The 144179-nt window shown below is 36.1% G+C and overlaps 3 long non-coding RNA genes across 5 annotated transcripts in view; 1 reads left to right on the forward strand and 2 right to left on the reverse strand.

Annotated features, from left to right (window-relative positions):
- LOC147648389 (uncharacterized) overlaps positions 1-14034 on the reverse strand; it is a 21354-nt gene extending 7320 nt beyond the window's left edge. The window contains exon 1 of one of the 3 annotated variants that reach the window (XR_015280625.1): positions 12869-14034. This is a non-coding gene — a long non-coding RNA (uncharacterized LOC147648389). Of the gene's footprint in view, positions 2738-12868 lie in introns of those variants that run through there. The other 2 variants (XR_015280624.1, XR_015280626.1) reach the window with 2 other exon arrangements.
- Positions 14035-43386: 29352 nt separating this feature from the next.
- LOC111941826 (uncharacterized) lies at positions 43387-106476 on the reverse strand. Its single transcript, XR_015280449.1, has 14 exons — positions 105880-106476; positions 105057-105166; positions 103694-103921; positions 97703-98178; positions 95078-95278; positions 94507-94647; positions 91878-92039; positions 91541-91737; positions 83348-83538; positions 79432-79541; positions 75415-75522; positions 72201-72298; positions 44742-44781; positions 43387-44133 (listed from the first exon to the last, which is right to left on the reverse strand). It is a non-coding gene; the product is annotated as an uncharacterized LOC111941826 (long non-coding RNA).
- On the forward strand, positions 106360-108094 carry LOC147648390 (uncharacterized). Its single transcript, XR_015280450.1, has 2 exons — positions 106360-106508; positions 107567-108094. It is a non-coding gene; the product is annotated as an uncharacterized LOC147648390 (long non-coding RNA).
- Positions 108095-144179: the final 36085 nt, after the last annotated feature.

A 144179-nucleotide genomic window follows, 5' to 3' on the forward strand; every position in this document is an offset into this window, starting at 1 on the left:
GTGTTTTTATATTTCATACTGAATCTCTCATTTATAGGCAGAGAACTTCTTAGGGACGTTTCAATACAAACATAATATTTTGTGTGAGACACACTACAAAAATAGCAATTGAAAACAGTATAAATGTTTAATCCTTTGCCTTTTCTTACAGTTTTTGTTACCCATACATATTATATAGTCTCATATATACTGTGTTCAAATACATATGCCACTTTCAAAATAAACGCTGAAGTTGTGCTTCACTTACATCATGTTCATCAGAAGCACTACAGATGCAATGAAAATTAGTCTTACTGTACGTTCACCCATATTCTACAAACATGGCTTCATTTTAAGATGCAGGACAGAAAAAAAGACCTTAGTAAGCCTTTAAAAAAAGTTATACTGCAATTGTCTGTCCAAAGTTTCATACATTTATTTTTTCCTGCATTTTTTTCATCATAGAAATAAATTATTACATAAGTTAGAAGAGAAAAACCCCAAAGCAAAACCAGAAATAAGATCCCACTGAAAAAACACTTTAAATAAAACTTCTTTTAGACCCATTCTAATAATAAGGCTTTTATTGTGGTCAATTCTGCACTGTGAATCCTACCTGGAGCTATTTATACCTTCATTAATCTCAAAAAAAACTCTGAAAAACAAGTCCTGTTGAAAAAAAGATCCAAGATACAGATAGTCTGGGAAAAAGATACGCTGCAGAGTTGTTTAGTAATATATAGTTATGTCAGGGAATTAAGACCAGCACAGCTGTATCAAAGTGATGCTCTATCTGCTCATGAATGTCACTGGTTCAAAAACAGACTGTGTATCTGCACTGATTTCCGCTTCTGGGCCAGTATGTCTTGACTTTGTTGTGCTTCGAGTGCTCTTTTGAGTAACATGGACATTGTCCAGACAATTCCCAGCCAGGAACTTGAGAGAAAAAAAATGTTAAAGCAGCTTTACTAAAAAGTGAATGGGTTTCAGACTTCTACCTATTTTTTATGCACAATGGAGGATAACATTCTCAGAAAAAAAGAATGCCAGAGGCAGCAGCAGTGTATTCATACCCTGATGCTTGAAAGCAGTGCCTGATAAACCACTTCATAAAAGACTACAGTCTAAGGGCATTCATACAAGGACTCAGATTAACCTATTAAAGACAGGAATACTTTAATATGTGGATTAGAAGTACTGTACAAGGAATAAATAATAATATTGGAAATATACAGCATTTTAGCTGAAACCATTGAAAAATAAACTCACCAAAAATAGCAAACAGACTTTTTCAGCGAATTTCCTGAGACGGCTGTTCAAAGGAATGGTTGTTATTTCCTTTCCAAAAGAAAGAAGACTTATCATAACATATAGAAAATGTTCTAATGAAAACACACACAAGAAAATCAGACTTGTTTGCAGTTCTTGACAGAATTTAATCTCACCTTAAAAGAATCCTTGCATCATCAAGTGTTCTCAATGTTACATTTGAAGCAATCTGAAAATTATTCTGAAAAGGTGAAATATCTCTATGGTTCTAAGAAAATCAGAGATTTGGTATAGAGGACCAAAGAAGTAAAATATAAACTGGAAGTAAAATAATATTTAGTTATGTGCATGATATATTGCAATACTGAAAATAAATTCTAGAACAGATTTATTGTATTATTTTATAAGATTAATGAAAGTGTATCTCAGTAATATCTGATAAACACCTGACTCTATCAATTTTGATTCTTCTAAGAAGTTTGGTAAATTTTATGCCTACTTTTTTCTCTATGTCACTCTTTCTCTCATTCTCAGTTTAAACAAGCCTGGTCAAGTTTAGCCATATACTAGAGCAGTGTAGATTGTCCATACACAGAACTACTTCGACTTGGTTCTTTCACACCTGAGTAAGCCAATAACAACCAAATAATGGGAAGCGCTCATATCCAGGTCTGATAACCATTCAAACTGATCTCAATGATGGCCAGCTGGTCCTTTCTCCTATTACAGTAAACATCTGTTGTAACAAAATACCTTTAATTTATTAAAGAATTAATTTTCTCAGATGGCAGAGGAAATCTGTGCTCAAACATTAATTAAGAAGACACCACCAAGAAAAAATATTTACTTGGTGGGTTTTTTAATATAAATGTGTGTCTGTGGGAGATTTTAGTTGTTTTCCCTATATATTATGGTTATTATGGTAGCCTTAGGGGACTGAAATAGGGAAAAGGACAGTGAGAACATTCATGTATCAAGATAAAACCAGGAAGATTACTTACCAACTACTGTTAAAGGCAAAACCAACTCAACTTTGAGAAAAATATTATACTGTCTGTTTAAACAGACAGAAAGCAAAAAGACATTGTAACACCTTTCCTCTCTCCCAGGTTCACCATCATTCTGTCTCTCCAAGCACTACTACCTCCCCATATTTACAGCACTACATCCCACACACTTTTCCTCTGCCCCAGTGAGGTCTCCCCGTGGTCTGCAGTTCTTTTAGGAATACCTCACTGCAGCAGCATGGGCATTCCACAGGCTGCAGTCTGGAGGTTTACTTCACCATGAAACACTTCTTGCTCCTGCTCTTCATGTCCTGGCCTTAGTGTTTCCTCTGTTCTTTATCACACCTTTTGTTCCCTCCCCTTCCCACCACAGAGTATTTTCTGTCCTTTTTAAAACATGTTTTCACAGATGCCTCACTAGCTTTGCTGATGGTATCAGCTTGGCTTCAGGAAAGCAGCTGTGTCCAACATATGGCAGTCCCTGGCCTCTTCCCACAGAGGCCACCCCTGCAGCTGCCCCTGCTCTGGCTGTTAACACCTTGCCATGGATACCCAGGACAGATACAATCAATAGCTTTTACTGCAATGTTCCAAATTATTGACTCCCTGGAAGTACAAATCTCATAGAAAATGTCTGCAATTTTGGCAGCTAACATCAGGTCTTCAGGAAAACAGATTTTTTTGAAGCTTAGGCAAGGTAAAGGCACAATAATATTCCAGTTGAGGCTGAGGAGATAAATTAATTTTTGCAGAGGAAATAGAACTGTTTTCATGCTACAACATGTATTCAAATGTTCAAGGTTCTGTCACTGATGTTCCAAGTTTACAAATTTTTAATAGTTTACTTTAGAAAAAATATGAAGTTGTTAAAAGTATATTGAACATCTATCAGTTCAATGGTTGGATCTGGTGTTACAGGTAAGTGATCTACCTGGTACTGAACCCTGCAAAGAATAACTATGGGTATTTATAGAGTAACATAAAACCCCACAAGCACAAAAATGGTGAAATTGTTAACAGATATACCCATCAACTCAAAAGTAAAAGTCCTTATATAAAAAAGTCTCCACAGTTTCTTCTCTAGTTTTTCCAAAAAAGAATTTTGTTCTGGAATTATAGCCATATATATTCCAAGGTTTTGTTTGGAGTTACAGCCATGCTAGAAGCTAGTGCACAATCCCAATCTGTAGGATTGCACAGTAGGAAACTCTGACTGACACTGACAAATTAAGGATCAGCAGCCCTATCATTTAAGGATTTTAGTTTTAGCACAATATTTAATTTAATTTATTTGATAAATGCATTGCCTTATGCTTTGTGGTTACAGTGTGGCACAAAGTGAGTGTCTACGGACAAGAAGAGAATAAAGAGGAGATGCTGGAGCGGGATATCTCCTTTTGTACTGAGTTGCAGAAATAATATTGAAAACATATAACTAGTGTTTTGGTTCACAGCTGGGACCAATAAAAGCCTGTGAAGAATTTCTCTAAATTATAGTATCCTGTGGGGTGCCAAGGAAATGTTGTTTCTCATTTAAAATAAATAGTACCCCCTACTAACTTACTCCTAATCAAGCAAACAACAAAGGAATTAAGTAGGCCATTTCCATACATACGACTGTTTCTTTTATGAAATGTTGTTCACCAGAATTTCAGAGCTAATTGATTTAGAGGAGTTCATGTCTGTCTACTTTTTCAAGCTTGTAACAAATTCCAATGCTTCTGTTTTAAGCAATTCCTTTTCTTATTGCAACATTTAAAAATTACAATATTGAGTGCTCAATGTGTGTTCTATTAGCATTGCAAAGCAATGGGTTTTGCCTATAAAAGAAGATAAACTGTTTTGTCAGATTCACAGTTAATAGCACATATGCCAATGATATTGTTCATGGCATAGAAACTATGTCACAATTTTCTGCAGAACCAATTGTTCTCTTCTTCTACTTCAAAATATGTATTAGCATCTCTAAAATCAGATTATTTGCTTTAAATCTAGTATACTGCAGCAAAAATTAAAAGACGATCTTCAAGTTGCTTCAAGGCTTTGGTCAAGAAAACTTTATTCTACTGTTATTGGTTTTTCATTTCATACAAATTAAATCATTAAAATTAAGTAAGTTCTAAAACTGTACATAGGGCAAACACTTTGTAGTTTTCAACCTAATATCTAGAAGGCAACCACCTTTCTTAGGAACCTGTTATTTCTGCTGCCTGCTAAGGACATATGACAATGCATTAATTTAATTCCCACTGTGTATCCAACCACTGAAATACTAAGAAAACTCAGAATAAAAAAAAACCAAACAACCCTCCCACAGCTCCTCTTTATATCTTATAATCCTGTTTAGGTTCAAAGGTGTCTAAATCACCATAGGATTCTTTCCTTCCCTTCCCATGACATAATAATTTCCTCAGGAATACTAAGGAGAAATGATCTTGGATTTTCATAGGCTAATTATTCATTACCAGGCTATTTATGACATTTATTAGGTGGGATCAAGATTACATTGCTCAGTTCATTCAAGAATGGTAATGATTAAAATGAAAATGGTCTTTAACAGTCACACTTACTCAAGTTATGCCACAGATCCCAGGAGTACATCTGAAAGCTTTAAATACTGCTTACAATATCTATAAGTGGGAACTGAAAATATTTTACTACTATTTTAGTCACTTTGTTGATATGCCTATGGTTGAAGATGAGTTACGAAGAACATATACGCGGTTCCGTACTTTTGTCATTTTGTAGCAATCCTTGCACAAAACATAAATTAAGCTGGAGTGATTTCTAATTATACAAGGCTGAGCTGCAGGTATTGCAATGCTTCACTAGCTACTTCATTCAAAACTATCTGATACAAGGATGAATTGTGATGAGGAAGCAGTAGTCCTTCTTAAAAACAATTAGCTGTTTCAGGGAACACTAGAACAGTTCCAGCTGCCATGCTTCACAGTGGAGCAGGTACCAGCCATAAATGTACCTAGAGCAACACTTGAAATAGGATAAGAAGACACTGGTGTAAGTATCTACATTATTTCATTTTCTGTTTTTATTTCTGTTATTTATTTCATTTCTGTTCCTCTGTTGGTCCCAGCATAGTGGCTACATAATTATGCAAGTTGCTCTGTGATATAAAAAAATTAAAATCTAGGCAAATCTAATCTATTTTGTACTGTACAGTATCTCAAGTGAACTTCTGTCTGATTCTGTTTACTGTATGAGCAAATAGAAAAATCTGACATCCTGATAGAGGTACAGATTTAAGTACAACAGTTGTTCAACATTTCACGGGAATGTTATCTAAAGCTACACACTTTAAATTAAAGTCTTTAACAGTATCTTTGCCAAGAAGACAGGTATTTTTTTATAATAACTTAGCTTGTCTCAAAGATACGCCACTTTTTAACATTTCACTTCACATGTGCATTACCTTTCACTTATGTCACATGAATAATGTGTCTGGCAGCCTTAAACAGAAATGAAATCAGTAATTTATGAAAAAAAGATAATCAGAAACATGACTAGATGTTTGATTCTAGAATGCTAATTCAAATAAAATGCATACAAAACACAGCATCTTAAAAATTTGTTTTACAGACTGCAAGCAGCTTAGATGAATTTATCCTTATTCATGTAACCTTAGACAGCTGTGTTCTGAATTACATTCTATTCAGCAGATATTTGAATTAAAACAGCAGAAGTTGCACCAGAAATTGTAAACAATTAAAAATTCCCTAAATTACTGAGACTACAAAGGCATCTGCATGATGTGATAGAGTATTGTAAAATATTAATTCCTAGGAGGGCTATTATCCCCAGTGGGGAATTTTTTGGTTTTATTTGGGTTTGGGTTTTTTTTGCTGAATTTTTTTAAGCAGAAAAAAAGTATTTTTGGAGAGAAAAGAAAAAGGAGAAAAAAGGAGAAAAAATAAAAGGAAATAAAAATAAGAGGAATATATAAAAATATAAATAGAATATAAATATAAATATAAAGGAAATAAAAATAAGAGGAAAGGAAAGAAATTTTGAAGAATACCAGCAGACATTGCAGAGAATTGATTAGCAAGAGAAAACACCTAAAAGAGACCATATATAGAAAACACTAGAAAAAAGAGCAACAGGACAATGGGGGGAAAAAAAGGAGAAGAGGTAGAAAGTAGTTTAGTGAGAACAGCTAAAAGATACCCCATAAAAACTGGAAATAATATACTGGGACTATGATCCATTAAAGGCCAAAGGCCTTTATTTGTGCCCAAGGGCCCTTGTTTTTCCACTAGAAGCTTCCTATAGAAGAATCATATTACTAATAATTCTGGTTCTCAAAACAAACAAACTAAAACTACAACAAAGGTAGCTAAATGGCTTCAGAAAACTTTTCCAGAGCAGAAATATATAGAAATATAGAAACAATGTAGTTTGTTCAATATTCTCCTTTGCTTGTCCCATACTGTTTTTGTCTAACAGATAATGAATTCAGCAGTGCAACTTGAAATTCACAAGGTCAAAGTGAAAGCAATGCATTTCATACAGCACACTATCAGTGCAAATTTCAGAACTGCTGAAGGAAAAGATACGGAAAGAAAAAAGAAGAAAAAAGCAAAAGGAGATATTAGGATATCTTAAAACCACTGAGAAACACATTGAAGAAATGAATAAATGTGAGAAAACAGTTGGGTGTATTTAGTCTCTTCATTCTATCACTCCTTTTTCTCTCTCACAATAAGGATAAACTGGTACACCAGAACTAATTAAAAGAAAAATAGATTCAAAGAGGCATAAGAAAATAAAGAAAACAAATGTACAACAAATAAAAGAAAATATGAGAAAATAAAGGGATATTAAATTATTAAAGTGTTGGATGAGATATTAAATTAACAAAATGAGGAAAAACAAAGCAACAAAAGCAGCATTATTTTAAAGAGGTTTCTATTGCCTTAAAGTCTGTGCATATCTATATAACTGTAGAGGTACAGATAAATTTTGGAGGACAAGAAGAATGTATATTGTTTTTCTGGCAAAAACATTTGTTTACCAAAAAACAAAATTGCTGAAATAAATTTATGTGCATTTTCATCAGTCGTCATCATACTATGACTCTAGCATTGCCACTGACCTTTAAAAGAGTAGAGTTCACTATTGGGAGAGTGTATTATTCCTTAGGTTTTCTTTATCTGGGTTTTGAACATGTTAGATAAGGTTCTACAGCTAGTTTCACTTAGACAACAGTCTCTAATGTGTCTCCTAATTATAGTTCTGTGAAAATGTCAGTTTACACACTTATTTTGCTTATAATTAAAATCTTTTTCTTCTCTTTAAATAATACTTCTAGGAAATTACTTTTAAGTTTATTATTTCCATTATTATGTATTGAAATTAAGTTTTTAGATGATCTTTCTCTGACAACAAAGCTCCTGAAAAAATTCCCTCTTTTCTTTAACCCTCTTGTCTTACTAGTTTGATTTTCTATTTTGAGTATGTGTCAGCAGGAAAATCCTCCCACATGCTCATGCTCATCAGCCATAACCTATGAACTCACCTAGGTCTTATAATACATTCCACTAAGATTTATTGGCAAGAAGATGAAAATCTGCAAACAGTAATATCTAAGCTGAAACTTACAGTGTTCTTTTCCAACATAGTCTTTAAGTAACACATTATAAAAGAGAAAAATGAATCTGCAGCTTTGTTAAAATCTGGAGTTTGGCTGAAAAAACTGTAGCAGAATAGGATTTATGTTAATTGTCCTCATAACTTTCCTTTACTTTGTTTGAATTGGTCTTTTCAATAAGTTTCACTGTATGGTAAGCTGACCACAACTTCTGTAAGGCACACAAAGTTCCACTTCTTCTAGAATATTGATCAGATTAGCATATTTCAGCAGGTCTTCAGGGAACTCTCAAATGAATCTTCAGAGAAATTTTATTCAATCTTTTCTAACTTCCTAAATGTATTTAAACTTTGTAGCACCTATAACATTACTAATTCTTATTTTTTCTTGCTTTTTGGGGCTTTTTCTCTGTCTTTTAAACCAAACCTTTGCATCATCATCATCATCATCATCATCACCATCATCATCTTGGAATTTGCATAAAAGTTACAATTAAAGCCAGTAACAGAAAAAATACATTATTTTTAAAAAAGAAGTCAGGAAAGAATTGCATACATTTATTAATTCTTCTTTTACAAAGGGAATTTGTGCATAATTAGTAGAGCAGGGAAAAACTGATTATGGTTCAAATTTCACCTTTAATATATGAGATTTTTAAGAGAAGATATTGAAAAGCTGATATAATTAAAATCATTCATACTCAAATACATACCATTCAGATTGAATTCATACCCAAAATACCTCTCAAGTTTTTAAATATTAATTTTAAGGTCTCAATTGATTGAAGTACTTTGGGTTGAGATACCGAATCAGTCATGCATTTATTACTTCTTTAATAAATGTTCCCACAAGAATAAGAAAATGAAACCAAAACTACAAGGCCAGAATGTTAGTTAATAACCTGAGATATAACTTTTACTATCACATCTTCAGTAAGCCTTTAGATTTCACATTCGTTTTTAGTTTAGAACATTCACATCATAAACTCAAAGTATGTTGCAGCAATAAAAAGCACAATGAAAAACTTACAGACCTTAGTCTAGATTCATTAAGTCATTTTAATTTTCTAAATACTAAAAATTTCTCTGGCCTTGTGTTTCATTGCACACAATGAAAATGCCAGTTCTATATAAATGGCACTTTTCATTTTTAAGATATATTATTGGTGCAATTTTTGAACTAGAAAGTACACATATGTAATTCAAATTATACAGTAATTAATCTATAAATCTAAATAATGATTATAAATAGTAATGTATCCCTCTTCTCTGTTTTTCTCACTTTTTTCTTTAAATACTTTAACTTTTTTTATTTTCTATTATTTTCTGATTTCAACAGAGAGCAATATTCTGTTTATTCATAGAAGTCTCCCTGAGTAATTGTACATCCATAAAGAAAGCTTCTTCTTTGAACCCACTCTTATACCTACTAAGAACTTCCTGGGAATAAATTACCAGACTTACTTAATTCTTAATTCTTAATTAAGAATGTTATTCTTAATATACACCACTTGGTCAAATACGTATATCCTTGTGAATCCCTGAATTAAAACCTAGCATGTAGATCTATGAAAAATGTTGTTTTAAAAATTGTATATCACTCAGTTATTGATTTCACCCAGCAATATTTGGTTCATCACTTTTCTAAAAACAAGTACATGACTAAATAATAGTTTTGGAAAAGACTGTTCCTTTTAAAAAACGTTTAATTATAGTTCCATAGTATTTAAAAATTGTGATGTCAGGATACCTTCTGGAAAAGAAAGAAGTATCTATTTCTGTACTTTGAAATTTAATATATTTTTTTGTAGCTCTATTCTTTTTTCTCAGTCTTAGAATCACTAATTCACATGGAAGTCCACAGAAGTAATTTTATTCATGCTGGTTATGCATTAATGATTACATTTTTAAGTTAAAGATTTTTAATTTCTTAATATGTGTCTCACTGAAAAGTCCTGGATATCTGGAGATATTATTCTATTTGGGAGAGCATCTTTCTTATGTGTTCCCAGAATTTCTTGAGTCAGTTGTTTCTTGAGGAAGTAATTACTAGACCATTGATTTTTACTCTTTAAGTAAATGCAAGGTCTGATGTTGTCTCTATCTGTATATAGTACATATACTATATATATCCTATATATAGTATATATGCTATATATACAGAGTTGACATTAACAGCCAACTCTGAATAATCAAATAATAAACAAAATATGTAATTTTTTTCACTTACAATATTAAATTATTTAAAGTTCTGCCTGCCACAAGTGATTTCCTCAAAAAAAAAGCAGTAAATTATTTAACTATTAATAAAACCCCAATGAAATAGCATAATAATTGTTACTTACTTTTGTACTACCAGATGTCTATAATGCACTCTAAGTAAATTAATAGGTATGTAAAACTTGTCTTAACCTTATGGAATAACTAACTTGTGCCCCTTTAAACAAACATTTGTACAAAGCTAATTTCTGTTTCTTACAAATTACAGTCAAATGTCAGATGGCGTAGAAATTGGGAAATACCTATTTTTTTTTTGAAAAATAGCTTTCAGTCTCCTGTGTTTTACTCTGGAGGGAAAGAGAATTATTTGTCTTAATAATACAAAAAAGAAAAGCAGGCTTTTTATATTAATAATGACTACCAAGTTGCTAGAAGCTGTAGGTTACCTTTATCACAAAAAGACAGAGGAAATTGTCAAATCAGGAATCAAACACTGAAAAAATGAATATGGAGAAAATTGTGAAGAATGCAGAATGTGCACATATGAAGAAACCACATGGGCAAGAAAATGGATTTACACCAGTCCAGAAAAATAAGAGTCTGGGTTCTCCATCACTGAAAATCATCATGTCTGACAGACAAGACTCAGAGAACTAAGTAGCTGTCTTTGAGTCAAGCAGACGTTCCTTAAATTCAGTACAGGAAAGCATGAAGAAACATCTTTACAGAAGTTAATTCTCTGGAAACGTCCCCATTGGACAGACCTAGCTTCTCATGTGGAAGAACAGTTGTCATAGATTTTGAACTGGGTATAGATTTCCTAATGTAAAATTAAATTCAGCCTTCATTACCTTAACAAAAATCTTGCTGAAGTTCTCGCACTTTGGAGTTCACTCTTTGAAAGTCTCCAGTAATGATAATCTAGTGCAATAACATCCTTAAAAATAAAGACTGGAGTCTACAGTCTGACTGCAGAGCCAACACTGGAGTCTAATATTTTTGGCCAGGTTGGTTACTGTGATACTATCTGCTTTTCACCAGTTTTAATTATTAAGGTAGAACTTCAGGCAAAACTTCCACTGCTACCACCACAAACCAGCAATACTTTCTCAAAGGTATAGTAATTTTGTTAATATTTCACAGAGACCATGCCACATTCTATCACACTTGCCACAGTACTGCTTAATTTTGGGTTCTAAGGGTGTTGTGTCCAGTTACTAAGAATATTTTTATCTCTCTTTTCACCTACTGCTGATGCATTTCCTGTAGTGCATCACTTAGCATGTGCATTGTACCATCTATTAAAAAAATACAGTAGATTTAATAGAGCTTAGGGAGAAAAAAAATTTAAAGAAATAACAGCAAGAAAAAGGGCCAAAAAAACAAGGCAACATGAAAATTATCAGTGACTGCCTAGACAAATTCTAAATTACACAGATATATTACAGAATTGCAGGTATATGGTAAACCTTAAAATAAGACACTGAGGATTTCACTGAAAAATAAATCTGAATTACTTAAATAAATTCTCTGCTATTTCCTTATGATCTTTCTGAAGCATTAACAAGAGAAGACACAAAAATTAATTTTGCAGAATTCTGAATTTCCAAGGTAGAGTGTATTTATTTCACATAAGAAGATTCTCTGTAAAAGATGAATGAGAGACATCAATGGAGATTAAAGTTTTTAAAGAAGAGATATTTAAAATATATAACAAAGTTGGTCTTACCTTAATATGTATTATTTATTATTTGCCAAGCAAATAATTAATTTTTAGCCTTATTTTTCCTCAGAGACATATGCCAATAATGGAAGTTTCATAAAAAGAAAGTAATATTATTAAATTATATATAAATAAGTAAATTATTAGGAAATTTAATAATAATTTAAGTGTTTAATGGTTGTAGTGGTTTAGGTTAGTTTCTCAGCCAATGCACCAAATAATGTAATGGGTTTAGTCCTGGCTAAAATCACCAGTGCACCTACTAGAATTATTTACTCCTTTCGTGCTGCGAGATATGAATTAGAAGGAAGGCAAAGCAGTCTCAAAACTTAAAACGTATAAAGAAAATTTTATTAACAGAACTAAAAGAATAATAAGAATCAGAATAAAACCTTCAGAATACTTCTCCCCACAACTTCTTTTCTTTCCATCTGACAACATAGAGACAAAACCTGAGATTTTCAATCAGTAACCACCTGTACACTAATCTTTCATCAGTTCTTGTAGGGAGAGGATTTTCTCTCGCCATGCCATGAAGACTTCTCCACAAGAAACAGCACTCTGGTGGCTTCAGTGTCACAGCGAATCAGCCACCCAGGAAAGGAAAATCTTTTTGCAGTGTGAAAGTCCCTCCCATGCCTTGCAGCTTTCCCAAAGCTGCTTTCATAGTCCATATCAACTCATGGTGGGGTATTTTAAGAATGAGCTGTTCTAGCATAAAACCCCAAAAGTTCTCTTTTTTTATCCCGAGGAACAGAGGGTTATCTTCTTCTATCCCTGGGGTTAAGTTTATCATCTCTCTTTCTGCTCAAGATTTTCATTAGATTACAGCTTTCCAGCATAAACATGCTCCAGCACAAGTGCCCTTTCCTCATGGGCTGCAGGCGAATGCTGCATCCCCTTATGTGCTACATGAGTTACAGGGAGAAAGAAACAAAGCCTGATATATGAAAAATATATCTTCACCATAGCCTTAAAAAGAGAATTTCAGCCCAAGACCAAGGCATCTCCTCAACCTGCTCCTAACTGTGCTCCTAACTGTAACTGCTCCTTCTTTACTGACCTCAGTGTCCCATGTTGTCTTCCTTACATGTCTTCTCCCTTTCATTTTCCTGACTCAGGAGAGAACTGGTGTTTGCAAGTTCATTTCTTCTCCAGTTTTATAAATTTAAACTTTATAATTCTATAAAAACTGACAGTTTTTACAGAGCTCTGCAGTGCTGAAAGGTTGCTCTCATCCACGCTGTGCATTGGGGGGATCACTCGCTGTGCCTCTCACTGCTGCTCACGGGGTCTTTGCCGACACCATGGGAACCGTGCTGGCCGCTGGCTCCACTCAGAGCTTTTCCTCATGTGGAGTGCTGGAAACAAGAAAAGCTCTTGCTGCCATTTTTGTCCTTCTGTCTGAAGCATGGCTGGCTCAAAGTGACTAAATAAACTAAGTTCATGCTGAGGCAGCCACGACCACATGGCGCTGTCCCAGCTGTGCCGATTCCAGCCACGCACTCCTGGCCATGTTGCTGCTCTTGGTTTGTGATAAGCCAGACATCTACTCCCAGCTCCAGCTGCTCTTGGTTTCAAGGCCACCTCTAGTGTTGACTGCGGGACTACTCTTGGCCCTGGTCCCTGCTCCTGGTTGCTCCCAGCGCTGGTACAACCCTGGCCTGGCACGGCCCTGGTGGCGCTACCGGGGAAAGGACCGGGGACGGCCCTGCTGGGAAGGGCCCCAAACCACCCGCCGGGGCAGTGCTCAGCAGGGTCCCCGGGAAGGGCTCGGCCCCCATGAACGGGCCCTGGCTGCCCTGCCAGAGCGGGATCCTGAGGGCTTCCCGAGAACGTTTCAGTACCGCGGCAAAGCCCCGGCCCAGCTGTGCAGGCCAGGAAGGGGCCGGCTCCCAGTTACTTGTTCAAGGCTGTAAGCCAAGAGAGAGATTTCCCGGGTGTCCCGGTTTAGGGCAAATTTGGGAGAGAGCCTCCGAATCGGGTCCTTCCAGAAAGCAAATTCAAGCAGCCCCTCCCCCAGCTGGTTCAGGAAAATATTTCCTTGGAGAAAAGTGGAAAAAAACTTTATTTAACAAGAATTGAATAATATTAAACAATAAAACCTCTTGCTGTTCAGTGAGATGGCAAATCCAGAAAAGTCCGTTTCATATGGTGTAGCTCGGCTCTCTCAGTCTCTTATCAGTCCTGGAAAGTGCCAAGGCCCAGGCCCTGATGGGCCACAGGTGTGGGCTTTTGGGGCTTGTCTGGGTTTTTAGTCCAGAGCAAGTTTGAACAGATCCAAGGAAAAAGAGAAAAAAACAATCAGGGGAACATCTCTGCCTCAGCTTGCTAAAAACTAACTAAAAGGAAAGGAGAGCTCAGTCCCACTGTCTGTCCGTGCTGCAGACAGCACAGTCCAGGAGCAGGATGCAGGGGAGTGAGTGCCATTTCTGGACACAAAGTGTGTGCTTCTTCTTTCCCCACTTCGCTCTCAGAGCCAGTCTTAAAGGTGCAGAATTTAATATGTAACATAAACAAAGCAACTGGGGATAGAAGCATCATAAAGTCACCCCAGGACACCGGGCTGGCCCATCTTTAAAATGTTAATGTCACAGAGGCAGACACAGCTTCTAAATGCTTTAATAGGTTGTCCATTTTCAGAGTTAGACAGCTATTGGTTTCTGCCAGGCACAGAGGAAGCTCTTAGCACCTTCTCTTAGAAAAATCATTTCCGTGGATGGCTTCTTCCCTCCTCACCAAATATCAGTTAATGCAAAACCAGCATAATGGTTTATAAAGAAAATGAATCAAGACAGACATACAAGTTCTTGATCATACCAGAATTAAATTTCTGATATATTCCACAGAAATAGAGGGACGAGAAAACCCCCGTTGTGGTTAGGTGGTGCATTCAGCTGTAGCTATTGTTTGCACTTTGCCAGGGAATCTATTTCCAGAAAAGAGTTAAACAGAAGCAGCAATCATTACTGTGGGAAGTGCTGCCTGTATTAAGTTTTTGACTAAGATTTTAGCCAAAATCTAAATTATAAGCATAAAGAAACAGTAATACAAGCCATGATTGCATTTAATGGACTCCGGTTACTACGTGCTAATATAAAGCATCTGTATTGTATTTACAGCTGAGGAGTAAAACAAAAAAAAAAACTTCTTCACATAAAGAAGTATATTGCTAGCTCTCATGAGACACAAAGGCCAACACAATCCATAATTATATTATTTCACCGCAGCAAATGAAATTATCATATATCTTATCTTTCAAGTCTTCAAACTAAAACACAACCTTATTTGCAAGAATTATTTGTTTCTCTCATTTCAGGTTACCTCTCAAATCACAGAACAAAGTATCAATTTACTTTAAATCAGGTAATTATGGCCTAGGTTTCAGTCTTACACAATTTTTCTTCTATGCTTAAATCTATAAATCACAGTAGATCAATTGAATACATGGTACATAAGTGTGGGACTTTGTGGAAGGTTCAGAAACTACCCCAGTTAGCAATATGAGCTATTGAAAGAAATATTAAAAAATCAACACTATAGCTTCCTTTTCTTTTCTTTTTTCAATTATACCGAAATTTGGATATTACCTTAATAAACCTAATTAACCAATAAATTTGATTATTTGTTTCAGCTTTAAAAAGTAATTTATACTTTTTTCTAATAAGTGATTATAAAATTTGAACTTTTCACTATGTTGACATTGGGAAAGAAATAGAATCATAAAGTAGTTTGGCTTTGAGGGGACATTAGAGAACTCCTTGCTCCAATCCCTCAATTGTTCGTCCGTCAGCCAGCAGTTTGCCCTTGTGGCCATGAAGGAAAATGGTATCTTGGAATGAGTTAGGAAAAGTACTGCCAGCAGGTTGAGAACCCTGGTGTGGGAGTGCTCTGTCAAGTTTTGGGATTCACAGTACAGGAGAGACATGAAACTTGTGGAGCAAGCCCTGTAGAGGAATAAGAAGATGATTAAAAAGTAACTTCTGTCTTACAAGGAAGGCTGAGGGAGCTGGGTCTGTTCAGCCTTAAGAAGAGACAACCAAAGGGACCTCATCGATGTCTGGATCTGAAGGGACAGATGTCAAGAGGATGGATCCAGGCTCTGGATGATGGTGCCGAGAAATAGGACAAGAGGCAATGGGCACAAACAGATGAACAGAAGTTCCACCTGAGCATGAGGAAGGATTTCTTTACTGTACAGGTGACTATGCACTGGCACAGTTTGCCCAGAGATGTTGCTGGAGTGTCTCTTACTGAAGATACTAAAAAGCCATCTGGATGCAGTGCTGTGGAATGTGCTTTAGGGTGACCCTGCTTTATCAGAGGGTTGGACTGCGTGTCCCACTGTGGCCCCTTCCAACATGACTTAGTGATTCTGGGACTCGTCAAGCAGCTGTCCTACAGACGAAGTACTTGCTCCTTCTAGCATACTCTGGTGTTCAAGTGCTGGAAGCCTAACACTGAAAAGCTGGAAATCCCTACTACCTATCAGGAGATATAAATTTTTGGATTTCTTCTTTCGTCTTGTTTGAGCAACCTTGAGCTCATTCTTCATCAAGTATTAGGCAGAAACAATAAAAAAGATCAGCAATTAGAGGACCAAAAAGTCTCAATAGAAATATCTTAAGCATTTATATCACTAAATATCACTAAGCAACAGTGTTAATAAGTGAAGACTCAAAAGCTACAGTACTTCTATTGTCCTGAATCACAGCAAGAGTTTATGCAATACCAAACTTCTAAGAGCCACTCAATCTAAATGTAGGAAGAACATTTTACTGAAAGAAAAATTGATCAATAACGAAGTCTTTTGGTACTTAAAATACTAGTTCTACACATCACAGCTGTTCTATTAAATAAACACTGAAGCTGACTGGAGGGTAATTATAAAACCCCATTGAAGGCAATAAAAATAAGGTATATTTATGGAAAAATGAAAATAACTAGTTCTGATTGTACAATGCATTCTGATTAATTTTTTCATTTTAAAGAATTTGTAGAAATACATTTTAAGTATAATCTTATATTAATTGCAATGTTATTATTCCATCAAAGAGTCTGCAGTCATCTTCACTGCTTACTAAAACAATTCTTACAGTTTTGTTTGTGCTACTTACTTACAAAACAACAGTAATGAGAAAAGAATTTTCTTGATCCTTTTTGGGGGGAATTGGAAAAAAAAAAAATATCATCCTCAATTGCTGTTTAAGGCTTATAAATTTAAATACACTATTCTCAATTCCTTATATCTCGGTTTATGTAGAAATAAGATTTTCATGGCCTTCATTTCCTGTTGTTTCCATTATGATTTTCAATTAAAAAGACAGTTTAGAAAGACAGTGTAGAGTACATTAAGTAACAGCAGTTGCAACTCAGGTTAGTTAATTTGTACCAAAAAAAAGTGAGTTTTACTCTTGAAGCAACATAGCAGTATGTGAGCCATTCAAGAAACGTAAAGGGGTAGTTTTAACTTTTTAGAGACAGAACAAGAGAGAGAGAAAGAAAGAAAGAAAGAGAGAGAGAAAGAGAGAGAGAAAAAATGAGAAAGAGACAGGAGGGAGGGAGGGAGGGAGGGAGGGAGGGAGGGAGGGAGGGAGGGAGGGAGGAAGGGAGGGAGGGAGGGAGGGAGGGAGGGAGGGAGGGAGGGAGGGAGGGAGGGAGGGAGGGAGGGAGGGAGGGAGGGAGGGAGGGAGGGAGGGAGGGAGGGAGGGAGGGAGGGAGGGAGGGAGGGAGGGAGGGAGGGAATGAAAATTTATCGCCCTCCTTACAGCCCTGAAGAATCATACTATGGAACACACAACAAAAATAAAATTCCACTCAATACACACAGACACTTAAATATTTGTTCTAATACAGGGGTTTTCTAAGTCCTGAGAAACTTACATGAGGTTGTACTTCTGTAAGTATTTGCCAGTCTCATTGTATTTTGCCACTCATACAGTAGGCCTGAAGACAGAAATTTTTATTGACTCCTAATTTCTGTCCCCTCTTTCTCAGCTTCCATACATCTCACTAAAACCCTAGTACACTAGGACTCCTTGAAGAATTCAGTGTATGTTTGAATCTTGTGTAATTTTACGTCTTTAGAGAACAGTGTTGATATTTGCCTTTCCATTCCTTTTTCCTCCTTAATGTCCATACATTATGCAGCTGAGGAAAACAAAACTAGCAGGAACTATTTAACTTCAAAATATATGCATATGATGCCTGCTGCTGGAAGTCTAGAAAACTGAAATGTTTTATAATAAAATTGAAATAAGCTATGGTCTTACTGCAGAGCTCTGATAGGAAATCTAGCTGTTAGTATTTTAGTGGTACATGGCATACTGTTTGACACTACTGCAGTTCTAGCCCCCAGCAGTGGTTTAACTCTGATTATGCACAATGTTGACATAAACTGGTTAATGCTTGCAGAGTTTGAGAGTTAGCATCAAAGCCCTGGAGAAGCAGAACAAGATAGAGCTGCTGCAGTATTAGCAGATACAGCGCTGAAGGTTGGTTTGTAGTTAGTGTGTGGAGTCTCATCTGGATATACAGCAAAGCTATGATTCAAAATATGAGAATTTTATTTGGTTATAAACAAATCCCTTAATGACCAAAACTGCCAGAATAAATGTCTTTCCAGAAAGCATTCTGCCTCACTCTCCTCAGCTTTTGTTTCCTTGAAACATAGCAATCTTATAACTGATAACGAAACAGAGGAGAGTAGAATGTTAAAGCAAATTCCTTAGCAGTAACCAGCTTTAAGAAAATTTGCATTAATATTGCTTACATTATTCTAAACTGAAAGTCACAAAGTGAATGTAGTGTTAAACTCCCCTCGGAGCCATCCACTACCTTCACAAAAGTAATATAATTTCTCCAAAAGCATGTGATATTTTCTTTCACAGTTAGTAATACACCTAGCCATTTTGCCCTACCCTGTACCTAACTTAGCTCACCCACAAAGTCTTTTAACCTGATATACTGTCCAGTCACTTGTTTCTTACTCCTGCTCTGTTCCTCTAATCCTTCCACTTCAAGATGCAGTTTTAGATCAAGGAAAACTCTAATTATGATAAGGAATTTTTCTGTTAAAACACTCCTTCAGCTCAGTCAGAAGCTTATATCTGTTGTAGTATTAAAGTCAAAGAACAGAAAAGAACCCTGAAAAGTCATCTAGCCAGTGGTCTTGGCACAGAACAAGGATGGCAAAATACCAGTATCATTCACGACAGCCTCCTGCAATGAACATTCAATAGCATCCACAGGTAAACTATTGCAATGCTTAGCAGTCCTTTCTATTAGAACATTTTTCCTAACGTCTAACCTAAATCTCCCTTCCTGGAAGTTAAACCAATTACTTCTTGTCTTATCTAGACTGGACACAGAGAAGTGATTATCCCTTAGAAGCATGCTTTTATAATTTTTAAGGCTGTTATCAGAGCTTTCTTCAATTGCTTCTGTTACAAGCTTAAAATCTTCATTTAATTCATTCTTTCCTTTTGTTTTCTAGATTTAGATCCCTAACCACTGTTTGTGTCCTCTGGACTTACGTTTGCAGATCAATGTGTTGCTGATCAGCACAGAACAAAAATCCTTTACAACTTTACTCCTTGGTGTCACCCCAAAAGTATAATAACCATTATTATTATTATTATTATTATTATTATTATTATTATTATTATTATTATTAGCCATTTTACTAAAATTCCCTTTCACTGGTGGAATAAAAATGCAACAGATCTGAAAGAAACACATGTGGAATAGTTTTTGCTACATATTGGTGATTTGGAATGGAAATGTTCCTTTCCAATTATAGTTTGTAACTGTCATCCAACACGGAAAAAAAATACTGTTTTTAAAAGCTCTAGAAGTGCTTATTTGGGTACCTGAATTAAAATAGGTTGACGAAATGATTATATTTACCTCAATGATACACATTTCCCAGTCATTACTTCATTGAAAAAGTTGATATTACAGAGACTTATATAACCTGTTGTTTGTACTGCACAAGTTAAAGCTCTGCAGTAAACCTCATTGATTTTAAATCATTCAGTAATGGTGTTTTTCATCACAGTTTAAAGCCTAAAGGTTGTTGAATTCTTTCCACAGAGCAGCACTGAATCTAAACTGCAACATTACAAGATCCTTTAAAGTGAAAGGTAATCAAAGAAAATAGAAATTAGCTGCTACAATCAAAAAGGAACAAAGAGAGTACAGTTGCTACATCTGGAAAAATCCAAGGCAAAATCTGCCTCCCTGTCAGAGGAAGAAGAAGTAAATGGCTGCAGCAGGAGCCAGTTGACCTGGAACAGAGCTATCTATTCAACCTTGTGCTTGGAGTGTTTATAACCAACAAGGGATTCAGCTCTGTTACTATTCTGAAGTTTGGATCTACTCTCTTGAAAACATTTTTTTAAAAGATCTGAATTTATTTGTCCATCCATTTGAGACAAAAAGCTATCAATGTATACAACAAAGCCATTGCTCCCCCTCAAGGAAATGGAAAAAAAATAATAGCAACCAGAAAAACTATGCATTAAAGCAAATATACATTACAATTTGGCTACATAGCAAGGGAAATACATAATCTAAAGCAAGAAAATTTCTTGATTCTCCCTTAAAAAAAAAAAAAAAGAAAAAAAAAGAAAAAAAAAGCCTATATTTGGAATGACAAGTCTTTCTGATCCTACAAGACAAATAAGAAAATCTCATATTTCTATGACCATTAAACTGAATATGGCGTATTTATCAGAAGTTCTACAGATAAGAAATAAACCTGTCTGCATAACGCTACTAATATGCATTACTCATGCCCCTTAAAGGAACTGCTGTGGTCTCTGAGGCTCAATGGTGACCCACTGCCATTCCACGGCCATATCACACCTGTGTGATTTACAGTGCCTATGAATCATACAGAGCCTCATGGTGCTCATACCTGATTGTATTTCTTTTCCGTACCTTCCTTGCTTCTGTGGGGGACTGATTGATACACCAGAAAGCTGTGCTGTCATTCACTGAGACCTGAACATGCTCGAGAGCCTAATGAACCTAATGAAGTTCAATGAAGTCAAATGTAGAATCCTGGGCATGTGAAGAAATTTCCCCATGCACTAACACATCTTGGGGGCTGGGCTACTGGACAGAGGTCCACACAGAAGAAAGATCTGGGGACCTACAGGCCTGTCAGCCTGCCTTCTGTGCTGGGGTAGGTAATGGAACAGATCATCGTTAGTGGCATTTGCAGAACAGCCAGGGGATCAGATCTAGCCAGCATCGGTTTGTGGCTAACCTGACCAACCTGATCTCTTTCTATGAAAAGCTGAAGCACTTAGTGGATGAGGAAAGGGCTGTGGATGTTGTCTTTGGATTTTAGTGCTGCAGATACTGGCTGCTCATGGCTTGGACAGTTGAACCATTCACTAAGTAAAAATCTGTCTGGATGGCAGAAAAAGTGGTGGTGAAAGGATCTGAAAGCAGTTGGTGGCTGGTCACTAGTGGGGTTTCCCAGAGCTTTGTATTGGGACCAGTTCTGCTTCATATCTTTATCAAGTATGCTCTCAGTAAATCTGGAGATGACACCAAACTGGGTGGGAATGTTGGTCTGCTGGAGAAAAAAAAGCTTTACAAAGGATGTGGACAAGATGGACCAATGGGGCAAAGTTCCATGAGGTGAAGTGCAGGGTCCTGCCCTTGGGTCACAACAGCCTCAGGTAGTGTTGCAGGCTGAGGACGGAGTTTCTGAGAAGCTGCCCACCAGAAAAGGACCTGGAGGTGCTGGTCAACAGTGTCTGAACACGACCCAGCTGTGTCAATGGCCTAGAAGGCCAATGGCATCCTGGCTTGTATCAGAAACAGTAGCCAGCAGGACCAGGGCAGTGATTGTCCCTCTGTATGTGGCACTGGTGATGCCACACTTTCAATCCCTTGTTCAGTTTTAGGACCCTCATGGCAAGAAAAACATTAAGGGGCTGGAGTGAGTCCAGAGAAGGGCAATGGGGTTAGTGAAGGGTCTAGAGAACAGTCCTGTGAGGAGCAGCTGAGGGAACTGGGGTTGTTTTATCCTGGAGAAAAGGAGGGTCAGGGGAGACCTTATCACTCTCCACAACCACCTGAAAGGAGGGTGTAGCCAGGTGGGGCCAGTCTCTTCTCTAAAAAATGACAGAATGAGAGGAAATGGCCTCAAGTTGTACCAGGAACACATATTAGGAAATACTTATTCACCTAAATTATTGTCAAGCACTGCAACAAGGCTGCCCATGGAAGTGGAAAGAACATCCCTGGAAGTGTTAAAAAGTCATGTAGATGTGGAACATAGGGACATGGTTCAGTGGTCATTTTGGGGTGTTTCATTAGTAATTTGGCTCCAGGATCATAAAAAGCCTTTGCCAACCTCAAACATTCTATGCTTTTAGTATTCTAATGCATACATAAAACTCAAGGGTGGGCATCAAGAAGATGCAACCGGATTTTTCAGTAGTGCCCAGCAACAGAACAAGAGATGATCACAAACTGAAAGACAGGAAGCTCCATCTAAATATGAGGAAAACCTTCTTTACTTTGAAATTAACAGAGCACTGGCATAAGTTGTTCAGAGAGGTTGCAGATTCTTCTATGGATATCTTCAAAACCCACTTGGATCTGATCCCTAGCAATCTAATGTAGGTAGACCTGCTTCAGCAGAGCAGGTTGGACTACATAATATCCAAAGGTTCTACCTCAACCATTCTGTGACTTGGTCTAAAATTTTCCTTGGGAGCACTCTTCCTTGCTATGAGTTTGCTTCTCTAGATTAAAGTCAGATAATAAAAATTCCCCTGAACCTAGCAACTTTCCACAGTCCATTCAACCTTCCCCAGTAAAAGATACTGAAAGAAAGTAAAGTCTTCATTAACTGGCAGGATGAATCAGGAACATGACTGGCATTTTGGCCAGTTGTCAGAAAGGGAGAAAGATTCAGTATCACAGGCATCTCCTTCCTCCCTGACTCTTAAGGTGCTCTCTCAACATAACAACTGCAATTATAGTGTACTTTGAACTTACTACTTCAGCTAGTATCTGTGATGTCTTGTTGGAAAAAAAAGAAGGAAGTCACATCCAGAGAGCACTTGAGTCCTAGGAAAATAAAGTCAGACATGTAATTTACTGGGCTACAAAACAGTATTTGAGAAGTATTTTTAAAATTTTTACCTTCCTCTAGGGCTGATGGGGGAAGGGAAGAAAATTAAAAAAGGTTCAGAATATCACTTTTAATAAAATAATAAAAAGGCAGATGCATCATTCTTCTTGGATATATAATTTGGTTCAGTTAGGCTTTGGTGTGGGGTAAAAACAGGTTTTGCCCCACTAATCATTAATACTTAATACATTAATACAGAATCAATCATTAATACAGAAAGCAGCACAAATTGAATACATTTTGGACTACATTGCTGTCCCCTAAGAAGTAGAGTGCCCGGTTTCCTTGGTGATTTCTTCCATGTCAGCAACAGATTATTACTTAATTAAATTAACATTAAAAAAAGGATTACATTTGCTGTTCCTCATCAGCAAGTATCAAAGAGCACCAGTATGAACAGGACTATTCTTAAATTATGAAAACATCCCCATGTAAAGGAATCTGGTTCCAAAGATACCATTGCTGAAGTATATAAAATATATTTATTAATATTTGAATGATCTGTTAGAATACTTAGAAAATATCTGACCAAATCTATTAATTGCTAAAGCATAATATTATGCAAATATTTGAGACAACATTCCTCATTATCTACATGTTTATAATGTACCATAGCTAGTTTCAATTGGCTCCTGTATTAATTTTTAGAAATCAGTCACTCAAACATAGATTAATAACTAGGTATTACTAAAAAACATACAGATTTTTACCCTCAGGCAAGCTCTTATCATTTTAGTGGCTTTAAAATAGATAACTTCAGCAATTCATATTACTTACTACAGAGAAATTGCATCTTAATGATATCATAAATGGATTAATTATCTTTTTGAAACATTGCAACTGCAAATAAATTCATACATATATGTTTTAAAATATCAAAAATTTTGTCACAAAGTACTTCTGAAACTGATGAGCCTCACCTAAGGGTTTTCAAGAAATCAATGGATCCTCTAGGGCTAAAACCTCTTTCTAAATAATGGTTCCCCGCTAAAGGAAATAGATCTCTGTAGAATTCTGTCTGGGAAAATACTGTAAGAGGATTTCCCCTTCCCTTATGACTGAAATACGATAAATACAAAATAATTACCAAAAGAAAACAAAGTTGATTTATTAATTACTTATTTTAAATTATTTTCATTTACATTCTCAAACACTTCAGATGGGAACAATAGCTTGTTTAATAAATAATAAATAAATAAATAAATAAATAAATAAATAAAAACAGTTCAATAGCTGTTGCCTTTTGTGAAAAACACTATCTTTGGTTTTCCAGAGCTATATTTTTTAAGGAAGAGGATGATTTAAGTTCACTGCCCACTCCTGAAAAACCTAACCAACGCTTCCCTTCTCTTCTTATATAGTGACACTGTAGACTCACTCTGAACCACAGATTTAAAAAAAAAGTAATAATTTAGAAATGATGAAACACTTTAAATTGCTTGAATATTGGATGCATCTCTCTGTTAAGGGCAGAAGGTTTTTAGCTCATGCACCGGCAGAACTCATTGAGAGGGCTTTAAGCTAGGTTTGTGGGTAAGAATTAAGGGGAAAGCCAACAAGGCTGACATCCTGCTAGGAGTCTGTCATCGTCCACCTAATCAGGAAGAGGTGGACAACTTTTTAAAGCTGGAGAATGTCTCAGGATTATCTGCCCTTGCTCTTGAAGGTGACTTCAATCTGCCAGACATCTGTTGGGAACGTAATACAGCAGAAAAGAGGCAGTCCAGGAAGTTTTTTAAGTGTGTGGAGGACAACTTTTTGTCACAGCTGGTGAGTGAGCCCACCAGGGGAGGGACTATGTTAGATCTGTTGTTTGCAAATAGAGATGGGCTGGTGGGAGATGTGGTGGTTGGAGGCCACTTGGGGCACAGTGATCATGAAATTGTAGAGTTCTCAGTATTTGGTGAAATCAAGAGGAACACCAATATGATTTTATACTGGACTTCTGGAGGGCAGGCTTTGACCTATTTTTGAGACTTATTCAGAGAGTTCCCTGGGAAGCAGCCCTTCAAAACAAAGGAGCTCAGGAAAGGTGGGTGTGCTTCAAAACAGAGATCTTGAGGGCACAGGAACAGACTGTCCGTGTGTGCCAAAAGACAAGTCAACAAGGCAAACATCCAGCCTGGATGGGCAAGGAGGTTTTGGAGAAACTTAACAATAAAAAGAGGATGTATCATCTTTGGAAGGAGAGTCAGGTCTCTCAGGAAGTATTTAAGGGGGCTGCTACAGCATGTAGGAAAAATATTAGGGAGGCCAAAGCTCAGTTTGAACTTAAAATGGTGAATTCTGTAAAGGATAATAAAAAATGTTTTTACAAATATATTAATGGTAAAAGGAATGGTAAGACCAACCTTTGTTTTTTATTAGATTCAGAAGGGAACTTAGTAACTGCAGGTGGGGAGAAGGCAGAAGTGCTCAATGCCTTCTTTGCCTCAGTTTTTAGTGGGAAAACAACTTGCCTTCTGGACAACTGTCCTCTTGGGTTGGTTGATGGTGTCAGGGAGCAGAATGGTCCCCCTGTGATCCAGGAGGAGGCAGTCAGAGAGCTGCTGAGATGTTTGGATATTTATAAATCTATGGGCCCAGATGGGATCCATCCTAGGGTGATGAAGGAGATGAGCTTGTAAAGCTGCTCTCCATCATTTACCAACAGTCCTGGCTCACTGGTGAGGTTCCAAATGACGGGAAGCTGACCAATGTGACACCCATTCACAAAAAGGGTGGGAAGGAGGACCCTGGTAATTTTAGGCCAGTCAGCCTGACCTCAGTACCCAGTAAGGTAATGGGGCAGTTTATACTGAGTGCCATCACACAGCACACACAGGATGGCCAGGGTATCAGACCCAGCCAGCATGGGCTTAGGAGGGGTAGGTCGTGTTTGGCCAACCTGATCTCCTTTTATGACCAGGTGACCCACCTGGTGGATGCAGGAAGGGCTGTGGATGTTGTCTGGATTTCAGCAAGGCTTTGACACTGTCTCCCACAGTACACTCCTGGAACAGCTGGCAGCCCTTGGCTTGGGCAGGAGCACTCTGTGCTGGGTTAGGCGCTGGCTGGATGGCCAGGCCCAGAGAGTGGTGGTGAATGGTGCTGCACCCAACTGGTAGCCAGTCACCTCAGGGGTCTGTGCTGGGGCCAGTCCTGTTCAATATTTTTACTGACAGTATGGATGAGGGAATTGAGTTTTTCATTAGTAAATTTGCAGAGGACACTAAGCTGGCAGTGCAGTGTGTATCGATCTGTTGGAAAGGAGGAGGGCTCTGTAGAGAGAGGTGGAACAGTTGGATGGATGGGCAGAGTCCAACAAGATGAAGTTTAATAAATCCAAGTCCAAGTCTAAATGTAGGCCACATTTTGCTACAAAAATGTAGGCCATTTTTTGCTACACTTTGGCCACAATAACCCCCTGCAGTCCCCACAGGCTGGGAACGCTGTGGCTGGACAGTGCCCAGGCAGAAAGGGACCTGGGGGTACTGGGGACAGCCAGCTGGACATGAGCCAGCAGTGTGCCCTGGTGGCCAAGAAGGCCAATGGCATCCTGGCCTGTACCAGGACTGGTGTGGCCAGCAGGAGCAGGGAGGTCATTCTCCCCCTGAACTGGGCACTGGTGAGGCTGTGTGGTGAGGCACCTCGAGTGCTGTGTCCAGTTCTGGGCCCTCAGTTTGGGAAGGACGTTGAGACGCTTGAGCGCGTCCAGAGGAGGCAACGAGGCTGGTGAGGGGCTTGGAACACAAGTTCTGTGGGGAATGGCTGAGGGAGCTGGGGTTGTTTAGCCTGGAGAAAAGGAGACTCAGGAGTGACCTCATCACTCTCTCCAACTTCCTGAAAGGTGTTTGCAGTCAGGTGGGGGTTGGTCTCTTTCTCCAGGCAGCAACTGACAGAACAAGAGGACACCATCTCAAGCTGCACCACGGGAAATATAGGCTGGATATTGGGAAAACTTTTTTATGGAAGGAGTGATAAAATACTGGAATAGTCTGCCCAGGGAGGTGGTGGAGTCGCCATCCCTGGATATATTTAAAAACAGACTGGGTGTGTCACTCACTGCCATGGTTTAGTTGAGGTGTTAGGACATGGGTTGGACTCCATGATCTTGAAGCTCTCTTCCAACCTAGTGATTCTGTGAATTCTGATAATTCTGTGAATCAATTTAACACAAAAGGTGCAGAAAAAAAAAATTAAAAAAAAATCCTTTACTGATTAGGTAATTTCTTCTTACTTTAGGCAGAATTCTAGATAATGTATGATAAAGCATGTTTCAGGAATCATATGCTGTAAGGAACTCCAAAAGAAAATTGCACTTTGAAAAAGCAAGATGTTATTCTAAAATAGAAGCTTTTGAAAGTAAAAAGCATATTAATGTAATGCAGTAATGTATAATAATGTTCTTTCTTACTTCATTACTTTATAGTGTCTACACCAAATTGTCATCATTCATGTCGGACATTGTCACCATCATTTAAAATATTATCATTCAGCACTTCAACTTTTGGAGAGTATAATTCAAATATATTTTAAAAATTCAATTTTGGTATCTCAAGTGGACAGACAAAATAAAAGGATTCACAATTTCTTTTCAATGTTTGAGATTGTTCCACATTATTATCCAAATTTTAAAGCATTTTAAACACCATATAAAGTAAACTTTTGCTTCTCATCCATTGTAATAGCACTGGAAAAATCTGGATTTTATTCTGACCTTTCCCTATGTCCATTGCAGGTAGATGAAAGTGGGACTGTGAATGAATAAATGTCTTTTTATATAGAATACAAAATACAGTAATTTAAGAATTGCCACTTTATTTAATCCTTAATAATGTAAATTAAAATTTAAATGTTCATTCTTTCTAATTTCTAATAAGAAAAAAATCTCTGTTACTAAGAGCATCTTTTCACCCCTGTTAATGTAATTAACTTTAATTGCACTTTGTGAAGTAAGGAACCCCTATATCTTTAACAAAATTAGAGAGTTTTTTACACCCAAAGTGACAATCACACAATGTTTAGGTTACAGCACTGGCACAATCATATTCTCAGTCATATAATTGCTTCACAAACTTCTTCCTGAGTGATCACATATTTAATTTCCCTATTATATGCCTCTACTGTAGAAAATTAGGGCATGCATTCCATATGAGAATAGACCTTTAAATTTCAAAAATATGGCAAAGTTATTGTTTATACAGATAATATGTAACTACTGATACTTACGTATTTGTTTTATACAAATACACAATTTGTTTTATCTGCCCTGGGACTGCTGATAAGATAGCTGAATATAAGGAGGATGGGAGGGTGGTTGATGTCAGTATTCTGAAATTTATTTCCTCTAAGATTTTGTGCATTCCTCTTTTTTGCAATGGGCATAGAGTAACATTTTAAGCATAAACTAATTCAGACTTCTTGACTGCAAAGAAATCAAAGAAAACAAAACATATAAACCCCAAGACAAAGCAGTATCTTCTTTCATAAGCAGATACAACAATATACATTGCATAAAATTCCAGGGAAGTGCTGCAATTTGTTCAATTCCTCAATTCATTTTAAAGGGACAATTATAGTCTCATTAACGGGGGAACAGAACTGAGATTAAAGAAATAAACGTTAAGATAGAAAAGGCTAGATAAAGGAGACCGCGCTTGTTAAAAGGAGACAAAGTGAGCAACCTGTAAGAGCAGCTAACATTTCTGCAATTAAGACTGATAGTATTTGCATAGACTTCACACACAGAACAGGACAGTAATCAAGTCTGGCAGTATTTGTATAAAGTAAAACTGCATCATTTCTGTAAGTCACATAAAATACTTAAGAATTATATAACACAGTGAAAAAGTCTGTGAAAAAGCTTCTTTCAGTAGAATTTTGTTTTATTTTTTAATTGCAACATTTGAGAAGGAAGAGGCTAACTACCACTCAACCTAGAAATCACTTCTGGATAAATTCAGCTTTGGGTGACATCTGAGATAACTTATGAATTCAATGAGAAGGTGTGGAACATAGCTGAATAAAATTCAAATTCTAAAGTAGGGGAAGAAGAATTCCAAAGAATATTCAGTCCAAACAACAAAATTGAATCAAGTATGTGTGATAAAATTACCCATAAAATGTAAAACAATGGGGTCTGGCTAAAGCTATTCTAGGAGACAGCTTAATCAGAAAGAGACACAGCAATTAGGGGCAAAACTGGAATAAAGTGGGCCTCCATGTGATAACTTTAAACAGCATGAGCCTTTCTGAAAATGCAGTCCAAGAAAATAGTTCAGGAAAATGCAGCTGCAATGATAACAAAAATAATGCTGCCAGATAAAAGCAGAGATGAATGCACAAAAATTATGCAAGCTGTTTCTGAAATATGTGGGAGAAAATAATAGTATTCATAAGATACAGTGTGAAACCAAAGGAGAAAAGGTAGGAAGGAATGGCAGAAAGTACTTGTATTGAATACTTGAACTACAGATGAAATCAGTTACTTTTCATCTGGATATGTAAAGTCTTAAAAAGAGGAGAGCAGATTACTGACAAATCAAATAGGAAAACCTGAAAATTTGAATCTCAAAAGACAGCTGAGCACTTCAGTTCCTGTACTCTCCTTAAGAAGATGCAGCTCTTTGAAGGAATTTTTTTTAAATGTCCAAAGAAAGGTATATTTGAGCTCACACCCATCCTCTCAATATTAAAAAAATACTCTCTCAGGATCTAGAGCCCACTCCTTAAATGAAACATCATACAAACACATTTAAAAACGCCATGAGAAGATAAAGTTAATTAAAACTTCTTTTTTTTTTTCCCTGAGTAAGCACACAAAAGATAGCAGTCATGATTATGTTTTCTCCTTCAGCATGAGATGGATTTCTAGAATCCATTTTCAGTTCCTGCAATTAAAAGGAAATTCCATCTCTCAGAAATATGTTTAGAGAATAATTTATTAACACTGCAAGAAATTTCTCTGTGGCCACAGTTGCAGGCGAGTGAATATTCCAGTGTTCAATTTCAAAGCTGAAGCATTTGTATAAAAAGTTGGTTTATAGCACAGTGTTTTTTTCCATAATGTCATCATCTTCCCAATGAGTTTTCTGTACTTCACTTTTCTGAGTGAATCCTTAGAAGTACTAGAGATGATTAACCTCATGCATTAACCAGCAGCTACTGGTGAGCAGGTCAGCCTTTTTAAACCAGGTCTGAGCTGTCAAGTTGGCTGACAGCAGAACACTGATTGCTTGCTTTCTATTCACCACCCTTATGCTCTCCTCTACTTCAGACACAGCACTATCAGAGCACATAATGTAACACATAACGAAACACTGATATAAGTGTGGTTGCATGTTGTCTACTCCGTGTTTGATTATGTAGTTAAACCAGGATAACATCATAACCGTGGAATATAAAATCAGTTCCAAAAGATATCCTTACACTGTTGGCAGATTTTCAGGAATTTCTCCTTTACTTTCAGCCTACAGTGTTCATGTATAGTTTTCCGGGAAAGTAAGTCAGCTTTGGAAGTTTGGAGCAACAAGATGATGTCAAGCCACTTGTAGTGGGTTGATCTCCCTCAGCTGGCTGTCAGGGGCTTAGAAAAATGCTCCATTCCTCCATCTCCTCAACAGAATTTGAGGAGAAAACAAGATAAAAATGCTTATGAGTTGAGGGAAAGATAGGGAAATCAGTCACAGGCAAAACAGACTTCACCTGGGGAAATTAATTACCAATTAAAAATAGAGTAGGATGGGGAAAAGTAAAGAGAAAAACTAGAACACCTTTATCCCAGCCTTAGGCTCAATTTTATTCCTTCATTCCAAATGCTTCTATCCACCCTGCTCTGAGTAACACAGAGGGATAGGGAAATGGGATTCTGCTCAGCCTGTAACAGCTCACTGCTCCTCACTGCTGCTCCTTCCTCCTCACACTTTTCCCCACCTCCAGCATGAGGCCCTCTATGAGCAGTATAATCCTTTAGGAGCAGACTACCAATCCTCCTCAGGCTGCATTTCCTATTAGAAGAACTGCTGGAATTTACACACACATGCCCTCATCTCTTCAGCAAAATTATAACAGGTATTCCCCACAATTATTTTGCTCTCTAGAAAAGTTCAGTCTACATTTTGCTTGTTAGCTCTCCCAGTTACTGTCCTTACCTTGAATTCTTTAAAATTCCCAAGTCAGGCACCAACAAAATTACTATGGTTAGTTGACTTGGCAGGTCATCATCACATGCTCATCAAACTGCCCCTAGTCAACAGGACAAGGGGAGAAAATACAACAAAAAGGTCATGGGTTAAGATAAGGACAGAGAGACCACTCAGCAATTATCATTATGGGCAGAACAGACTCAACTAGGGGGAGTTATTTTAATTCATTGTCAAGTAGACCAAGTAGAATAATGAAAAATAAGTCTAAAATTTTTTTTCCATTCCACCATCCCTCCAGCTGGTTCACCTTTACCTCTGACTCTTCTGCTTTTTGACCTCCGAGAATTGCAGGAGTATGGAAAACAGGACATAGGTATGTTCATACACCTTGATGAGTCTGCCTTCCTATATTCTTCCCCTTTCTAGCATTTGGTCCTTTCCATAGACCAAAGTCTTTCATGAACCTCTCCAGCATGGATTCTTCCTATGGACTGCAGTTCTTCACAAACTCCTGCTGCACCATGGATCCCTTCCATAAGGTGCAGTCCTTCAGAAACAGACAGCTTCAGCGTGGGTCTTCCGTGGACTGCAGCTCCTTCCAGCCAAACTGCTCCAGCATAGGCATCTCTCTTCATAGAACCGTAGAGCCTGCCAGGAGCCTACTCCAGCATAAACTCTCTCCACTGGGTCACAGTCACTACAGGAATCCACATGTTCCACTGCGAGTCTCCCCCATGGGCTGCAAGTAGATCTCTGCATCCCCATGGACCTCCCTGGGCTGCAGGGTCACAGCTGCCTCACCATGGGCTGCACCACAGGCGGCAGGGGAATCTCAGCTCCAGTGCTGGAAACATCTCCTCCCCCTACTTCTCCACTGACTTTGGTGTGTGCAGGGATGTTTTTCTCACATTTCTCTCACACCTCTCTCACAGAGCAGCCATAAAGCGTTTTTCATGCCCACAGAAATATGTTGTCAGACAGGAATGCTTGGCTGATGGGCTCAGCTGTGTTCTTCAATGGGTCCATTACAAACTGCTGTGTATGACATGGATCAGATCCTGGTGCCTTCTCATTGAGGCCAAACCTGCAGCACTCCACCATCACCACCACCATGAAACCTTGCCATTTAAATCAAATATACCATGAAAATTGACTGTTGCATATTAATTAGGCCAAATCCCAGGGCTGTTTACAGCAGGAATTATGAAAGTGGAGTTCCATTAGCATTCATGGAAATAATCCAGATAAATTTTTCATACACCAGTGAAAAAGCAAGAGTTGGGTGGATCATAATGCATATTGTAGACTCATAATAATAAATAAATTACAATCTTAAAAGTCACAAAATGCACTGAAAAAATCTGTAGATTTTATACTTTAAGTGAAACTATTGGTCATTAATGACCTTATCGCTAAATAGTGTTTAATTGAGTTTTGAACTGGCAGCACTACAGTAAGCTCCTCAAAAATCAATCCAATTGATTTCCATTTATACCGTTGCAGCTTTACAATGGGTTAAGTTCTTTTCAAGACGATTAGAGATGTGATTCTGTCCAAATTTTCTTTCCTATTTCCTCAGCCTTATACAAACATTCCAGTTGCACCAGCCCTTTTTATGAATCTTTCAAAAGCTTCTGTTTAAACCTCTCTTCAAAAGGAAACCAGGATTGTTACAAAAACTACAGAAACACAAATTTGGCAAGTTTGGGAAATTTTGGCTCACAGTTTGCAGTTTAAACAGTTCCTAATTTTTTTTTTAATGTATCTTCTATATCTGTACACATACACATACACGCTTTCTATATTAATATTGCAATATTTAATAGGTCTAAGTACAGTTAAGCAATATAGGGTATACTGTACTTTACATATGTATATATATAGGCCCTTTATCGATCTACAAAGATAAATATATATATGCTATCCAGAGAGGTAGGCATGAACTTTCCATATAGTGTCTTTACAGCACATAGTACATACTTGTGATGTGAACATCTAAGCATTTCAACATTTGGAATTTCTAATAACGGGAAATAAGATTGGGAAAAAAGAGCAAAACCAGTACCTTTTGGAATATAACAATCTCATTTTAAGTGTATAAGCCAAGGAGAAGGTCTTGTTTCTTATGACACATAAGCATCAGCCTGTCAGCTCCCATAAACATGACAGTTTTGGTTCAAAACATATTTCCACAGTAATCAAAGTAAGCATGATAAATCAGCCAACCTGGCTCAAATTAACCATTTTTCATATATGCAACAGGATGGAGAAAGCCTGCCCCCTAGAAGACTTTCCATGTAATGCTTTGCCATGTTGTTTCTTTAGGCATTTGATCTTTGAAATGAGGAAACCAGAAGGGATACAGACAGTCAAACACATGTACAGACCACAATGTTATTAGGCTGCTTGGCTTGCAATATATGGTATTCTAGTGCAATTGAAACTTGTGGTGACACAGCATCTAGGAGCCAAAGTTGCTGCAAAAGTGAAAGGGTAGAGGCAAAGACACAATCTTGGAACATATTTAATAACTCCAGTATAGGTGTGCCTGTCATGGATTTCCAGCTAGGATAAGGTAGAACTGATGGATAAACTCTTGAAGCTGAGTTGTGTGGTCCAAAAGAGGTTGATTAAATATTGTATATTGCTGTAATATCATTACAAATGGCATTATGCTTGTGTATAAATCCTTTAGTAGTAAGTGATTTAGACATTTGAAATACCTCAAGCTGAATATAGATTAACTGTTAAGACTGTGCATTCCCTATTAACAGTAAAGCCAGTAGAACTCACATTATCACTACAAAATCTTGATAAACAGCAAATATTCCACTGAGGGTTAATAAATGATTCTCTTAAAGTGATTAAGGTTGCAGGAGCTGTGTACTATATTTCTCAGAGACTGGTACAAGGAACTAACCCTTCTTGGGCAGTTTCTCTCTCTCTCAAATATATATGGAAATCTTCAGAAGGTGAAATATGTAAACAAATTGTAAAATGTAATATGTAAATAATATGTAGAGGAGGTACAAAACTAATGGAATGTTTAAGAAAGCTTCATTCCCTGAATTCCATTATCCTGAATAGCAAGTACAGTCCCTTTACATCCTCTTTAACATCCAAATACGTGTGACAAATATACAGAGTTAGAAAACTCCTGCATACTATAAATAGTGAACAGGAAATTCTGTCTGGCTTCATTTGTTTTATCTTGACTGTGCTCAAGTCCACACTCATCAAATGATGGAATAAGATAGCAAGCTTTTGACAAGTGATGGTGAGGTTTGTGCTGATTTAGACTAATAGTCCAAGGCCATTCCTGAATATAACACGGTAAGGCTTTAGGAAACAGTGCAACAAATAATGGCAGGAATAAAATCATAACTGTTGCTATGCATACATCCCCCCACAGTATTTCACACACAATATGAAGATAATGTATAAAATGCATTTTCGTGAGATGGAAACATAAATAAATAAATCATCATCTCACCATGCTCAAGACACCTAATACTTTCTATTTGCAAATTTGCCTTGTTTTGAACTGTTTATGTATTTCTATAGCTGTAATTTGTTCACAAAGTGCTTGGTAGTACTTAGAAACTTGCCAGAAATGCTGCACTAAAAGGCAGTGATCTTCTTGCATTATAAGAAAAAAGTTTAAGACATAATCCCAACTGCTATTTTTGTGGATATGCCTTTGAGCATTCTGGTAATTAACATTAAGAAATGTTAAAAATCCATAACTAAAATCCTATTCTGCTACCTTTTATTTGCAAATCTATTCTATCACTCTCTATGAAATTCATAGTTACTTGATTACTATCCTACTTCTATTCCTATCATTATCCATGTGAGAAGCCTAAAAAAAAAAGAGACCTGGTCTCTTCTCTATGGCACAGAAGACATTTTATCAGCAGGGCTGAAGGTATAAGAGTTATTTCCTGTGGTTTAGGGTGCCTTTAGTGAACTAGGCTTAGAGACCTGCAGAGGACCTTGAATGTGAATCACCATTTGAAAATTAAAATAAGGTGTTTATTCCCACACAACTTTAAAGTGACTTAAACCATTTAAAGACGTTTCTTTCTTTTATTGACTTTAGCTCTGCTGTGGCAAGATGTTCTGAAGATGATAGGCACTGACAAACAGAGAGCAGAAAGTAAAACATCCCAAGTAAATATTGCGTTTCTTTAAAATGGTATTTATGACTTTAGTTGTGTTCAAAATATTTGATAGATTTGCAGAGGCAAGATATCTTTCAGGCCTGACTTAAGAAAGTCAGTGGCAAAAGTGTGTCAGTAATGCAAGATTTTGAACACTCTTCTCCAGATAAACAGCATGTGTTATACTCTTAAAAAGGGGGTAAAATATATAATTAAAACTCTGATCCAGTATTTCCTTCTGCTGTTAAAATACAAACGTAAGGGATGCATTTTCAAATGAGTTTAAGGCTCAAGTTCTAAAAAGTAGTCATTACCAGATCCTTGTAGAAGCCTCTTTTTTGTTTAATCTCCATTGGCAACTATTCTCAGAACACTTCTCTTGACTAGTTCTACCCATGCTCTCCTGAGTTGTGTTAAGTGAACACACAATCCTGAAAAAAGAGCTCTGAATAACTACTGTCAGTGAAAGATGTGTAGTTAAGAAACAGTGTTACTTCTTAAAATGCCCCCAATGAGTGAATTTATTGTTTTTCTTTAAAATACAACTCAAATATCTTATTAAAAATAGCATATAAATGTATTAAAATATATTAAAATGTATATTATTGTATGAAAAATAGAATTATTGTATTAAAAATAAATTATTGTATTAAAAATAGAATACTTTTCCATGCTTAAAAAAAAAAAAAAAAATTGCAGCTCTGACAAAAGTTACTGCTTGTACAGTTAAAGCCTGTGGTACCTTGTGGGACGTGGTATTCATCATCTCCTCCTGGTCCAGTCATTTTTACTCCCTTACTCTGAGACTACATGGGGCTGGAGGAGGGTATTGGGTTTAAAGGAGATATGGAAGAGGATCTTTGACTCTCTTTCAGTTCCATTCCCCTGCTCTCCCACCACCTGCTCCACACTCAGCCCTTAAGCCACTCTCCATCTGTGAGAAAGAATGCTCTACCATGTGTCCTCCTGCAAGGGAGAGTAACTTAACTGCCTGGGCAAGAGGCAGGTATCACAGTACTATCAACGTCTACACTTCCCCTATCAAGTGTCTTTAGACTTGCTTAGTTACTGAGATTAATTATAATGCTGGCTTTGTAAAAAGAATGTATTTTAAAAGCTTGTTTTATGGAAAAAAAAATTATTGAAGATTAGCTATAGCATCCCATGTTCTATACACATCTAAAAGGCTCCCATAATTTTTATTCTGAGCTCTTGTATCCCCCCCATTAGGATGCTCAACTTAGATATTCAACGTTAGGTTATTTTAAATCACAAAGGACACATTAAAATATATCTTCTAATGAACAACTGAAGAAAATTTTGCTACAAAATACCTTTTTGTGCTAGTTTTTTGTTTGTTTCTTTTTCTTTTACATCTATTAGAAAGTAATTGTTATCCTAAAAGCCTATTTTACAAAACTATTGCCATGATCATAGATTTCAGCCTCATAAAACAATCCTATTTTTTTACCATAATAATATAAACAGTCAAAATGGGTGATAATGGTGATGACACACTTTAAAAGACTTTACTGATTATTTGGAGTTTGTATGCTGCTAACATATAATTTATAAATCTATGCTCCTTTTGAATTATTAATATATTAATTATAAAAAATAACTGACTTTGTCAAGAACTGCATAGATAAATAACTGATAATTTTCCAGAGGGGAAGTAATATATTTATTATGCATGAACAGTGGTAGTTTAAAACATTAAAACAAAACTACTATGAAATTAAACATAAATGAAAAAATTTGGTGCTCAACAGAGATAGGAAATAATGACCAAGTAAAATAAAACTGTCAAGTCTCTTACTCTTCATGAGGGTTAAGATAAATCTAGTAGATAAAAAACCCCAGAGTTTGACAATTAGCTACAGTGATGTATTTTTTTCCCAGAAAACATCTATAGATGCAATTCTTAAGTGCCATAACATCACAAGATCTGTAAAAGAAATCAATAGGAAAACAAAGTAAGTAATGAAATTGAGATATTCTTGTTATAATATTTCTCTCTAAGTTCCCAAGTCATGTAACTGTTGAGGATCTGTAGAAAATAATCCCTCTATTGGTAATATATCCCCTCTGCCTCTGATCCTTGCCGATATTCCTTAATGAACTATAATTTTGCAACAAGATAATTCCTCTAAACAGCTATGGCTGACCATTTTGTGGCATTCTTTGCTACAAAAAAAATTGTTCAGTTTTTTGATTAAATACTGCAGACACCTTATGTAGCTGTGCTCATTGTACCCTTTAATGTAGCATTCCCTGGGAAAGCGTGCCCTTGCCAGTGCCTGCTTATGGGCTTCTACTGCTCCTGCTGCAGGACGTGCATGACAAGGGTGTGTCTAGGTACAAAAAATTTCAACAGACTGCATGACTATCATACAAAACTTTGACCAATGAAACCAGGAAAGTGACTACATGCTACTGGGCACTGTAAACAGAATGGAATTATCTTTCACCTGTATTTGATAATTACTTCCCCACTACTGAAAAACTGGATTTCAGAAACTCTGAAAGAATACAGCAATCTTAATAATTTCCACTAGAATATGGATAATTTTAATCTCCAGTTGTGAAAGTACACTTTTATCTTGTCTGTGTTGTAAGATATTCTTTTTTTTTTTTTTTTTTTAAGATTAACATTTTTTAGTAGAACAGTAATACAGGTATTTACACACACACACAAAAAAAATTAAAAAAACCTAAAAATATCAAATATGGGGCAATCAGTAATACAGTGCAAAAGGTAAAATAAGATCTGTTTTTGTAAAGGTGTCTTCCTTACATTTGACATTTCTTCAAGCAACTATTTGTTTCTTATTACTGCATGTATACATTTTCCTATCTTCTCTTATTTCTCTCTGAATTTATAAGAGTATAGTGTATTATCCCTGTACAAGGTCAAAACTCTCTAATCCATCAGAGACCAAAGTCTCATGGAACCACTTTCACACTGTTGAATCATTACCACCTAAATATTATACTATTTCTCAACACACGAGTTTAAATCAAAGTTTTTGTTATCTGCAGCAAACAGAAAACCTGCAGGTATTGCTTGTAGGCTTAAATTTATAATGGAATTTAATGAAATAATTTTTCTAACTTGTGTGTACCCATTGCTACAGGTTGCTGTCCTCTCTCCTAGATCTTTTCACTCTCTCACCCATTTTTTTCTTCAGTGGATAAATGAGTAAATGGGTTCACCAAGGTAATCTTCTCCTCCTTTCTCTCCCTGCAGGCTTCACTGAGCCTTCTATCACTTTCTTCACTCACCTTTTTTTACCTATTCTTTCATCACTTCCTTCAATTTCATATCCCTATGTCTCCATTCTTCCTTCTTTGCTTATCATGTGTAAATAGTCATTTAATATACAGTATTTTACAGAACATGGTCTGAAGACAGCAATTTCTATCAACTTTAAGAGCTTCTGTAGGCAGTCGAATGCTCCCATAAGATCTTATTTTTATATACTTTGAGTAGGCATTCTGTCTTTTGTTTCCTACACTAGCTTGAAGAAAAGCTTTTTCCATTGTTTAACCTGTAGGGGTTTTTTTATCTGCAGTTAAAGTGTAGCTCTTCATTCTCCTAGATGAGGAGGTGATATACATCAAGGCAAACGAGAACTGCAACACAGCTTGATGCCAAAGGCAAAATATGCATATATCCAAACCATATTTTGCCTGACTAATTTATCAGTAGAAAATACAGCATTAAATCAGATCTCAAGCTTGTACCTGTCTAATTTCTTAGACAATAGAATTACAGAGATTAAAGTTAGGACATGAAATTAAATTAAACTAAGTTCTATTTTTTTCTTTTTTATTGTTCATGAAGAATCATTGCAGTTTTTATGGAAACTTCCAGTCCTGATTTTAAAATAGCATCTGCAAATGTGTTCTCGGTATCTTGACTAACATAGTTGTCAGCCAGATTTCTATTACAAAGGTGGATGAATAATTCATTTTTATTCATGCAGCTAACAACTTAGTCTTTATCTGTTCATGAACTTTTCATGAAATTGTCTGCACTCTTTAGGTGGAACCACTCAAGCCACAGTACAGCATGCACTTCCTCCTCCTCATGTAACCCTTCAGTGATGAATGCTCAGGCTTGGAGTTGTGCTGATTAGTTGTAGAGCTCTAATGACATTGTTGCAAATCTATGATTTATATAACCAGCACTGCGTAAGGTTTAAATTTCAAAATCAAATAAATAAAGAAAGACTTGATTCTGGCCAACATACAACTACTCAAGATTAAAATTGAATTTAATCAGCATTCACAGTAGTAAGTGCTGAAACTTTTGTGGAAATTAAGTATGAAGAAATTGGTTCCCTAAGGAAATTACATAGTCTTGCCTATTCTTCAGCAGTAACCTTGGAAATCTGTTTTTCCATGTGGCTGTCTTTTTCCTCAAGTTAACAGAAAGCCAAAACTTCTGACAAGACAAAACACATTATTTTACCTTATGAATTTTTTTCAGACTCTGTGCAGTAATTTTTCAGAAAAGAAAGGTATGTATTTTTTTCTCCATCCCCTTTTCTGCAGTTCAGTTCATGACCTCTATGTTTTCTGCTATGTTATGGCTGCCAGATAAAAGCCAAAATACTTCACAGCAAAATCAACAGCTCTAAATCAATTATTTTCTATCCTGCATCACTGCATGCAACGTTTTATTTGTTTGGTTTTGGTTTTAGTTTTGTTTTTACATAATAAATTTGTTATGCTTTTCTTGACAAGAATTGAAGCTGTAGAGTTACTAATACTCTTTTTATCAATGGCTCTATGCATCTATATCAAAAGAGCAGAATATATTGTCCCTAAAACTGCTCTAGGACACCATTTTACACCTCCATTCTGCAAAATAGAGATTGCTTCCTCCTCCAGCATCTTCTTCTTCTTTACATTTTCCATTGTTATTTTGGTGTAATAAGCATATTTCAGTCTCACTGAAGGTAATTAGCAGTTTCTTATGTAATTTGTAGCCTTGTATCACACTGATGCATATGACGTCTCACATCACCCAAGCAAACTGTAAACACTTATTGTTACACAAAAACACTAGGCAGCTTCTGTTTGCCTCGGCTTTCATTTTCCTAAATTAAAATCAATTTCTAAATTAATGAAGACTATTTAAAACTATTTTCCACACAAATAGCACTTTTAATCACAAGTCTGGATTATATTCTGTAAATTTACTTATCTAGTAAAAATCATATATTCGCCTCCATTGGCTCCATATTTGATTGAGACTGTCTAAAGAATTTTGTGAAACTATTTTAGAGGCTTTATTCAAATAACCATATAATCTTGCTTGCTTTATAAAAACTCAGAAGTGTTTTTAAATAATCTTGATGCATTAAATTCTAAAATGAAAAATTTAAATTATATAAATAATTTGAGGTAACAAACATAAAGCATACATTAGCTATTATTCATCATCAATTATAATAACAAGTTTGAGAATTCTAAATATAAAGTTAGCACATTATAAATACTAACTGTAACAAATTTTGTGTAAATACTAATATCAAAAGAGAATAAAGAACTAGAACAACATGACTAGGTAATCAGGGTGTAAACATAACTTCTCATTAGTAAGACTCCATAACCTTTGGGAAAATTCATTTGATTTGTCAGGGATAATTGAGGGAAGACTACTCTAAAGAAAAAGAATAAGGGAAATGGAGGAACATATAGCATGAGTTAGAATTGAAAAATTCTTTATGAGTATCAATTTTTACTTATTCTTTTAAAAACAATCAAGATATTTTCTCATGTGGGATATGCAATATAATTACCAGCCATGTTATAGCTTAGTTTATCAAAAACTTAGGTAAATCAATGATGGCAATTGTATAATATGCCATCATAAAAAGTACTTTATTTTCTCCTTTAAATTTTTAGACTCAACCACTCTGAAGGCAAAATGACACACTTTTGGCTATATTTTAGGGCTGAATTGAATTGAATTCACAGATTTCAGTTTCCTAGTACAAATCCCAAAGTTCAGTCACACGTTTGGATCTCCAATCCAGAACAGAGGAAAGTCATCATATTTGGCACAGAAAACTAAACACAGATCTACTGCATGGAATCTCCAAGTAATTAATGGATGAAAGATCTAAATTGGCATTTTGTCTTATATTAGCTTTAGGCAAACTCTTTCATGTGTGTGAAACCTGAGCTTTTCTATTTTTCTTTTATTTTTTTCCCTTTGAGAGCAGATACCTATAGTTAATGTTTGAAAGAATCAGAACAGGCTCAGCATCTTCTTCTAAGACACTTATGCTCTTTTTTTAAAAAAATAGCATCATAAAGTATTCACCTAAAAATTTCTTCAGGAGACAAGAAGAAGACAAGGTTCAAACAAAGTAACAGTGAAGAAAATTCATCGGGTATATTGATACACTTCCTAAAAATACTGTCAAATTTAAATCCCAGATGAATTTTGGAAGCAGGATTTAGAAATCTGATCATACCCTTCTTGGATTCATGTCTCAGTACTAAATAACAGAAGGGATATAGATAATTACAGGAGAAGAATGCTTGCTCTCTGATGAAAAAGATTTTGCACATTTAAGAGAAAGGGGATAGCAGTTAAACATATGTTAGACACTCTTCCAGCCTTTAAACTAGAGGATGTAGTACTCTTGGAGAACTCAGAAAGAGGCAGAGCAATCACTCTGGTCTAAGCAACTAACCTTAAGCACTCTTAAATTATAGATGACAGGTCAACACCCCACCTTAACACAAAACAAAACCTTAATTGTGTAAGACCATATTCAGACATTCACTGTGAACGCTTTTCACTCTAGACTTTATTGGAGACTTGGAATAAATTACTTTCTAGATGCTGTTTGGCTTCAGGTAACACCTATAGAGTTTCTCAGCCTATAGCAAGCAAGGAGGCAGAACTCTCATGCAAACAGAAAGTCTTCATGAAATACAAGGAATGGCTAGAAGCCAAAGGATATTATGCATATTATAGGTTTATATATTTCTAATACAAAGATATCCCACATTATGTCTGACTAATTTATTAGACATAGGGTCACGGATGATACCCTCAAAGACAGGTTCTGACCCATATTTATCCAACACTTCAAGTATATTAATCAAATATATTATGATATATTCATAATTGTGCGTATCTAGTTCAAGAATTTTTTTAACTATTTTGTAAAGGTGACGGAAGTCAAAATTAATGGATAGAATACAATACTTCAGCTGGCAGGGACTAGAATGATCACCTAATCCAATTTCTCAACCAATTCAGTGCTGACCAAAAGTTAAAATTTGGCATTAAACACATGGTCCACAGGCCTCCTTTGAAGGCACAGACAGGCACAAGGCATCAACAACCTCTCTAAAAAGCCTGTGCAGGTGTTTGACCACCCTTGAAGAAAATAAATGTTTTCCAGTATCCAACCTGAACTTCCCCTGATGCAGCTTTGCCATTCCCAGCTTTGAACTATTTCCATTTGAGCCATTCTCTTGTTATTAAATCCCAGGGAAATCAGACCTTCCTTCTCCAGGTCCCCACTAAGGAAGCTGTACCAAGCAATGAGGTCACCTCATTCTCAGCCTCCTTCTCTCCAAACCAGACAAACCCAGAGCCCTCAGCCGCTCCTCACAGGATGTGCCTTCCAGCCCTTCCACCAGCTCTGTTGTCCTCCTCTGGACCACTCAGGGCCCTTCCCACCCTCCTCAGGCTGTGGGGCCCAGCACTGCACACAGGACTCAGGGTGAGGCCGCAGCAGGGCTGAATCCAGCAGGATGATCCCAGTCACAGCTGGTGATGCTGTGTCTGATGCAGCCCGGGATGGGGTTTGCCCTCCTGGCTGCCCGGGCACACACTGCTGATTCACCCTGAGCTGCTGCAGACCAGCACCCCCAGATCCCTTTCTGCAGGGCTGCTCTACACACACTCCTCTCTCAGCCGATGCTTGTGCCCAGTTTTACTGCATCCCAGGGGCAGAATCTGTATTTGTTCTCATTAAAGTTTCATGCCACTGATAGTTACCCAGTGCTCCAATGTATTTTGATCCCTCTGCAAGGCTCTTGTCCCCAAAAAGAGTCAACAAATCTGCAAGTGATGGTACATGACAATTTCACGTATTCTGTGTGCTTTTTTTTTATTTGTCTCATTTAACTATTTTATACACCCTTCTCTGAAAGACAAACATTATAAATGTTAAGCTGCTAATACAGCTCAGTACTTACTATATCTTCAGAAAACACTACAATATCCAAGAGTCTATTTCACGTTTTTGTTCATGCTATGCCAACTTCATTGCTCTCAGAGTCGAACAGCCAAATCCTAATGGAGAAGCCACTACCTGAGCATTGTCACACCACTCTAGGACTCACACACTCACCACCAGGGACTTTGACTTCAGGGATCACAGACCTCACAGAGCTGAGGGGTGCTCCTGTCAACTCCTCTTACACACACTCACTCTCAAGAGCTCTTTCTTCTTTTTCAGGCTCAGTCCTATGATCCTCATTGCAGAGTCTCGGTCTCTCAGATTTATAAAAGTGAATAATTTAATAGTGTGGTACAGTAGTAGGTCAGCTTGAGATGGATACCTCTGGGGAGCTATTTCAAACAAAGAAATCCCTGTGCAATTTTACTCTTCCCTCACGTGCTTTCAACATGCCTTATCAGAGCCTCTTCGTCCAGTGGTGATTTTTAGGCTGGATATTACAGCATCTTATTATTACAGCATCTTTCTCTTTGTACCTGTTAACTGTTCTTGTCAGGTTGCAAATTCAGCTGACGACTCTAGTGTCTTTGTCTTCTGGTTTGGATTTAAAGTGTACTTGCTTGCTGCTGCAGTCCTAGACTTAGGTTAAATATTGCCTGTCAACAACAAAAACATCAATGTGTTATCAGTATTCTGGCTATACTAAAGACAAAACACAGCACTGTACCAGCTACCAGGAAAATTACTAAGAAAACTCTTCCAGTTGAAAACACATTTAAGTGTATGTTCACAGCTTGGGGCCCAAGATTTCAACAAATCCATCTACTCATGCTAAACATTCAAAGCTAAGAAAACAACAAAATAAATCACAGTATTATAACTTTATATTACTCATTCTACTTAAAACATATTTCAGTCAAACAACCAATATCTCCTAAAAGTAAGGTTTGTGCTAGTGTTCTCTACTTGTAAAAAATATCATTCAGAATATCTACTACTGACTATTTGCAACATGTACAACTAACTCTTTTACATGCAGGAACTTGCAACAAAGACAATTATTTCAGAAAACTGAGTAAGAACAAAGAATATTCAAACAGTCTCAAAGAGAATGTAGTATCCTTTTTATCAGCAACATGCATGACCTAGTGATTTCTAGCATCCAAAAAAATTTCTTTCAGATCTCTGAGGCCTTATACACAATTTTTTACACCTGGCACATTCACAAACCACTCAAACTGGATGTAAATCTCATTTTAAATACCTTATTGCTGTTGATCACTTTCTCCCACAAACATGGAAAACTGCCAACACAGAGAGCAGAATTACTATCAGTAGTGATATTTAAAGTTAGTCTGTAGACATTAAAATACTGATTTGGTTTAGTTTAGAGATAATGAGCTAAGGGCTTCCATGTTGCAAAAAAAAAGATAGGCCAATTACAGTTCCCTTCTTTTTGTACTGATTCTACAATTTAATGGGCACATGAAACTTCCATTAACAATAATGGGACTTCTGTGCATGCACTGCAGAGAAAATAAAGCCCTGTAGAGTTTTTTCTTACAAACAGCATGAAATGAATGGAGAATGACAATAATCTCCAAGAAGCAATGTAAATAGCAGTATACTGGATGAGAGAAAGTCTGGGAGAGTTGTCCTGGTGCATGGGGAGTAAAATTAAGGAGTGAAAAATGCACAGTGCTAAACAAGACAACAAAGAAAGCTCAGAAAATTATATTACAAGTATAATATATTGGTCCAGACTACTTGGAGATGAAATAGCTACAAAATACATAAAGCAGAGACATTAAAAATATTTTAAGACCAAATTAAAGAAAAATTGAAATAAATTCCTGTCAGTGGGCTAAAAATAAGTCATTTATAAAACAGCTGAGGACACCCTGACAGGGTTAATGTATCTGCAGAGTGCAGATATTAATAAGCAATTTTTAAAAGTACTTGTACTTTTTATAGTAAAAAGTACTTCTAAATACTGTTTATAGTGTTATTTTAATTGCACTAGCCATGGTTTTTCATTTTACCAGACTGACTGAGGTACTAATGAGCTTCCATCTAAAAGATCTTAATATAGGCCATTCAGCTGGATCAAAGCACATCCAGCTCAGTTCTTAGTTGCACTCTAGCTTGTATTCATGTTCAATTTTTCAATTAATTCTCTGTGCTTATGTTGCAGTAAATAACTGACGAGAAAAATCTATTTCCTGTGTTTGTCTCTGAGTACAGAAGGGTTACTAGGCAAATATACCATGTAGGTATACTTGCCAGTAAGTCTCATAGGACATGAATGAATCTAGCATAAAACACTGAGTATGGATTCCAAGGGTGAGGAAGAACAGGTAAACCCAGCTCTTGTTAACAGAAGTAAATCAGAAAAAATAATATACTTGTAGAAATTATTTTTGCAATTCCTATTTTATCTTTGCAACCTAACATTCAGGATCCTTGAGAGGATTCTCTGATCATGCCATTGGGAAATCATGAATTAGAAATATAATTTAACTGCATTTTATTTTCATTTTCTCAAATGAAAAAGGAGTTTACTGTTATTCAGTGCATAAAATGTATAATGCACTACCTTCACATTTGCACAATTTTTCTTAAATTATATTTATTAGGAAAAATACTATAACTTAAACAATAGGTCTTTTCGGGCCCCAAATAAAATCTATATATCGTGTTTATATCTTTGGTATTTATTTCTTTCTGTTTGATGCATTTTCTCATGCTTTTTAATTTCAAAAGACTTATGACTAAAACATTAATAGTAAATAACTTGTCCTTTATATAGCTTTATAGGGGTCTTTTTTATTTTTTCTCATAGCTTTTGCTGGTTTTCAACAGAACTGATTAGCATTTAGTGAAACTAAAAATAAAAAGGCTGGTATTTTGGGGAAGTTTTTCTGGTTGTTTTGCTGTTGGTTCCCTGTGAACCAATTACATACATAAACATGCAGGATTATAGATTTTGTATGTTTGTGTTCTTTATGTCATATTGTTTGGAGTTTGAATTTTGTGTTTTATTATTAACTCCTTTGGGACATGTAAATCATGCATGAAAATGCATGAAAAGCATAGTGAACTAAGTTCAAATATTCCTAAAGTCATAATTCAATATTACTTTCATATACATCTATGCTTTAAATACCTTTAGCTAGAAAGAGGGAGAAAATTAAAAAAAAAAACCAACAAAACAAACAACCAGAATTCTCCCTTAACAATATTTCATACTCTAAATTGATATTTATTCTAAAGAGTGTCAAAGTAAATCTGAGCATATTTATACAAGAATATAAGTTTAAGGAAAAAAATAATTTAAAGCATCTTTTTATCAGCGGGACAGTGTTGTCCAGACAATGCATGAAAAACATCTGTCAGTGTAATTGAAAACTGAGGCTGTGGAGAGTAATGTTAAGTACTGCTTAAATGAAATTTGCTGATGGTCTTCTGCAACAAGAGACAGGTTGAGCAAACACAGTAAATCAGCTTTTTCACAGCAAGGTTTTGAATTGCAGTATGCCATGACTCATCTGAATGATGCACTTCTCACCCACTGTTGCCCTAGAAAATCTATAATCTCCATACATATGTTCCTCTGCAGAAAACATAACCACACATGCCTGCCACACTCAAGCTTTACTCTTAAGCACATCCTGTCCCACACTTGCTTAAGCTCTTAATAATCATATAAACCATAACTTAATTGAACAGTTTTGAACACACGCACATACTCTCCAACCACAGTTTCAACTTTCACAGCAATTTTAATCTGAGAATGCCAGCTTTCCAAATCCATCTCAGTGGAATCCTAAGTCTCAGAACTTAATATTTTCTGTGGAAAACATTTGGGGGACAATTAACAAAGCTGGCTTCCCAGTGATGTTAAATTTTAACAAGTGCACTTTTCTCATAAAAAATAAAAACACCACCACCAACAATGCAAAACACAAAAACAACAGCAACAACAACAACAAAAATTAAATGCAGGTTGGAGGGGAGTGTAACTGGAAGCAACTGGACAAAATATAATCAATAGCATCTTTTCCATGCTATTTAAAAACACAAAGTTTTCCATTCCATTACATGATCCCTCTAAAAGCGTCTGTAACTGTACTTTCCAATGGAGATTTTAGCCTGCCTATTCTACTCTATTTGTAGAAAAGGTCTTCAGGGGACTCACATTTGCTTAACTCTTTCCAAAGCTTCAGATAGAGTAGTCCATTTTGCGACAGAACTACCTGGTCCCATTAAAGAATGGGAGTCCTAATGATCTTTGTGTCCAAAAAGTGAGATTACTTGGCTCTCAGCATCTTGAACTTTATTAAATTATTAAATTATTAAATAATTTATTAAATTATTTACTACATTAAATCATGTGTTACCAGATTTTTTTTTGCACAACCACTGTCTCTTTTCACCTTGCTGAATGCACTCAGGAAATTTACTCTGTGTCTCTAAACACAGTGGTGTTACAGTAACAGAAAGTATATGTCCAGACTTTGTCTATCCATAGCTACAGTAAAAATTGACTCTGTCCTGGACGGAACCAGGACAGCTGTCTTTACTTTTTTGTTTTGTTTTGTTTTCAAAGTTTATTACATAACATTATTTTCATCCTGTACATTGCAATATTTGAAAAGATAAAACAGCCTAACTCCGAAAAATTTCTGTTGCATTTCAGTTCCATTCTGAAATGTGTTTTAGTTTGATGCCAGGCCTAGGATTTAAGAATAAAATATAAGTAGTTTTATTTAGACCTTTTTGAGGTAAATTCCTTAATATTTCTTCTGTATATCTCTACTTTGTAGAAAAGTAAAACCTAGACAAAGCAGATTATGTGAGAAAGGTATATTGCAATTAACAAAACCCAAAGGCTTCTCACTATCAAAAAAAAGTTCAAAACAGAATGGAGCACAGAAGATAGACAACCAACAAACATGTCAGCTATGAAGAACAAGCTGAAAGTAACTTGAGGGATGAAAAAGAAATTACAGGTACAACTAAACCTTGCATAGAGTACCTAAAGATGATAATTCTGAAAATCAGATTTGGAGATGTCTTTGATTAATTTAGGATTTTTTGTTCTGTAGACATTGAGAGTAGTTGTTCATGAAAATCCAGTAGCAAATAATTAGTTTAAATTAACATATCTTCTTATAATAAGACATTTACTCCTTTACTTAGCAATAGAAATCTGAAATAAAGTCAAATTTTTATCAAGAATTAAATAGAAGTTTATTCAGCTAGTGTAAATCAGAGTAGTATGAAAATCGTTTTAAAATATTGTTTTTCTGAATTTCACTATTTTAAAAATATTTAATAACTCCTTAATAATTTCATTTTTATATTTTTAAATTCAAAAAATAAATTAATCTCCCCACTGCAAGAAAAAGAAATAAATTTTAAGAGGTAGTTCTTAGATCCAGGCAAAAAAAAATGGTGGATTTACTGTCTTATGTGCTGAGCAGAGGCAAATATTACAGTTCCTTGTTCTGTTTTTTGCTGCCATAATTCTTGAGGAAAGGGAAGAATCTAAATCTTAGGTATATATCTGTCACAAAATTAATATTTTCCTAAAGGCATGAGCTATCCTGTAGGGTAAGAAGAGAGCAGACTAACTGGTATTTATGTATCTGGGCACATCTAAGCAGCCATATTTTATATGGAACTTGGGTTTCCAAGCACAAGAACAGGCAGGACTGGACCACCGTTGAAATATTTAAGAGCTCCTGAGCTGTGTTTGCCTAAAGATTTTTGAAGCAAGGGAAGAAGTGGAGAATAATGAAACAAGGAAAAATCCCTGTGAATAAACTTGTGAAAAAATTATGCAAAAAACTTCGGAAATTATACATATTTGATTTTAAGCATTCTGAGAAGATAATATTTGGTGCTTCTCTAAGAACACAGAAATGTACTGAGTTCACAACCAAGAGAATAAAGAGGTTGAAACACTTTTTGTACAAGTTTTCTAGTATACCAGTAACAGAGTAGAAGAGTGTTCATTTCTCAGTGGAAAAAGAGCATTTCATGAAAATTGATAAATGAAGTATAGGAAGATTTTTCATGTCATTTTCAAATATCACAAACTAAGAAAGCAGAAAGTCTGGTAGGTTATTTCAAAGGAAGAATAAACTATTTCAGCTATTATATTTTCCTTAAGAAAAACTCCTCCTTACTGGAAGGAGATGGATAATGTGTTTGATAAAAATGATCTGGTCAAGGATCATTTTTAAGAATTTGGCTGAAATTTTTGTCCTGCTGTTTAACTTTTGGAATTCCTGTAATTGTCACACTGAAGTTCTCTAATCAACATTTATCAACATGGCATCCATCATATTAAATCTGCTGTTTCTTCTGTGGAAAGGCTTAAGCCTTTAGAAAAATGTTGTTTTTCTAAAGATTTCCTTTAAATTTTTTTGGTTTCTTTTTCAAAAATTATTTTTTCTAATGAGTCAATAGAAACCTTCCAATATACCCCCTACAAGATCATGTTATTAAAATTATTTTTGTTTAATCTATTAAAATCTAGAAATAAAAGAGTTTAGAGTTAAACATACTGTATTTGTCTTTCTAGTAACATACGCTAAATTTCCTCATGTTAAAATAAGGAACATGAATGGTATGTGCTAGAATAAAAAATAAAGCTAAGCCCTCTGAGTTTCATGTTTCTTTCCTGCCTTCTTGCATGGATTTTGCTGGGTTTGGCATTTTTAAATGTTTTTTTCATATATATTTTTGTGATGCTATGCAGCAGGTAATTAAATCAGAATTTCTTGAATGGCAAAAAGACTTTAAGAAGAAAAGGAAGGCTATATTCCATTCCTGTAGAACCATAATTTGGTGTCTATGGTATAAAATTCCTATTTCTAGCATCACAGTATCAGTAAAAATAAACTATATCAAAGTATTATTTATGTGCCTAACTTATCGCTGTTGATGCCAATACTTTCATGACTTCACTGCCATAATCATCAGCTACTGAAACTTTACTCAAGTGCCTTACACCATTTCCGCTTATCTCACTTGAAATATGAGATATCAGGTAAATTTAACGTAGCTTTAAATAGCTTTCTTGAGGTTGTTATGACTCAGTTGAACGAACAGTCAGTCTCAATTACACTTTTAATGTACTGAGTCACAGACACATTCATAGGATGTGAACCCTCATATATATCTATATATCTATATATCTATATATATCTTCAGGAGGCAGTGGTATGAACTGGTATAATCAGCTCACTATAAATATATATCCACTCCTCTGAAAATAAAAGTGATTTTCTTTAACTCTTTTTTGAAAGTGCTTTATGCTTATGTTGATTTCAAAAAATCTAGTGCTAAATTTCCAACCAAACATTTAAACAGGTAGTCAAATACAGTAATGTTTTGGGGCTTGTTGTATTCATTAGACATTGAAAGAAAGGCCATTTACAAGAATACAAGCTGTTTATTATTTCCCTTTATCGATTTTTTCCTGTCACAATCCTTCCATGCCTCCATTTAGCAGGGCATTGAACATGTGAAATAACACAGCTTGCTTGCCACTGCGCCTTCTATCAGCTGTCATATTCCACAAAGCTGGCTTATATTGAGTAATATTTCTCTTTACTTCCTCTCCTTATCATGAGCTTCCTTTATTGGGCTTTTGTTCCTCACAGTAAAGTAGAAGACTCTTCACAGCATGACCTTATAACTAGCTTTACAAAAAACATTTGGCATGCACAGGTGAGTTGCTTGAATTTCTTCACACTCTGAAATCATATGAACTGCAGCATATGCTGCTTCAAAAAGATAGTTTGAAAAAAAAAGCCAGACAGAAAAATTGCAAAAACATGCCAACTATAAACACCTCAACACTTGATCTGAGGACAAACTCCAATATGAATTTGCCATCAGGGATGTATAAAATTTATGTATTGCTTTGCCTTTTTCCATCATTGGGACTATTTTAAGGTTGTGGCTGCAGCTATACAGCTGTGCAGCTCCACCTTTAAATCATAGATTTATCCAGCCTGTGTACAGTGAGAGTTTGTCTGCACATTTACGTGGGTTAAAGCAAAAGCAAACTACTAACCATACTTAAAAATTAAAATAAGCTCCAAGAGTTTCAAAGCTAACTGTAATATTCATGATTCATTTGGAGGGCTTTTTATGTCTTGCTTATCAAATGTATTTGTAAGCTATAGAAAATACTAATATATGTTTGATATTCCATAACTATGCTACATAAGTGAAATAGCTTCTGGAGAGCCTCAAAAATTAAATCTTCTATACCCTAGAGCTCATCAGTAATTGAAATAATTAGCTCTACAAAGTAAGAAGTCAATAATAAATATTTTTTCCCTTCAACATTGTGTCTTCATACAGCTGCATACAATGTACAATCAATATCAATATCAATTGCCATGTCAATAAAACAAGTGTCATTACATTAGATATTGTAATTTCATTATTTAACAATTCATACAAGTATTTCACTATGTCAGTCAGTATATACATATCTATATATATGTGTGTGTGTATATCTATGTATGTATACAAAAACACGCCCACAAGAAAGTGCCTCTGGCCCTACTCACTCCTTGGACTTCTCTTCCCATGAAAAAATGTCATAGTATTTTATGTTCTACCACATATCACAGTAAAAATGGCTTTAAATGCAGAAATGCTCATGTGATTTTCTTCCTTTGTTGCCAGAACTAATGTTACATTTTCTGGATATGATCATCTTTACATATATCTCAACATATGTGGGAAGGTATCCCATTCTTCCCATTCCCATTGGCATCAATCACTATTCCAAATTAAAGGCTGCTGCACATAAAAAAGTGCATCTGGAGAAGACAGGCTCACTGGCTGTTCAGTTATGCAGAATATAAAAGATCAGCTTTTCTCTTTCTACACACTTCTCAGGAGGTATAGCCAACCAAACCACATTTACAATTCTTCTCAGCTCTTTGCATTCATTTACTGTGTGTACATCATTCTGGCTTGTATTCAGAGAATGTGCACTGAATTATAAACACTTAATATTCCACCAGGAGCACTGTGTACAGTGATGGTTTTTGAATGCATACATTAGATTTACTTCTATATTCATTTTGCATGTAGTTGGGGGGTTTTTTTGATTTTTTTTTTAATCCCCACCCTCCCCCCTTCTCAGAAAAATGCAGTTTTTATAGACTGCTAACTCCACTTTCCACTGAGTACTGCGCTGGCTGAAAACAGTAGGTGTCAACCTGGCATTTTTCCTTCATGATACAATTTGTTTACTTGCCAGTAAGGTTTAGAGCAAGGGATACAAATTATCTGATATAAAATTACTAGCTGGAGATAGTTGTCATGCAAACATTAAACCATCTACCCTATTTGCATATTTGCAGATAACCTCTAGAGCCATATAAATTAGTTTTAAATAGTTCAATGTATAAGGAAAGCAGCAAAGCATACCATGATAAAACAAGAATCCTGAGGGTTTCTCCATCATTACATTTCAATTTTAGTTGGAAGATGAGCAAATGAAATCTAAATTAAGCTCTTCTAGAAACTTGTAAGTTGGTAGAACTTTTACAAATCTTCTTCATTACATTTTAATGATCTGTCATATTTCCAAGCAGTGTATAATAATAACTTACGTCTAGACACAATAATTCAGGAAAATATTTTATGAATGAATTAAAAATAAATCTACAAGCTTTCAGACTAGATAGCAACCAGACATTTTTTTCAGATTCCAGATATGCTATGTTAGCACATTTGATTGGTTTGTTCCATTCAATTTCCTCTTGAATGCTTCTAGAAAAAGTATAGCCTTGGACGTGTATTGCACATGTGGTACTCCTAATTTTCAGATGCAAATGAAAGCAGCAAAGACATCTTTCTGTCAATAGAAGTAATTTTTCTAGAGTCTAATATAAGTAAATATGAATAAGATTGCATCTTGAAATGGTCAAATAGTGATTGCATTTTCTTAAACATCTCTATGTGCTGAGTGAACTATTTATTTACATTAAACACAAAATATTGATAAATTAGAAAAATAGAATGCAAAATATATGTTTGAAATATCAATGTAATTCGATAATATTATCTATAATTCAAATATTATATCTAATTAGAATATAGTACGTAATTGGAACGTAACAGGAAATAAATCTCAGACTTTATCAGTAGTACTATTCACCGGAAATATTCTTTTGTTCTTCATTTTATCAACATAACCACTTGGATGTAGATGACCTGGAGAAAATTCATGCCCAGTCCATTTCCTCCACCAAGTAGGCAATTGAATACCGTATGTGCTGAGCCCTCTAAAGACTTACAAGGTAGAAGGGAATGACTTGCATATTTTCTGATTTCAGTTTTAACCACAGAAACATCTCCCCAGCTGAGTCAGTCATTCATTACATTTTGGCAGCACCGATAAGCCCTCAGCTTGCTTTGTAATGAGATGATGAGTTCATTTAATAAAGGAAGGAAATAAACTCTCCCTAGATCAGAACCTATTTCCTTTTGCAAGCAGATGTTGGGACACTAGAAAAATTGTATTTTATCTCAAGGGAGTGCTGCATGCCTAGAGAAGCTGTCTTATTTCTAGAGTCATTGCCAATTTGTTCTCTTTGTTCCTTGTTGCCAGCCAAATGTAAGTTTCACCATGCCAGACGCCACACGAACTGAATGTTGCACATCCAGCAGCTATCTATCAGCGCAGCCACATTCCAGGGATAACTGCAGTGCTCAGGTAATGGCTGGTGTAAGTTCTAAAAAAACTAGCTTCATCCAAGAGGAACTTAAAAACAGCTCCATCTGGTACCTCTTCTCACTGCTAATTAGCTGGCAGGGCAGTGAGAGCTGGCTAGAACGGCTGCTCCATTCAAAAAGTTTACTTAGCATGAGCTATAAATTTGGCTGCCTACAATTTCACACCCTAAGAGGTGCTCTTGGGATGATTATTGCCCTTGGCACTTATCTGCCTCCCTAGTCACAGAATGACCCACTTTGTTATTAAAGCAAATTAAAGAGATTGAGGTTTATTGAGTGTTAGGCAACCCACTAAACAGTGGAATAAGGTTTTCTTGAAGGATGGGTTTAATGCCAGGCCTGGACCTGAATTCAATTTGAACAGACTATCTACAGTTTCCCTGGCAAAAGAGAAGTGTGCAGACCTTGCAGAAGGAAGATGTTGTCTGGAAGGCCCCTTTCCAGTGTGTGTATGCCAGCAGAAGTAAAGGAGAGGGGCAGTCCTGAAGTAAAAACACAGTAAGTGTTCATGATGAGAACAGGTCCTTCCACACACCATTTTAGTGAAACAGGGTATAACACCCAGCATTTACAGAGGAAAATGTATCCCTTTAGGTACAATTAGGCTCTCAGAACATCCTCAACCCAGCTGAGGACCCGTCAGTCAATACAGAGCTGTACCTTACAAAGCACAGTATAAGGAATGACTGATACTGCCTGGTGGTTGTTAATAAAAATTTGAAATAAAATACCTAGCAACTAGTTCATGGGCAAGGGTATGACTCTTACTCAGCTTTCTCAGCAATTCAAAAAAGAAAACTAAAGATAGTATAAAAAGAAAGGAAAAAAATATTAAAAACAAACAAAAAGGACCCAAACAAAACAAAACAAAAAATCCCAAAGAAAATATAGTGAAATCAAGTAAGGAAGAAGGAAAATCCTAGTATCAAAAAGGACAAAGACACAGGGCAGAATAGCTTACCTCGACCCTCTTTCTGGGGTGAAAGCCTTCATTCAGGGATTTTTATTATTTGTTACTACCAGCAATTTACGTAATACAGGGCCTCAGTTATTTTACTACATTCTTAATTTTTCACAGCAAAATACAGCACCTGACCTTGTATGTCAAGCATCCACCATATTCTCACATACTCAAGCATAATTGATACAAAACTATAAAAGAAAGAGGGAAAATAATTTTCTGTTAGTGGGATAAATCAGTTACCAACAGGATATAAAGTTTCAGAGCACTTATTTTGAAAAGTTATTTTTATTAAAAACCTCTCATTTTCAAAGCAACTAAGGCTAAGCTCTTGTGAGTGAAAAAATTATTTTTTATTTCATTTTAAAATAATTATATATACATATACACACATGAGTATGAGGAACGTACTTAAGAAACTAAATAATTTATTTTCTGAATTAACATCAGAATCTAAGAGGAGAGAAACAGAGAACAGACAATGTGTCATCCCATATTTCAGTCCTCAAAATGAATAATGCTAGAATGAATGTTTACAAGCAAATTGTATCCAAACAGAAAATTTCTGAAGTTATAAAAAAGCATAGCAAATGTGAATTTATCAGGACAAAAAAGAATCATGCCAAACACCTTTCTTTATGACAAGTCTTTCTTTATGCATTAGATAGGACGAAGCATTTCTTTTCTTTATAATTAAATTGAATATGTCTGTGACTAAAAAAAAAATTGCAAATTTTAGATCTGGCTTAAAAGCAGCCAGATGAAACTCAATAAAGATAAATGCAAAAACCTATATTTGGAAAGGTGATAACAAATGCAAGAATGGGAAACAAGCAAATACAGATCAGGCTGAAATCCTGCAAAAAGGAACTAGATACTGAGTAGATAAAACAGACTGTGAGTCAAAAGTGCAGTGCTATTCCTTATCATCATATCAGGCAGCTATCACTGTGGGATATAGCAAGAACAATGTTATATATGATGACAGCTATTCTGGTATAATTATTCTAGGGACCTATCTTTTGGAGTACATCTTCAGTTTTGGGTGTAGCAATTAATCATCTAAGCAAATTCATAGGAGAAAAAGTATGCTGCATCCTAAGGAAACACTGCATTGATGTGCTCTGCTTTAATGCAGAGAACACTGAGCTTTTCTGTAATGAAAGTGGAAAAAAATTTCTATTGAGGGACCACAGGTGAAAAATTAAAGGCTACTGCAATTACAGCACAAAGGGTAAAGGCTGCCCTGTAAAGGTTATAAAATCTTTACTGCAAGCTTTTAAATTACAAAATAATTAACAGTAGCAGGGATGATCTAAGTATACTTAATACTACTTAAGACCAGAAAGACAGATAACATGAACCCTCAAGGTCCCTTTCAACACTCCACTTCTTTTATCCCAAATACACATATCACACTTGCTTAATTGCAGTGAGTTCCATTACTGGACATGATCTAACAAGAGTTCCATAGCTCCTCAGAGACTTCAGAATTGGTAAACTTTTCAAAGATACAAAGAGACAAAAATTATGTTGCAGGGTTTGCATTTTTTTCCTCCTATGGATTTGAATATGTGTGGGTTTTACTAATTTTTGTTATTTCCTTATACTTCTTCCTTCTGAAATGCCTAGTCCATAACATCTCTGAATGCAGGTCTTCTGTTAACTGTACTTAGTCAGATACACCTACAAAATTTCACACAAACTACTTTGCTTTATATGTTTCATACACAATTCTCCTTATGTTAAGAAAGATAGAAATAAGTTGCATATATTCTGAAATGAAATTATTAAACCAATTATATTTTTAGACACTATTTAGATCCCTCAGAAAATCCTTTAGAGATCTTTTGACCAGTATCAGACTAATTAAAAATTAGTGAATGAACCATATTGCTTCCAGTAAAATCTCTAGGGCCAGAAGTAATACAGTTCATAGAAAGGCTGTATTGAATTCGTCTGTTAACACGCAAACTATCTAATACTACTTTATAACACCATGCTAACCATTTTTTTTTTTTTTCTTGCTAGATATACCAAATGTGCAAAGGGCAACATGTCCTCACATTGCTTCCAGACTTTACTATCTTGGACGCACAGCAAATGCTGTCCTCAGGAATACACACAGGCACTCCAAAAACTGTAATCAAAAACCCAACCAGACTCAATTTCTTTAGCAATAAACATCTAGACAATAATACCTTGGAGCACAAATTGTTCAATTATACCATGGTGAAGAACACCCCACATACTTGCACTGTTTCTAGATAAATAATAGTATTCAAAACTAAAACACAGTAATTTTACTTTTGAGTGTTTGAACACGTTAAATCCTAATTTGCAATACTTTTCCTTCTGAAACCTTTTCCACATAGACATAAGGAGCAGAATGATAGCTAAGATGAATGTAGTTTAGCTAAAACTAGCCAAAGTCACCTGCCTCTTTAAAACAAATTTTAAAAATGGTGTAGTCCAGAAAGCACCATCTGAATGTTTTTCTTTCTTCAGAATTCACAGCTCCAGTGTTGGAAAAGAACACACTTAGGACCTACTCCTAATCATTATGTACAATTCCAACAGCTAATGAGCTATCTAACTAGTGACCTACAATTACCTCATTTGCGAAAATACAAGATAATTAAATGTTTAAATTAGTCAGAGATTTTTATGTATAAAATTATGAAGGTGCATTTTTTTAATCCAGTTTAATCTGGACTAAGTTTCTCTTCTTGAAAGTCAAATCAGATTGGAGCATTTATCGCTACCAATTTCACTAGATCTTTGATGTTTCTTTCATATAATGTCATGTATATGTCTATAAACGATAGTATATTTAAAAACCACAAGTCATACAGTAATTGAAAATAAAGAAAGTACACTGGAGACAAAAAAAAAATTATCAGATCAATTATAACAAATTCATGAATACAAGAGAACCAATTTCTTAATTTGAAATAATATTGCAATACGTATCAAATAATGCATATTTGCTCCAAAAGAATACATTATATTAATGAGCTCTCTGACAAAAAATGCTTCATTTCTGGTGTTAATTTTGCAAATTATATTATTCGTGTTTCTTAAAATATAAAATATTTATAAAAGAAATTTAACTTAAATATTAAGGATACAAATATAACTTATTTTGAAGCCTTATTTAACATGCACAAAGAACAGTTTGAGAATGTAGCTGAATCTTTCACACATTTAAAGCATTATTTCATTGGTACCAACTGACTTGTCATTCCAAGAATCTCCTAAAGAAACAAGAAAATTGTAATATTAGGCAAAGGAATATTATTCAATACCTGGTGATTTTAACTGCTAGGTCCTTTCTAGTCTATCATTATCTTCAAGTTTAAAAGCTCATTCCAGACTGAATTCTTACACCATGCATACTACAGCGTAAAAAACAACTCGCTCAACAAGGTGGGCTTATGGTGGTTCGTGTACTCTGAGCTGGATGCACGGGGGAAATACCAACAAGATATCCTCAAGAGGTCAAAACAACAACAACAAAAAGACTTTACTGGCAACTTTAGAAAATCAGAGACCTTGGGCGAAAGGTTCAGTGCAGCAGCTCATCAACGTAAAACACTTCCCAAAGCTTTAACTTGGCCCGTTCAACTTAGTAAAATTTAAACCCATTCAATTTCAAATAAACAGGAATTACAAAAGCAGGAAATTAGTAGAGAGATAAAAAGACATAATATAGAAAAGGATACAAATAGCTACCAACTCCTGGGTTCCAACAGAGATAGAAGCTCTGAGAATAGGGTCCAGACCATGCGACGGCCTCGTGCTCAGCCTTAAATACCCCTTGGCCTTCGCAGGCCCTTCCCCCAAGTGGGACTTCCAGTCATTTGGCCTCTCAGGAGCTGGGTGGAGGCTGAAGTGATGGGGCAGTGTCACAGTCTGAGCAGTGGTCTGGGTGCCGTGGCCTTCCCAGAGAAGTGTCCCTGGAAGGACACCCTCAGGTGCTCAGGCACTCCCTGCCCTGCCAAGAGTGATCTCAGCCCTGAGCCCTGAAAAGGGCTCTTGAGCCATTGCAGCTCTTCGGTTGATATCTGGGAGACACAAAAGGAAGGACGGGAGCCTCGTGTGGTGTTCCACAAGAAGCCTTTATTCTTGGGCCAGGAACAAGGAGAACTCTGGTTTCCACAAAGGGGTCAGGGACAAAAGACTCCAGACAGTCAGAGGGAAACAGGGGCTTATACAGGAGCATCACGACTAGTCCACTGAGGGTTCAGGGGCAGAGCAAAAGGGAAGGACCAACAGAGTACACAGAATTTGCATGGGGTACATAAAATTTGCAAGGGCTGCAAGGCATACTGGAAGTGACTCCTTTAGTTGCCTCAACAATGAAGAAACTCATTTAGGAGCTTTTCCTCTAAGGGAGAGTTGTGGATTCTTTGTTAATCTGCCCACCAGCCTCCACAGGGTACTGCCTCCAGTGTGCCAATGACTGGCACCACTGCCAAGCTGGGATATAGGCTGTGGGGTGGAGGTGTAGGGCAGCTCACTGTCCCACCACAGCAAGGCCCAACCAGCCTCTCCCTGCATCCCAAAATGTCTTGAGATATCAATCCTTGCAGGTGCTCACATACAGCTCCAGAGAACACTTGTGCATTTATACCAGCAACAGTCTAATGCTGATTTGCAACACCAAGCTCCCCAGAGAAGAGGTCCAATTAGCCTGACAGAGTTCAGTAAGCATTTGGACCATGCTTTCAGGGATGTAGTGTTATTTTAGGGGATGGTCCTGTGCAGGGCCAGGTGTTGGACTCATTGATTTTTGTAGGTCCCTTCCAACTCAGCATATTCTGTGACCTGTGGATTTGAACATGACAGTATTTGAAAGTGCATTTTATTCAGTCAAATATAATCTTTATGTTGGCAGCTTCTACATGAAGAAGAAATACAGATTTAAGAGATCTCAGTCTATCTGTCAATTTTGTTTAAAACTGATGGGGTAGAACCTGTTGTCTTTTCCTCTATATCATCTATCTATGACAGTCCCATCATCAGGTCATAAGAGATTTAGTGTTAGGTCTTAGCATTTAGATGGTAGGTGAAAATTAAATTTCCGTGCCCTTAGAAGATGGAAGTGGATATACATAAAATCCTCGGTCAGATTTTAACAAGTTAACAACTGGTAGATATTCTCCACACATGTGAAAGAACAGTACCATTAGTGGCAAGGTGGTAATGCATAAGGGCAGAGCAAAGATTATAGATAATCAATACATAGTGCTAAACCAAGAAAAATTAAGATATGCCACTCTTGTTTTAGCAGTGTGTGGGCTTTGTGTTTTGAGTTGGTTTTTTTTTTTTTGTTTTTTTCAGAAGGGAAAATAAACATAATATAAAAGTAAATACCAGGAAGATAACCTGAGATCTGAGACAGCAGCAAAGTAAATTGCAGTCCAGTTCTGTGTACTAAAATTAACTCAGTACATAGAAGCTATTTTCTTCCAACATCTCTGAAACAACTTACCCATTATGTTCTGCAATTAATAATGCACTTTCCTAGATCTGTCAAAGCTAGTAATGTATGATTCAAGAACTGTAAAGGTCATGAAAGAGGAGGAAAAATATAAAGTCAAGTACAAAGGATTAGGTTAATATTAATAGCCTGTAAGGCTTAAGATCAGCTTTGAAAGACAAATTTTATTTTTTTTTTTAAATTAAGTCAATGAGAGGGAAAAGAAAGAAAAATAAAAAGGGAAAGTAGTGATAAATGAGCACTGATAAATTTTCTTAATAATCTGTTTCCCAAATTAGGGAACTCAGTAAATATGTCTAACTGGACTTCAGTAAAGAAGCTGATATGTTGTTACATGGAAAAGCAGCAGTCAAATGAGAAAAGAAAGGACTGGTACTAGGTTGATAAGGGTGACAGAACTGTGCTGGGTCAATGCAATGAAACTAAATAATGTAAAAATGTATGTCAATCCAGATACCTTGCACCTGTATGTAAGATTATTTACATTTTGCAGGAAGCCTTCAAAATTCACCCCTCTGATCATAGATATTAATTTGGTTCATAAATCATGAATGAAATCATATCTGTTCCCTTTTTAAATGTAAAAGATGAATATTCTTACAGAAGTTGTAGGTAATACAGTACATTGCTCATATCCTACCTCTATAAAGTCTTCACTTAGGATATCTCTTTTAGGAAAAAAAGAATTTTGAACTGGAGTAAAGGCAAATGAAGTTTACTAGAAAGTTGACAGGAAACTCTGTGAGGAAGAGATGAAAGGAGATTGGCTTCTTTATTATTGTCAGTTTGTCCAGTTGCAACAAAAGTAGCAGAGATACAAAAACCGAGCAGGAAGTAAACTTATTTAAACTCATAACAAACAAATAACTGAATATGAATTACCTACTTAAATTAGAATTTTTGTCCCAAATCAATAACAAATTTGCCTGTAAAAGCACAAAGATACAGAATCTCTATGACTCTTCCATTTCTTTTAAAAGACACTCTACAAAAGCATGCTCTATTTATAGAACATCTGATACTTTTTCACCAAGTCAGTCACTTTAATGAAAGCAGTAAAAATAGTAGAGCTACCTGAATCTGTTGAAGGAAAGCAGTTTTGTCTCAACCTAGATAACAATTAAAAATCTGATATGATGCCATAAATTGTTTCTTTACCAAAAACTGAAAAAAATTACAAGAACATGCACAATTTAGGCAAAATGTTCAAGGGCTAAAGTTATACTATTTTTTTCCAGTGATAAAATAGCAACACCTTACAGATAGGGTCAACTTCAACACTTCATAAAAGGAGAAACAGAAATATTTTTGCTGGCTTTTTGCTCTTGACAGATCTTGAACATATTGGATTGAGTGAGGAGTAACCTGAATAAGATTCTATTCCTCTCATACAAATCTTTATATAGCCCTCACCAAAATGACAACAAATGTGAATAAATGTGTTTAAAATATAAGAATTTTCCATGTTAACTTAAAAAGAATCTGGTGATTTTAAAGTATAAAAACAGAAGAAATAATTAGTGAGTTGCCAAAGCTCTCCTCCTAAATAGGTTTCTAGCTAAAATTTTTGTGTAGTTTATTTCAAACTCACTAGCTCTTTGAATGAAAGGAATTTAAGAATGTGGGATTATACACAAGCAGAAAAATTTTCATTTGTTCTCATCCAAGTATCACAGGCAATACACGAGTTTTCCCATAGGTTTCTATTGAAGTTGTATGTCTGTATTGTATCAATTCACAAAATTCTCTCTTATATGTTTTTTCATATTGGAAAAACACATTCCATGCTTTCCCACCTATATCAAATTATATTGTATTAATCCAGGTGACTTTGCTTTGTGTAAAAAGACACATATAGTAAGCCTGAACACATTTACTGAGCAAAAAAGCAGTCAGCAGGAATGATCAGAATTTTTTGATTCAGCTGCTGTGCTGCATAAACTGTGCTGCATAAAGGGGAAGTTTGTTATGCAAAAAAGACAATCTATGCCAAAGGACAAACAATTCTTCATGTAAGTGAAACAAAAAAATACTACCAGACATATAAGCATTCAGGAAAATTTCCTAATCTCTTCTTATTTGATATGAATGATTAAACTCTAAGTCCTTGTCCTACAGAGATAGCTCCAATAGTTTAATTTTTGTGAATAAATTGAAAATTCCAAAATTCAGCACACAACTAAAGACATTTACACAGAATAACACACACAGAATTATAAAGTTTACTCTGAGGACTTGCTACCAAGAAGCTTATTAATGTCTTATTTTTTACCCTTATGCAAATATTCATTAGAAAGTAAAGATCTCTATTCCACCATAGAAATCCCAGTAGGCTTCATTAGTTCTTATGGAATAAATCAAAATTTTAAAAAAACAAAACAAACAGCCAAACACTCTTGCATAGGAATCTGTTTCTTTTATCAACAATACCTGTAGATATGCTGTTTATTGAAATGCTAAATCTGAACAGCAAACTGTGAATATGACATTTGAAGAAGAAATCTGCTTGTATAAAGCCTTCTGCTCTCAGTTGTCCTCACTTTCTCTTTAGGGCAATTCTGACCTTGAATGCCTGTATGGACTAAGATTAGCTCAGTTGGTTAGAGCAAGGTGATAATAATGATGCCAAGATTATGGGTTCAACTCCATCCACTTAAGGATTGGACTTGATTTTTTTGGGTTTCTTCCCTCAGAATATTCTGTGATTCTCTATAGTGATGAATAATACTCATTTAAGGTAACTTAAATATACAGTTTTAATTTTTTAGGCTCCAAGAACCACTTAGACATTGCAGATGACCCATTCTGTTCCTGTCTTATCAAGACACTGTAATGGTATCAAGGTTATTTAACCACAGATAGTTTCATATTGATTAGCAACTATTCTTTCATTAATTTGTTTCATTAATATCTGATGACATCTACTTCCAGTTACTCTTTTATGATGACCTATGTTTGTCAAGGGTGTCAAAATAGCAACAGAGTTTGCTTGTCAATTCTGTTATCAACTTTAAATATTGGAATAATGTTGAGATGATCTTATCTGCTCTATTAGGAGAGACATATAATGCATGGGAAAGCTATAAAAAGGAAAGCTTTTTGATATCATTGCCACTGTGCTGCTTGGTTCCAAAATTACCCCTCGTCACGACTTGTTAAGAATTTCAGCTTCCATGAAGTCATTCTTTCTATTCATTAGATTGAACAGACTGAAGTCTGTTTTGGTCCTTCTCACCAAATGGAATCAACCACTGTGATCATCCACCACTGGTGAGTTTTGGCTGCTGTTGTCCTGAATGGAAAATTTGTACATCACCTAAGTATTTTCCTCTATCCTTTTAACCTCAGGGTAGGTATGTGTAGAATCCATCACGTTAGCTCTGTCAAGGGTATGAAATTTCCTTGAAGCCCATCTGAGCATCTGAAGGCTCTCCCACCCCAATTAAGGTAGTGCTATGTAGACAAAGCTTATCTGTATGACCTACTTAGGTTCTAGAAGTAGGCTGGTGACAACTAGAATTAAGGTAGAAGTCAGAGGTGCATTGCTCCGTTTCAATAATTTCTTTATTAAATCAGTTCCAACACACTTCTTTTTTTATTAAATAATCTAGATTCATAATTAAATTAATAGCAAGATGAGAATGGCAGCACCACATTCAATTATATGCAAAAATTGTTTTCAGGTGGAAAACGTCAAATGACTGTACAACAACAATTAATCTATATTACTGGAAAAGATTTAACCATAAATATCTTTTTTTCATTTTTTTTAAGCAATTCTTGTCTCTGAACTAGAAAGCTTTCAAGAAGTCCTTTGCATTACTGAGAATAGATGCTTGCAAGTAAAAGCAAAGTTTTTGTATTGCTTTTATCCCCTTTAATATGGAGAAAATCAGAAATAACTCTAGGGAATTGCATTACTCCTTGCAGATAGCTCTTGGCAGTGTTTGACAAATATTTTTAGAAGTTCTGGTTAATTTAGGAGTATCTCCCTAACAGAATGCTAACAAAAAAATTCATTGTTTGACCACATCACAGTTTAACCATAGATGACAGAAAAGTATCACGCAGCATCTCACTTATTAGAAAATTAAAGGATAAAAGGGCAAAAACTGGTGGATTGAGATAAAGATAGCTTAATAGGTAAAGCAAAAGCCGTATGCTTAATCAAAACAAAACAAGGGATTTATTTTATTTTTTTTTTCCAGTGACAGCCAGATGTTTAGTCATACCCAGGAAAGCAGGGACCCGTCATATTTAATGGTTACTTTGGAAGACAATGCCGTAACTTCAAGCACCCTTCCCTCATGTCTTATCCTCCACCAGCATTTATTGCTGAGCAAGACATTATACGGTTTGCTACACCACTTTTGTCTGTTGCGGTTAGAGCCATCCAAACTTCTTGTCTGCTGTCAGCCTATTCATTAATAGGACAGCATTGGAATCAGAAAAATCCCTGACATCGTGTACACATTGCTCAGCACTAACTAAAACATGTCTGTGTTATCAACACATTGTATTCTTTTCAATACATAGCAATGTACAAGTTACTACAATGAATGCCAACTCTGCCCCACCCAAAACCAGTACAGACTGTCATCTCTTTTGCTCTTCATCTTACCTTATCAAAGAAATACAAGCTATACATAAATACATAAATTATTCTATTTTAGCCCTATGATAAATACACTGTATTTATCCTTGTAGTTTTAGTGATCAGATCATCTCTACAGTATGCACTACTGTGGCTCCTTCTACGGACCTACTGAGGTGTTTGTAATTCTTGGCTCATCACTATAGCAAAAAGAGGATCACAGTTATCACACATCTGAGGAACAAGTGACAAGCAGCAGTGGAAGACAGTCAATAATATTACCTCCCTGTTGTGATGGGAGAACCAGATCCATCTAACACAATCCCCTCCTTGCTTCTGGCCAATACCAGGCTGTTAGGAAAGAGCAAAAAGCAGACAAGCCCACAGTCTCTTGCTCTTGACCCTTCAAAAGATCCATAAGACATTTTTCTTAACGAACAGCTTTCTTCTCTGTTCTGAAGTGCGAGGCTACAAATATTAAACCAAACAGAAGAATCTGTGAAGTGATGATACATTAATAATACAATGTGGTCTAATCATTCTCTCTTCCAGGCACAGGTGAAAAACAAGTGAGGTTATTAACACCACTCATGATAGAAAGCGTTAAACTTTTTTCCAGAACATTTCCAGAACATTTTAGTTCTTGATTCAACAACTATAACTATTCCCATGTCAGGTCTCACCTTTAATGTTTCTGTAACATGCTTACCTTTACTATACAGTAAAGCTTACATACAGTTCAGCAAATACAGTCTAGGACTCCAAATTCATCAACGAAAAGCTCATTATCTGAATCCCATTTGTCCTTAAAAATTTATATGATACCCTATATTTAAGAAATTATCTTTACATGTGTACAAATTAAAATGACTGAAACCAAGTAATTATAATTCTGTATTTCCCAGCTTTTGACTGTTTTTAATTTTTAATTTTTATTTGGCTTTAAGAGTACTATTTTCCTAACTTCATGCATGTTTTGCAGGGCACTTCAAATGCAAAAGAGTAAGATGGGCCTTTATCTCAAAATATACTCAATATATGACAAATTTTCTAGGCCTCCTGTGTGCTAGACATGCATGATTCTTCTGTAGGGACACATCTGTGGAAACAAGGAGGGATTTTCCACAAAACCAGAAACATGTATGTCATTAAGTTTATAGAGATGATCTGGACCGCATTAAGATCCAAATTATGTTTCATCCTGCAGGTTTCAGAAATATGTCAAATACATTCTGAGAAGTACTTTGATAGGATAGTTTTAAACTTCCTTAAATAACAGTTGATTGGCTTTGAAGGGTTCTGATACTCATTTTTGACTCACAAATGTAGTAGAAAGTGAAAATACAACAAATCAATAACTAAATTTGCACAAGAAATACTGTGACTTTTAAACAAGTAATAAGATACTTAACATTAAAAATTGCCAAAGCCAGAAATAGGCAAATGCAATTATCAAAAAAGAAAAACCCAAACAAACAAACAAACAAAAAAAATTTGGGGCTAGAGAAACATATAATTGTGTTCTACTCTATGATATGGTACAGAAGCAAAGAAGAAAGCATGAGAACCACAAGCCCAGAATATAAATTTAGCTTCTAGAAATCTCCCTGAATCCTAAAACTTTACACATCAACCATAACCTAAAGCAGTTAAATTAATCCTCTGATCAGTTTCAAAATCAATGTGATTTTACCAACCCAAATAGTTTCAGCCTTAGTTCCAGCACAGGTGGTTAAGAACTGAAGTGTGTTTGCTGCACATCTGAACCTGAGGCTACGAATTAGCAGAAAGACATTCCCCTTTGCCCATATTTGTATGCTATTAAGTTGAGATACAAAGTGATCAGCAATAACTTGGGATCTGAAAGCTTTGAAATCTGTTTTTTCCAACCTTTGCTTTCAACAAAACATTTGAATCTTACCTTCTTTTAAGAGTTGATATCAATTAAAACTCATTGTCTTCTAATGCTGCTTTATGCCTTAATTAAAAGTGCACACAAGAAAAAAAAATCCTATTTTTCTCACTCTCATAATAGACAATATAGTTACAAAACCTAACTATCAATTTTCAAGAGTGATCATTGCATCATCCCTCCTGTGGGATATATGTTTCCTCTTCATTGCTCTGTTAATTGGATGCAGATATTTTGTTTAATTTGTTTTCTACCCATAAACAATGAGGATTATGTTAATGAGAAGCCAAACACTCACAGAGTTGAGGAAAAATTGATTGCAGAGTTTCAGAGAAAGTGATCTTGAGTTTTTTGGTTTTGGTTTTGATTTTAGTTTTGGTTTTGTTTCATGTAGGGTTGCCTATCTGTCTTGAATATTGCCCTAAAACTATTTTCATAATAGTGATACAACACTTTGAAAGAATACAAGAAACTTCAGTACAGAGCACAGGCCACACCTTGCCCAGACACAGCAAGGGAGTAGAGAAATAAAGGCAGAAAAGAGACAGAGAGAGAACAAATATTATCAGTTTTCAGATCTCACACTGGTCATGCTAAGTGGATGGTGCAGATCTGGGATAGTGAGACAAAGAAAGAAAAACAGAAAAAAGAAAGGGAGACTGATCCACTTCCTTTTATAATTATTATAACCTTGTATACTCCTCTCATTTGGCACCATTTTGCTTGCATGTGTGCTGCCAACCTTTCTGAGACCTTGTTTACAAAGCGAGTCTGGAGGAATTAGGAGGGACTGGGCACCCACCTCAAGGAGGTAAAGTGGTTCAGAACAGCACCTTCCCACCTCTGTGGAACCCCCTCTTCAAACAACAACTTTCCCCTTGTCATAGTCAGAATGATTGAGACAAAACATATCTGAACCCAGTGCCCACCACACCCAGAAATCCTTCTCTGCAGAAAGACTACTGTATGTATTTTGATTATCAGAAAATCCTGAGACAGGGAGAAAAGACCTAACTTCAAGTTGGTAATTTAGATGAATGAAGATTTTGATGCTTTTATCTACAGACAGTGTAGATAAACACTACAAACATAACAAATAAGACATAACAAATCACTTGTTGTATGTGGGGGATACAATTCCTGTGCTTTGAAAGGGAAGTGTATGCAAAAATAAAGGAACAAGCATACTCTATGTCTCAAATTAAAAACTGTCATATAAATCCACAGGTTTTGATAAGAGACAGTAAAGAGTTACAGTATTGTTGGCACAAATACCACTGTAAATAGGGTTTCATCAAAAAAGGTTTTGGAATTAAATCCCTACTACCTAAGTAAAATTCAAAGTCCAGAATAATACTCTGCAAATTAATGTTCTACTAAAAAGTTCAAAGCAGTAATTTTAATTACAGAAATTTTACTCCATGCTAAAACATTACTTAGGATCAATTAAAGACATAAGTAATTTCTCTGACAATTTATTTCCTTTCTGCAATGTTTAAGATCCTAAAAACAAGACAATCAATTCTATTCTCAACCTCCTCAAAAGACAAATACAAGCCACTGATGTCATTCTTATTTCCCATAAAAATAAATTAATAGGAACAAGCTTCTTTGAAAGACTTCAAAATTAATTCCTTCAATTCTTTCTTTCCAATATGCAATAAAAATTCATTAAGCTCAGCTTCATTCTGCAATTTCAGAGCTATTTATCCAATAGGTTTATTTAAATTCACAAAATTTAATAAAATAAGTTTATTTAAAATCACAAAAAAGTAAATTACTCCGGTTCCTGTTCCTCAAAGTTTTTCTAAGACAAATTCCTCCCTTAATTGAATCTACATTCTTTCCTCTGTCCCTAAAAGCTATAAATTTGTCCTTCCATCACTTGAGATGCTGGCCATAAGCAAAGGGCTAGATCCTGAAATGTTACTTGCTGTGCACCAAGAGATTTACAGCATCAGTCACATTTCAGAATTAGCCCCAAACTGAGCTTCTCCTCACAGCTGCTATAGTCTCAAAGCAAAATTTACAGCGATAATTGCTCTAGGTTTTGCAAGTAGTCAGCAAAGCACAACTTTATGTTTCTATCACCTATTCTGTTCTTCTGGCATTGGGGAGGTGCAAGCATCAGCACGGCAAGTCACAAGGAGTAATTAGCATGAACTACAGGTGGATTAATTTTCCCTGTCAAGTACTTCCCAGGAAGAGTGTATTCATAAAAGTTACAAAAACTTGTAATGTTTTTGCTATTTAAGCCTGATATATCCATTACACACATTACACATACCCATTTCCCTGTCAAAATGAACCTTTTACATCTTTCTGTAGATGATGAGGGACTAAAACTCTGCTTTTCAGAAATTCATTCCTGTTGCCTTAATAAAGGTTTCATTCCATAAAGATGATTAAAGCATAGAGGAAGACTCAAGCACTGAATAGCATATCTGCAACCTTTCCAGAAAACACCTGTGGGCCCTCAGGCTACCGTTTCAGGACCCTGCCATCAAGCACATAGAGATGAGCATCACTGCCTCCTCTCCACAGCTGGCCATCCTCTTGCTTAGGAATGCACACACCTTACTGTGAAAAACTACTGCAGAGGTACAGATTGAACTTACAAAGAGCTATGGAGCCTGGTATTCTTTGTGGGGCATAATTTTCAGGAACTACTAACTCTAAAAATTGTAGCCTACCGATTGAAGGTAATGGAAGGTTACAACTTGCATTTGAAGAAACAAAAGTGAGTATCATTCTTACATTTTGGCAAATGTCTAGGCATGAGAAGTGTTAGAAAAACATGAAATATAATGTCAATAAAAGGTACAGTGAAATGATATAGAGAATTCAAACACTATTTTACTAAATAAGTTTAAAATATTCACAATAAATTTTAACCATACAGATTCTTTTCTTCCTCTAGCACTTATTTCTCTTTCTATCATATACACATGAACTAGTGATATTGTGCTGCTAGAAAGTATTCAGACTTCCTTTTCTCTTTACTCTTTTAACTTTGTCTATAAGCGATTGTAATCCTGTCATCAAACAATAAGAGTCTGAAAAGTAGAAATCAGTAAAACTGTGCAGCTGCAGACAGAACTCTTAAAAAGCTCTGTCCACAATTGTTTTTATTAATGCACCTGTCTAACTGGGCCACAAAGCTAATATATTCCCCAAAGATATTTTCAATTTATAAACAATTAGGCATTAGGTCTAGCCTTGCAAGGTCAAGAAATGATGGATCTTATGTCCAGACTCCGATGAATTCATTTCTGTACCAAAATGTTCTTCACAGGAAGGTCTGAGGACAAGACATGTTTAGACCTCAGCAAAGTAAGAATACCTACATCCCTTTGTGCAACCCTTGAAGCAACATCCCTCCCAAATGTTATGGGGCTTACAGTTCACTGTGGCTTAAACACCTTTCTGATTATCCTTTCTGATTATCCCTGATAAGAAAGTCACCTTTAAGCCATCACTACTAAGTTTATTCTGAAGTCATCAGAAAAGAAACTGGGTCACTATGATAAAAACAAACCTTAAGAGAAATGTGATTGTAAATTGACTGATGTATGGAGTATAATTCTAACTAAAAATATGAAAGATGGTAATGTGTTGAGAAGTCAAATAGTTAACCTAGAAAAGAGATCTGCCATAAAAAGATTGATGAGAATTTTTGAAGGCATAGCAATAAGAAAAACTAATTTTTATTATTTGCACTGTAATACAATATTTTGTAATATAGTATAACAAATCTTTCTGAGGAAGTTGCACTCTCTTCCTACCTTCTACTGCCTTGATTGAAAGCCAAAGTTACAGGGGATTGATATTTATCACATTGGCGTGCCTTTTACCCAGACTCTCATGCTGATTGATGAGCTACCTAGTAATCATTTCAGCCAACACTGAAATCTGGTTACTTTTTCTATGCAAATAAACAATATTCTGTGCCAGTAAACAAAAGCACTGGACTGCTGCTGTCTGGGGCCCTTACCCAGAATGTTGTAAAGACTGTCAAGGCCTGTCTAATCCTTTGACAACTGCAATCTGCTGTGTTTTCAGGTGGGCACCAAGGATACTGCCAAGAGCAGTCTGGACATTATCAATACAGGCAGAAACAGGTATGAGGGCCCAGGCAGTGTTTTACTCACTCCTGCTGTTGAGGGAAAAGGGTTGTTAGGAAGGTGCCACTGCTACAGCATCAATTGGTTGCAGAGCTGGGATCAGCAACAAGGTTTTAGTTTTCGTGAATGTGGGATGCTAATTGACCATAAACATCTTCTTGGGAGAGGTGGGATCCAGCTCAGTAAGTGCAGCAAAGGTATCTTTTCTAGCAGGATGACTGATCTGGTATGATGGGTTTGAAAATGAGAATGAGAATGAGAATTAGCATTAGCCTTCTGATAAATGGATGTACAGGATTAACAAGGAAAGAACCTAGAGAAGTTGAAGGAAAGCAAACACAAAATTGACAAAACTGGGACTAGAAGGGGTGACCGCAAATATTTTCATACAAGCGACTAGCAGCTACCATTATATGGAAAACCAGAACCATAAAACCCTCTTTGGACCCGTCCCAGAATGTGAGAGTACCCCATACTCATGTTAATAGGTTCCTTGGGGTGGATTAGAGTGAAAAGATACTGAATGATCAGTGAATATAAATATAACTATAACTAACTATAACTATAACTAAAACTAAATATAAATATAGATATAGATATAGATATAGATATAGATATAGATATAGATATAAATATAAATATAAATATAAATATAAATATAAATATAAATATAAATATAAATATAAATATAAATATAAATATAAATATAATGTTAAGTTTAGAACAATTTGGTTGCAATGGAAAGCAGCTGTGGAGGTGGTTTGGTTAATATTATCTATAGTAATATAGCAATAAAATATTTAAAGAAAAGAAATAAAGAAAAATAAGAATAGAAAGGCATCACCACCTGTGGATCTAGCATCAAAATGTGATTGTTGCCTCTTCTCTCTTGGTTGAAGTGGTCTCTTGGTTGAAGTGGTAGTCACAGTATTGATTCCTCAGAGGCTGGGGAAAGTCCAAGAAACACAAAGTTCATTGGTTTAATACACATTTAAGTTTAGGTGGAAGCACCCAGATACCTCCCCTAGGAGTGGAGCTTTACTCTGTCTGTTGCAGTATAGTGAATTTTGCACAGTCCTCTGGTGGAAGGTCCATAAATGAGTCAAGGCAAAACCAAGTGATGGTTTATGCAGCTTTCTAAGACACAACTGCTGCCTCTCACTTCAGCATGGTTAAGCCCCAACAGGAAGGATAAATACTTCAGGCCCACTTGTGAATGTCCCATAAATGCCCATCTTCCCTGGCTGAGCTGGGGAGTCATCAGAGGGAGAATATGGATTATGAAAGCACTATCCCACTTCTGCAAGTTCTCCTTTATCTGCCTCAACATTCAGCACAAAAATGCCTCCTCCTCCCCCTAGGTTTGTAAATAAAGCACCCTACCACTTCCAAAAAAGACAGAAAGCTTTGAGTCATTAACCACTAACATTCCAGTCTCTCCAAAACCCAAACATAAAATCTCACAAACTCAAACATGAAATAGGATGGTTTTGAGAAATCGGAATGCTGGAGTCTCTTTGAACCATCTTTACATTGATGTACGCAATCCAGAAGTTTGCTGCAGAGCATTTAGAAAAACTTTGTGGTGGCAATGACAGAGGATCCAACAAGGTGCTTTTCTGTACCTAGTACTCAAGAACAAGAAACAGCTGGTTGTGGTTTGAAAACTGTTTGCAGTATTTAACAAAACTATTTATTGAGAGTCATCTATACCAGTGAGCAGGAAATAAGATTAAAATGTCTGGACAAGGATGAACAACTGGCTCTTAAGAAAATTCAAACATTAAAAAAGAAAAAGAAAGAAGGTCAAAGCAAGGACAAATCATCTGGGAAGATCATGGAGGCACTGTCTGAGCATGGTTTAGAATGCATAGCTAGAGAAAGCACACATGCCTGGAACTTGATACTGGTAAGGGATGCCAAGATAAGAGAATAAGACACTAGCTTATTCTCTAAATGAGTAAGTGGGAATGAGAATATTAGAGGAAATGTAGGCCCCTTGCTGAATGTGGCAGGAGGTCTGGTGGCACAGGATATGAAAAGGCAGAGGTAATGAACGCTTTCTATGCCTCAGACTGTTTAAGCAAGTCTTGCCTTCAGCAATTCCACAGCTGATCCAAATGGACTCCAGACTACTATTCCAGTATCAGCCATTCTGTGATTCAAATTGTTAGTGCAGTGAGCTCAGCTTGGCTTGGTTCATTTAATCTAGCTACAGAAGTGGTTTTGGAGAGTGCATACCAGCTATACGTGACATAGGGTGACAGACTGCGGGGTGTAATTCGACCTTAAAGAGTCCTGAAAAGAAATGCCACCCTGCAGGACTGCCAAACACTTGGCAGTTTCACTATGTGTGCAACACACAGTGCCACTGGCCCGAGGCTCCTTTGCAGTGACAGAGATTGCTGCAGAATCTGAAGTGAACCGGGTCATCAGAGACCACCTTAGTAATTGTAAGAAACACTGCCTTTGGTTTCCCTGCAGCTTCCAAGACACATGCTGGGAAAGACCCTGGTACTTTGCCAATGTAAACCCAAATTACTGCTTTGCTGAAGTCACTAGTAGAATTTTGGATTAACCCTGCTGTCAATAGAGTGATAGGACAGCACAGCACAATATGTAATTCTGACATTATAATTTCCAGAAGATTCTGGCACAATGGAAACAAAACTATAAATTCAACCTCTCACATGCTGTCAGTAGAAAGGGCATGACAGGAAAAGGTACAGAAGAAGAAAAATCCATGCAAAAATAGTGTGCTGCCATCACACAACTGAATGATGAATGTATCTTTTTGCTACAGTGCCACATGGTTATTATAATGGAATTTTATCAGCTTTTCTTGACATGTACTTCCTAGGCCAGAAACTCCTCAAAAAAGTTCTTTTTTCCTTATTTTATCTTTAATAACATTGCATCTGTCAGTCATTATGATGACCCAATAGACTTACATCTAGGCAGAGAATGCAGCAGCAGTTCTTTTTATTACTGGATAGTAAAAGAGAAGACAGAGATACAACCCTGTTGAATCAGCATTCAGCAGCTGTGTTTCTTACCTTCTCATATTTACTCTCAATGCATTTTCAATGTTGACAAGCCCATTTTTCATCTTTACTTTGAATGATTAGAATTTCTGAAAATGAACATGTAAGATACACATTTTTTTGTACCTGGCCTCATTTGTCAGGAGATGAGATCATTCAATGCAATTAGGGTGATGACAGAGACTGATGGTAAATGATCATACCAAAGGATTATTATAGTTTCTTTTTAGTATTGGCATGCATTATACAGTCAGTTGCATTGGCTTGAAGTTTCTTTGGGAATTATAATGAAGAAATATCAGTTATACGGAGCTCAAAATTATCTAAATTTTGGAGAGAAGAGGAGACTCGAGGAGAGGAGACTTGAGGAGATGAGAGGAGGGGAGAGGCGAGGCGACTCGAGGAGAGGAGAGGAGAGCCCAAACCACCAGCCAGACTCAAATATCAAGGAAGAATCACACTAGACATGAAAGTCAGTGCTGTAATTTCCTTATGATACTTTTAACAGCTTGTTACGTTGCAGAGACGCTTGAGTTTTCCTTCCTTTCTTAGACTTACTCCTTTCAGTTTTGGTGTTTTTGTTAGGATCAGAATGGAAATGAAAGTCTTACAACAGTGACAATCACAACAGAAACCAATTTTTGACAATTTGGTTTGAGAAGTAAAGGAAAAAATTAAGGAGATTTTCAAATAAGCTAAGTATTGTCAGAGCATACGGAAATATTTTATTTTAGAAGTTCTAATTTTAAGCTCAGATAGAATAGAATAGATAGATAGAATAGAATAGATAGAATTTAGTTAGATTTCTTATTATACCTCTTTTTTTAAAAATAAGTTTTTTCTATCACGTAACTGTCATTTAGCTTCCATTTCTGTGAAACAAAAATCCTCAGACTCCAACATTGTTCTACAGTAAGAGGAAATAAAAATCATGGCAGGTCTCAAAAGGAATTCCATAATCTAGACAGAAATGTTATTGTATTTGGCTTCTCTACATGAAAGTACACCAGAAATTACCTGAAGCACAACTCTTTCTCTGTTGCTCTCTTCTATTTAATCCAATTTTGGTGTTGACTGGTTTTCTCTAGCCTCTCGAGTCTTCTTTTGTAGTCAATAACACAACTCCTCAAAGAGGATAAAAAGTTTTTCTCTTCTTTTCTTCTCTTTTCTCTTTTTCCTTTCTTCTTCCCTTCCCTTCCCTTCCCTTCCCTTCCCTTCCCTTCCCTTCCCTTCCCTTCCCTTCCCTTCCCTTCCCGCACCTTCCCTTCCCTTCCCTTCCCGCACCTTCCCGCACCTTCCCGCACCTTCCCTTCCCGCACCTTCCCGCACCTTCCCGCACCTTCCCGCACCTTCCCTTCCCGCACCTTCCCGCACCTTCCCGCACCTTCCCTCCCCCTCCCCCTCCCCTTCCCCCTCCCCCTCCCCCTCCCCTTCCCCCTCCCCCTCCCCCTCCCCTTTCCTGCACCACACCTTCCCCAAATGACAGCCAGAGGGATTCTACCAAGCTAATTTTGCTTATTAAAAGTGAAGACAAATTTTGAAGAACTTTTTTTAATTGCTGGTCTGAGAGAGTTCAAATGAAAATTTCATGATGCAGTATTATGACAGCTGTACATAACAGTAGGCCTTTCATCTCCTTGATGACTTTTCCTGTTTAAGAAAAGGTCACAAATGTTTGAAGAAAAACCTACCAGTGTATGCAAATGTATAGGGAGAATTTTTGTTGCAAGCTGTGCTTGAACCATGTAACTAATGGAAGAGAAACACAGGGAAAGACAGGAGGAAGTGTTATTAGTGCTATACTGTGTGAGAATTATTTTTTTTTTGGTCAAAAACAGCTTAAGAGAAAACCTCTAAGAACTGAAAAGAGCAGAGGGTTTTGTAGGAGTAGGGAGGGAGAAGGGGGGGGTGGAAAAGTGGTTTATTTATTATTTAGCTGAATATAGTATAGCAAGGTTTTTTTAAAAATACTCCTTGAATTTTGTGTATTTGTTCTCCCAAGTTCGGTTGTAATAAACCTGTAACTCTGCTACTTGATCTGAAAACAGACTTCCATAATTTTTCCCCCTGCTTTGTTTATGCAGAGATGAGATTTATCCTGTTCAGCCTTAATTTAGGTCAAAATATTCACTAATATACAATTTACATTTACGTCTTCACTCTTAATTTTTACCACACGTTTAAACGTTTAAGCTTTTAACCATGGTAAAATTATACTCTTCTCGTATACCACCTACATATGATTTATATTTTAATACAGAATCCTGCACTACTGAATGCAACAAAGTATTTTGAAATATCACACCAAATCCTTATGGTTCCAATGATTTGCCCTTCACTTCTCTGATAACTGTAGCTATGCTTGATTGGCATCCAGAGGGACCTGGACAAGCTTGAGAAGTGGGCCCATAAGTACTTCATAAGATCTAACAAAACCAAGAACAAGGTGCTACACCTGGGTCAACCCCTGGTACCAGCACTGGCTGGGAGATGGTGCATGAGAGGCTGGACATGACCCAGCCGTGGGCACTCCCAGCCCAGAGAGCCAAACGTGTCCTGGGCTGCATCCAGAGCAGCGTGGGCAGCAGGGGAGGGAGGGGATTCTGTCCCTCTGCTCTGCTCTGGTGCCACTGCACCTGGAACCCTGCATCCAGCTCTGGGGTCCCAGCACAGGAAGGACATGGAATTGTGGAAGCAAGCATGACCAAGGTTATTAGAGGGTTGGAGAATCTCTCCTACAAAGAAAGACTGAGACTATTGAGGCTGTTCAGCCAGGAGAAAAGAAGGCCCTGAGGGACCTTTTTCTGGTCCTTCAGTAATTAAAAAGGAATAAGAAGAATGGGGGCAGACTCTTTAGTAAGAACCATAGCAATAGGACATAAGATAATGGTTTTAAACAAAAAAGGATTAGAGTAGATATAAGAAGGACATTTTTTATGATGAGGGTGGTCAGGCACTGGAACAGGTTGCCCTGGAAACATTCAAGCAGGGTTGAATGGGGCTCTTAGGCACCAGATCTAGTTGAAGATGTTCTCTGCTTATTGCCAGGACATTGAACAAGATGACCTTTAAAGTTCACTTCCAACTCAAACTATTCTATCACCTCTAATTATCATAATGGTGATAAAAAATTACAGGTATGAAATATTACATCAAATCTTTGAAGACAGTAAATAAAGGATTTTTTAATTGATTGAAGGTATATTCTGAAGTACACTGAATTCACAATAAACCTGCTTCAGACTGTGTTTTGCCTAAATGCTATCATATAGCATGGTAAGTAATGTGTTCAGATGTTACCTTTGAAAGCTTTGAACAGCTCTTCCATCTGTATGATGTTTCAGATTTTTTTGTGATTCAGAATACCGCATAGTACTAATTCTTATGACCTGCTCAAGAGTCACCTTTGGCTGTCATTTTATCGTTGTATTGCTAAACTGGATTTTGTCTCCTAATTAAAATTCAAGACAAAATGTTTCATTTTCTTGTGTGGAATATATAAATTTATTCCATTAATTAAATTTTAAATTCAAAAACAGTTTTCAACTATCAGTGTTCGAACAATGCTTCAGAACTGGAGTACAGAAACTGGTTCAGTATCATGAAGTTGTGTTTTTCTGATCAAAAATTGTGTCAAAACAATTCTTTATCAATACAACTACATAATGCACCTCAGGCCTGGCCTCATTCTTTTCTGATTTAGGATTTCTTTCCATCTTACAAATGATGTGTAGCTTTATGGCACATAAAAGGAACAAGAGTATAGTATACTTGTTGTGGAGACTATGCAGGGTGAAGGGTGGAGAGGAGAGACTAGGGGTGGTCTCCCTTAATAGCAGAAATAAGTCAACATAAAGGGAAAGAAACCACTGTAATTTATAATACTATTCTGATTACAGCAGTGATTAAGTGTTTTATTCTAAATTTTAATGAAATTAGTTTACATATCCCTTTCATTTGCTTGGGTAATACTAATCTTACTAACATTATGAGTAGTATCTACTACAAACGCATGTTAGTCATCTCTTCAAAAGCTGTAGTTTTCAACATTTATCAGAACCAAGATTTTACCACAATGTTTTCATAATTCCACAATATTTTTGTTTTTCTATAAACATCTGTGATGGATTCACTTTTCATTTTTATTAAAAAGTGAATTTACACATTGCAGATAAAACTTGTTCTTTTAATTATTTTTCATCCGTATCAAAATGGATAAATGGATGTCAATCTAACTCATATTTAGATTGCTTTATATACATTTATGACCATCTATTCAGCTATGTTGTTATTCAAGTGCACGATAAACATTAAAGTTTGAACCTGATTGTCCGTTTGAAAGATCCTATTACATATCTATTACCTTCTAATCTTAAATCATCTTCTAATTTCAAATAATGTAAATTTTTCAATCTACTAAAAATAAACGTCAGTAAAGTTAGTAAATAAGTACAGTAAACATCCACTGTTTTCACTCTGCATTTTTGGGTGAATAACTTTGTCATCTCTATATACGTTTTTCTGCATCACCTCTGAATGTAGATTGCTAATTCTCTGGTGCATCTTTCATATTTTTTTAATCAAACAATATTAACAATATTTAATAAAAATATTATATATCAGAAGAGAGGTCTAATACAATGAAAAAGTACATCTCTCTGGGGAAAAGAATATTAGAAGTGTTATGTCTTTCTTAATAACTAAATTTCTTAATCTTGATTTTGAGCCCAAGATGTTGAGGTTAAAATGCAGCTTTAATGTAACTAAACACTACAAACCAGATCATGTTTGTTGATTTTACAGGTCTTTTTCTTTATTTTACCTGCTTCTTCAAGCCACTGAGTTCAAATTTGATATAGATATACAGTGATACTGAGAACAAAGTTGTATAATTTCAAACAATCACCAGGCTTCCCATACAGATACAAAATATTTGCTATAAAATATGAACATGTAAGTCATAATGGTTGTGATGACACTTACTGTTAAACTTATACATCTAGCATGAGTTGTAGAGAAAATAAATTTACGTACATTTGTGCAGCAGAAAGGAGTGAAAGCTGCATGAATTGAAGGCTGTTCTTGAATTGCATCTACAACCTGGATCACTGTGACAATGTGGGGTACTAGTGAGAAGCTTTTTCCTGTATTTTGTTTGCAGTGCAGTAATGAGGAAATAAAATTGTAGAGAATTAGGACAAAAAAAACTTGACAGTAAGAAAGTAAAATGCTATGATTCCTACTTACCTTAGGGAAGAAAGTTATTAGAAATAAAATAATTAATATGTTAAAAGATCATCTAAGGCTGTATTACGCAATTACAAAATTCATAGATTATAAATATTCTATTATTGATTAAAATATATGACCTTTTAGATTAAATCAGGTATGGGCTGCTGAGAGGTTCTTTTCCTCCTGAAGAAGGAACTTATGACCTGAAGGGAAAATTAGAAAATTATCTTCTTCTAAGGAACTTTGGAGGTGTTGGATTCTGGAAACCTGTGAATTTTGGTTGGTTGGTTCATTTTATTAAAGTAAATATGCATTGAATACATTTATTTAGATATTACAAATACTATTCTCTATTTCATATATTGAAGAGGATTTCAGAATTCTAATTTTATTAATTGTTGCTTGATAACAACATCTAGGTATCTTCCAGCCACCAATCCACCCAGTTTACTTTCCAAAGTTTATAGTGCTGGGGTAGTAAGCCTGATGATCCTGTCTCTACAGACAATGTTGCCTCTTGTATTTTATCACTTACATCATTTCCCGCTTTAATGAAATGTGAGGACCGTAAGCACAACTAATCCAACGAATATTCAGAATTTCCAGCTTTCCCTGAAGTAAAATGCTGATTTTCACATTTTTATACTGTGTCTCCACATTGTTTGGATTTTTTTCCCAGATGTTAAAACCATCTATTAGAAGTTCAATATTTTACGTTTGTTCAATTTTATGTTTGTTCAAAAGTTATAAAACTGCAAAGACATTTTCCATATCTATTTAAAGATGATGCAAAATTAATATGAATGCATCTCTACTGGTTCAGATTTTTATTTATTTATGTTGATGTAGTGTAAGAAATATCCTTTTAGTGTTTTTCTATTCTATGGTAAAATAAGCATATCCATGTGTTATATTCTAAAATATGCTATTTAATTCAATATCACTTTCAACAGACATCATGTACTGTAAGATACAGCAATCTGTGCCCTCATGAATGACATACAGTGACATGCCTGTTATTCATACAACTAGACACTATTTTGAGAAAGATAATCTGTGATGTGATACAAAGTATTTAAAAAATTGAAAAGTTGGGCTCTAATTTCATCCTGAAATAAGCAAAAAAGTCTATCAGAACTCCAGAAATCAGATGACAAAAAAGTTTTGATCAAATGTTTGTCTTTGAATATATATGCTACTATGGAGACCTGGTTACTAAGGTTACAACCAGATCTGTAAAACAGTAAAAGATCATGACAGATGTGATAACTCAGAATCACGGTAGGAATCTATAGTTCTTTGATTTGAACAAAGACTTTTATTATTTGATTACCACTTCAGCCTTTCTACTGTTATCCTTCTTGTGCTGGTTCCTCTAGCTTTTAAAAAAGAATGAATTAGCAAGGATGCATTTAAATGTATTATCTAACACTTCCATTTATGATAATGAATTCAATCTCTAAAGAAAATTGTACAGTCAAAAAAGTATGCAGTTCTTGATAGAGCCTGGCAATAAAGAAAAATATTAAATGTCAAGACCAAATAGAAGCCACAGACACAAGGAAAACAATTTTGATTCTGATGGTAAATTTAATTCTGATAAATCTATTTTCCATTCTTTACTCTTGAGATTTACAAAACTGTGCAGTAGGTGCATATGCTAAGGTTTAGTAAGCATTGCATGTCATTGTACTGAAAATGATAGAACCTGAGAACTGTATGAACTGGTAGAACCTGTACAGAACAGTGTTTTACCCCACCTACTAGTACCAAGAAGAAGTTGAAACATGTGCAAGCACTGGAATCAGGCATGCCCCTAGATATGAGACTATTTCTGTAATCTTTCTTCAGGGATTTTGTAGGGAGTGTGTTTTAAAATCTAGCCAGACACCTGTATCAATCACACCCTTTGAAATGCCCGAAGAAATTTCCCACACAGACGTGAACAAATACAAAGCCATTCTCATTATCCAAAAATGCCTTTTGTCTCCAGGCAGTTTTTACATTGCTTAGGGCCCACTGGAAGAAGGACAAGAGTGACTAGACCCCAGAGCTGTTAGACATTAGGTATTAACTCTGTTAGACATGAAGCTACAGGATATCAGCTCTGCTGCTAGACCGACACACACTTGTGTAACAGTTTGAAAAAGATCCTATGTCTCTCCAATCCCCTAAGGTCCCTAGGGTCAGCCAGTAGTTTTATCACTAAGCAGGCAGGGAAGTTTGTGCATGGGCATCCATATACCCTATTTCTGCTGACATTTTTAATATAATTTAATAGGAAAGTTCCTTTTCTGAACTGTGGGTTCTTGCAAAGCTAAAGATTAGGTGTTCACAAATCCACAGGGACAAAGCCCTGACAAGTTTCATAACATGTAGAGAAGAAAATGATGGTTGCTCTCATTCAACATAGTTTGACAAATTGTTCATGACTAAGCAGAAAAAAAAAAAGTAAAAATAATAAGGGAAACACTTTAAAACTAGGAGTTGGGTGAGCTACCCAAAGTGTGAGGCAAATAATCATTATTTGAAAATGTTCTAATTTGAAATATAACAGTTCAAACTGTTAATTTTTAGAAGTCCTTTATAAAGTCTGAGCAAATGTAAGGTCAATTTGTTAAAATGAGTTGAAACTTATTAAATACTCTTAATCATAATTAAGCCTTAAATGACATGCAAGATCAAAGCAATTGGTAAGAAAACATGATAAATTGCTGTATACCACAGTTTAGCTATTTAAATATTGCTAGCCCATGGTTTTATGGAACACAAATGACTAATCACTTGGGAAAAATAAGTATAATATAGCCTTTCTAGAAAGTATAGAGAGAAAAAAAAAAAAAAGTAAAACAGAAATTGAGTAAATTACCATAACCTACTAATGGGAAAAAAAAAGTCCTGATTATTCAAATACCTTAAAGAGAAACTGTCAAGGAAAGAGTAAATTTTAATCTTAGAAAAATCCATAGCAACTGAACTTTAATGGCAATATGATGAGAATTTCAATCTGAGCATTCACTCCTGCTCAACAGCATGCTCAGCTCTGAAATCAAAATCAATCTCTATTTTAGACAAGAAGTGATTTTAAAAATTAATAAAGACATTTAGCAATTTCTTTATAATCAGAACTCTTCTGTGTTTTGGAGACCAACTCTTTCAAGACTTTAAAACATAGACTTATCTGGTTTAGATATCTGAGTTTCAGTTGCCAGTTCATTATTTTGTTTCAAAATTCAAATATCCACTAAATATGTTACTGAAATATTCATCTCCATCTGAATTCAGAGTGATAATTTACAAATATTCTTCAGCTCCACTTGAAATCTACACATGTAGTCTCATGCCTAGCTCCGAGAGAAGATGATGAAATATAACAAAAGTCAGAAGGGAGGTTCCTTCAGCTCCTCTGAAAGGTGCTTGAACGACTCTAGAAAAGCACAGCTTTTCTCATTCTTCTCTTTGCACATATAAACTGTATAAATGAAAGAAAAACAAGAACTGTTTCCAAATTCCACACACAAATTGATATCTACCCTTGGGCAGCTGGATCTCACTCCAAATAACATCTGTGGAGAGCAGCTTCTCTGGTGTCTGTGCCAATCCAGACAAGTATCTCAGATGTAGATATCTGTGTTGTAAACACCTTAAGTTTGATGACATCAGCCTCTCAGGGAGGCTTTTTTTGCTAGGGAAAAAGCTTTTATTTAATTTCACTTACCCATTCACTTGTGAAAATAAATGCAATTTTAAGGTATTTCGTTGAGAGGAAGAGTGAAAATTTTCTCCTTACAGGAAGAAATTCAGTTTCCACACATAAGTCCTTTGCAGACAGTTTGACAAGACATTCAGCTTCAGATATTATATAAAACATGGAACATCTTGGTTTCTGCTCAAGTAGATTTTAAAAGTCTGATGAAACAGTAAAAAAGTAGGATAAATATTCAAAGTCCATTAAGTGATCTACCTTTTGATGATTTGTACATATTCATACAAAGTTTTTAACACATTTTCCATTTAGAAACCTACATTAACATATCATATTAAAATTGTACACATTTTGTAGTTTACTTGCAACAAAACAAATACTAAAAATATCAATTTGACTCCTTCAGCAAGGAATTGTGACTTCTGCAAAGTGATTAAAAACAGACTACTTCAGGAAGACATATGCAAGCAGAGTGACTTTATAAATTACCACACTTCATTTCCTCCTAGGAACAAAACCAAGTGTGTTTTTAGCTGTCCTTTCTTAGTACAAGGGGCTTATCTCCAATGAGCTTTCAGTAAATAAGTATTTTTCAACTGATTAATTTCCCTTATAAAACACTTGTAAAATTCACTTGTAAAACAGTATACTTCTATCAAAATATGCTGTGGAAATTGGCTAGGTAGCATTTTTAGGAAGATTCAGAGGGTGCTGTCAGTAATACACAAACTACCAAGCTGTAAGAATACCCTGAGAACCGTATTTACTGCACTGAATGTCCAAAATATGGACAAACCTAAAAAAAAAAAAAAAAGCTTTATAAAAGACTTTAAGTTAATACTACAGAGATTAATGAAGTAGATTGGAGCCATCCACTATTAATATCCTGTTTTTATCACTCAAATGCTAGCTCTACAGTAATACTTGAGGGAAAAGGAAAATAAAAAAAAAAGAAGTAATTTGGACTGTCAGAGTTATTTAACTGATATGCTCCTCATGTGCCACCATATCTTTTGTTTTCTGCCAGTTAGCCTCACATTAAACTTTTGTATTTTTTCTCATAATGGCAGGATAGGAGCAGAGACGGTCCAGCTTGCAGGGAAACTAATATATGTCATTAGTGAGACTGGCTTTTGAGTATTTTTTTCCAGTGTTGACCAAACTTGACAGTGGTATCAACAAACAGAAAGAATCTTAGAATTTCAGACATCAATTCCTGTCCAGAGGGGATATAAAATTGCCAGAGTAAATATTGAGCCTGGCTTTGAGCTTAACTGCTGAGGAAAATGAAAGCAGAATAATCCATACTCTTAGAGATGGTAGGGCTGATAAACAACATACAGTGGTGCACAGAAAAAGTCTGTGCTTATGTGTTTGGATTGTCATTTAAAGCTGCACTGAATGGTGAAAACAATGCTTTATGTACCTAGAGAAATAGGAGGAAGAAGTGAATTGGAAGGTAAAATGCTTCCATTTTTTCCCATGTTGAAATGCAAAGGGCTATTTTCCCTTTTAAAATGCCAACACAACATGTCAGAAACCTAGATTGTAACTATACTATCCCTATAATTGAAGTATTTGAGAATAACTTTAGGTGATGTGAAGGGTGATACAATAAGAATCAAAACATTTTGTATTCAAATGTTGCATTGTTCCACCTTGATGTTATAGCAATTATTTTGGGCCTTGCCCCAATATTTTAATTCTCACAGATTCATTAGAAGTGAACAAAAGTACATGGATTTGGTAAAGATATGTCAGATACCCATTTAAGTTTTCCTTTTGGGGGAGATTGATTGAAAACAATTCTGTTTTATTCAGCCTAATGACCACTGATGTCCACAGAAGGTAAATAATGGCGTACAAATAGTTTGTGAAAATTAATTTAAGCACCCTATTTCAAAATATCAAGTGATGATTACCATAAACAGATACACAGCTAACACATAAAGAGGTGAGGAGCTCAAATATTTTGATACTTGATTAAATTAAAGTTTATGTTTCAGACTTTGGCAATTACATTATTTCCCTGCGCCAAACCTATCCTAATGTGGTTTAACATACTTTAATTACAGATGTAGTTTACAGTGCTCTTTAAAATATTATCATCTAAAAAGTATGAAACTCTGAAATTTGACAAATATCTTAGTGATGCTTGGATAATGTGACCTACTTTCTTCTTATAGGAGGCTGTTGTCATGCTAAGTGTGCCCTTAAGCACAAGTAAATTCTAAATAGCTAACATTTATCAAGAAATATCCTTGCAACAATGATTTCAGGTGTAAAATAGTTCTGTTTTAAAATAAACATAATTCCACAGACATATCATGATTCAAAGCCAAGAACAAAGCGCAAGTAAAAATTTTATAATCAAAAAAGGCAATAAGACTTTTTTTACTTGAAAAAAGACAGTATATAATTGCATGAGAGAAGCAGAGGTAATGTTAAAATTTTCTACACTCATTAAATCCCAAGAAATTCCAAAAAATAATAACAATAGCAAAAGCTGATTCTACTGTATGGATTTAAACTACTACAGAGGGTCATCTGCATGGCCTTTTGGTAGTGTATTCATGTGTGTGGAATATCTCCTTAACAATTTAGCTAAACTGAGATTAATAGAATAAAATCTATACTTAAAATCCAGTAATCTGGTGTTTTATCTCTCTCTTACCATTTGTTCTGTCAGCAGCTAAAAATTATCACTTAAAAAAGGTAGGTTTTTGCTAAATGAGACAATGGAAAGTATTGTTAACAGTTAGACATTCTGATGCAGCATGATAATTAGTTTCCAAACTTCAGAGAAGCAAATATATATGCACAGACTAAAAAATAAATGCTGAAATCAATCCATATAGATTAAATGGATGCCCAATTTATATTTTCCAGGATTAAAAGCCTCAGCAATGAAAAAAAATCTGAGAAAAGCACAGTAGTTTTAGAGAGAAAGGTCAATATTTTATAAAACAGATGTATAACACAACTAAACACAATAAACACATTAAACACTACTAGACCTATTAATTCAAATGATATTACCTATGCTCATGAAATTAAACTATAGCAAAGTGAGAAACTGAACTTTGCCCTGTATCAAACAAGTCTGAATCAGAACAGTACTGATGCTGGAGCTCTGCTAAGTGCTTGGAGAAATATCTTAGTCAGAAACATTGTATGTTATTTTTTTCTTAACTTAGAAGGTTTACTAAAATAATCTTATAATTAGTTGTATAGCCATTATCTGATCATAATAGATTATTTTTATGCAGGCTGGACCTGAAGACTGGTTAAGAGCACATTGACTTTATATATCCCAGTTAAAATGAAATTCAGATGGAAAAAACCTTACCACCCAGCTCAAATTTGCAAAGGCAAACACTAATAATCTTCAAAAAGATGAAGATTTCCAGTGCCATTTTAGTTTCTTCTCAAGTATGTTCACATTAACTTTCAATCTTCTTTTATACTGTTGCACATAATTTTTTTCATAAATTCTGCCCTTTCAGTGCATGGGTTGATATATATCCCAAAAAGCCTTTCTCTTCTAATTCTAGGGAGTAGCTCCCAAGGTTAATACTGACAAGAAAAAAAATAATGTTTCTGAGGGCTATTTAAACGTAAAAATGAAAATAACAATTGTTTCTCCAAGCTTCAGATTCAGGGAAATATACAACAGAGAAACAAGTGGAAGAAGAATCAGGCAAGATGGGCCCAGGTAAAATCTTCATAAATCTTAAGGAAGACTATAGGGAAAAACTGACAATTACTAGGAAAATTAAAAGTATCTCAACATAAAGAGAACACAAAGGGATTTCTTACTCATAAACTTCTTTAAAAGTGAATCAATTCAATTGGTTATGCCACTTGAATGGATCTGATAGTTTTGTAAATGGTCTTTGCTGAGTTAATGATTGGAGAATATTTCCTCCCTCAACTAGCCAAGACGAGCATAGGGAAGTGCTGGCATAACTAGGTCTAGAATAGAGTACTAAAACCAGAAAAAAAATCCTGACCAAACCAAACCAAACCAAACCAAATCAAACCAAACCAAACCAAACCAAACCAAACCAAACCAAACCAAACCAAAGAATCCACAAGCAAACAAACAAAAAGCCACCAAGAGAATGAAATTTGAAGAGAGAAACAAGCAGCAGACTTGAATTGCCTTCTACGCAATCATTCCTACCTGAGAACTGGGGATGTCCAGGTCATCTATAAAGTTGGTGGTGAGCATATAGAGTCAGGTAATGGGAGTCACATTCCATAACATAGGTATCCTAACTTTTATAAAACTGGCGAAGGCTTTTTACAAGACATTTGTTTACTCTTCATCTTTTAGTTTTAGATGGCTTCAACTCAAAAGTTTACATTTGTAATGTATTTTTTCCTTCTTTTTGTTTTAGGGATACATTAATAGTATTTAAAACGCTGATTTTTGTAGCAGAAAAATCTGCTTTTAAAAATAGCAGGCAGCATTTCCTGCTGGAAGTACAATTCAAAGTAAAATATCTCAATCTGTTTTCTTATTTAACCCTGAGGTACAAAGTTGATTTAATGCTAAAGTTATAAAAGCATTTTGCATGATGCTTAGCATGCAGAATACAAATGCCAATGCCAATGACATCAAAATGGTAAACACCAAGTTATGGCTAAGTGTTTGTTAAAATAGTACACTCTCCAAGGTTATATATTTTTGTTCATTTGCTACCAAAATTTAAAATCAGCATAAAAAAGATGTTTCTTCATCTATTTATAATCAGAATGGGTTATATTTCATGGTATTTAAATAACTCTAGTAGTTCTTGAGCCACCAGAACTAAAAGTGAAACATGAATATTAATAAATGCATCTAGAAAACCAATATTAATACAAGTTATTCCACAAAGACTCTGACATAAATCTGTTACATTATTAGATTATATGAAGTTATTTCTTCCAAGGCATAATGAGATACCAGCTCAAATTAATAGCATAGCAAAAGATATTTTGTTACCTATAAAAATAAATTAAATACAAGCCCCACATATCCTATAAATTGAGAATACAGGGCTGATTAAGAGATAAATGTTTATTTCATTCTTTTTGACATGGTATGTGCAGGTTATGAAGGAAAATAAAATTGTCCTTCCCTCAGATTTTACCTTCGCTAGAGAGACAAATGCGTATCCAGCCCCATCTCTCTGACACAAAAGTCTAAGTGAGCCCTCAAATAAAACCTGTGGATTTGCAGCCCACTTATTTTGAGAGAGTGTGAATGTCAATACATAATTATACTCTTCTATAAAGTCCACTTGATGCTCTTAGAATATATTTCAAAATATATATCAAAATACTTTAAGAACATAGGACTAAAAAGAATTCTTTAAATTTTTTTGATGGTGCTTTCAAAACAGGGGGTACATTTCCACCACAACTGGTTATGGTCTGTAAAATATTTCTTACATAAATACATATTCATGTGCCATGGTATCTTATAGTATCTCATAATATCTCATTTCTATAGATGTCATATTGTCTATCACAACATGAATACATAGCACACTAAACACATTCTGCTTCCTTCTGTCTTGAGGAAGTCATTCCAGCAATCATTTAACCTGGCAGCTAAATGAAAATGTATGGCTTTATGTATTCATCTTCACTTTCTTTTTAGTCCATTTTCTTATTAGCTTCATACTCAGAAATGCTATGTTTTTATATTTCTAAACAAAAATACTAAAAAATCCTTGAGCAGATAATAAATTAACTATTTTAGGGTGTTTATGTAAATATAGTTAATTTGTTCTCTTCAGTCTTAAAATAATATAGATTATCCCAGAAATAAAGTCCAAATAAATAATAAAAAAGCCCTTTTAGCGTGTCCCTGGTTTCCAGCAATATTGATGCAAAGACTGCTGTGCTGATGCACAGCATCCTTTTTCGAATAACAAATTTATCATCTATCATGAGCAGTTTCATAGCACTTCCAGCAGGTACATGCTGAACTTAAATGTCTGAGCATATCTCTAAAATTAGTTTCATAGATAGCCTACAGCACACAAAAGTGCTACAGAAGAGGACATGTTCTTGAGGATTTTAAAATACCAGACTCTGAATGCGGCAGAAAATAGGAGGATTTCAAGTTTTGATTTGTTAGAGGAAAATAGTATCAGTTCTACATTTTCATTTTGGTAGAGTTTAAAGTGTTCATTGCTTGCAAAATGAAGCAGCAAAATGATAGACATTTTGATAATTGTCATAGAACTAATTAATTTGGAGTGGACTTCTAGAGGTCCTCTGGTCCGGCCTGTCATTCAAAGCAAGGCCAGAACAGGACAAGTTTTGCAGGGCGTTCTGCGGTAAAACCTACATATGTCCCAGAAAGAGGTTCCATGATCTCTCTAGTTTTGTTCAGTGTTTGACTATCCAGATTGCAAAATTTTTACTAATAAAATCATGCCAGAATTGTAGTAAAAAATATAGTAAATGATAAATTTACTATAAAAGCTTTTCTTTTAATTTAATAAATTGTGCATCTGTGAAATTGTACTATAAATTGTACTATAAATGTACTATAAATTTTTCTAAATTAAAAAAATACATTGTAATCCAAAGGAAAAGTATTAATACAGTATAAAAACACTTCTTTCAGATTTTTTTAATGTCTGTGTCTGCATTAATAGTTCCTATCTGAAATTTCACAGTCATTCTTCATAGTTTTCAAGTTCGACCTAAGTACAAAAGTTAGCAATATTAAACACAGGACAGTGACTTGGCCTTTAGCATTTGCCATTAAATGGTTTGAAGCCAATACCAAGACAAATGAAAGGCATGCACATTGCAGTTAGGTGATAAGAACAATGATAATCTGGAATTTCTGATTTAGAGTTAAATCAGACTTAAATGTTGTAGGCAGTTTTAAATCTTTGAAGTTTATCCCCTAAGTAAAACAAGATCTTCACCCCAACTGTTGTCACTGCAGCCTTTTTTATTATCACTGACTTTAACTTCAAGAATTTCCATATAATGTCATATTTCCAAGCTGATTTTTTCAGTTTAACTTTTCCCTGTAAAGTGATAAAACAGACACCACAATAAAAACAGATTAAGCAAACGTATGTTAATTTATTGTATCAGGGAAAAATATATTAACAGGATTAGATTACTGTGACATATATTGGAACCACAATTTTGGTGAGAGATCAGTAATCTTTAATTAGTCAGTGAAACTGTAGTGATGCTGCTATATAGAAAAATTTCAACAATCTTACTGACATAAAACCAAAATCCATCTTGTGGTTCCACAAAGTCCATAATCATTTCCCTTTTTTGATTAAAATATCCAGCAATCACTGCTTCCATTTTTATTTTTTTGCATTTATTTCTGGGTGAATACAGGATTGATAATCTCTTTTACTAGTCTCTTTTTCTTAAATACTGTCACTATTATCTTTAGATGGACCTGTTTCACTGCCTAGACACTCCCAGATGAATTTGCAGATATAGGGAGTTTTCACAATAGCCAACAACCTGCTTGAAGCTAAACCTGCTCTGCTGCATGATGGACCTAATGTCATAATATAGAGGAATGTGCTGTGGACATGGTATTGTCTGGATTAGAATTCAAAAAATCTTATCCTCTGCATTCACGTTGTTTCTGTGCATAAATCATTTGACCTGTCATTCTGCATATTCTCAGCCCAAGCAATTATACTTATAATTGCTCCTAAAATGTCTGCTAGTTTCACATATCCTCAAATACTTTGAAAATTCACCCTGTTCTGTCTCATCTCTGTCTACTTTTAAGACTAAACAATTATGCCTAACCTGAGCACCTGAGTTTACAGCTGTTTAAGGTTTTGTAAAAAGTTGTTACAGACCTTCAATAACATTCAAAAAAGATTTTATGCTAACAAAAGAGAAATATATATTCATGAAATTTTTCTAAATGTCTTTTACTCTTCACAGAGTGAAGTGCAAAGAGAATTTACAAGTTTTCTAGAGGAAAAAGATGAAACCATGGAGTAAGTTCAAACTTTTCAAATATGCTAACTGGAGTTTCACAGTGTCTTAAGTTTCCTGTTTACACTGTGTATAAAGCTATAGTGTTATAAAAATAAGACAATAAAAAATTTATAAGTCTTCTCAAAAATTTTAAGTTCTGCTACAGGTGCTATAAGAAGCAGTTAAAAATTTTGGCTAGGGTGTTTACAGTCCTGTACCTACCTATGAAAAACTCACTGATGACTCAAGTGAAACAGAAGTGTTCACTAACAGGACTCCTATTTGTCCAAGGAAGATTTTGGCACGGATAAGCGACTGTTTGAAAACCATGTTCTTCTGAAAATGTCTGCTAGTTTCACACATCCTCAAATACTTTGAAAATTCACTGTCTTCTCTCTCACCTCTGTCTGCCTTTAAGACTAAGTTTTTCAAAAAACCAAAACATGTTGTTAAAAAAAACCTAACATGTTATAGGGGTTTTTTTTTAATTATGCAAGAAAACATAATTAATTAGAATTCTAAATTCTCTATGTACATGCAAAAATCAATAAATACATACAGAAAGTTAAGCCTCTTTATCGCATATGATGGAAAGATTTGGGCTTCATTGAGTAGTAGAATTGTATTATTTTTCCTCTGGCTTACAAAATACTTCAGGACCATCATTTCCAGCAAAATAAAGCAGTACCCACAGGATTTCTGCAGATTGTGAAACAATGATCTATAACAGTGAGTGAAACAAAACACTGAGTTAATATCACTACATATTCCCGAGTAAAGAAACTGATGCTATCAGAAAGAATTTGCAAATGAGAAGCATTTTGCGTACAGGCACTGAAATTTCCAAATCATTGACGCTGAGTTGTAATACTATCACTGAGTAATTCTCTTTGCATAATAAATCTGTCCAACCACCAGCTGTTGGAACAATGTGAAATTTAATCAAAAAGGATCACAATAATAAATTTTAGGTAATAAATCCCAAAAAATGCACCTGATGTCCTATCTGTCTGCATTGGCCTTGAACACAAACAGTTATAACCACATTGTTTAGTCATGGCTACTGCTGATTCTTGACAGAACGCATAACCAAATCTTCGGAACAGAAGAGTATTGCTTGAAATATTTACAGAAAATATTGATTGTATTATGATTTGAATAATTTAAATGTAGAAATATTTCAACAGAATTGAACCTTTTGATTCTCAAAGGATCATTCCCTTTTAAAAAGGGAATTATTTTTTAAAATAATATTTAGAAATAAATTTGTATTTATTTAGAGCAGGTGCTTGAAAAAAGGTATTGCATTTACAAAGGACCATTTGTATTTTCATAGAGGAAAGCTATTGATTCAGGTTGCACACAGATTTTCATGATTTCCATAAATATGTGATTGCTGTCCATATCACATATAAACTCCTTAAAGGAAACATTCCACACACTGGTGTTGTATATATCTTTCAAATTATGCAACCATTAGAAGCATTTGCTGAAATTGATATTTCAAAAGTTTTTATGACACCAAATCATTTAATCACCAACTCAACAAGGGATTTTGAATTGATCTGATACTTTTCAATGCTATATAAATGTATATTTAACACGAATTTCGGTCAAAACAAATTTGTGAAAATATTGCTATTGAAGAAGCTGCTTAGCTTTAACCAAGAACATTTTTTGTAATTCAGTGCTGATTTCAATACCCTTGCATTTCTTTCTCACATATTATACATTTATGGAATAGATTTCTATTAATGTCTTCCCGATCATAAATTTAAATAACAGTATTTTCCTAAATAGCTTTTCTAGTTAGAATTATCTGGTTGGAGCATAATTTTATTATTAAAGTTTACTTTGAAAATGACCACTTCATGAAAAAGATTGCATTATTCTCTCATAGATTTTTATATTTTCTACTAATAAAATCAAAAAAGTGGTTTTGGTGCTATGTAAAGAAAATATCTGTTGTATAGGAAAACCTACACACATTAAAAAGAAGTGGTGCTCAGAGAGGAAGTTTTGTTCAGAGCACTGCAAATATTTCACTCTCAGAATCTCAAGACTTTTGTAAAGAATTTGCTGTAACTGGGGGGAATTAGAAAGAATGACAGACAGACAGAAAGAAGGAGAAATATGTATTCATTATTGTATTTATAATATAAAATTGATAGCAAAATGAAACAGATAAACCTTATGAGATTCTCATTCATTTACTCATCTTTTCATAATATTTTATGAGAAGGCATAATTATTTTCTATGATGCAGACAGTATTTATTTTCTTCAATCAATTCACTATTGTGTTTTCTCAAGAAAATATATTTAAGTTATGAAACAAATATCAAGTGATGAAATCTACACTGTTGTTTATAGAAAGGCAATACAGTTAATAAAATGTGTATGTATGGCTTTCTCTCAGTCTGCAAATATTACACAAAAGATGTGTAAGAACTGACAGACATCAGAAGAAATAATAAAATTTTGTCCCTGAAAATAACACATATACAATTACTTTTAAAGTACAGAAAACTGCTTCCTTGCAGAGGGATGCAGTCAGCACATTGCATAAGAATAAAGAGATTCAAGTATGGGTTTTTTTACATAAGATACCATTTATTGCCTAGCTGCTCTTCTGAAAGCCTCAAGAAGTTTTTTACATAACTTTTCATTTCCTAAATTTAGATCTCTTATCTTGGTCATTATCTCTTTTATATTGTACTCTCTTTCCTTGAATATTTTTTGTGTTTTTCTATTACAATAGTTTTTATCAAGGTTTTAAGACCTTTAAAAAGGCAAATATAGCATCTCTGGATTTGGATTCATTCTTATATGGTGCATACAAGTCCATCATGTGACTTTGGCTGGGCAAAAAACCCCAAACATTAGTAACATTTATATGTTAAAACAGAGCTAAAGAAAGAATCTACCACTTGCATAAAAGCAAATTAGGGTTGCTATAAGTACAGATACTTCTTGCTTGGCTCATTCTTCAGTATGATAATTCTAATAAGCATAATCACCAATTGGTCATCATTAATTCATAATTACCTGTCATAACAAGATTTCCCTTCCTTCTTTTGATCTAGTTTTTATGCAGATATGTCTCCAAAGTAACTGACATGAGAAAACAAAAAGTCTGATAAAATATATAGAAGTCTATTTAGTTTATCAACCACACATTTCTAATACCTTATACACAAATTTCATTATCAAGTGTGAGGCTGAAGAAAGACATGTCCAATTAGGGCATAAACAACAATATCTTCCTATTATGGCTCAATCCCAGCTGGCAACTGAGTACCACACAGCTGCTCACTCACTATGCTGCCTCTGGTGGGGAGGAAAAAGTAAAGCCATTTGGTTGAGATTAGAACACTCCAAAAACTGAAACAAAGATAAAATAAAGTAATTGTAATGAGAAAGAGAGGAAAAAACTAAGATAAATAAGTGATGCACAATACAACTGTTAACCACCCACCAACCAATGCCCAGCCCATCCCCCAGCAGCCATCTACCCCTCCCAACCAATCCCTCCCCTCTCTCCCCTCCAAATTTATATACTAGTCATGATATTCTGTGGTGTAGAATATGTCTTTGGGACAGTTGTCCTGGCTGTGCTGCCTCTCAGCTTTTACTGCACCTGATCACTGGCAGACTGGGAAACTGGAAAGTTTTTGACTAAGGATAAGGACTACGTGGCACCCACCAAGACATCAGTGTGTTGTCAACATCATTTTCATACTGAATTCAAAATACAGACCTTTACCAGGAGAAGAAAATCAGCTCTATCAGGTCCAAAGCCAGGAGTTCAGGAAAGCATTTCCAATTTTTGTTGACTAGCACTGAAATGCTGCACTCTGTTCCGAGTAGATGCCAGATTTCCTAGATATGCCACTACCTGCTATCAAACAGACATTTTTGCAGTCATTTTTAAGATAGTGTTGATCCTTGAGAACAGCAGCTGCAAAATACAGATATTACGTGATTCAGGTGAAACCAGTCTTAATGAGCCATCAAAGAATGTGCTAGTAATTCACATTATGTTCTTAGTTTATACGCACTTCATTTTAGCAAACCCTTGCACCTGTTCTGTCATCATCTCCATTTACTTATTTATTTGCAAAGTTTTGCTTCTGCTGCTCATCTCCCTTGGTCTCTCTTCCTTTCTGCAGTCCTGACAAAGGCATCAATGTCCCCTCTTGCCTATAACACTCCTGCTAGAGAGTAGCCACAGTGTATTAGACTGGCTCCCACTGATGGTTGCACTAGCAAGATGCACAAGAATATGCTGTTGAATGTCAAAATCCAACTTTCACTGGTTTCTAATAAACTTGGGCATCATGCACTTTGATATATGATTTTAGCTGCTCTCAGCATATCCAGTGTATCTTCTAAGAAAGGGTGTTTTCCCAAAAGGAGCAAAGCTTCCTGCTAACAAGTACAGTGAGACTCTGTAAGTTTTTCTGAGGAAACTATCTCACAAGCTTCTCATTATTCTCTCACAATACCCTTTCTAAATATAGATTCCAATTATACTCAGAGACACTATACATCAAAAGCTGGAAAACCCACCACAAATACTTTACTAATCATGTAGAGAGCGACTGACACATATAAATATTATTATAGAATGTGTAATTTCCTTATTTTCTGTGAGAATTCCATAAAACAGGTCAAACTGTTAAAGTTCAAAATATGAAAATAAGGTTTAAGTTAAGATAGCATTTAATTTGCAATACTGACTTTCTTCTGTATAATTTCTCTAAGAAACAAAGAATTATTTTCTGGATCTTGACCTGTTAATGTTTCTGTGTACACAAGATTTTTGATAAGAATAGATGTGCTCAGCCAAAATTGCCAATGCAACAACACATCAAGAAGATATGTCTCCTGCCTTTCAGATGGTTCAGTCAAGAATTCAGTTGTACTGGTGGCGGTCTTTCAGCACCAAAGATATTCACTAAACTGTACTTCAGAAATGCTGAAAAAAACTGTATTTCACATGCAAATTTTCTTTCCTTTCTTTCTTTGAATTATATATTCACATGCAAAACTTCTTTCTTTCCTCTATTTTGCTGATTCAGGTTTGCTCATACTTTGTTATATGATAAGACAACTATGCTTTTATACTTCAGTTCACTGTTTCTTCCCATTCCTCATATTTTGTGATGGAATTTAACAGTCTAGCCCAAGGAAAATGTTTTCTCATCGCTTCTCACATGTAAGCTTCAAAATAAGTTTCTGAATTCTTAACAAATTCAGAACAGCGATCTAGAGAATTAGCAATAACACAGAGAGATGCTGAAATTCATGGTTTACAAGGGTTAAGATGAAGAGCTCATTTTCCCATTTGCTCTGTTCCTTTGCACCCAGTGAACCCTAAATTTTATTAAAGAGGTGTGAGCAAGTTGCAAATGATAGCACAGCTATTCATAAAATGAATTAATCTGATTTTGCATAAATTTCTGACAGCATTGCTGAGTTTGACAGCATAAACCATCAAAACGAAGAAAAAGTAGATTTGACATGCATAAGCCCTGTTAAGGACTGCATAACTTATTTTTTAATATACAATACCAGAAGGTAATCATAGAATCACACTCAGAACATTTTGAGTTTAAAGGGATGCACAAGGATCAGCAAGTTCAGCTTTTCAGTGAATGGCCCATACAGGGATCAAACCTACAGCTGTGGCATTATTAGTAGCATGCTCTAACCACCTGTGGTATATAGAAAGCATCCAAAGTTCATAATCCAGAAAGAGACTATTGAGTGCTGTCACAGCAAAGACAGTGCAAATTAATCAGAACTGGATTATATGTTGTAGAGACTTTACTCCTAATATTTTTCGTGAATTGTTGTTTCATTTTACACATACCTACACTGAGACCTGCTCAGAAAACCAGATTAGAAGATATGCAGGTTTGGGGTTTATGGCCATAAAGTAGTATAGTATTTATTACAGTATTACAGCATTTAAAGAAAGAATGTGAATAAATGTGAATGTGAATGTGAATGAATCTCAGCAGAAAATGTTTTGAATATGCAAGCATTTCTACTACATGCAGTGTAAACACATAATAAAAGAGCAAGTAAAAAAAGCAATATGGATTACACTGCAATGGTAAATTGCAATCTATAAAAATTGGTACTTGCCAATCTTCAATCCATAGCAATCCTACATCAGTGGAATCTTCCAAGATTCTGGAAATGTAAACAGCTGTTCAATTTTCTCTGTGTTCATGGTGGATACACCAAAAACCAATCAGTACCTTTCTGGGTCATTGAGTACTTTCTGCTGCAGTAATCTATGCCAAGAGAACATTGTGTCTCTGGGCTCGTCACAATGGGATACTTTTGCTGCTGGTCCCCCCCTTAGGCTTACCTCAGCCTCCAAAACAGACAACTGCTGATAGCCCACTGTCACTCCAGAAATACAGCTGGCTTCTTCCTCGCTGTATCCTAATGACATTAGGGTGGGTACATTTTGCCCTGAAGTCCACCCGAGCTTTAGACTTCTGTGGACCTGGTGTCCCATGCAGCCAGACAGATCCACACAGTCCTTCAAAACCAATTACCCATTTCCTTCTTTTGGCATAAGCCAGAGAACTTGCGCTCCTGGTCAGAGTATTCACTGCGTGACCATTGCAGTGCCAGAAGTCCTTTCACCACAATCATGGCACACTCAGTCTTCTTCCTGTGTGTAGAGAATCACTGTTTGCCTTCTATTGTCTCAGCAGCAGCTGGAGTGACAGTCTTCTTGGAAGACCCTTTCTTCATTGTTGTCTTCCTCCCCAGTTTGCAGATGTGGGCTTGTAGCTTCAAGGTAGGTTAACCATCCCAGTTCCTTGTGTCCTCTCACTGATCATGTAAGAAAAAACAGAATGCACATGGCATGGTTAGGACAGAGCTAACTATCCTCGTAACAGCCAGAATCAGAGCAACTCCATATTTTGAATTTTCTTATTTTTGACCACTTTGGCTGCAAGGTCCCATTAATAAAAAAAATTAAATTATATATGCAATAAAAAAATGTACTCATAAAGTTTTGAAAATAAATGTATGCAGACAATTTCCTTTCAAGTAGGTAAATCAATGCACTTAAATATATGATTATGTAATAAATAGAAGAATAAATAGAATGCAACTCTGGCAATCATTTCATATCCAACTTGATGAACTAAATGATGGTGTAAGAACGCTGTGTATTCTAAGAAAATAAATCTACCTAGATTTATATATATTTATATATATCATTAGGAAAACAGTAATAAACATAAAATTATTTTGATTCGCTCATGAGAAAATACAGTGGCAGTTTGATGGTGTCCAAAGTCCATACTGTATTACCATATTGTCTAAAAATAACATTCACTACAGACAATTCTATTTCTCCCTACTTAAAGACAATATGAAAAAACTGTCCAAGAATGGTAAGTGATGCAATTTATTGTTTAAAGTCTGTAGCAATCATGACAGAAGCACACAGAGGTCTGAGTTGCTAATGATTCGTGCAGACACGTCTACAGTGAAGATCTTCTGCTGGCCTATAAGGAAGCTGAAGAATCTACATAATTGATCTGTTCCATGTAGATATTCAGGATATAAACTCAATGTAACCTCTTCATAACTGATCCACTTAATTTTCTTCACCCTTCTTGATGTTTCAATGGGGATTCAAGGGATTTTCCTGGTCTCAAAGAGATATGAACAGCTGATGATTGCTAGAAAGGTATTTATTGCATAAAAGCATCAGTCTCAAAGGCAAAGTTCAGAGAGTCTAAAGTCCTTACTAAAAGCTTTTGGCATGAAGTCCTGGATTCTGAGCAGCAGTTTCTCAATGTGGTGTTCTGTTGTCCTGGGCCGCAGAAGCAGCTGGTGATGATGATGGAGCTGCTGCTCTTCCTTCTCAGTCCAGCCCCCCAATCCCCAGCACAGGGGATTAAATTTATACATCAACCAATCAGCTAAAAACACGCTTCTAAAACAATTCTTTTACACCAATATGAACTTAGGGTATTATCTGTTTACATGAATAATCCTATCTGCTCTTATCCAAGAATGCAAAGTATATTTTCATTATGTCTAGAGCTCAGTTGAATCTGTGAAGGGCATTATCACTGGACTTTAAACCGGGGAATAAAGCTTTTCACTAGCTAACACAGACTCTTAGGGCACTTACGCTATATTTTTACCTACTTAAAACGAAAACCTTCACTTTTACTCTGTATCTGTGGTTCAATACATTTCAGTTATTTTCTGTTTCTGAGGAGCTCAGAGGGGGTTTTATTTTTGATTCCAACATCTCCCCCTCCTTTCTGCAGCATGTAGATTCCTCTAGAAGTTTTATTAATCATTTATCCAATGCATTGGAAAAAAACAAGGCACTATATTTAGTACAACTATTATGATGACTAAAATGTATAGACTTACTTTTAAAAACTTTTTCACCTATGATGTTTAACTTCATCCATTAAACAAGCTATTTTTACAGAGCCAGGGATCTCAAATCCTTATAGTTCAAGAGGTGCCTTGAGAAGGTTAGGAGCCCACAATTACACACATCTGCTGGGGACTATAGGTCCCATGTAGATGATCTTGCAAATGTACCTTGCATGGCTTTGTTAATTTCTTTTGGAATTGGCCAAGCATCCACTGGCACACTAGTCAGGCAGGTGGAACATAATTTTTTTTTTTTTTGATTGTGTTGGACAGACATATGGTATCTAAACCTGACACATTAGCTAAAAGTTACCTAAACATTGGTTCCAGGCTGACTAACTAGCAAATCTGTACTATGAAAAGCAAGCAAAGCAAACTAAGCAAAAAGAAATATAAACTTAACATTTGATTAAACTTCATGTTTCCTTAATGTTGGAAACAGAAAAATAGAAACTTCTACAGATACTGAAGAGTTCAGTCTGCAGCCTTAGAAAGAGCTTAAATTGATGTAGTCATGAAGGTACACAGACATTGGGTAGAGAAATCATAAACTTACGTCTCTATAGTTATAAGTAAGAATATGCCTAAAGTAGGTAAGAAACTATATTAAGTAAAAGAGTTTGAATTTGAACTGTAGTAGTGTGACTTATAGAGTAGGTTAGAAATCTGGAAACTATATCACAGGCATGTATGAGTCACAGTGCAGCAAAATTAATCAAAGGTGATAGGTTAATAAGTGAAAACAAATTTCGTGTCAACTGCCTGTTGGGCTAAAATGTTATATATTGCTGTGCAAAGAAGAAACCCATGTCTTACTTGAGCTGTGTCTGACTTGTTACTCCTCTAAATCTCACGCCTTGAGACTGACATCTTATCTGGCTATTTGAGCAATAAATCATCTCAAAGCAAGATGGCCCTATCCCTCATTCTCCATTTTGACACCTTAAAATTGTCTTTTTGCAAAAGATTATTTTTTTAAATTTTAATTTTAAAGCAAATTTTAAGATTTTTTTGTTTCTTTCTCTCTTTCTAATGTTGTTCATGTATTAGCCAAGGATGAGACACAAAGTTATTTTGGGAACATTCAAATAATTTTAATTTTTTTTTTTTAATTTAGATACCTTCTGATTTTTTTGCAAATTCTTTTTCACATTCTTTTTTTAACACAAATTGTACCTTATTTTTGCCAAAACAGCTTTACAATGTCAGATGAGTAGATGATTATTTCGAACCTGTTACTAAAACATAGGCATATCACCTCTTTAAGGAATCACTTAGGATTAGCTGCTGTATTCTTAATTATGAATTCAGATTTGATCTTTTCTAAATTTTTTAAAATGGATTACGGTCTAATTTTTTAATTTACATATGGCATTAATGGAATATTCTCAGGGCATTGATTCTTTTTGTTTTTAAAAGGGAGATGTACCTCTCTTATCATGCACATAAAAGACATCAAAACAAACAATACACATAATGAATAAAAACAGTAGTTAGAAATCAGATGTTAAACATGATTAATAAATCATTAAATCATAATAATAATAAATTATTATTAACCACTAAAACAGCACCTCAAAGTCTGCAAACAGCCAATAAACCTCAAATCAGTAAAGAACTGGGTAATAATTTCTGGATGATGATTCTCCAAGCTTACTTTAAAACTGATCCTGCTGTCATGCAATAGAGTCAAATCGTCAGGTCAAAATGAATTGAATATTGTTTTGGTGCAGAAAACATCTGGATTGTTGGCAAATTTTCCATCCAGGTAAAGTCAAGGTCTGGCCAGGGCCTAGACTTTAAACTGGAAGGACGTCCCTTAACTCATTTTTAAAAACAAGACTCTTAACAATTAGAAAATTATCAAACGTCTAGGAGTTGGTTCTCTTTGAAACTTAACTCTGGAAATACTAAAAAATCATGAAGCTGCACTGGATCAAACCCATAGCAAACCTGTTCAAACAAGAAAAGAGACTAAATGAGAGAAACCTGCACAGGACTATCTAAACAACCTGTTCAACTGCATTTTGCAATTTGGTGTAGGTGATCACACAAAGAGATGTCAAAGTACATGAGAAACTGGCTGTAAATACAATAATGATACCTTATAAATAATGTTTATCATAAAAATATACACATTCACATTATACAATAAATATATCAACAGTAAAAAACTTTTAAACTTCTTAGTATTAATAACAATCACTATTCTTTCATTCTACCTATCATAGACAAAAATAGCAGAGATTGTAACAAGTAATAAAACTTTGGTGCAATCAAGGGTGTATTAGACTACATCTTCTTCCATCCAAAAGCAGATATTTATCAGTGTTTCATCTCAGCTGTTCCAGTCATAGTCATCTTATCTCTAAAAGAAAATAACTATACAGTTCAGATAAGCATCTTTTAACAAATCTTGAGACAATTTAGATTAAAGTACATTTAAACTTAATATGAATGACATCTGATAGAAAGAAATCTTAAAAATTAGTTAGACATAAACATAACAAAACTTAACTGTACTTAATTCTATTAAGATACACTTATTTCTATTACGTGCGCTTAATTCTATGATTACAAAAAAGACAACTAAAAGTTTGGTACATAACAGATGAACATAATATATCAACATGGATTTACTCTAGAAATTATAAAGATGTGACAAATATATTATGATTTTATGTGATCTGGCCTTAAGAATAACTCATAATAACTGCAGATACTATTGAAAATACTTATTGATAATGGGAATTTTTCTGGTGCAAACAAGTTTATCAGGGCTTTTAAAGTATAGTTTTACTAAAGAAAAAAAATATAACAACATAGGGTTTGGCAAATTGCCATTCAACTTTTGTAGCACTTTGCAGACGTTGGTGCAATAAATTTGGGCTTGGCCTAATAAAGGTAAGGGAACACAAATATTTAAAACATAAAACAACAAGAAACTCTTCATATAATATTGTCATAAATTTTATGCTTAAACTGTTTAAACAAAAAGTCCAATTTTTAATTAAGATTTAAATAAGTATACATGCTGTCATGTGTTTTTATGATTCACAATAAAATTATCTTTTTTAAATTGTAGGGGAAAAAACGAACAAATGGACAATATATAGTCCAATATATAGTTAACTTTACTTTCTTATGTAGTGAAATTTTTCCCAAGCTAATTATTCTTTAATTAGAATTATTAATTATTCTAATTATCATGCCGTGGTGGGCACGTCCAGCCCGGGCTGGAGCAGCAGGGGTGCCGCTGCAGCCGTGAAGGGGAGAACGGTGCGGCGGGGCCCAGAAAACCCACTGGTTCTGGCCAGGGGTCTCCCAGTGTGGCCATGATGGCAACTGCAGTATTTGTGAGGGGGGTGGCAAAGCCAAAGAGAGTCCTTCTGCCTGTCCCAGTGATTCTCGGAGCCCATCTCCAGCTCCAGCAGCGAACCGGGATGGCAGTGTTCCCTGTCAGGATGCTGAGGCAGCATGGGGGGTACTGAGGCAGCCTCTGAGTTTGCAGGATTTGTGAGTGAGTTCTTCAAGATTTCTACAATTAATCTCCGAGCTGGCAACCAAAAACCAGCTGTTTTGTCCCTTCTGGTAGTATCATATAATAGGTTCACATCCAAGATTTCTAAAACTGATCTCCACGTTGGCAACAAAGAAACAGCTGCATTGTTCCGATGGGTGGCATTATCAACTAGCTTAGCACCAATTTGGGCCCAGAGTGAGGTAGTTAAAGCATTAGATTTACTAGATTTTTATTAGATTACCAGATTCACTTCTGGGAAATGCTTTTCAGCATATATTAAAAGATCTTTTAACTCCTTATTTGAGACTTCATGGACATTATCTTTTAGAAAATATTTTAAATAGTCATAGATACGTATCTGCTCTTTAGAAATATTTTTCCCGATTAGAATCCGATTACCCCAGAGCTCACCTGTCCACTTAGTAGGTGACAGTTCTTTCATGGACCCGTTCCAGGTGTCCAGCACCTGGATTTTTCCTCAAGCACTCACTGGCTGTCCGTGGTTATTTTGATCCCTGGATTCTGGCTCCAAGCAGGCCTTCGACTAGTTCTCTGGAGAGCTTGACTGCTTCACTCCTTCAGCTGCTTAAAACAGGGGCACCATTTGTCGATGTTTCAATGGGGATTCAAGGGATGTTCCTGGTCTCAAAGAAATATGAGCAGTTAATGATTACTAGAAAGGTATTTATTGCATAAAAGCATCAGTCAAAAAGAGTTCAGCGAGTCTAAGTCCTTACTAAAAGCTTTTGGCATAAAATCCTGGATTCTGAGCAGCAGTTTCCCAATGTGGTGTTCTGCTGTTCTGGGCCGCAGAAGCAGCTGGTGATGATGATGGAGCTGCTGCTCTTCTTTCTCAGTCCAGCCCCCAGTCCAGGGGATTAAATTTATACATCAACCAATCAGCTAAAAACACGCTTCTAAAACAATACTTTCTACACCAATCTGAACTTAATTCTAACAGACAAAAGCAATGCTCTTTTGACCTAAATCTTAGGTATAGGTTATTATCTGTTTACTTGAATAATCCTGTCTGTTCTACTCAAGAATGCAAAGTATATTTTCATTATGTCTAGAGCTCAGTTGAATCTGTGAAGGGTATTATGACTGAACTTTAAACTGGGGAATAAAGCTTTTCACTAGCTAACACAGATTCTTAGGGCACTTCAGCTATATTTTTACCTACTCAAAACGAAAACCTTCACTTCTACTCTGTATCTATGGTTTAATATATTCTAGTTATTCTCTGTGTCTGAGGAGCCCAGAGAGGCTTTTATTTTGGATTCCAACACACCCTGAAAGTGGGAGTTTGTTAATGAAAAAAAAGTACAGTTTTCCTTAGTCAATGCCTTTAGGATAGAATAGCTTGGACTCCATAAATGCATCACTGAATCTAACTAATTACATTAGCCCAGCCCACTTTGCATGAGTTAGTACAGGTATAGGTACATATTTATGGTGTCAGTGAGTTCAGCACTACAAATTTCAGCTGGAAAAGGAGAAAAGGAGTGCATAGTTTCAGACTTCTGTTGCACTTATTCACTGAGAAATGAAATGGAATCCAGGATTTTCTTTGTGTCAAAGAAAGGTCATAGACATGAAACAAAATACCAGTATAGCCACTAGTAAATGATTGCATCCTAATAAACCCATGATTGTGTTGGGTAAATTAAGAGGAAGTTTATTAAAAAAAGCAATTTCTTGAAATATTGCATTTTTATAAATGAAATACAAATTATAAGCTATATAATTTACTTTTTAAAATCTTATTACTTACATTTACATTTGCTTGTGTGGTGGTTTTTAGTGACAGCTAAAATCACCAGAGTATTTACTCATTTCTTGCTCTGAGATATGGATTAGGAGAAGGGCAAAACAGGCTTAAAACTTAAAAGGAACAGAGAAACTTTATTAACAAGACTACAAGAATAAGAAACCACAATATAACCTCCAGAAACCTTTTCTACCCCCACCCAAACTTTCTTTTCCCTACTGACAACCCAGAGACAAAACCTGGGATGTTAAAGCAGTACCAACTATACAATAGTCTTTCTATCAGTCTTTGTAGGGAGAGGAGTTTTCTCCTGTCATTCCATGGAGAGTTCTCCACAACAAACAGTTTTCTCATGGCTTTTCATTTCTACAACTGACAGCCGCCCAGGCACAAACTCTGCCATTATGCCTTCCTCCCATTTTCACACCACTCAGAGGTGTGTCCATGGGCCATGGACTTAAGGGGTATTATTTTAAGGATGAGTTATTCAAAGGCAAAGGTTCTCTCCATTTGTCTCTGTGATCATCTCTGGGAACAGAGGTTTTCTCCTTCTCTCCCTTGGGACAAAGGGTCTTCATCACTGTCATCTCTCCCCCTCTATTCAAGTGTTTTACAGGATCACAGCTACTCCATCATCTTCTTGTCTTCATCAATGGATACCTCTGCCCAGACCTACAGCTTGAATACTTCATTTCCCCAATACTCTTTCATGAATTTTCAGAACATTATTGTCCATCTCCATGGCCCTACCAAAAGAATATTTCAGCTTATTAGAGCGTCTCCTCATTCTCCTTACATCTGATGCCTGACTCCTTCTTTTACTGACCTTGATTTTTCATGTTGTCTCTTTTCATGTCAATTGCTCTGTATTTTCTCTCCCTGGAGAGAAGATTAAAGTCTGCAGGTCTCATCTGTGTAGAGAAAAGGTTAAATCTTGCCCAGGTCTTGTGGATGGTCATGGGATCTCTGCTGGTGCCAGTGGCTGGAGCTGTTTATGATGGATGATTTTCAGTGGCTGTGCTAAGGGAGGGCGGCCAGCATCTCAGGAGCCAGGCTAGCACTCAGAGGCAGTATGCTACGGGCCGATGGTTTCCCCTCCGCCTGCCCGGCAGCTTCTGGTAAAAGCCGGGGACTGGCCTGGCCTGGCCTGGCCGCACAGCTGGAAAGGGCTCAGCGGACTCCCCAGGAGGGCTCAGCCTCCCTGGGAAGAGCCTCAATCACCCTGCTGGAATGGGACCTGGAGGGCTTCCCAGGAGGGGCCACAGCAGAGCCCGGCCCAGCCTGAGGAGGGGGTCCCACAGTCTCCATTCCCCACCCGGGAGCCGCTGGGCTCCGGCCCAGCCCTCCCCAGGCCGCACAGGCCGCAGGGGAGCGGGGCCAGCCGCACCAGAACTCTGCTGCCTTTCAAAGCCAGAAAGAAAGAGAAAGAAGTTCCCGAGTTTGGGGTTTTAAAAGGTGGTATTCACAGAAGTGATCTTACTTTTCAGTGGTGCAAAATGCTGCCAGTTCTCAGAACTGGCCAGCTATTGGCCTGATCTCAAGCAGAGAAGGAACTCCCAGCAGCTTCTCTCAGAGAAGTCACTTCCATGGGTGTGACAAACTACCACAGCTTGTCAGTTAGCTTTAAAAGACGGTTTCATGTTGTATTTGAGAAAATCCCTAGAAACTGATCACACATTCATACCAAAGTGTAGCAATGAGTACAAGACAAAAAAATTCACAAAGCATACTCTTTGAAAAATTCATATATTGGGACAATACATGTAATTACTCTGCCACCAGGAATGCATAGTAAAGGAAAGCACAATAGCACCTGTCAGAGATTAGAACACAGGAGTAAGCTAGGAACATATGGGACAGATGGAGACATTGAAATCAAATCAAAAGTGTGAGAGTGACTCCACAGGACAGAGAATAGCATAGGTGATCTTTTAAGAGTGTCTAAAGAAAAGTTCACAGCAAGTGTGAAAGATATCTAAGTTTCATATATATGGTATGTTTACACACAAGTAAACAGAGCAAGCAGAAACCAAACTTCATTAGATACGAGCAAAAACATTTATTCACAAAGTTAAATAAATAAATAAATAAATAAAAAGTCCTGTCTTCCCACAGAGGAGTTATTAAATAGTTTTGACCAGTTTATTTTCATTTTCTTGAGTTTTGCTTTACATATGTGGAATCATAAAATGCTGTCTTGTTCTCTGTCAGACAGGTGTATATTTTGATTTTGGTGACAGCTGTTTGTCATGCTGAAAAATTGATTTGGTTGTGAATGATGTTAGGTAGAAAATAATTGTATGTATGGGACACTGTCAAATACTGAGCTTTTGAGCCCTTATGCATAAACCTTCCACTTGCTAGCTGCCACTGATACAATTCCATTGTAAATTTTGACAACATCCAGGCTAAACAAAAATGACATGTCCAGAATTGCCCAAATAATAAAGACACATAAGACAGAACCATCAATTAATAAGCTGATCACATACTATGCTTCTCTATGTACGCAGGGAATACTGAGAGTTTGGAGTCTTTAAAAAAGAGGAGACAGTACCAAAACCAGGATTTATGAAAAGGAAGGAGGAGATTTTAAAAGAAGAAGGTGAAGACCTTGGCTGCAGCAAGGACCCTGTCAGTGAAAAAAGTCACTAAAAGTCACAGACCTGTGTGGAGAACACCAGGGATGCTTGGTACCAAGTGTCTGAGACAGGGAGCACACATCAGGAACAAACACAAGTTTCCACCGAGTATCTCATGCCATCTTCCTGCTGGGAAGGAATGTTTTGGACATAGAGGAGGCCAGGCATGAGCAAGTGACACAAGCAATGTAAAAGCTCTGATCTTGTAACTTAAATCCAGTATACAGGTTCCCTACAGGTTTTCATTCTGTCTAACCCTTAGCACTGCTCAATATATATGATTCCATGTCTGATACTGAAAGACCTTGAAGAAAAGGCTTGAAAATATGTAAAAATTAGGAAGTTATACATGAAAGTTGTTTTTATCTGCTGAAAATGAAATAAACTACTGGATGAATAGCCTTTGCCCTCTTTCCTTGAGTTTTGTAGTTGTATTCTTTCATAGCATATCAAGCCTTTTATTTAACAAACTTTTAAAGGTAATTAATAAATTAAGGGCAGCTGGATAGCAACACAAGTTTCTCCTACATTTTTTAAAAATGCAGAGATGCTGTGGATTCAATTGAATGGCAGAAAAAAAAAATAAAAATAAACATAAACATAAAAATAAAAATATTAAAAACCCCACACCAAAAAATCTGAGACCCTCAGCTTTTTAAGACAGATAGATAGGCATTGATCTAAATTTAAGAGTCATAATTTGAGTACTCATAGCTCAATCTCTCTGCAGTCTGATTGCAATCACCCAACTTGACATGGACTATAATCTGGCATTTCTTGAAACTGAAAGGGTTGCACCTGGGCTGAAAGGAATTTTAAATCCTGCTTGGGGATAATGTAGGTTTATTAAAATATATAGATTTTTATTTTATCTTTACAGTGGCCCACCATTTTTAGGCAGAATAATCAGGCCCCTCCATACTTCCCTAGGCTTTTCATTTTAAGAATCTTATATTTGCATAAACAGTAATAACTTCCATTCAGAAACCTGTGACTTATTTTTAACACTCCGTTTACTATCAGCGCACCATTCAGTCTGGAGGAAAGTCATAATTCAATTTATTTCAATTAAAGAAGAATACCTTATCTTTTCCTAGTATTTTATACAAACTACAACAAAATATAGTGATCATTTGCTCATGACTAGACTTCCTAAGACTTTTTTCCACTAGATTCTGTTTTTTTTCATTTATTACAGTTTTGCTTCTGATTCCAGAAGTACTGCAGGTTCCACATCTGCAGATATACTCTTTAAAAATGACATTCAGAGATATAGACAGAGATAAAAATATCATTTGGCTTCAAGGTATAACTTTTACAGAGTCAAAGTTGAAAGAAGAAATAAAAGCAGGTATATATTTTTTAGAATACATCAGTAAATTGTTCTAAAAATACATTTTCAGCTTTCACATCTTTTTTGCAGCAAAGAGAAGGGTAGGCTCTAAATTTAATTTTGTTTTTACATATTGCAATGAATAAAGGAGCAAAGGGACTGTTTGATAGCCGAAAACATATGAACAATATCCACTGAGTAAACTGGTGGCTACAAACCAGACAATTTTTGGGATGGGAAATTTCTGAAATAGGTACTATTCTTGATTAATTTAGCGGTGGTTTTGCAGACTCAGAGACAAGGCTCATCCATCAATAGAGCAAGCCACTTTTCTTGGGGAAAAGGTGTACAAATTTCTACACAATGATGAACCTTCACCAGGTACTGAGGTCAGCAATGAAGTCTACATTTTTCACTTGTGGTTTAACCATGTTACTATCCAGTGATATTCTAGACACTATAATTCTGTAGTCACACTAAAGCTTATCAGTAAATGCCAAGTTTACAGTTACAATCTGTGGGTTACTCCTGTGACAACAGAAGTATATCTTGCTTTCCATTTAGACGTTCAAGTATTATTTTCTCTGATATTTCTTCTATTCAGTAATTCTACCATGAAAAATTCTACCATGTACAAATGACATAAATGTCTCAGAAGATTGTGTTTTTTTCTGGTAATATTTTGCATAATATTTGTCAATATTTGTTAGAGGAGTTAAAGATATTAAAAATCAGTGGTTTATTTGTGTACAGCACACAGGATGTGACAACAAATCCTGTAGCAGTTCTCACAAAAAAAACCCTAAAAAACCCATACCTTATGATAAATAAGTTCAAATCACTTCTTGGCAGGGTTTATTCTTCACCTATTTTACAGATCTAAGTGTGCTTTTTTATTTTATATCTTCAGCATCTCTGGCTATCAATGCAAAAGATAAACTTTAAATTTAGACAAGGACAATAAAACTATTTCTACCTTGTTACAGACAAAATTATATATTCACTTGGATACTATCCTCTTCTTGAGACTTGCATACTACCTAAAGGGCTTGTATTTCATGAGCACCACTCACTGGTACATTGAGATGTTTACAAAATTTAAGTTGCTTATAATTAATTTTGTGCTATCTTTCTGTGTACTTCACAGTCAAACACCAGCAATCGCTCCCCAAGTATAACTCCTTAGATGCTAATTTTAGATACCTGAAAGACAAACTGCATAGTGTTTAACCATGTAGGCCTATTTATAAAAGATTGTTTCACTAATTCTGTTATTGGGACATTATGATGAACTCATCAGTAATGAGAACCAACAGTGGAAATGTAATTACACATTACTTTGGGTAATTGATTCCTGTGTAAACTTTTTTTTACACTTTCTTTTTCTTTCTTTGGTTGATGAAGATAGCCTATAATTTACATTTTAATACCTTGGTCTTGTTGCACACAGGAAACTTCTAATTGGTATGTATCTATGTATGTGTGTATGTATGCATGTATCTATGTATATATGTGGGTATTTCCAGATAGCAGGGCCAAACCTTGAGGTCCATACGCCTGTTGGGGACCAGCCAGGCCAGTTCTTTATCAAACCATTGAGACTTAACACTCTGCACTGAGTTTGGCTGAAGCAGACCTAATTCTTTTACAGGAGTTTGTATGGGGCTGTGTTTTGTATTTGTGACAAAAATGTTTCTCTTACTACTTAACAGTGTTTACATCAAATCCTTTTCTGTTTCTCACACTGCCACTCCAGCTAGCAGTCAGGGGTTGTGCAAGAAATTTGAAGGGGACATAGCTGGGAATGTTGTTGAACCCAGCTGACCAAAGGGGTATCCTATAAGGTATGACACTGGTGGAGGAAGGACAGAATGATGGTCAGAGATTTTTCCTGATTAACTGGTACACATGATAGAGACCCAAAGATGACTGAACACTTGCCTGCTACAGAGAAGCAGTGAATTCATTCCTTTCTCTTTACCTATTGAACAGCCTGTATTTCAATCCATGAGCTTTCTGAGCAAAAATGTGTGCAGTATTTATTTGCCCATTGGGCTTATACCAAGACAGTCATTTTTGCCACCCGGTATAGGAGTAGAAGAGATTGAGATAATGACAGGTCTGACTGGAATGTGCTAGGTTGAATTCCTGGCTGTTGTTAGTACAATTTAGCTATTAATCAGCAGGTTCCTGTGCTTGCTGTGGGGCTGGCTTGCTGTCCTGTATATAAGAGACTGCTCCTTGCTTTTGCTGGTCACTGTACTGCTGTGCTGCTGAGTGTTATGCTGCTGAGTTCCGTGCTCTGCTATGGCCGGGAACACTTGGAAAACAGCAGGGAGATGTGCCTGGGCTGGGAAATGGCCAGGGCATCAGTGTGGTTTTTGTGGTTTTTTGCCTGTGGATAAGTCCATGACACAGGAGGAACACCTCTGAAAGGTCAGTGGCCATGGGCAGTGCCATGGTGGAGCTGACGCACACCAGAAGGAATTGTGGCCCATGGATGAGGTTAAAGTGAAGCAATTGCACCACAAAACTACTGTGGCTCTGGATAAGTCCTTGCTGCAGCAGATATACCCGTAAAAAATACTATGGCTTATAGACAATACTCTTCCAAGAGCAAGTACACCCATAAGGACTGTGATATAGATCATATAGAAGTATGACTTAGCTGCCTGCTGCAGTAAAATCATGACACACTGCCATTCCCTTAATTTCACAAGTAATCATCCACCCCATTACAGCACATTTAGGCTAAAATGGTGATCAAGAACATGCTTTCTGGCCCAGGTGTAGCTAGCTGGGGGTATGACATAGTGCATACAGAGACCATAAGAGGAAATACTTGAATGAAAAAGTAGATACAAAATTATAAGTAATGTCTTGATTGCTTAAAGAGGTAGAAACTCACAACGATTGAGATCAAATGGGATAATCAAAATAGAGGGTAAAAGCTGAAACAAACATATTTTTCTTTGAACTATCCCTCAATAAAACAATTATATTCTCTACTTCTGAAAATCATCTTCACCCAAATACAGGCATCACAGTCCCAAATACTTTTTTATATGGTGGAATTTACACACCATGCCAGTTCTACTTAAACAAATATGGGAGGAAGATCCTCATTTCAATAAAGGAGACCATTCATATGCTTAAAGTTAAATATATATCAGACTGAAATTTATTTTGAATATTAGCAGACAGACCCACTAAAAAATTGATCATGCATTTTCCAGGTCTATATCACAGGATTCTTTGGCTATTTCAAAGCATTTTGCATCAATCATTCAAAACCTGTGGAAACCTAGTGAAAAATCTGATTCACCTACGCCCTAGATAAATGGTCGATTTCTTTGGTTGTGGTTTGGGAGATTACTTTAGAATCACAGAATTATAGAATGTGTCAGATTGGAATAGACTTCAAAAGATCATCTGATCCAATATTTCATGGGAAAGGGAACTTAAATAAGATTTTCTAGCACACTATCCTATCACATTTTCAGAACACCCAGTGACAGGGACTCTACAACCTCCTTGGAGGGGTTCTTTTGGTGATTGATGGTTCTCACTGTAAAAAAATATTTCTTGTATCAACATGAAACATCTCCTGGTGCAATTTGTACCCATTTCTCCTCAATTTCTCCTTCACATAGGTGTACAGACTGGTTGGGAATGGATTAGACCTTAGGGTCAGACACCCCTATAAGCAAAAAATTTATTCTGTTTGTTGCAACTTAGTGCAGTGCAGTCACTATTTCATAGGAATACAAAGACCTTGAGCAAAGTCCTGTGCAACCTAGAAGTATTTGTTGTAGGAAGCTGTCAGTTGTTACCTCCATAAAGCTTTGTGTCTACGGGAGGGGAGGGGAGGGGAGGGGAGGGGAGGGGAGGGGAGGGGAGGGGAGGGGAGGGGAGGGGAGGGGAGGGGAGGGGAGGGGAGGGGAGGGGAGGGGAGGGGAGGGGAGGGGAGGGGAGGGGAGGGGAGGGGAGGGGAGGGGAGGGGAGGGGAGGGGAGGGGAGGGGAGGGGAGGGGAGACGCAAAGAGAAGCGAAAAGAAGAGAAGCGAAGCCAACTTTTCTTTGCTAAAGTTCAGTGCCATGCTTCCACTGACCTAGTCTTTCCCAGAACTCCAACAAAGCTATCTGATTGACAACATTAACTCATTAATTATTATGGAGCCAGCAGGTTTGGGTCACCTATTATATAAAGGTTGTGATTTGACAAACCACTTTAGTGCCACTTTAGGTTTTCAGTGTTGGTGAAGAAGCAATCTTGGCACTTGCAATATTGAGCTATATTGCAAGGGAAAATATCATTTTAGAAATCTAATTTTCCTCTCCTATTTGTTAAGATTATACAATTTATTTCCCTCCTAGCCAATTCAGAAGTAACTCAACATCTCCCTCTAAGAGTCAGACTGTAGCAGCTCTTCCAATTCATCAGCTTCAAACAGACACATAAACAAGCACAAATACACTCAGGCAAGCATATAACCTTTTTCTTTCAGAAACATTAGCTTGTCTATTTAAAGGTGCACACACCTATCTGTACATCTCATCCTAGGAACCACAGCTATCAGCAGAACCGAATGCAGTACCCAAGTTGTGGCCTAACCAGTGCTGAGTTCAGGGGAAGAATCACTCCCCTGGTCCTGCTGCCCTTTTGCTGATACAGGCCAGGATGCCATTGGCCTTCTTGGCCACCAGGGCACACTACTGGCTCATGTTCAGTCCACTGTCAGTCAGTACCCCCAGCTCCCTTTCTGCCTGGCCTCTGTCCAGCCCCTCTGGCCTCACCCTGTAGTGCTTGCAAGGTGATGTTGTGGCCAAAGCACAGGGCCCAGAACTTGGTCTTGTTGAACATCATATAACTGGATTTTCCCTGTCTATCCAGCCAGTCCAGATCCCTCTGCAGAGCCCTCCTACCCTCCAGCTGATTAACACTCACAGCCCTCTTGACATCATCTGCGAAGTTGTCAACAGTAGACTCAAACCCTTCATCCAGATCATCAGTAAAGATATTAAACAGGACTGGGTCCAGCACAGAATCCCACCAGTGACAGGACACTAATGGGATGCGGCACTATTTGTCACTTCTCTTTGGGCCCAGCCATGCAGCCAGTTCTTAACCCAGAGATGGGTGGACTTGTGCAAGCCATGGACTTACCAATTTTCCCAGGAGAACGCCATGGGAGACAGTATCAAAGGCTTCACTGAAGACCAGGTAGACAACATCCACATGGATGCCTTTCCCACATCCACCAGGCAGGTCACTTGGTCATAAAAGGAAATCAAGTTGGACAGGCAGGTCCTGCCCCTCCTAAACCCCTGCTGGGCCTGATACTGTGGTTATCTTCTCTGGACTGTGTGCTCACGTTCAAGATGATCTGTTCCACAACCTTCCCAAGCACCAAGGTCAGAGTTACAGGCCTGTAGTTTTCCAGATCCTCTTTTCAGCCCTTCTTATGGAAGAGCAGCACATCAGCTAGCTTTCAGTCATTTGTGAGTTCCACTGTCACAAATGATAGACAATTGCTTTGATGACAAATGATAGACAATTGTTGCCACTGGTGCTGAATAGATCACACGGACACAGGTCGAGGTGTGGTGAAAAGAAGAGAAAGTTTATTTTTCCCCCCAGGATTTATAGGTTTCTGACCATGGCCAGGGATTGGATGGTCAGCATAACACTTTCTCACTGCACTGGCCATGAGAGGTGTCCATCACAAGACGTGTAACAGAAAGAATGTACACATATCTGTGTTTACAGTTACTGTCCTGGGAAGGTCTTTAGAAAACCATGTTAGCAAGCTCAGAAGCTGAGTTTTCAGGGTGACAGACAATGGCTTGGCAAACTCTTCTGCCAGCTCTGTCATCACTCTAGGATGGAACCCATCAGGTCCCATAGACGTGTGAGCATCTAAGTAGCTCAGCAGGTCACTAACTGCTTCTTCCTGAGTTTTCAGTAGGTCCATTCTTCTTCCCATCCCTATCTACCAGCTCAGGAGGCCAGTTGTCATAAGGACAACCTATCTTACTGTTGAAGACTGAGGAAAAGAAGGTATTAAGTACTTCAGCCTTTTCCTTGTCTTTAGTAACTATATATATATATTCCTCCCCATGTCTAACAAAGAATGTTCTCCTTGCCCCTCCTTTTGCCATTTTCAAGATCTAATTACTAAAGGTTCTTAGAAATGCTGCTGCCCAAATTAAGATGCAAACAAGACCATATGCCTGTGACAGTAGCATAGGTTTTATTTGATAGTAAATATGGGAAAGAGAGAGAGAGAGAAAGAAATAGCAAATAGATTGGGGGGAACAGAGAGAGAGTAACAGAGACAGAATAAGGCAAATATCACCATTCTTGGATCCAAATGATGTTCTGTTGAGCCTCTCCAGCTGGTCTTCTTGGTGGTGGAGGCCCCCCTGAAAAGCATAGAATCTGGTGGATTAATATACGCTGAGGTAGGAAGACCCAGGCACCTTCCTGGGGAGAGAAGTTTGCCATTTTCTCTTACAACAGACTCCACATTTGTTGCATGACATGCATCCCTATAGTGCAAGGCTTCAGTTTGGGGGGCTTTTGATGGATTAAGGCACCTCCTCAGCTGCCTCTCACCTGAATGTTCCATGGATGTGGCCTTCCTAGGGCTGGGGGTTCCACAGCCACTTTGTGTAAGGAAGGATGGGTTCACTGCCCCTGAGCAGAGGTTAAAAAACACCCAAGCTTCCTCCCTCCTCCTCGGCTGTGGGGGGAAATCTGTGCAAACCTGCTCCCAGAAAATGGGTCTGTAGGCAATGGCCTCCCCCACCCTAAAGCAAGCCAAAGATGACACTTAGCACAGCTGCTGGGTTTGGCTCACATTATTTTCCATGTTTACTTGTTTGTTTCAGGTGATTGAAGAATGGGTTTTCCATTTATCTAATCTCAGCAGTCTGACTTTCAGTCCAAAATCCCAGTCAGGTATCTTCAGGGACACTTCTTTGGTTGTAGCTTCTTTATACAGTTTTTGTTATAATGAGCAAAGCTTTATATATCAGTGTTCGAGGTGTGAACCATTTCAGTCTCTGATAGCCATTAATATTAATAAAATCTTTTTTTGTATTATATTTATTTATATATTTTATATATTGTAAAAACATTAGTATTTATAAAAACATTTTTATTATCTTTCACAGAACTGTCCAGATCATGTTCTAATGGCTTTTGCCTGTTTAATTTTCTTCCTGCATGGCATAGCAACATCCTTAAACATTTCATGGGTAGCCTTCCCCTCTTTCCAAAGGTGATACACACTCTTTTTTCCTTTAGCTTTTCCAAAGCTCCCTGCTGATCCAGGCTGGTCATCTTCTCTGTCAGCTCATCTTTTTGCACATAGGGGCAACTTGCTCCTGAGGCTTCCAGATTTCTTTCTTGAAGTATGACAATCCTTCCCGGAACCCCTTTGTTTTTAATAACTATTTTCCAAGGTACTACCGTCTCAGGACAGTGTGGCTGGATAGTGCCCAGGCAGAAAGGGACCTGGGGGTACTGGGGACAGCCAGCTGGACATGAGCCAGCAGTGTGCCCTGGTGGCCAAGAAGGCCAATGGCATCCTGGCCTGTACCAGGACTGGTGTGGCCAGCAGGAGCAGGGAGGTCATTCTCCCCCTGAACTGGGCACTGGTGAGGCTGTGTGGTGAGGCACCTCGAGTGCTGTGTCCAGTACTGGGCCCTCAGTTTTGGAAGGACGTTGAGACGCTTGAGCGCGTCCAGAGGAGGCAACGAGGCTGGTGAGGGGCTTGGAACACAAACCCTGTGGGGAATGGCTGAGGGAGCTGGGGTTGTTTAGCCTGGAAAAAAGGAGACTCAGGGGTGACCTCATCACTCTCTACAACTTCCTGAAAGGTGTTTGCAGTCAGGTGGGGGTTGGTCTCTTTCTCCAGGCAGCAACTGACAGAACAAGAGGACACCATCTCAAGCTGCACCAAGGGAAATATAGGCTGGACATTATTAAAAAGTTTTTTATGGAAGGAGTGATAAAATACTGGAATAGTCTGCCTGGAGAGGTGATGGAGTCACCATCCCTGGATGTGTTTAAAACAAGACTGGATATGGCATTCGGTGCCATGGTTTACTTTATAGTTTAGGTAATAGGGCATCAGTTAGACTCCATGATCTTGAAGGTCTCTTCTAACCTAGTCATTCTGTCATTCTGTGATTCTGTACTCTCCAAATGAATCTCTTGAAAAAGCCAAAGTCTGCCCTCTGGAAGTCTAGTGCAGAAGTTCTGTTGATGCGTGATGCCTCAGTTTCTCTAGGTGTTCTGTGAAGATCATACAGACCATATCTCTTAATAAAATCTGGAAAGATTTCTGTATTCAGTCTGGCATTTGTTTATAGTCCATGAAAGCAGAGTGGAATAGGATTTGACAAGTGCTATGACAGTCATCTCCTCCATGTAAATATGTCTTGAACACTATCACAAAAAAAGCCAAGAGTACATAGATGTACCTAGATGTACCCATATGTCAAGTCCTTCTCCATATTAAACCTTTTACATTCCCCGTAAACTTGAAGCCGTATTGACACACTTGAAGGCAAGAAAAAAATGACCTGCATTTGAGACATAAGATTCATTTGTGTTTACAAATTTACAGTACTTGAATCTTTGAGGCAAGTTTGTCTTGTATCAGCAATATACAGGTAATACTGTACATCAAAACTGCAGACAAATCAAGGGAAAACTCAGTGTCATATTTGCATGGAGTATTGTCATTAAGAATATCATTTTTTGCATCAAATCCCAACTTGTCTAAACAGCCATCCTGAAAGAAAATTTCATAACTCTAAACCCACATAAAAAACATTGACTTGAGTGACAATTTATAAAGGAAAGCTTAGGGTTCTCCTAGTGAGGTGTTCAGAGTTTCAAAACAAGCTAGCAATTCTGTGGAGTACTCATGGTTTCTGGGTAATATGGATCTTTTCTTAGGCTTCTTTACACTGCCTTGTGTTGAAGGCGAGATATTGAGTCTTACAAGCGTACTTCTGCTTAGAAAACAATTTCTTCTACATGGGACTGTGCTCTCTGAAAAACATGTAAATAAGTATAAAAAGGTTTATCATTAAATGTAAGTAGTTGATATTACACCCAATGAATATCAAAGAGCAAACATTGTATCACATTAATTTATTTAAATAGTTGTGAATTAACAATACTTTACTAACCTTTTTTACAGAATGCATGGAAAGAAATAAGGCTAAGTGTGTCTATTTGTAAATAAAACATGTTCAATTCAAAAGATATAGCATTCATTTCACTGCTCAGACAATGAGCAATTCTGCATTCAAATCAGTCCAACTGCAGACAAATGGAAAGGCAGAGGAGAAACTAGTACAACTTAAGAGTTAGGCTAGGAATGAAGGAACACTAGTTGAATAATTTACTACCAAAATATTTCAATTCACAGAATAAATTATTTTGTGAGTATTATTCAGCTGGCTTCAGCAGTGAGACTACTGCATCATAATCTGACATTAAAATTGACTGCTCCAATGAAAGGGCATCTTTAATGAGTGTCACCTCTGAAGAAGTCTCTGCTTAGCAGGCTGCAAATCAAGATGATATGTGTGGAAAAAAAAATGCTCAAAATACCTTTTTGGTAGCAGTCTATCAGAGGTTAACTCTTTAATATTAATGAAATTGCAAGTGTCAGAAAACAAAATGAGAGCTCAGGAAATAGTAACAATCCTTCATTGACTAATAATAAAAACATTCAGTAAATTAACATTTTAGAAGCCAAGAGCAAATCTAATTTATTAAGGCTCTGACATCATGGATCACCTAGTCTCTGAATGGCCCTGCAGAAGAGCTGAAACACAGTTTGAATGCTGTGCATGTATAGCTAGTAGAGATGTACCAGATGTACCACACATGCATTTTTAAATTATCCTCTAGGTAATGGAAGCAAGTAAATTTACGAAAGACTGAATTTACTTTGAGGCAAAACTAACAAGACTATGATATGGTTTACTGTCACAACATACACACTTATCTAATGTTTTACCATCTCAGTCTAATGGGACTACATGGACAGCACCCTTCCTTTGTGGTTGTTCTAACCAGCAGACTTCCCTGATTGTTGTTTGGTTTTGTTGAGGGTTTGGGAGGCTGTGGGGGGTGCTGTTGTTTTTTTTTTGTCTGTTACTTTTGTGGGTGTAGGAATCTTTTTCCTCTGCATCAATAATGACAAGAAAGTATTTCCAAACCACAGACTATGTTTTCAAGTCCTAATGCACTGAATGTTGTTTGGTCAATTACAAATGCAGACTTGTTTTCAGAGTGAAAAAACAATCCAAATTCCTTTCGTTTTCATTATGCAGAACACAGTAAACTAGAAAGACTTCTTAAAATCAATGTTAGGACTCCAGTTTCTTGCAATCTATAACAATCAACAATCATACAGTGCAAAATGGAATCATCAGTGCAAGCAAAAAGATCTTAGTAGCAAGTATCAGGTGAAGTGTCAGAAGATAGGTAGGCATTGTGAATAAATGTTCTCTCCTCAGTACAGAAGTTTTGCATGTTTGGTTTTGGAAAACAGATTGCACCTTAGAAAACATAATTCTGAAATTCCATGTTTTCTATAGGTGGTAGCAAGACATAGTAGAATAAGATTTACAGAGTTGGAGTCTCTTTTTGCCCTTGCTCATGATCTCCATCCCATTGTGAGGGCATATTTAAAAGAGGGAACACAGCTCTTTCAAACTTCAGTGTTGTCCAGAAAGCTTTGTGACAGTTTTAGTTTGTGTCAGTGTAGTCATTCTGCATGAGATTTCCATCATACCTAAAAAAATTAGTGGATTGTGAAAAATTCCCCTATTGTGTCTTAGAACAGAATTCTTTTTCAGAGAAGAGTGTTATATTGACAGGCAAATACTCATTTCCCCTACAATCTACCCACATCTTGAAGAAGATATTTAATGTCCTATTGCTCTAGCCCATCAAGGTCCCTCTGGATGGCAGCCTGATCCCCTGGCATAGGAGCTTTTCCTCTCATTTCAGTTTCATGTCTAAAATTGCTGATGATCCACATAATCACACCCTCTGGTGCTGACCACTTAACACTTTTCAGGTCAGCTCATTGTCTGTTCATCTAGCCCAATCTTCATCAGCTTCTTTCTGAGGATCTTATGGAAGACAGCCTTTAAAAAGTCCTTACTGGGCTCTGCAAAGTAGTGTCACCATATACAGGAAAAAAAATGGTCATGCCATCATCATGGGTCACAGCTTAAGAGCATTCAAATTTATATTACCTTAAGAAAGGAGTGACCTCAAATCATCTTGGGTGGCTTCCTCACATCTTGTTCCTCAATGTTCTTGCTGTGCTGAAAACTTCAGAGCTGGACATAGTACCCCAGGGGAGTTTCACCAGAGAGGAGTAGAGCAGAATCCCCTCCCTGGCCCTGCTGCCCACACTGCTTTGGATGCAGCCCAGGACACGTTTGGCTCTCTGGGCTGTGAGTGCCCATGGCTCTCATGGTCATGTCCAGCCTCTCACCCACCAGCACCCCCAAATCCTTCACCCCAGGGCTGCTCTCCATCTGTTCATTCCTGAGCCTGTATCAATACTGGGAATTGCCCCAACCCAGGAGCAGCACCTTGTACTTGGTCTTGTTAAACCTCATAAGATTCCCATGGTCCAAGTGCTTGAGCTTGTCCAGGCCCATCTCAAAGACAGGTCTTCTTCAGGAGTATCAACAGCACCATTCAACCTGGTGTCATCTGCAAATTTGCTGAGGGTGCACTTGATCTCTTCATCTGTGCCATTAATGATGACATTAAGTAACATTTGTCCCAATAGACGCCCCTAGTGACTTCTCATAACTCAGAAAATTCAACAGATCAAACTTGAGGCATACAGAATATTTCTGTGCTTAGATGCTGAAATGAAGTAATGAGCAATGTCAGGCTTTCAAGCAGAATGCAGAGATGTTCTAGTCTCATAGTTTGATATTTTTTAAGCATTTTCTTTCAGTCTCAGAAGGTTGAAATGGATAAATAATGAAAGCTATATAAACAAATACCTAGTCAAGAATAAAAGCTTCTTTGACATGATTAAAACCCAGTTTAAACTGCCTAGTCACAGTTAAACATGTCATTTAAAACTCATTAAAGTTATATAAAATTATTTACTTTGAATAGTAATTACTCTACGCAAATGATCTGGAGACCAGTAATTATTTATGGAAGAAATTAGCAAATTAGTTAAAATAATAAAGATCTAATGATTTAGTGAACTAGTTGCTGACAGCCAACAAACCATGCAAAGTGTTCTGAATAAATTATCTATTTAATTATCATCAGCTCTTATGTTTGGTTTGATGTCTAAGTGGAACAGTTGTGTTTTTACAAATAACACAGAAACATAAAGTGACCAGGAGTCCTTAAATACTTGATTATGGTAATAACATAATACATATAACATAACTTTATACATGACTATATATGAAACATGGGATGCCAAGAATTGCAGCATTACAGTACTACAGAATTACAGAACTACATTTGATGGTGTTGTCAATACCATACCTCTGCAGAGTGATCATTTGGAAACTGATTCACAAAGCAAGAAGAACTGTGACTCACTGGCCTTGTGGACTCAGGCTCTGTTTTTTTTTCCTAATCACCTTGAGAAACTGATTATATATCTCCCAAAGCCTGATAGTCTCTAAAGGAAATCATTCCATTCACTTCAGCAAACCTTTCACTCTAACCTCAATGTTCTTTCAAGGAAGTTCTATTGATATTTTCCCTCCTATTTAATATATTATGGTGCACTTAGAACCAAAGTAAAATAGTAAATAAAGTAAGACATCAATCAATAATACAGGAAAACAGACTCTGCAAAACCTCAACAGAGGTTAGTAAGAAGACTAATCATAGAATTAACTGGGTAATAGCAAACCTATTATTGATCCAGCAATTTTAGCAAAAAGGATTCTGAGTTCAACAAATCTTGGAGAAGTTTTGCCACATTGCACAAAGCAGTCCCCTTTTCTTTTCTGGGAAAGAAAGCAAGGGTGCATGTAATACTAAGTACTTAAGCCTCCTCAAATGAAGTTACAGTCTCCTCTCCAAAGATTCCTATTGTAACTCCAGAGCAGACAGACAAGGAGTTATTCAGTCCTATCAAGTCAAATGCACTTCTGTGTACACAAAAAAAACACAGCTATTTATAAACTCAGGGATCTACAGAATCTGGATGCATCAAGGTTTAAGAACCCTGATTTCAGCTCCAGTAACTGAATTCTGCTCTAGTTACACTTTAGGTCCCTCTGTCCCTTGTTGGTTCCCCCGTGACTGACAAAGTCAAACCCAGATGGCCCTACAAAGATTTTATCAAACTCAAGATCTAAAATAGTCATAACCTACAAATGTGTATCTGACTGTCTACTGTAGTAATCTGAGATTCCAAGAAGATATAGGAATGGGCTTCAAAAGTATGTCAATTATTCCTACTTAACTAGCTACTTATTTTAAATAATAAGAGCATTTTATTTCAAAATCTTTACTAAAACATGCCTCAATTTCTCTATTTTAGCTATTATAAATAAGTGTGCAATTTTCTAAAGACCCATTTAATCAGCAACCTCTACAGCTGCATTTTAAGCAGCAGAGTAGTTTCTGTGGGGAAAAATGGATAGTATTTGCTTGTTTTGCCACTTCTGGGTTTTATTTTGTGGAAGATAGAATAAGAAACTAGTGTAACTACTGCCTTATTTGGACTTTATAAATGAAGTTTATATTTCAGGGTATTAAGGGCTATCTTATAACTAAACCATTTTTTTCTGGAAGTTATATTAAAATATATAACTAACCTTGAATGCTTCTATGTGTCTTAAGGAATATTTTTTCAGCCTTTGCAAATCTTTAAAATCATCTTACAAGCATCCAAGTCACAAATAGTCTTTTCCAGGATATAACCTCTCAAGACAGTTACTTTCTACATTTAAAGCTAAGAGCAAAATCGATCAAACGAAGCTCTCATACTAAGAATGATTATTGCAAAAGTAAGAATTACAAAACTAATAGCAGGAAAATACCTTTATTTAATGATTCTAGGTATCTCGCTATATATTACAAATGTGAGCTCTTTCTTTGTCTGCCCTTCAAGTTCACTTCAGTGTTCATTGCTTACTCATGCTTCACACTGACAGTTAATAATCTCATGGATTTGCCTACTTGTTTCAGGAGAATCAATCATGTTGAGTCAGTTCAGCAAAACCTATCAGGATCACTAATGCTTTGTCCTGCAATCAAAGTGTCTCTCCAACTGCCAAAAAAAAATCTACGGGACAGAGGACTAAAACAACACATTTATTTTTTCCTAGTCCTATATAACTTCTTAAATGTGAAAAAATTTTAACTGTAATTCATTACGTCAACAAACAAGTCTACCCAACTCCATAATAAATGCTAGAGCACTCACAATGGAACTAACCTGCATTTTGCAATCTACACTGTAAGCACTGGCAGACTATAATAAGTTATATGACATAAGATATATGTCAGGGGTAGCTAGACTAGTGCAGCCAGTCTAGTGTTTGAATGTGCTCTGCATATAGCAAAACTGTCTGTTCTCTGCTTTTCTGAGCTAAGAAAAGAATAGTGAGTCATAATCATCACTTTCTAGGCAAGATTGATGTCTTTGAGTAATTTTTAAATTACCCTATAGACCTTTCATGTTACCCTATGGGCAACAGAAAACAGTGAAAAGCCCTCCTAATTTAACTCAGCAATGAAAACTGTGTAAACTGAAAATCCTTTAGATAACAACTAATCACTGTTGATTCTTATTGTAGTTAAGATGAATAATTTTACAGAAAGAGCTTTTTACAACATGGTAGAACATTTTGTACATCTGACTTTGGACTAAAGGCACTTTCTTGTCTAGATGACTAAAACTTAATTGAATTCAATGTCCAGCTACTCCATACATGTATAAAATAAAAAAAAATTTGACAAACATGATTAGAAAACAAAGAGGACACAGGGGAAGAGAATGAGGAAAGTCTGCTATTCCTTTAAAGGTTGAAGTGTTGTATCCAGAAACAAAACCTGCTGATTAATCAACAGAGTCTGTAAGAAAAGGGAAAAAAATAAAGTAACTTTTCATTACTTAAATACTTCCACTAGAAGACCATTCAGTTTCCTGAGGGAAGACTACTTATAAACTCAGAGTATTCTACTGCCTTACTTTTTCATTTAGACAAGACAATGCAACACTAGCAATAACACACTCTCTTTCAAATACTGTCCCACAAAAAAAAAAGTATATTTTTTTGTGATTTTCAGACTTTTATACCAAGATGAACGTGTTCTGTTGTCAGAGTTTGTGGTATAGGTAAAGCTTTTCACTGATCACCTTCTCTTGAAATATCTGGATCCCATTGCTTCTCTACCTCTTAGAGATGAAACTATAATCAAATAATTTTAAAAAGTCAGGATACCACTGCACTACTGAATATGTAGACCTATTTCAAATACCTTCAATGTAATTACAGAACAAGCCTGCTTGAAGAGCCCTAAAAGAATCCTTGAGAATCCTTTATTCCTCTGCTGTCACATGCATTTGCAGACATCAGAATTATCCTGAAGAGATAAGTGGCTAATCAAGAAGGTCTGTAATTCATACATCAGAAACCACCAGTTTCTGCAAATAGATCACACTGTTTTTAAAGGAAAATTATTGCCCCTCCTGTACAGCTTTCCATGAGTCCCATCCCCAAAAAAGCAGCATATCACAAACTAAACAATAAAATATTAATGATCTCCTCAGTGCAAGACCATTTGTTTCCATATTTATCTCACCTGAAAAAGTTCAAATTGTGATTCCAGCTTCTCTTCTTGGTAGTTACAAAGTTCATAAAAATTCAAATGCCTTGTAAATGAAATACAAGTATCGTATTCTGACCCTAATGCTATGGACCTTTTCAATGCTTAGCCTTCATTTGCTTATTCCTCATCATTCCCACACAACTTTACTTCTTAGGTCCTTCAAAAAGAAAGAGAGAGAGAGAAAGAATTTGCTTAACTGTAATATACACTGGAATATGCAGAGATTCAAAGACATCTGACTTGGATTTTCTCTTCTATAATTTTCAGTCCTCTAAAAGCAATGCCTAATACTGTATATGCAGATGAAGGATTTCTAAAGCTAGCTTTGCTTCAGAAAAGAAAAATTCAGAAAATATTGAAAAAATTTAATCAAAAAATTAGTTATCTTCCTGTATTACTTTTGGGCTGTCTTTGTCCTCAGCTGTTTTACAAAAAAATCCTCTTACCTGCAGTTACAGATTTGTGCATTGGCACAGCTAAATACAATCCTAAAACTCATTATCTTTATTTCAGCTTATCATACCTTAATTTATTTGATGATAAATGAGGTATGTGTTCAGACTAATTATTCTGTAAAAATCGGTTTTCCCCAATAAACACTGCAAGTAGAATAATAAAGCTATAAATGAGGAGTAAATATGAAATTGATAGCCTGATTTGATTGAGTTGTTTACTACTCTAAGATTCCAAAAGCATTTATTTCACAAAGACCTACATATTAATTAATAATTGAATATTCACATGATCACATGCCCCAGAGAATGAAAAAAATAAAAATTGTATCTAATTCAGTTGACCTTAATGTTTACACACGTATATATCTCTTGGGTAATACTGCTCTATATTATCACAGCCTTATCCCAAATGGTAAAGTGAGGTGCTAGGTTTCCAGATAAATACTGCCAGAGTAAATAAGACTTCCTTTTCCAGCCTATAAAGGCACTGTGAATATATCAGTAAGGAATTCTATCACCAAGAATCTGGCTCATGGCAATTAGCAGGATTTCTAAAGACACAGAATAAGTTCAGGGTGAGGCAATGATTATGAGGCTCCTCTTGGAAAATAGACTTTTTTTTTGTAAATACCTGATCAAGTTATTTAAATATTCATCTATTACTTTTTCACTTCTTCCACTTTGAATTTTTTTTTCTATTATGGCATCCAAGAATATAATGATAGAGAATTAAAAAAAAAAACCTTGGTGGAATACCCATCCAGCAATGAACTAAAAACAACAGTTTTTTGGGTTCAGATTCCTATTTCAGATAATGTTTAGTGTTCTAACAGAATTTCAATACAAGAGATTAAAAGTACAGTACAAGGATATCCCACCATCTGATGCTTAAGGAGGAAGAGAAAGTCCAAATTTCTCTCTCAAGGGAATTAATGTAACATTTCCTGCCTGAGTACTCCAACAGTACTCATCATTAAGCATTTTATCAGTTTAGCTCAAAACACATAAACTGAACATAAATATCAAATACATTTAATTATTTTCATTTTGTCAAGGACAAAAATCTAAATCTGGTTCAGCCCCTCCATTTGTACTGTCATTTATTACTGTTTTTGTTAAATGAACTAAAAGTAATTCAGTGCTTAAACGGTTCCGCTTTTAGTTCCTTTTGAAACCTCTGGAAAAAAGACCTTTATTTTCAGAAAAGCTCTGTTTTTTTTTAACTCAGTAAAACTAGCCAGGAATGAAAACAGATCAATTAACAACAATGAAAATACTTACAAACATCCTTTCATGTGTTGGGCCCACAGGAATGCTATATCCATCTTACCAACCCTGTCTGCCACAGACAAGGACAACTGTCTGAGCAGAGGTGCTACCAAAGGAGCTTAGCAACTTCACACATAGCTGCACCACCGCAAAGAAAAGGAAACTAAACATGGCTTTCGCACAAAATTATTAACTAGTAACACTGACAAGGCAAAATTGGATCAGAGCATCCAGAGAAGGCCTAGTTTTTTTACTTACCTAGAGGGACAATAGGAAAAGCAGAAAAAACAGCATCCCTCTGCAGCTATAGTTGATCCCTGAGATGTTGTCATGTACAGCAGCATGAAAAAAGCAAGCTAGATTAAGTGCTCTCTGCTAGATGTTGTAATGTCTTCAAGAAATGTGTTTCTAAGTGAAACACAGGCATCAAAGGAACAGAAAACCATGCAGTCAAGATCAAGAACAAACACAATGTGTTTTAACTTTCAGCTTTTCAATAATGGAATGCAAGACCAAGAAAACATCTGAAGACATTAAAAGGAAATGCTTTCAAATTTAATGAGAGTTGGTTTTATATGTAAAATAGTATTATAAGGGGAATGATTTTCTCTGCAAGAGGATATTGGTTTAGGTAGTTAATTAGACTTTTGGAAACACTAAAGAGGAAGCACAATCTCTTCACTCACCCGAAGTAGGATAAAACAGAAGTGCCTAGAGTTTGTAAATACACACTTGCCACTATAAATGAGAAAATCAGACAGAACAGGTAATAAGAAAAGACCTAACACTTCACAATATAAACAAATAATCAACCTGGCTCTTAAAAGTATTTATTAATGCAATTTTACTCAGTGAACTGCATATTATGAGTATGCATGCATCTTTGAGAAGATGTGTGTGTCAGGTTTCATAAACATTAGTAAAGGAAAGGTTTCAGTATGGCTGTGGAAAGTCATTCCTTCCTCTTCAAAGAAAGGAAATTTTTTGCCTAAACTCACAATTCTCATTGAACTCTCAGTTCCGACTCCACAGTCCTCCCTGAGACAGTTAATTCTTGTGGACATACATACATGTAGGACGTAGTTATCTCAGAGACGTGACTAGAAACTAGCTGTTCTTTGGAGTATTAAATAAATATTAAGGTTTTAAAAAATAAGGCTCACAGGAATTCCTTGTCATTATTTCCTTCCTGCAAGCCAATTTAATTCATTACCTCTGCTGAACATGTGTAAAGGTTATAAGTGAGTATACTCCAGCTACAGTGGAGTTTTTCATATGTTGTATAAGGGTATTTTACATGTTCCTCTGACATTTACACTACAGGATGATGTGCAAATATCCCTTATTTTGAGGAAGAAAAAAACCACAACAACAACAAAGACAACAAAAACCAAATGAAAAAAGAAATCAAAAAAATGCCCCACAAACAAACAAATAAACAAAACCACCACCAAAAACTACACACTCCAACAATTAAAAGGCATATTCTCTCTTCAATCTGGTCAGCTGTCTAAAGTGGGGGATGACTTTCTTCCCACAGTGAATAAATCATGTATTATCACATTCAAATACCCTCCAAATCACAAAAAGAAAGATTTAGTGCACATTTCACAAAGATGACAGTGCCACAGAGGGAAAATCCAGACCTTGAAGCTTCAGTTGTTTTATCAAATTCCTGATGCTCATGCAAATAAAACTTACCAGCACTTATGTGCTTATAAAGATCTTCCAATAAGGACAACATCTTCTGCAAATTAGCCAGATTGCAGAGAACACAGTTTCCTCACTTAAAATCTGCATCCTCACCAAAACACCAAAATAGGGATATTTATCGACTATTTATATGCTCTCCACCACCCCAAAATCTAAACCACTCTCAAGTGCCTTGTAATAGACTTTATCTTCATTCTTAAATATTTGGAAGGAAAACCCAAATATTTTTATGCATAAGATATTTCTAAATTTCTTTCTATTTTCTTTTTCTTTTCCTTTATTTTTTTTGCATTCATGAAAAAAGGATCGTAATGGAAAAATTTATTGTAGAAATTTGTTTTCTCCTAAAAACAGCAAGATTTCATTCTTATATCTTGCAGAAGTGAGACAACAAATGATACTTTCGAAACAGAAGTAATTTTCCAGCACAGTTATACATACTTATTCATAAATTGACTACTATACCCAAAGTATAAACCCACATAACAAGGTATGGCTTTATCAGTTTCAAAGAGGTGGGGGAAAAAAAGGGCAGAAGAAAATTTAGCTTTATCACAATAGATTTTCAGAGATATTACATAGCTGCTATTATAAAATTAGATGTTGGGACAGAAAATCAGCCTGAGTTTCTAGGCTTTCTGATATGCTTCTCAACTCTTTGTATTTATTGATGAGGTGATTGTTGTTGCTAAAACACATTTGATTCTTACGTTGTCAAAGTTTACACATACTAGTATTTTTCACACTAGTATTTTTAACTCAACTGTTATTCCCATTGTGCTCATCAGAACTTCACTTACATTTGCCATAATTTTGGGGAAATGAAAATATTCCCCAAAATACTCACATTCATTGTGAAAACTTTCCTTACCTATTAACTGAGATGCAGCTGAGGGCAGCAAGCAAGGTTGCAGCACACACACACACACACACACACACACACACACACACACACACACACACACACAGAGTTACCAACAATCCTGTTGGCATTCTGGTCCTTTTCTTTGGCAGAGTGGATTAACTACCTATAAATACTGAAGTGGCTACCAGCAGATGCTGTAAATTACTTCATCTGTCACCATTATAAACATATCATTCCATTCAAAGAATGCTGGAAGATGAGTTTTGTGTTGCTGCTGAGGGAGAAACATGAGAAGAAGAGAACCTACAAAGTAGGTTGCTGACTGCTGCCAAGGCAAGAATGTCCTATCATAAGTCACGTTTAAAACCAGTATAAATATTAATTAAAGATATTCAAGGAACTTCAGGTTTCCAAAAAGTACCACTGGACTTCTTATAGAAAAGTGGAGTCTTAATGTCCTACATTAATACTTACTTTTCATGAAATGTGAAAAAAACGCAGAGGAAAGTGGTTCTTTACAAATGATGAAACCTCTGAATACCAGTTTCTTTTGTTAATAAGTTGTTTCTTGATAATAAAACGTAGGTCACACCTGCTCATTGCTCTGTTTTACGTTTTTTTTACCAGCTATTGATTTCTGTTAGAAGCTTGGAGGATTCCAGTAAATGCTCACATTTTTGTGTTTACTTGTACCATAAAAATATGGCAAACTTTTGAATCCAAATGAGAATAGTTTTAAATTGCCATGCTCAGTAGGGCTAAAAGACACTCCGGAGCTTCTATTCTGGAGAAAGCACTGCTGGCCTTAAATAAAACTGCCTTATGCTAGCCAAAAAGACTTTCAGTCCTGTTTTGGATGTTCACTAGCCTGTAGAGAACTTGGCCTACCTGCCACCAAGCTTTTGCTAAAGACATTTCAAGGAAGAAAAATGGAAAAATGGAAAAGTATAGCTTTATCTGTAACATTTTGCATCCTTCTGGTATGGAAAAAAATGGACAAAATAAAAACCTGATGTCATATCAAATCACTAAGTCAAAATATAAGCTGAAATTAACTAGGAAAGAAGAAATAATTCCTTCTACCCCAGTTTACATCCAGACTCATTATCAAAAGCATCCGTAAAATTTTCTTTGAACTTCTAAATCAATAAAAATAAAATTTCCCTTTAGCATGCATTAGCTGATTTAAGCAATGCACACATATTGACTCTTTGTAAAAAGAAAATATTACTTCTAGTAAATACTTAACACCCTAGTAAACAGCTCTGTTTTGCAGGACAAGATATAGTTGCTTGGACGTAAATTATGTAACAAAATTCATATGCCTGTGGAATTAATGAATAGAGCAGACAACGAGCACGACTATACTCCAGGGATAATTTTTTTTTCCTTTAAATGAAGAAGCCTTCTTTGCAACTCATAGTATATTCTGTCTAGCGCTGATGTTAGAAGCTCTGCTTGCAGGGTCCTCTTCCATTTTGGTTTGGGTAATGAGGACATCTTCTGGGAAATAAGAGAATAATATATCAGACAACGGGGTTTTTTCATCATTTTAAATGCCTTTTCTTTGTCACTTCAAAAGGCCCAGTAGGTCATTCAAGCATTGGAAGGTTTTTCCTATTCCATTTAATCTCTCTCTAATTCTACTCCATCATCTCGGAGTCTCCCAGAGATGTATTTCCTATAAGCTAACTGTAAAACAAATATTTGTCATAGATATCAGTACACTGTCAATTCAGTTTTTCTTTGAAAATAGTTAAGAAATTCCTCTGTGAATGAGGACCCTATCCTTTCTTTAATCTCTCGAAGAGTGAAAACACAATAAACTTCAAACTAGCAGGTAAGTGGACTTCTAATCTGTGTTTAATAAATCATCACAGGATGACTGTGAAACAGCTTGATGTCCTTTGAAGAGCTCATCATACTTTGCAAAGTTCTTCAGAAGTTCTTGGAGAGGTCTGAGGATATTCTAACTTAGGAGCCAATATAGTCATCTGTGTATGACTCATGCTACCAACGTCCCTCTTTTCCAGCAAAAGTGATAAGTATTACAATTTGATTTAGTTAAAAAGTGGAGAACTCATTTACAGCTGAGTGTTGCCAAGGTGAAATACAGGTCTTTCTTAAAATAATTACTGGTGAACTTTGCAAAATTCCAAGGGTTATTGGGTTCATACCCTCATGATCATGAATGAGAGTATGAGAGGAAACAGTATGACACAATTGGATTGCCTTCATTGTTACTGAGGTTGTTAATTAGAAAACTCACAGGGCTCTAATTCTAATTAATTCTTTAATAATGTAAGGTGGATATCTAACTGATACATTTTGTCACTTATCATTGGTGAAAAGTACAATTAGGTGTCTCAATGAAGAGTGAAAGTTCTTGGTAGTTCAATGAACAGCACAGTTGCTTGACAGAAAGTTGGTGACATGTGAGAGTTTATGTTGTAAATCCTACTTACCAAGTAATTGAAAACCTGAAAATGCAGCCACTCTTTCTGCTTTCTCATTTATCCTGAACTATCAGAAGCCTTTACAGTGGACTTAGCTTTCAGCTGGTAAAAGGTGGCTCAACTCAGTGAAGCTGAATAGAGCCCTGCCAAAAAAAAAGCTAGCACAATAAGTTCATCCAACTGGTCATCCTGATCTTCTAGCTCTCTGAGCAGTTGTGGGGGACTTCCTTCTGTATCCATACCCTGTGGCAGAAAAGGGTGTTTCCAGTCTTTGTCTGCTTTGCGAATTTGAGCCCATCTTAGTACTGAAATCTCCAGAAGATGGTAAGTAAATCCATAGCTTTTGCTTAGTTTAGGAATGGTCTTCATGAGAACACAGTTGGTTACACAACAACGCAGTGACTTTCCATAAACCAGCACTTAATTCACTCTCAGTCATACAGATCTAAATTGTCAGTACACTTCACACTGTTTTGCAAAAGAAAGAGGACCACTGGTGTCAGCATCACACCTTCTACTTGTGACATGCTAGTACTCTCAAAGAAATACAGAGTGAGAATGGGGCTCACAACACTATTTCAGGCTAAATAGGCAGCAGGAGGGAAATGAGGTGACATAACAAACATATAGCTCTTAGGATGCTTTGACATATAGTAGCTAACCAACATGTTTTCTAGTGTGGGGCTTGTCTTATTACATACTTTGTAAAATTTCATTAAAATTGCACATTTGATTACACGTCTAGCAAAAGACAACCTTTACTTTAGGACAACACTTTAATGTTATCATCTTCTGTCATGAATAGTCCTTCTGCTACTACTTTCTAAAATAATTAATTGTCATCAATCAGCTTATTTATCCAGCATTTAGAAAATATATACTCTCTTTTACGAGAGACATGAACTGTTTTTCTACTCATTCTTGTTACCCACTAGAAGTTAAAGCTTTGTTTTTAACAGAGTGTATCTGTAAAAATATCAGATTTAATATAGCTCACTTTTTAGGTAGCAGAATTGCAAAATATGTGTCTACCATGTTAGTTTTATATGTTTGCACCTTTCACTACCATACCTATGTCAGATTGCAATTTGCCAGCTAAACCATCTTTTGTTATTTAACATTTTCCTTTTCTTTTAAATCAAAAATTTTGTAAAACACCAAAACATTTTTGAGGTCTTTTTAAAATAACAGTTTAGCAAACATTAATAACTTCGTGCATACCTAGTAAACCAAGTTACTGAGATAGGATAATTTTTGAAATATTATAATTTATTTTCAGGACGAGATCAAGGTTCAATATTTTTGCTTCCTTGCAGAGCTGTAAGTTCAGCACACGCTGAAGAACTTTATTAAAGGAGAAACACTTGCTCACCTAAATCAAGGGACAAGGCATTTTCTTCTTAGCCCTGGGCCCTTTTTAGGAAAGCTCTTACTTCACCTTGTCTGTATGAAAGGATGCATACCTCAGTAGAAGCAAGGCACCTTCTTCTCCCTGGAACGGAGGAATAAAAAAGAGGACCAGATAATATCAACCTCTAAAACTGGGTGGGGTACAGGGGGCAGCATGAAAAGGCTTCTGAACAAAACTACACAACTCACATGCTCCACTGCTTAGGAACATCCTATTACAAGCTTTAAAATATTGCAGATTTTTACGTCACAGAATTTTTCTATGTGCCATGAGGAATTACAGGAACTATGTAGAAGGATGTAGAAGTGTAACTATAACGAAGTAAGAATGTTATGTGAATGACACCAGGTCTATAAGTTTCTATCAAATTGAAGTCCTATCTCTAGTAGTTTTTGACTTTTTTTGTGTCCATTTTAGAAAAAACGGAGTTCTGCCCCAGATTTTACATAATAATTTAAGACTGAATGAGAACTGTAGGATTAAGAAACTATGACAAGATTGGGCAGAGAAAGAATGGTTATATGTGACTTCAAAGACCTCATCTACAGTTAGATAATTTCCATGATGAATGTCAAACTTACAACCATATTTAGATGGACAGAACTTATGAACTCCAGAAATCTTCAGGACAATTCTTCATGCAAGAACAGACCTGAATGCAGAAACAATCTCATTCTTTTAAGCTTTAATATTTATTTTCTATTGTAAGGCATGAAAATAATCATCTTTTCCATACATGCAAATGCAATGACATGAAGAAAATTTGTACCTAGATTAACATCAACTTATTTATTACAAGATATAATTCCTTGTGATGAATGCAACACAGACTAGATGGCACCAGAATATGGGCAGAAGGCCTTACACTACATTTATCAGACTATGCTAATGGGAGGAAAAAATAATCTTGTGATCTTGGTGACTGTAATGCACCAGTGCTTTGTTTGTATTTCTAAAATTGTTTCAGAACTAAGGTTTTTCTGAGGTACAAAAACTGTATATTTAATTTCTAAACATTGTTTAAAATTCGAATTAACAATGCACAAGCCATCTTATATATGACCTTAGTGAATTGCCCTGTACAATTATGTTCCACTTCAGCTCTGTAGCTGAGATGACTTTTTGCAGGTCGACTTTCCTTTTTTCTCTATTTTCTTCATGACTAACTTCTGCAATCATGGTTTGGCATTAGACTGGAGTGAATCAGGTTTTCAGAGGCTGAATACAAATTCAATCCAATGCTCTTGCTTGGAGCATATCTGATATATACACATCAGCAAAATAAATACATAAAATAATGTGGTTTTTTTAAAGTTTTTTTTCATTCACTTGGTAAAAATGTGATATTGCAATGTTTAAAACCAGACAAAAAATATGTTTTAAATACATTAGAATACTAGACACCGCAAAATGCACAGAACTCTCATATGCAGTATGTTATGGCTTTCTTATTCACATTACTGCAGTGAAGGGCTCTGAGCCTTTATATTACAAATCCTATTTTCAATACTTTGTAATTCTTCTGCAAGTATTACATTGGACAGGAACTCAGAAAAAAAGGTTTCAGATTGAAAATACGTAATTTAAAGTTTTGTTTGGTTTCTGTTCTTTAGGTTGGTTTTTTTTCCCTAATTATGTCTTAGTTTATTTTGTGTTTGTAAATGCAGAACAAAAAGAAATAAGTTCTTAAGGCATTTTCACTGAGACCATAGGAATGCATTTAAATATGATTAAGACTGGCAAAGTCTAATTCTGAATAGGCAAGGAAAAAAAAAAAGTTAAATGGTTAAATGAACAGGTGAGATTTGATTATACCAGGGCTTAGCTATAGCTTTGCCTCAATTTATAAGCATGCTGCCTTCATGTGTTAACTAATATATGCATGTATGTCAGTCATTATAATGTATTTTGGAATAACTACTCAACTAATACATAGCAGTAAACTGCCTTTTAAAGTATCTAAGAAGGGTGTGTCAGTGTGTGTTAGTGTTTCTTAACAACCTGATTTACAGAATATAATTTTATGAAAGATTCTGAAGTCCTAGCCTTGACTTTTTTCCCATAATTCATTTTACAGAGCACAGAATTAATAAAATTATCTCATTTGTGATCCATCAAGTTCACATTTGGTAAGTTAAGATTTGAAAACAAAGCTTGTATTCCAGTTCACCTTCTTGGTACAAAATTAATTGATTCTTTTCACTGGTAATACAAACATGAAATTCATAACTGAAAAAAGTGCTTTGTCTTCCATATCTGAAGTGCTTTATATGTCAAAGCTGGGGAGCTGATTTAAAAATTTAAGCAATGAGGGAAAAATAGTTTACCAAAGTTATTCTAAAGTACTAGGAGCACAGGAGAAAAGTAAATATGACGGCAAGAAATATCTCATTTCAGTATGTCCACAAAATATTTTCTTCAGAGAAATGTACACAAATCCCTAAAGAACAACTGATAAATTTTCTTCCTAAGACACAGAAAGAAAATAATCTATTTCTGTCATGAAATCAGACATCATTCTTTTCATTTTCCATGTTTAGCCTTTTTTATACAACACTGTATACCTTCCTTAAAATTATAGAATAAGCTGAGTTGGAAGGGATCAGTCAGGCTCACAGAGTCCAACCCCTGCCCAGGACACCCCAAGAGTCACACTATGTGTCTGAGAGCACTGTCCAAGTGCTTCCTGAACTCTCTCAGGCTGGCAGTGTGGCCACTTCCCTGGAGAACCTGTTCACGTGCTCAGCCATCATCTGAGTGTCAACTGTGTCAAGGTTTTGACCTCGAAAATATTTAGGAGGAGTAAGTTTTGTAACTGAACCATGAGATTTTTTTTTTAAAAAACTCCTTTTGTCTGTTTGTAATCCACTTCAAAAATCCTTCACTGTATCTTTATTCTTACATTAAGAATCATAGAATCATTAAGGTTCAAAAAGATGTTTTAGGTCATCAAGTCCAGCTGTCAAAGAAAGCACAATGAGAAGTCTTATTTTCCCTAACTATACTTCATTTATCTCTTCTTCATATGTTCACGTTATTCTACTTTAAATTACACTACTTAAAAATATTAAAACATTCTTCTTTCCATTCTTAGTGAGTTTACAGGTGCAACAACAGATGTAGTCTCAGCTAAGCTACAGAGTATTGACAAAATTCTTGACTACAAGTATCAGATGTAATCAAAATATTTAAAAAGTTTATTAAAATTTCAGAATTTATATTTAAGGGTACAGAGTGTTCCTTTAACTTTTGGTAAAGAACTTGTTAGGGGTTTGTTATCTCTCTCTTCTTAATATAGCCTTAAGTGCTGTATCTTAACACAAACTGACTACCATAGAAGTTCCCCAAGACAAATTTTATATATTTGTTTGAAGTTTTCCATACTTGACAGTCATATTTCGCTTATCCAATGACGTACAATATCACTCATGATGGGGAAGGAAAAGGTAAAAGGGAAATATAATATTACAGGTGTATAATTTGATTTAGACACTTTTTCTAGTTTTAAAAAATGCCAACATTTCTTCTGCAATTGCAAACAGCTTGTTCACTAACATTTATTATGTGTTTGCTGCCTGTTCAAATGTATTTATTTTGATAATAAGGGATCCAATCAAACACTTACTGATTACCTGGGTTCCATTTCATTCTGGTTTTGAAGCAAAACGTTTTGCAGATCTAATTAGCTTCATGCTTCTAATTGTCATGGATACTCCATGCCCTTATAAATGTTATTCTGTAACCAGCATCATTTTTATACAAAGAGTATTTTTCAAAATAATTAATTCTGTCAGATATGAGATGAGATGTCTTATTATTTCTCCACATAAAGTAAGCTTTGAAAGGAAATATTACAGTACTCTTTGTTCCTATCCCAGTTAACACCATCTTTTCTTCTGCATACTTGCAATGTCCCAAAAGGATTAAAATTCTTTATTCTCTGGCCAAATTTATGTCTTCATCTTTGTACACCAATAATCCTTCTAGGGTAGATGCCAATAAAACACATCTGTTACATTTATATTCTGATAGTAGTCCAACTCTGTGCTCTGAACCATTGTGTTTTGATGCAATGTGCTATTAAGCAACTTCTGTGTTTTCCAATAAAGAAAGCTGTATATCACTGAATAATTAAGTAAGCCATTTATAAATAGCATTAATATCAACATTAGTACTTTCTCCTAAGCCCTGTATTGACTGTTCATCAACATTGCTTTCAACTATTTATTTCAACGATAAATAAAGCAAAACACTGCCAAACTATATCCAGAAAATGCTCTGATGTTTCAGGAGTTGAGATCTGGGGTGTTAAAGGCTGAAGAATAGGATATACATTTGAATAAAATATGCCAAATGTTACTATTTTTCTTTAACAGGCAGTATATATTGTTCCTTTTGTCCAAATATATAACTGTTTCTGAACAAAGCTTTCAAGGTTATTAAATAGGGAGTACCAATATTATTTATGTTACAAGACTGACACCGCTTTTTCATGCTATTTGAATGGAATGTTCTTCTATCAAACATATTGGTGCTTCTTGTGAGAAAATTTGTGTGCATTTATGGATTCTATCACACCTGGCTTCCCTGACATATTAAAAAATCAAATTCCATAAAATTGGAATGCAGTGACTACACATGAAAAAAGCACAAACATTGTGTACTACTTTCAGTTACCTATGTTGCTATTTAACCACAGGGGACAGCAGAAAGCTTCTCACTCACCTTCCTCTAATCTTTTTCATTGGAATGGGGGAGCAAATCAGAAGGGTCAAAGTGAGAAAACTTGTGGGTTGAGACAAAGTCTATTCAATAGATAATACAGCTGTGCAAAGGTGACAAAAACAGCTGACAGTACTTGTCATTATTTTTTTCAATAAAAATTCTCACACAGTCTTCGGGCTAATTCAGTATTCAGTATTTAGGGCGGAATAATGACAAAGCATAGGGAGACTACATCATCACTTCAAAATGAAAGTTTTTCTATCTTGAATCCATCAAGTTATTTCATCTCAGCTAATTACACTATTTTCATTGATAGCACAAAAATAAATAATCCTTGTCCTATTCTATCAAGTATTTTTCCCAAATGAGGACAAACCATTAATTAATAAGCCTAATAATTGTCTTTGAAGACGTGTACTTTTTAATCCTATTCCAAATAATAGAAGTGTAAATGTAAAAGGAGAGACAATGCCATCTCACAGGTTATTTGGCTGCGTGGTGTTCAGGGCTGCGGATTCTCTCCAGGAACAGCTGGTTGCCTGGAGCAACAATACTGCAGGCTGTTTGCTGGCTGCCTGCATGCCTCTCTAGATACCAGGCTGCAGAGACTTTGTTGTTGTTAACTTAGGGCATTGGGGCTCTTAGGGCAAGACTAGGTAATAACTAAGCCTGCTTTTATATATAGTTGCCTCTTCTTTAATGATCAAACCCAACAGCTCTTACACGACTAGTGCTCTTTTTCTGATCAGCTAGGTTCATTCTCAGTGAAACATGCTGCCAGACAACGACACGTGGCTTACCAACACACAGTGGTGGAGCCATTTGTGAAAGTGCCACCTGTAATTCTACCATGAAGGAGTTTATTGCAAGTGCTACAGACCCCAGACAGTGCTGGGGAACTAACAGGTCGAAGTCCCAAAGGACTTGTTCCCACAAAGAGAGACAATCTGCATCATTTATATCTGCTCTGGCACCTGCTTCAGAGGAGAAACAGATCCAGATTTTGCATTTGGTGCACATTTTAAATCATCCTGGAATGCAACCATAAACCATCAAACCTGATAAAGTCTTAATCTCTGTAAAATACAACAGCTACACCAGTGGTAAGTTTTAAGTATTAAAAAGGCACCAGAATGTTCTAATAGTGAAAAATATCTTCCACAGTCGCATTCAAATCTTCATTTGAATGTTTCTTTTATGGTCTCAGGCAATAACTTTTAGCCTATATAAACATGGTGGAATAGTTTTGAAACGTAAATACTATTTCTCCAGAATGCTTAGAAACTCTCCTCCTGAGTTGCCATGTTTAAGGATTACAGCTTGCAGTATTCTTATACTGAAAAAAGATATTCTTTAAAATAAATAGAATAATTAATCTGGTTTGTGCTTTCCCCCTATATGTCTGCTCTTCGCTGGACAGGCTTTCCAATTTCAGAATATTAACTGGCTGTGATGCATATATGCATGTCTACAAACACTGTAAAAAAAGAGAAGAGTGAAATCTGAATAAAACAATCATTAACATTACCTTGTGTGCTTTAGAAGTGTGCCACTTTTACATGAAGACAAAACTTTGGCCACAATTGTACATGTGTATGGAAGTGTAAAATCTAAACTTTCACTTTTAATAAAGAGTGCCAAAAATTAGAATATTTTTATCTAAACCCCCAAAATATGGAGATCATTAATTAGTCTACTTTAGGTAGCAGCATGGTACTTCCTTGTCGTTCTATTGGGAACGGCGAAAAGAATGACACAGACTCTCATGGAGTCAGAACAGGAGAATTCCTCTAGTTTATTGCTTTAGGCTTGTCTTATAGACTCATTCCGTGGAAAGTACAGAAAGGAAACTCTTATTGTTTCTTATATTGTTATTATATAGTTAACTGCTACATCACCATCATTGGTCAGTGGTGTACACCACCTCCTGACTTTCTCCTGCAAGGAAAAGAAGAGGACAGACAAACAGCACCTGGCAGTTGTTTTCTGTCTCTGAGGATTGTTTTGAAATCCTCCTATGAATTTCTCAGGCTAGCTTCTCAGGCAGGACTGAGAGGCCATGGGGCCTGCAGCTTGCTCCAAAGCTAGCATCCATACTTCCTATATGTAGCAATCATGCTGTTGAATCATCAGTTGCAGAATCATAGAAAAATTCACAGAATCCTAGAATGTCCTAAGCTGGAATGGACCTAAAAAACTGTCTCCTGGCCTTGCACAGTACAACCTGAAGAATCACACCATATGCCCTGTCCAAATGCTTAGTGAGCTCTACTGGTGCTATAACCATTTCCCTGGGGATCCTGTTCCAGTGCCCAACCATTCTCTGGGTAAAGAACCTTCCTCTGATTTCCAGCCTAAACCTCCCCTAACCCAGCATCAGGCCATTCCCTCGGGTCCTGTCACTGGGCACCACAGAGCAGAGATCAGTGCCTGTCCTTCCCCTCACAAGGAAGTTGTAACTTCAGTGAGGCCTCCCCTCAGTCTCCTCCAGGCTGAACAGACCAAGTGACCTCAGCCCCTCCTCACAGAGATTTCTCTTCTAAATCATTCTCCATCTTCACCAGCCCTCCTTTGGCTGCTCACTAATAGTTTTGTATTCTTATATTGTGGTGCCCAGAACTGCCCCCAGCACTGGAGCTGAGGCTGCCCCAGCTCAGAGCAGAGAGGGACAGTCCCCTCCCTTGCCTGGCTGGTGATCCTGTACCTGATGCCCCCCAGGACAGGGTTGTCCCTCCTGCCTGCCACGGCACTGCTGGCTCATGTTCAGTTTCACATTGACCCCCAGATCCCCCTTTCCACAGCACTGCTTCCCAGTGTGTCATTCCCCAGTCTGTCCATACATCCAGGGCTGCCCCATCCCAGAATCCAGCACTTTCCCTGTTGAACTTCATGTGGTTGGTGATTGCCCAAACCCCTGATTTGTCAAGGTCTCTCTGCAGGGCCTCTGCCTTTCAGGGAGTCAGCTCCTCCCAGTCCAGAACTGTTGGTGAATTCCTTAGTGTACCTTTGAGTTCTGCACCCAGGTTGTTTAAGGAGACATTGAAGAGCCCTGGGTGCAAGAGGGATCCCTGCAGAACCCCAATACTGACAGGTCACCAGTCCCATGTGGCTCCAGGCGCTATTAAGAATAGCTCAAGGCTGCCCTACCTGTGAAGTTCTTGTCGACCCCTTGCATGATGTGTTTAACCAGCTGTGTGCTGGACATTTTGTCACAAAGGTTACTGTGAGTCACTAATCTTTAAAAGCTAAAAAGTCCGTCTTTAAAGGCTAAACACTCACTCGTCTTTGAAAGCTTTGTATTTCAATTCATTTTAAAGGAAAAGTGGAAGTAAAAGAAAGCAAGCAAATAATCTGCTTGAAATCAGAGCCTTCTTGCAATACCCCAAGGCCATAATTTGCTTCCAATTAATGTTTGCTTTTTTAGAATCATATACAAATATCTTTTATGTTCATTTTGCACAGCAAATCTGTCTAATGACTTCCTTAACATGTTCTAGTCCAGATCAAAGTATCTAATTGCTGTAACAGCATTAACTTTGAAAGTCTATAATTCCTGATCTCTGGTTAGCTGTTTCTTAAGCTGTACTGTCACATATGAAGAGGAAAATAAACACAATCCAGTAAAAAGTTTCATTATTCAGAAAACACCTCTTTCAAAAGTATTTATTATATGCTACTTAACCTACTACAGGAAAAAAAAAATGTAATTTTGTGTGACATGAATTACAGATACTACTTTTTATAGAAGACCAAATTAAAATTAAAAAAAAAAAAAAAGAAAATGCATTTCTAACCAATGATATTGAATTTATTTTAGTTATACTTTTGTGGTTTTTTTGGCTAAATACTTCCTTGTTGTTTTTTCTTTGGAAATACATAAAAGCACATAGAAAGGAGATGTAAAGGATGAATCAGAACAAAAATCTGCCCTGATGATCCCTATTAAATATAATAGAGCTATAAAAGTACCTCACCTCTAGAAATCAAAGAAATCTGCTACTCATCAGTGGGAAATAAAATCGAGTTTCTGTGGCCAAAATTAAGCAACATGAAATATGCATACACTGGAAAAAAGATGGGAATTTTCACAATTTTTTCACAAACTTGGAACAGAGAGAGAAGTTTTACCATCCTGATAAAGCTGCTGAACAAACTGGAAAGCTGGTAACTGCAAAGTTTCACATTACTTTAACTCCACTTACACATCTGTTTTCCCACATGCCAGAGAAAGAAACAATTTATGTGTTCACTGACCACCTACAGAGACTGGATGACAAGGAAGTCAGGACATCTTCAAACTACCTTTTACAACAAACATACAAACTCAAATGTCCTGAGACCTTATTACTAAATCTAAAAGCAGAACAATGGTGGGGATTTCACAAAGCATTTTAAAATTCCACTTACATCAAGAATCAGAAGTGGGGGCAAGGGGGTGGTGGGGTAAAACTTTGCAGAAAATCTGTTCCAGTTCAATTTTACATGTTAGTGATGAACAGGCTGGGTTTTAGCACCCTTATTTAGAATTATACTCATCACCATATCTCACTTAATCCATAGAATGGGAACTATTAACTATACTATTACTGAAGAAATTCTATACACTAAAAGTACATAATAGTTGCACATTCTGTTGCTCAGAAACTGTAGAATACAGTATACTGCTATTTTCACTGTTCATAACTTGATTAATTCAGCCCATAAACTCCACATATTCAAATTATATTGAATTATCTAAAAATAAAGTAATTTCCTTCAACATATCAAATGTCATAATTCTTTTTCAAGTTCAGTATCAGTATTTAGGATGATTATTTTAAACATTAACTTTTATTTTAATAAAAATTAATTTTAAATCACACCATGGTGGGCTTTAAAATGGTCATTTTAGTATTTAACAAACATTTTTTTTATCTTTAGTAGAAAAGTCAAAAAGGAGGATTTGCATCAGTGGGGGAGGAGAAGACAGCACAGGGGATGGGAGACAGAAACAGAGAGAAAGGGAAAATGATTGGCACTAAAAAAGGCTCAACAACAAATTACTTAGCTGTTTAATATGATAAAGTAAAAAGAAGAATATAGACAGTGAGTAATCTTATGTTCCTTCAGATATGGGTAACCCCATATTCCTACTGCTGAATGGATTTTCCTATGCCATGATGCAAACATCTCCCCTGTGAAGAGGGGTTAACTGTGATATTTAACTCCACAACGTGCAACAGTCTTCCATCTAGGATCACTACACTCTTCCCTTTCATCCATACACAGTTTACTTTTCCCAAAGATCTTGTAAGCTACAGGTTATATCAATAGCACACAGATCTCTCAAGCCCCAAGTACAAGGCCAAACAGACCAGATATAATTCCTCAAGCACAATGCCTTCTGCAAGGCTCCCAGAACAGAAGGTTTTTCAGAATTCAAAACATGAAACTATTTATCATTTCTAAAACAGAAAATTCAGCAACAAGCTCATCAGCTGAAATATCTGCTACTTGATGTTGTTTATTAAAGGATTGGGAGTCATAACCTACATAAAAAATATCCTAAGTATTTTCTTTTTAAATTTTATATAGTACTGAAGTGCTATTCAAGGTGACATTTCATTTTTTTAGAGAAATGAACGTAGACAAAAAATACATTAAATCACAACTCATTGATCCATGCGTGTACTTATATTCTGAAGTCATACAATCCTTCTCAAAAATTCTGGACTTACTACAGAGACAATACCAGAATTATGATTATCTGAATAATAATGATTCTGTTCTGTTCACCAGTTTAGGCTCCAAAATCTCTAAGTGTTTAAAGAAGAAAAAAAATCCAGTTCCAAGTTTCATATTTTTAAAGTCTACAAATTAAAAATTTGCCCCTCATTTCAGTAATCTGAATTTCACCCTTGACCAGCAGTTGAAATTAAGAGAAAAGATAAAAGGAAAGAGGGAAAGATAGGCGTACAAGATTGTAAAGTTTATCTGTATTTTTTCTTTATTATTTGAATGAAAAACTTGCTAAGTGAAATGATACACAGGCTTTCGTCATGACTCAAGTAGGTCAGAATTATCCACACTTCATATAATTTATATTAGGTCAAAAAATGCATAGTGATGAAAGTCAATAAACACCAACCAACCACCAGATGTGACAGTCAGAAAACTTTAGTATGCTATCACTTATAACAACCATGATCAAATGTCTCATCTCAATAAGCATAACAGGATAAAACTGCATACATACTTGGCATGAAAGGCATCCCATAGCATTATTCAATTCCTGCTTCTGAAATTTTAAAATTCTATGAATATACTACTATCTGAGTAAAGTCTGCATTAGTATAAGACTCATATGTTGTAAGAAAGAAAATGACATCATTTATT

The sequence above is a fragment of the Cyanistes caeruleus genome, chromosome Z (genome assembly GCF_971803275.1).
Source record: "Cyanistes caeruleus chromosome Z, bCyaCae1.hap1.1, whole genome shotgun sequence".
Classification (NCBI taxonomy): Eukaryota; Metazoa; Chordata; class Aves; order Passeriformes; family Paridae; genus Cyanistes; species Cyanistes caeruleus.